The 141,468-nt window shown below is 43.9% G+C and overlaps 7 protein-coding genes across 10 annotated transcripts in view; 4 read left to right on the top strand and 3 right to left on the bottom strand.

The window, feature by feature from the left end:
* The window catches only part of LOC136642216 (epoxide hydrolase 1-like), a 15,022-nt gene extending 264 nt beyond the window's left edge, over window positions 1-14,758 (top strand). Inside the window, exons 2-9 of the mRNA XM_066618564.1 lie at window positions 3,661-3,871; window positions 7,128-7,308; window positions 7,445-7,675; window positions 7,774-7,903; window positions 8,944-9,158; window positions 10,926-11,034; window positions 11,330-11,455; window positions 14,035-14,758. Coding sequence (XP_066474661.1) covers window positions 3,661-3,871; window positions 7,128-7,308; window positions 7,445-7,675; window positions 7,774-7,903; window positions 8,944-9,158; window positions 10,926-11,034; window positions 11,330-11,455; window positions 14,035-14,236 — 1,405 coding nt within the window. The 3' untranslated portion in view covers window positions 14,237-14,758. The remainder of the gene's footprint in view (window positions 1-3,660; window positions 3,872-7,127; window positions 7,309-7,444; window positions 7,676-7,773; window positions 7,904-8,943; window positions 9,159-10,925; window positions 11,035-11,329; window positions 11,456-14,034) is intronic.
* On the bottom strand, window positions 14,059-18,208 carry MAD2L1BP (MAD2L1 binding protein). Its single transcript, XM_066623157.1, has 2 exons — window positions 17,792-18,208; window positions 14,059-16,819 (listed from the first exon to the last, which is right to left on the bottom strand). Exons 1-2 carry the CDS (start codon window positions 18,206-18,208, stop codon window positions 16,283-16,285), a joined length of 954 nt encoding a protein of 317 aa, XP_066479254.1. The 3' UTR covers window positions 14,059-16,282.
* A 7,046-nt stretch (window positions 18,209-25,254) lies between these two features.
* GTPBP2 (GTP binding protein 2) lies at window positions 25,255-38,273 on the top strand. Its single transcript, XM_066618552.1, has 12 exons — window positions 25,255-25,551; window positions 29,027-29,053; window positions 29,500-29,684; window positions 30,504-30,612; window positions 31,025-31,222; window positions 32,006-32,180; window positions 32,461-32,680; window positions 33,333-33,468; window positions 34,622-34,680; window positions 35,055-35,226; window positions 35,724-35,888; window positions 36,181-38,273. Exons 1-12 carry the CDS (start codon window positions 25,363-25,365, stop codon window positions 36,376-36,378), a joined length of 1,833 nt encoding a protein of 610 aa, XP_066474649.1. The 5' UTR covers window positions 25,255-25,362; the 3' UTR covers window positions 36,379-38,273.
* Window positions 37,555-59,624, bottom strand: POLH (DNA polymerase eta). The gene is made up of 10 exons (XM_066618538.1): window positions 59,350-59,624; window positions 57,919-58,053; window positions 57,231-57,442; window positions 50,416-50,585; window positions 47,092-47,195; window positions 46,714-46,833; window positions 46,105-46,228; window positions 45,616-45,681; window positions 43,474-43,646; window positions 37,555-42,596 (listed from the first exon to the last, which is right to left on the bottom strand). Exons 1-10 carry the CDS (start codon window positions 59,484-59,486, stop codon window positions 41,741-41,743), a joined length of 2,097 nt encoding a protein of 698 aa, XP_066474635.1. The 5' UTR covers window positions 59,487-59,624; the 3' UTR covers window positions 37,555-41,740.
* A 1,212-nt stretch (window positions 59,625-60,836) lies between these two features.
* XPO5 (exportin 5) lies at window positions 60,837-115,333 on the top strand. Of its 2 annotated transcripts, XM_066618482.1 has the most exons (33): window positions 60,837-61,059; window positions 65,943-66,064; window positions 66,939-67,011; window positions 67,887-68,024; window positions 68,239-68,421; window positions 68,967-69,008; window positions 70,554-70,580; window positions 71,098-71,283; window positions 71,913-71,989; window positions 72,875-72,974; window positions 75,089-75,172; window positions 75,638-75,763; window positions 77,606-77,696; window positions 78,705-78,833; window positions 80,588-80,703; window positions 81,839-81,994; window positions 82,628-82,669; window positions 88,724-88,813; window positions 89,496-89,695; window positions 90,579-90,678; window positions 92,834-93,015; window positions 99,992-100,092; window positions 103,093-103,189; window positions 103,904-104,040; window positions 107,146-107,243; window positions 108,181-108,227; window positions 108,647-108,741; window positions 109,501-109,563; window positions 110,406-110,488; window positions 110,782-110,889; window positions 111,436-111,573; window positions 111,717-111,881; window positions 113,946-115,333. In XM_066618482.1, the coding sequence occupies exons 1-33, from the start codon at window positions 60,955-60,957 to the stop codon at window positions 114,084-114,086; spliced, it is 3,642 nt and encodes a 1,213-aa protein (XP_066474579.1). In that variant the 5' UTR covers window positions 60,837-60,954; the 3' UTR covers window positions 114,087-115,333. The 2 variants fall into 2 exon arrangements, with proteins under 2 accessions (XP_066474579.1, XP_066474589.1); XM_066618492.1 differs by lacking the exon at window positions 68,967-69,008.
* POLR1C (RNA polymerase I and III subunit C) lies at window positions 113,068-126,471 on the bottom strand. 3 transcript variants are annotated; one of them, XM_066618505.1, is made up of 9 exons: window positions 126,381-126,471; window positions 123,479-123,550; window positions 121,477-121,584; window positions 121,153-121,285; window positions 120,906-121,022; window positions 120,522-120,671; window positions 118,351-118,500; window positions 117,964-118,080; window positions 113,068-117,560 (listed from the first exon to the last, which is right to left on the bottom strand). In XM_066618505.1, the coding sequence occupies exons 1-9, from the start codon at window positions 126,447-126,449 to the stop codon at window positions 117,442-117,444; spliced, it is 1,035 nt and encodes a 344-aa protein (XP_066474602.1). In that variant the 5' UTR covers window positions 126,450-126,471; the 3' UTR covers window positions 113,068-117,441. The 3 variants fall into 3 exon arrangements, with proteins under 3 accessions (XP_066474602.1, XP_066474611.1, XP_066474621.1); XM_066618514.1 differs by having other exon boundaries at window positions 120,906-121,019; XM_066618524.1 differs by lacking the exon at window positions 118,351-118,500.
* A 393-nt stretch (window positions 126,472-126,864) lies between these two features.
* Window positions 126,865-139,238, top strand: YIPF3 (Yip1 domain family member 3). The gene is made up of 9 exons (XM_066611570.1): window positions 126,865-127,092; window positions 130,585-130,785; window positions 131,937-132,043; window positions 132,715-132,760; window positions 135,931-136,023; window positions 136,271-136,402; window positions 136,897-137,010; window positions 137,887-138,010; window positions 138,770-139,238. Exons 1-9 carry the CDS (start codon window positions 126,997-126,999, stop codon window positions 138,889-138,891), a joined length of 1,035 nt encoding a protein of 344 aa, XP_066467667.1. The 5' UTR covers window positions 126,865-126,996; the 3' UTR covers window positions 138,892-139,238.
* The last annotated feature ends 2,230 nt before the right edge of the window (window positions 139,239-141,468 follow it).

The following is a 141,468-nucleotide window of genomic DNA, read 5'->3' as shown; positions in this document are numbered from 1 at the left end:
GCAGCCAGTACAGGTAACTGTGATTAGAACAGAGAGATATGCCAGAGTCAAACTCTTCCTTTGTAGCAAATCATCTGGAATGATTACTAACCCCAGCTCAGTTGTGTAGTCACAGTTATGGGCATTAGGAACCCTGCTCCCTTAAAGGTGGAGAAGTTCTTCATTGGAGTGCTTTCAACCATCCTGAGAGAAAATCAACACACGTTAGGAGGAAGTTAATATAGAGGTTATTTCAAGTCTGCTTCCACAAAGTGACTGGAGTCCTACAGCGACCCTTACATTGGAAGCGCTGGAAAGGTGAAGCCCTCAAGAGGCTGCTGATCTGATCTTTCTTGAGGCAGATTAGCCTTACTAAAGCTGCTTGACGCTGAAATGGCCCCACATCTTGCCATGATAATGCAACTGAGCAGCTAAATCCCTGAGGATTTCAATGCACAGAGATTTAGTTACCTGTTGCATAAGCCACACTTTGCTTCTGGACACCTGGGAAACTGGGGGTGGGGTTAAGAAGTTCCTGGTCCTTAAAAGGTCAGTTGCTCCTTAGTAGACTGCGAGAATAAACTTTCCAAGTCAACGACTCTCAGACCTGTGCTCTCATGGAGATTAACTTGCCTCTGCCATGAACTCTATACAGTGGCTATACAGAAGCTCAGCTCCCACCCATTGCAGGTGGGGGCTAATCACACCTGCCTGCCTTGCAGAGTTGTAAAGATTACAAGAGGATAATTTATGTGCAGCACTTTGAACACTCGAAAAGCACGATAAGGTCTTTCATAGCATTGTTTCATGTTTGTTCAGTTTTATTTTGCTGGCTTTTTACTGGCCTTTCTAAAACAGTGCTTTCATATGCTGCTTTTAGGGCCCATTTGGGCGGAAAATCCACATACAGATTTTAAGAGAGAGAGAAATGCTTAGTGTTATTACCTTCAGGTTATACTTGAATGGAAATTGAAATGACTCCAGCATTGGTGGAGCAAAGGGCACACTTTTGCTAATGATTTGTAAGATGGTTTGCAGTCCAAATTCACATGTCACGTCAATATCCTCAGAGCAGAGAATGGGGCAAGGGTTAGAGGAAAGGACTCTGTACTGCCACTCTTGCTCCCTGAGCCCAGCCTGACTCCTTAAATTCAGGCATTTTCAGTAATGCCTCCTATAAAGTTGCTTCCTAGAATGTCATTTTGTTATAGTACTGTAATTTTACAGTATAAAAAAGAAAAAGGTTAACAATCCATAAACCATTCAAAAATTGAATGTGGGAAAAGTGTTGCCTTCTCTGCTGTGCTTTCAGCCAATGAGAGCTGCATATTCTGGCTAGAATTGGCAATGAGAGCACTGTATTCTGGCTAGCATGGGGCAATGATTTGCTACCAGGAAGTGCTTCCCTGGTGGAAACAGAGACCATCTACCCTAGATGTCTTCTTCAAGAAGAGGACTGTGTTTTTCTAGCACACAAACCGCAATCATCTGTCACTGGGTCAATGCAACCCAACTGTTGTTTCCCCTCAGCTGTTTTGATGTATTGCAATTCAAAGTTGAATGTAGTCAATGGGCATCTTTTGGACAGTGCCTATGAGTACATATCTGACAAGCAATATTATTATTATTATTATTATTATTATTATTATTATTATTATTATTATTATTAACAGTATTTATATACTGCTTTTCAACTAAAAGTTCACAAAGCAGTTTACAGAGAAAAATCAAATAACTAAATGGCTCCCTGTCCCAAAAGGGCTCACAATCTAAAAAGATGCAAATGAATACCAGTAGACAGCCACTAGAACAGACACTGCTGGGGTGTGGTGGGCCAGTTACTCTCCCCCTGCTAAAAAAAGAGGAGCACCCACTTGAAAAAGTGCCTCTTACCCAATTAGCAGGGGTCAATACAGTTTCCTCCCTCCCCACAAGGCATTTAAAGAAGATTTTTAGACTATCATGGAGCACAATTCTATGCATATTTACTCAGAAGTAAATCTCAGTGTGTTCCATTTGGTGCTTACTCCAGGGAAGGGTGCATAGGATAATACCCTAACGGCCCAAATCTATCCAGGGCTAGATTCTGCATGATGTTGCGCTGCCAAAGCAGGATACTGGGGCCAGCTGGGGTCCTGGCAGTGGTGGAGACATAAGTTACATTTTTTACATACCTATTCTATCATTCCCTGGGTCACTCCAGTGGTCCAATTCGGATCTATGCCAGTTACTTTGCTGGTAAAAACATGTTGGACCCAAGATGGGGACATAGGATCTCACAGATACTGCTGCCACCAAGATCCACCCCAGCCTGGTCAAATTCCCACTTCAAATGGCCCCCTATGCCACCCTACCTGTGCCTGCAGAGGTTTGGCAACCAGTCACTGCTAGCACAGGGGTTCCTAACTCTCACACACCATTGGTAACCGACTGCCTAATGTGGATCACAAGATCCGTCAGCATAAGGCCCTGATAGGATCGGGCTGTTAATTCCTTAAAGACCGAGGCCTCATTTACTGTGCTACTCAAGCAGGGGTAAGAGGAAAATCCTGCAGCCCTTTACTGCAAAAGAAAACAAAATGGTGAACACCAGCAAAGCCCTCTCAATCCCTGCAGCAATGCTCAACATGGACTTTTTGTTCTTTCAAAAACACCACCCCAGATCACATTTCTCCCATTTTATTTGAAGTGGGCAGTAGGTTAAATCAGGGGACATCCACTAAAATTGAGTGTTGGGCGGGTTAGGACAGACAAAAGAAAATATTTCTTTACTCAGCGCGTGGTCAGTCTGTGGAACTCCTTGCCACAGGATGTGGTGCTGGCGTCTAGCCTAGATGCCTTTAAAAGTGGATTGGATGAGTTTCTGGAGGAAAAATCCATTATGGGGTACAAGCCATGATGTGTATGCGCAACCTCCTGATTTTAGAAATGGGTTAAGTCAGAATGCCAGATGTAGGGGAGAGCACCAGGATGAGGTCTCTTGTTATCTGGTGTGCTCCCTGGGGCATTTGGTGGGCCGCTGTGAGATACAGGAAGCTGGACTAGATGGGCCTATGGCCTGATCCAGTGGGGCTGTTCTTATGTTCTTATGTTCTTATGTTCTTATGTGCTGGAAGGCAAGTCTGCAAGCGTTTTTATGGGCCCAGCACTGGAGCTAACCCAGTGCAAGCCCGTGCTGAGCCAGCTCTGGCGCTGGGCCGCAGTCCACCACCCAGCACTCTGTGAGAATGCCAGGCGGCAGAGAGGTAAGAAGGGGGGAGAGTGAGGGGAGGAGGAGGCATTCTGGGGCGGGCAGAGGGCAGGGGGAGGCGTGGCGGGTGAGGGAGCAGGGTGGGAAGGGGCAGGACTGGCGGAGTTCAGGTCTGTTGGATCAGGAGCCCGTGTGGCTCAACATGGGACTCCTTGATTCTCTTCAGCTAAAGAGCAGCTGCAGAATCGAGTAGCCCCATTGTGGGGCTACTTCCCTTACCTGGGGAGGAATGCTTAAGATGCCGCAGCAGCCATTTTGGCGCCCCGGCAGCTTCGCACACCGGGCAGCTCAGGATTGGGCTGTTAGGCAAGTAGTCTGTTCCTGAGTGGACTGCAAGTACTCGCCCATCTTCTGTGTATGGAAGATTTCCTTTCAGGCTCTGCCTTGCAAAATGTTTGATTCTCATTCCGCGTGACTGTCTTTCTTTCTAGGTCTTACGACACACCCCAGAGAAATGTGATTGCAGCTTCTTGCGCTCTAGGAGGTGGAGGCCTCCTGGTGTTCTGGCTTCTGTCCAGGCGCAGGATGAAGACTCTGGAAATGGGAGATGGATGGTGGGGTTCAGGTGAAAGGCCACTAAGAGATAAAGACGGAGAAGGAATTAGACCCTTCCAAGTGAAAACATCTGAGAAGGAAATACAGGTACCTGTGAGAAGAAGGGAATTGGGTGAGAGGAATCTAGAAGAAACAAATGGATAGACTTACTGTATTACTATTTTCCATTTCCAAAGTACTTTTTAGTTCCAGTCTTTTATGTGTAATCTGGTATGACAGGCATACTTCACAGATCTGATCTCTTTCCATGAACTGAGAACTAATGATAAAAGCCATGAGAAGCAAGTCCATGGAACAGCTGGGACCTGAATCATCATCAGTCAAGACCTGTCCAGTTGTCGCTTTGGTGGACCACTCACAATTAGAGAGTTGTAATCTCATCATAGAGCAGCAATTATGCACCAAAAATAGGATGCCAAATAGGAAGTCCCTCAAACAAAGACGTTTGGGGACTACAGTAGCTAGTTTAGTGTTGATCCTGCTAGTCTATATGGACTAGTGGTAATATGCTAAGAGGATCAGCACAGTTGACATATGTTGTGTGTTTATTAAGAACACTGATTCAGAGTCACTGACAGTTGAAATCACCTCCATCTGGAAATTCATCACAAAGTTCTGCAGTGACTTTTCTCTAGATCAGTGGTTCCCAACCTTTCCAGTATTCCAACCCATTCCACCCTCTATTGTGGGTCACAATGCTGCTGGCCAAAATGACTTACCACACACCTCCAGAGTCCCCATATGGATTGTGCCAGGCAGGTGACCCACTCTATTGGCCTCCACGGACCTCAGAATGGCCTGCAGAAGCAAAACCTAGTGAAAATATTGATTCCATCAGCTCAGCACACCCAGTGAGTCTGTCTGATCCAGGTGCCTCCCCAGTCAATTGACCTTGACTATTTAGGCTCAGGGATGGAGTTTGGAGACCTTTTAAGGACTACAGATTCTGACAGAAACAGAGGCTGGAGAAGGCAGCATGTTCTGACCTTACTGGGAAAGCCCCGGCAGACCACATTGAAAGCCTGATAGCGACCTAATCTGCAGACAGAGTAGGTTACCACTATCCATTTCCAACAAGCAGGTTTTGCAGACACTTTCTAAATTGTGGATGGTCACCAGTTTCTCAGGTCTCCACCAGTAACTGTATCTTTAACATCAGCTTGTTGTGCAAACATGAGCAGGCTATAATAATGACCAGCATGCTGTGAGAAACTTTGCCTGATTATTTTGGAAGTTCAAGCCTGCTGTTAAAGGCCCCAAAACAAAACAGGTCATTTCTCATAGTCAGTGGGCAACACTACACTAAGAACTAACTTGTCTGTCAGCAAGGACACAAAGATTCTGTCAGAATGGAGAAATAAGTACATTTCTATCAGAATCCCACAAGAAAAGCCCTGCTGCACTCCTCAAAGGTCAGATTAATACTGCCATCTATTAATGACATGAAAGCAGTTTATTGTGTTAGTTATGTTCCAGCTTTCCAGTGGTATGCTTAAAGCAACAAAACATTTGAATTAGGATGCTTTCCTGAAAACTTATCAAAGCTTCTTCCAGATGTTAAGATAAATCTCAAAAAGTTTTGTCCTCTAAAATAGCATTGCCCAAACCCCGGCCCTGGGGCCACTTGCGGCCCTCGAGGATTCCCAATCTGGCCCTCAGGGACCCCCCAGTCTCCAATGAGCCTCTGGCCCTCCAGAGACTTGCTGGAGCCCAGTCTGGCCCGACGCAACTGCTCTCAGCATGAAGACGACTGTTCAACCTCTTGCCTGATCTGCGGGATGAGGGCTCCCTCCACTGCTTGCTGTTTCACATCTGTGATGTAGCATGGCAGCAAAGGAAAGGCTGGCTTTGCTTTGTGCAAGTCCTTTTATAGACCTTGAGCTATTGCAAGACCTTCATTCATTCATATAAGTTACATCTCTAATATATTCATTTTGGTAAATTTATTTGAATTTGAAAATTAAATTAATGCTTTTTTTCCCTGGCCCCCGACACAGTGTCAGAGAGACAATGTGGCTCTCCTGCCAAAAAGTTTGGACACCCCTGCTCTAAAATGATAAGATTGCCCTTTATGACAAGGCTAATAATCTTGTCTATCAGTGGGATGAGTCTCCCATTTATTGTGTACTGATGGTTTCAAGATTTGCTGCCCATGATTTGGCATGCAGCTTTAGGACATGAACTTCAGTTCTCTAGTCTATATCTTTCCTTTGTACAAAAGGAATAATCCCATCCAAGTTAAAATCAAAATTTCCCCACCTCTTGAAATGATGCTTATGGTGGGAATCCACCATAAAAGTTTTTAGTCTATCCATAAGCCCATATAGACAATTATTTTCTACATATGATTACTTCAGACATAAGAAATATAATCCTTTGTGCACTCCCTATGCACATTCTCTGGGCTTCTCCATGACAGAGTACAGTATACCATATTGTGAAATGTCCTTGATCCTCTATGCATTTAAAGGAACTATCAGTACTGTATACTGTCTGTCGCAAACCTAGGGGGATTTGGGGTGCTCAGAGTTCTTGGTTCTCAAACCCTAAAGCCCTCAATGTCCCCTCTGTTCAGTTGTATTGCCACCACCCTGTATGTGCCAGTGCTTTAGTCCAGGGACACTGAGACCCTCTAGGCTTAATTCTATCCCTTGTAGGCACTGAGTACTTTCTCCAATTAAAGTTTAGTCCCTATCTCTCACCTGGGTCAGTTGTAGATCTTTTGGCTCCAGGCTACCTATGAGGCCAGGTGCCCATGTTGGACAATGGAGCTCCAAGCGTGCAGGATATTGCATCCAAAAACTTTGTCCAAGAAGGAACATGCACACCCCTTGGGGCACTCATTATGTTACTTCTTATGCTAATAGTGCTGAGGTGACTTCATACTTATTTAGACTGTCCAATCAGAAACTTTTGAGGGCAGAACCTTCTCGGAGTGGGTCTGGTTGCTAGCCCTCCTAGTTCTTACCCCTCCCAACTGGAGATCCATAGCTGCATTCAATTCCGCTTGATCAGGCGCCTCTCCATCTACTAAGGTGTTAAACATTTCAATGGGTTGCAATTCTTAAATAATGGGTTGTTATCTGTCCTTTCCGGCCAGCAAAGGAAAGACAACAATCTTTTTATTTATTTACTCACATTTTTGCAGCTGGGAACTGCTAGCCACTTCTCTGTTACTGACTTAGTTTGGTTCAGGCCTACTGCCAACCTAGGCCTAACATGTACATATTCATGACACCGTCTCACTAAAGTGTCATCTCTAGTGTACTTTTGAGATATGGTTTGGTGTTGCAATAGCATCTAATATTCTATCACATTGCTTTGTGGGGATTCTCTATTCTAGGATTTGTACCAACGTCTTGACAACGCCCGCTACACACCACCCCTGGAGGGTTCCACTTTCAACTATGGTTTCAACTCCACCTACCTGCAGAGGGTGGTCTCTTATTGGAGGAACCAGTTTGACTGGCAGAAACAAGTTAAAATTCTCAACCAGTACCCACATTTTAAAACAACGATCGAAGGTGAATTCTTCTAGTCCACTCACCAGCACATTAATCTCTCTCCTACTCAGGCTAATCCTTTCCATCAACCCTCCTCCTACTTTCTGCAGTGTTTCCTTTGCTCAACTACCAGCTTAACTTGTCTGATTTCTGACAGGAATTGAAGTTCATTTTATCCACGTGAAACCATCCCGCAACTGGTTAGGCCAAACTGCTAGGCCATTGATGATGGTGCATGGCTGGCCTGGCTCCTTCTATGAATTCTATAAGATCATTCCACTGCTTACTGACCCTGCTGGTCATGGACTGAGTGGTGATGATGTGGTGTTTGAGGTCATCTGTCCATCCATCCCAGGCTATGGCTTCTCTGAGGCTCCTCACCAGCAGGGTAAGGGTCAGATGAACTATGAGAGACTCTTCTAGGCCACAGTTAACTCATTCTGAGTTGGCAACTATATATGATAACACAATTTTCTCTACTGATAGGCTTCGACTCAGTAGCTGCTGCTCGGATCTTTCACAAGCTGATGCAAAGACTCGGATTCCAGGAATATTATCTACAGGGTGGAGACTGGGGCTCCCGGATCACCACAGTCATGGCCCAGATGCTGCCAAAGTAAGTGGCAGAAGTTTATCTCATAGTCATTTTTTATACATTCCCCATTATTCATTAGGGACTAGTGTCAGTGTATGCCCATGTTATAAAGATGAGCACACATCTTATACACACACATGTTATAAAGATGAGCACACAACTAATCTCCATACAGTTCAGTTGAATTACTACATTATTAGTGGTACTACTACTAATGTAGTAGTTAAGTTGAACTTTGCCACCTAGTAGTAGTAGCAATAGCAGCAGTAGTAGCCATGTTAGGCAGTTGAAGCAAACACAATGAAGAGTCTCATGGCACCTTGAAGACCAATAAATTTACTGTAGGAAGTTATTACCATGTAAGGCATTAGAATTAGACGTATGAAGTAGAAATCTATCAATCAATCTTATGCAGATTTACACAGACACACACTTCTGCCAATTGAGACTATCACTTCATGCATCTGATGAAGTGAACAGTGACCCACAAAATCTTATGCTGCAGTAAGACTTAAAGGCACCACAGGACTCTTCACTGTTTTTATTTTGGGAAGGTTGTGGTTTGCAAGCAGCTTTCCACTACTGAAGATACTTGCTACCGTAATCTTGCAAGATGAATTTAGATTAGCTACAATTATTGGTTTTGCTGTGCCAAGGAAGCCTTAAATAGCCATTTCCTGGAGATTACAGTAGGCACTTAACTGTAAGAGTCAAATTCTGGAAAATAAGTGAAAATAGAAATTCCATTCCCATGATGAATCCATCTGTGTTTTCTTGAAGAAAATCCAAAATCGATGCCTAGCTGAACAAAAGGGAAGCAACAGAAGAACACTGAGTAGCTCAAGAACTGCCATTATCACTGGTATTAAACAACAGCAGTTTGTTCCTGGCTGTTCCTACAAGGAATTATATTCTTTTTCCTGGATGCTAAGTCTCTCAGGACTCTTCTCCTTATTGTTCTTCCTTGTTTGCTGGTTTTGACCCTAATGCTGCAATTCCAAATCACATTTAGGACTTCTGAGTAAATATACTCACCCTGCATGTCTTCTTTTTGGCTTCAGGTCTGTAAAGGGGCTCCACGTGAACATGGTCTTCATGCGCAATATTGGTTTTGGAGGCTTGTTGGATTTACTGCTGGGAGGCTATGTGCCATGGCTGGTGGGCCTCACCAGGGAAGATGCACGCCGTTTATTCCCATACTTTGAGAAGCACGTGTATAATATCTTACGAGAGAGTGGCTATCTGCACATCCAGGCCACCAAGCCGGACACAGCAGGTTTGCAAACTTAACCCCCTTATAGCTCTAGAGGCCCAATGGCACACTCTGTTCCTGCCCTTGTAAGTCAAGGATAATGTCCATGCTGGTTCCCAGCTGGGGGTAAAAAGAAAACCTTACTCAAATTGAAAAAAAAAAAATGATGGCTTTCACACAATGCAATTTTTTCAAGTGGGGAAGCAGCCTTGAATCAAATGAAAGAAAGGTTTCAGTGAGTTTCATGCATCAGTCTGGAATTTCAGAGTCAAGTTTATTTATTTATATTAAAAGTTTGTTATATCATCCTTTTCCAAAAGGGTGTATATAAAAGAACAAGGTAAACTAAAATCAGAATCAACAACAGCTACAATTAACCAGTAGCAGCAACACAACACACCATAACATACTAAGGAAATTTAACTCTCAACAATGGCCTAAACCAGAAGTTCCCAAACTTTGTCTGGACATGGTGCCTCTACAGTTCCCAGTAACTTTTTCATGGTGCCCTTGCAGATCTGTCGCTGTATTCCCTTTAGAAATTTAAAATATTTCATGGCACCCTTGTGAGTTTGCTACAGCACACAATTTGGGAACAGTAGACCTAGACAACCACATTTTAATCGAATGGCATTGCTAAGGGAGTGCAGGGGGGTGCAGGCTGCATCAGGTGACACACACAGGGGGGTGACACCACTACTCACCAAAATTTTTAAAATCTCTGTATTTTTGAATACCACCATCAAGTTATATATCAATCGATGCATAATTCTATGTAGAATGCAATGAAACAAAGCATTGAAATATCTCTAGTCTATCAAAAGTTATAGCCAAAAACCCAGCTGGTGGCGAGGTGATGGTACATCACCATGTCCACCGCCTGGGATGTTTCCCCGCCCACTGCATGGGAGAAGGACCATCATAGGTGTGATGCAAACCCTAGTGATGCTACTGCTTCAACCAGCTGCGTAAAGACTAGCAGAGTGGGTGCCTCTTTGACCTCCAAAGGGAGGCTTTTTCAAAGGGTCAGAACTACTGCCTAAAAAGGGCTTTGCTTCTTGTGGATGCCTATCTCACTTCTGACAAACCAGGCACTAGAATCAGGGCCTCAGATTATGCTCTCAGCATATGGGAGGGCATATATGGAAAAAGGTAGTTCTTCACATACCCAAGTCCCTAAACACTTAGGACTGTGATGGCATTGTTTGTGTCTGCTCCATCTAGTGAAGGAAAGTATAGAGAGGTTGAGTTTCTAAATCATGGTTTGTTAGTGCTTAAATTTTGGTTTGTCCAAATGAGTTTTAAAAAGGCGAAGTAACATATGTACGTATATAGCTCTTGGCTTCCCCACTTCTATAGATGGTGAAGACCCGGACAGCAGGTAGACCAAGTTCCCCTGATTTGTGCTTACATGATGAACTAGAGTGTGAGAGAACTGGTAAATCATAGATTAACAATGCAATCCTACGCATTTATAGTCAGAAATAAGTCTCATTATATTCAATGGATCTCATGTTCCCGGGTAAGTATGCATAGGATTGTAACCTAAATTGGCAGTAATCCCTGTAATCACAATGGCAATTTTTCCAGCAGAATAAGATTCATGTCAGTAAAATGAATGGGATACTTGCAATAATCATCAGGCTTCTGAAGTTGTTATGACATTTAAGAGGGCAGGGTGTGAAGCTGGTTGATATCCAAAATCTAAATAATCCTCTTCTGAATCCCTGAACAGAGGTAGCACAAGCAATTAACTAACCTGAAAGCTTCTGTCCTGTTTTCCTGGCCTAGGATGTGGATTGAATAATGATCCTGTGGGACTCGCTGCATACATCCTCGAGAAGTTCTCCACCTGGACAGATCCAGCTTTCCGGAACATGGACAATGGAGGTCTGGAAAGGTAGGATTCTGTACCACAAGGGTGTGCCAGGGTGGGGTGGCTTGCTTTAGACATTGTAAGAACTAAGAAGTGGTGGAAGAACAAATCAAAAGGGATATACACCAGGAAGGTCTCATTTCAGTAGGTAGGAAAGGTGACTTGGAATTTAATGTTTTGATCTGCTACTGAATTCTCCAGTATGCTGTAGCACTTCCCCAAAACAAGATGCTCGTTAACTAATCTCTTCATCTTGTAATGATGATTGAGCCAAAAAAAATTATGTTGGTAATGCTTTTTTATTAATTCCCTGATGCAGGAAATACTCACTAGATGAGCTGTTGACCAATGTCATGATTTATTGGGTGACTTCGTCCATTGTGCCATCAATGCGCTTCTACAAGGAGAATATTCCCTCCAACCCCAAAGCCGTTCCTTATGACAGGTAAGGAAGATATACCAGAAACAATTCTAAGGTAAGCTGTCTCACCTCAAAGGGACTCTACAAACCACCTTAAAGCTTATTGATACCAGCACGAAGCCAATGCCTGTAATATTGGCTATTACCTATTGCTCTCCTATTGGTACAATCACCATAAGTAGAGCTTAGGCCCAAACCACAGGTGTAGAAATCCACGATTATGAACATATTCTACAGAATACACACATGGGTTTCCCATGGGTACTGTGCCATGGAATACCCAGGACCAAAGCATAGCATGATTTGACTGGGTGATCTGGTGCAGAAACTGCCAAGCAATCCATCTTGGAAGCTCCTAACAAGTTTCTGTGGTTGGTGTTGGGAGGGGGGGGGAGAATGCACAGAAAGCATGCAAATTCAGCAGCTAGGTAAATGTTGGAAGGTGTAGAGGGAAGAGAAGGGCACAGTGACACCTTACAAGAAAAAGAGGCAGATTTGAGAGAGTATGGAGGCCTTAGGCTTTTCTTGGGACTCCAAGAATACTGTTTCAAAAAAATTAGAGGCTAAAACCTTACACACTCACAACTACAGCACGCTCTAGCCCATAAGGTGTGCTGCCACAACTTCGCCAGATCCTCTTGAACGACAAGTAGGAAAACTGGAAGTTGAGCCATACCTATAAAGCCAGTTACTAAGGAGAACATCACACATTCCAGTAAATAGTATTTGTCAAATGATGAATTTTAGTTGACTTTATGTAAATATCTGGGCTGCAATGTCTTAGGCCATAAGTTGTCCCTCAAAACTTTAATTTTTAAAAATTAAAACTGAATTGTAGCAATTTTAGGGAGTGCCATTTTACCCCACCACCTACCTCAAGGTTTTGAGGATGAACCTCTTTAGTCAATTTGCCTTGGCCTTGTGTGTGGGGCCAACCTGGATGTTGGGTTCCTGTTAGTCCCAGTCAAGGGTTGTGAGGCATAGTCTCCAACCAATGAAAGTGGTGAGAAGGGGGATTCCACCTGAGTGGGTTCCCAACTGTAATTGTGAAAGATAGTAAGTAAAAGATTACAGCCCTGGACCCACTACTTCAAGATTTTGGAAGTAGGGGTCTGGAGGCATACAGCCCTAAGAGCAAACTATCACACACACTGGCACAAGTATCACCAGCTGATACACATTAGTAATAAATAAGCTCACTTTTAAAGAGGGAAAACTTTATAGCTCCCATACATGCCATTATTGTACAAATACAAAAATACAGATTTATGACTTTTTCAGGGGCAAACAAATTGATCATTTGGGAGTTTGCACCCTTGTTCCTAACAGGTAAACAACCTGCAGAAGCAATATGTAGTAGCAAGACTTCCACAGAGCCTAGCTTTTGGATTTGTTTGGTGCTGTTTTGCAAAGAGCACAGCTGCCCTTAGAAAACAAGGGAGAAATTCTGAATTTTAATATAGCTGAGCAGCTATTTACAGGTAGCCCAATCAGTTTCCATTCGAGGCATTTGTCTGTAAGTCAGAACCAATGCAAGTTGGAACAGTCCTATTGACTGTTCAAAGCCACACTTGCATAAAAGCCCTAACTCTTGGTAGCTCTGTGCAGCCGGATAGACCACACTGGCACAAAAGTGCAGACACAACTGTCTGTAAATCAGGGATTACCTGCATCTCTTTTCTTCCACTCATTCACAGTTCAAGAGACAGGCATTCATATTCTAATTCTGGTCTGATTATGAGTACAAATGTCCTCTCAGTTCAAGCATTCAAAAGCACAGGCTCCAAATCAATGAACCACAAGGCTTCTGCATGCAGTTGAGTGCTGGATGAGCTGTGAAACAGCCATTTAAGCTAACCTTTGCTGCAACCTGAGAAGTGCTTTGTATGGAGGAGACCAGCCTACACCCCTTGTCTATTAACAATATACCGTGTTGCATAGCTGAAATAACCCATCACTTCTTGGCCACAACCCCAACCTACAATATGAGGACCCTGGCTTGTATTTGCATTAGCCGTGGCATAACCATTTGATACATTAACGGCACTCACAATTTTTCATATAAAGATCTGAATTAAAACACAAATTCCCATCTTAATTTTTACTTTTGAATCTAGGTATGAACACTGCTTCTCAAGCACCATGATTCTAAATTTCTCTGTTTCCTATGGGCAGTGCTCACTTCTGGCCCAAGAGAGGGAAAGCTTCAAAAGGAAATAAGAAGCTCCCCCTTCAGCTAATAGCTGTTATAATTTTAGACTTTTCCCATCTCATAAGAACAGCCCCGCAGGACAGGCCATAGGCCCACCTAGTCCAGCTTCCTGTATCTCACAGCAGCCCACCAAATGCCCCAGGGAGCACACCAGATAACAGGAGACCTCATCCTGGTGCCCTCCCTTGCATCTGGTGAGGGATGAGCCTTGCATTTGGCAAGGGATGAGCTTTGCATCTGGCGAGGGATGACCTCAATGGCTTTGTGTATTAATGCGGTCAACTCTGAAAGATCTGACTTGCCACCAACAGTGTGGCTTATTCAAAAGCTGGTTTTCTCAGTTTCTGCATTGCCCAATAAGCTCTTGCTGACATGATGTCTTCCAATACAGGGCTGGAGTTTATGTTCCCACTGGTATTGCTGCCTTCCCTAATGAACTTGGCCACACCCCACGTTCCTGGGCAAAGAAGATGTTTAAGAACATTGTCACCTATACCTACATGCCAAGTGGTGGCCACTTCGCTGCCTTTGAGGAAACAGAGCTCTTAGCTCAAGATATCAAGAAGTTTGTTAGGAAGGTAGAGCATCTTTGAGTTAATAAGCCACAAGCACCACAGAGATAAAGAGTATGACAATTCTGAGTTTACAGTAGTTAATATAACAATATTTTGCTTTAACTGCTTAAGGCCCACAGTCAGATGTTCCATTTGTAAAAGACTGACTGTTGTAGCCACACAGGCATGTTAAATTTAAAAAAAGCAACAATTGTTCATTTTTTCTTAATTTTTTCTTGTTCTGATTTACTTCATTTTATAGAGCATATTCCTTTTGCATTTGATTGAAACAACACCTTTATACGCATCCAATCAGCAACACTTTACACAGTAAAATGTATTGAAAAAAGAATTAACTGCACATGCACTTGTAAACAGGGCAACTAAATTAGCAGTAGCTCTTTTGAGGTTTTGGCTCCACCTCATAGATGGGCTTTCTTCTATGTTTTCTTCTTTTCAAGCAAGAAGCTATTTCAATGCTTTCAATAGCTGGATGTCTTCAAGTATAACCTGTGTTCAAACAGCTGATACAATATCTTCAAAGTAAACTAAAGTTATGAACAGGTTTGTTTGTTTAGCCTCTCCTAGAAAGTGAGGATGTAGTACAGTACAACACACCATAAAGGACAAGCAGTCCTCAGTGCTGTATGAGACTGGAAAAACCTTTCCTTCCAGGGTTTTCGGTGCACAGCTCTTCTGTTAGTGTACACAATGGTGCTCACAAGGCTTTGTTGGACATGTGGCATTTGCAGTAAACATTATGCTTGTGCTTTAGCCTGGAAACTTGCAAGCAAAACAAAAACCTGTTTGTAGCCCCATAGTCCTATCTTAACCTCAGAATCCTGTCAAGGCAAGGATGACCACCTACCATATCCAGCTACCAGCATTATAAATTTTTGAGTAATTATTTCCCTGCCATAGATTTTTCTGACAGAAGTAGCTTTCCCATCTGCTTCAGCAATGCCACGTTTTCCCAAACTGCCCAAGAATCATTGAATCATAAGGCAATCCACCCCTTAACAGTTGATTAATTCAAAACAAGAAAATGTTCTGGGACTGACCACTAGCTTCCCTTAATGCTTGCTAACAGTCCTCCCCACCCCCTTTACCTTCAAAGCTCTTAAACCAACCTCAAAACACTGGATCAATGTCATTATGTGTTTTTGCCTTTGGTTTTCTTTTCCAAGCTGCCTAGCTTATGGCCTTAATTCCACTACTTATAACTTAGTTTTGATCAAAACACTGAATATGACGTATACAATTTCTATAGTTTCAAAATCTTAAATTCAAACTACTGAATAGACTATTCACTTCAGATCCATTTCACAGAGAGCACACCTTTAAGATGTTCAACACTAGTTTTGAATAATAGGCCAACATGCAAGAGGAACATTGGCCAGGACACACAAGCAAGGTCAAAGACCACCGTTAGGAAGGCAAATTGAGGGTTTCAATAATTGTACTCATAGCTGACAATTTAGAGATATCAGTCTCCATTCTGATTTGTTACGCATTATACTTAGTGGAATTATTTGTCTGCAAGGACCTTTGTGAACTCTGATGTAGAGATTGTAAAAAGCTATTATCCCTTCAGACAAGAAGGATTCTGCTGGTCTGTTTTAGATCCGTGTCATTTGCAATACATTAAACAGCACAGTATCATTATACAGGAGAAGAAGCAAGTTATATGGCTTTCACTTTACTCGAACCCAGATTTATATTGCACAGTTATCTACCAGTGAACATAACTCACTGAAAATGTAATATCCCTTAGAAATTCTTCCATTGGCACAGCTGTTTCAAGTATCATTTGATAGTAAAGTCTGCAGCAGAAGAAATAGCACAGTGGATTTAAAAGCACTGTATCTGCATTTTGAATCCATTCTCCAAAGGCACTTGCTATAATCACAGTGGGATCTTCTTTACGAGCTCTACTAGTTGAAGGAAGTACTCTGGAGATTACAGCAGAGTTAAACATAGTTAAGTGCTCTGGAGAAGAGATTCAAATAGAAGAGGGGTTGCATGTGATCCCAGATTTCTGACAAAGCAACCTCAGAATTTAAGGATTCCCCCTAAAATATTCTGTCAAGAGTAACGAAAGCCCTTGACTATCACTGGAGCTTGAAACCATATATAGTCATCCCAGGCAGAGTTCACTTCCTGGTAGGCAGAAAGAGCTACATTGTTATCGCTGCACGATAAGTTGACAGTGAGCTTCCTCCCTCGAGCTGGCACTTTGTAGTTTAGTTTGGGTCTGAACCAGTCAATACCACAGTTGCGATGCCCTTGGACCATAACAATGACACCCATGGTGGAAGCACCTTGCAGCTCACTGAAAACATCAGCCAAGAAAAGCGAGTGAAAAAGCTTCCGAACACAGGCTGCTGTCTGTAGGCTCCCCTCAGTGCCACTCACAGAGATTCCTTCCAGGTTGATCTCATAGAGTTCCTTAGGACTGACAGCAGTACCCCCCAACAGAATAAGAACTCGTGGGACCAAAGTCAAACTGAACATTATTTCCAAGTGGTGGAATATTCTCTCAAGATCACTTAGCACTTGTTGACATTTCTTGTTGTTGCTATCTGGCTCTCTTGGGCAGACTTTCTGGACCACATCTTCATCCTGAGAAGTTAGAGACATTGAAATCATATTTTGGAAGGGGGCAGAATGGCAACATGATATTACTTAGTTTTTAAAGTTTTAGAAAACCTATTGAGAATACTTCACATATTTTAACCTCTAAATCTATACTCATATATACACAAATGACATAGTAACACCAAAATAAGCAAACACATAACACAGCAATGATTTGAATAATGTGTGAGTACCAAGATCACTCCTGAACTATGCTTGGAAATTCATATCCCCACAAGATATGGAAACTGAACATTTGTTGGACCACTGATTCACCTGAAGTCAGGCAAGGTTGTTTACAAGAAGTCATCTTTAGCATATTAGGGTAGGGTCTGATGACAATACCTAGTTAAATGCAGGTCTCCGTTCAGTCCATGCCTTAATCAGTGGGAATCATTCAGCATTTTTATGACTTTAACCCCCAAAATTAAAGTAAAAACAGAGTCATGCATATGTAACCATCATATAGTACAGCAGGGGCCAACTTGCCACTGCTGCACAAAATCCTCCTCGACTGGGGGACAGGGACGCTCTGGGCAGTCTGCTAGCAGCTAACACTATTAGGCTACAGCCCTATATACGTTTATTTGGGTACAAACCCCATCAAATATAATCAAGCTTGTTTTCAAGTAAACATGCAAACTATTATGCTCTCAGACTCATAATCCAAATAATAAACAGATTATTGCTATAGATTACTATTATTGCAAAAGGATCCTTGCCCTCTGCTACATCAGTGTAACAACCACAGTGGGGAGATTGCTTACAGAATGCTAAGACAATTAACGGAATGATCAATGGCAAGCTGCCTTTGACTATGATGGGACTTACTTCTGAGTTGACTTGCATAGGATGGGCTCTCAAGCTGCCCTCCTGTCCACACTTACCTGGGAGTGAGCCCCACTGACTACAGTGGGACTTACTCCTGAGCAGACCTGCACTGGACTGGGCTCTCACCTGGCGCGGGGGCCTTGGGGGCCGCCCCCCGCAGAGGCCGGCGAGCTGCTCGTAAGGCAAGGGCAGCTGCTGCCTCTGGTACAGGACGTGCTTGAGGAGCTCGCAGGTGAAGCGGAAGCAGCCCTCGCGGGTCACGGAGCCGGGGAAGGCCACCGACACCGAGAGGGCGCCCGCGGGAAGAGGGGCGGCCGGGGGCGCCGCCAAGGCCACTGCCACGGCGGGGGCGTCGCGCAGCTCCAAGCCGGACTCGGCCCCGCGGGGCGCGTCGCCTGCAAGAGAAGGGAGAGCGCTTGAATCGCGCGGCGGACCGGCCAGGGTCACCCCCCCCCCCGAGGAAGCACGTGAAGGGGCGGAGGTCGCGCGGGGGAGATGCCCGGGAGCCTCACCCTCTTCCTGCGCTCGTCTCGGTGCCGCCATCTTCCGTTCGCCGAGCCGGCCCCAGTTTGAATGGCCGCCTCGCGGAGCATCATGGGAACACTGGGCGCGCGTCACGCAGGGAGCGGGCCTCTCGCGCGAGGCTGCTGTCCTGGGAGTGAGCCCCGTTGACTCTCAGGGGACTTACTTCTGAGTAGACATGCAGAGGACTGGGCTGCCAGCCAGTTCTGAAAGCAGGACCTCAGGGTGCTGCACACAGATCCCTCCCTCCTTTGGTCCTCACAACAACCCTGTGAGGTAGGTGAGGTTCAAGGCTAGTGCGTCTAAGAGCACATGCCTAGGTGAGTCTACTCAGAAGTAAGTTCCATTATAGTCAAAGGGGCTTACTTCCAGGTAAGTTGGATAGCATTGCAGCTTATGGTGCAACCCTATCCATGTCTACTCAGATATAAATTCCATGATTGTCAATAGAGCTGACTCTTAGATAAGTGTGGATAGGACTGCAGCCTAATTTAGCTACTGCGCCTTTAGTCGCTGATTTAAAGGCTGGCATTTACCTGCTGAGGCCCTTCACCTCACTTTGGGCCCAAACTTATCCAACTGTCCTGCACCTGTGAAGCTGCAATGCAGCCCCTAGGCAAGGGAACAAATGTTCCCTTACCTTGGGAGGCCTCCATAACTACCCTCCCACCACAGGATGCAGCACACACCTCATTGACACGGCTACACCAGGACTGGAAAGTTGGATAGGATTTGGCCCTTTCTCATTTTGTCAGAAAAAGTTTCATGTGCTAAATTCCCTTCTGGCAGGCAACTGTTCTAACACAGCTAAGGGACTAACAGCCCAATCCTATGTGTGCCTACTCAGAAGTAAGTCCCATTAGAGTCAGTGGGGTTTACTCTCAGGAAAGTGTGGATAGGATTGGGCTGTAAGAGCACAATCCTAACGAGGTCTACTCAAAAATAAGTCCTGCTTTGTTCAGTAAGGCTTACTCTCAGGAAAGTGTGGTTAGGATTGCTGCCTAAATCCTAGTCAGGACTACCAAACCACGTAGGCCTGGTTTGAGACACTCAACTTTCCTTTACATAAGAACAGCCCCACTGGATCAGGCCATAGGCCCATCTAGTCCAGCTTCCTGTATCTCACAGTGGCCCACCAAATGACCCAGGGAGCACACCAGATAACAAGAGACCTCATCCTGGTGCCCTCCCTTGCATCTGGCATTCTGACATAGCCCATTTCTAAAATCAGGAGGTTGCACATGCACATCATGGCTTGTAACCTGTAATGGATTTTTCCTCCAGAAACTTGTCCAATCCCCTTTTAAAGGCATCTAGACCAGATGCCATCACCACCTCCTGTGGCAAGGAGTTCCACAGACCAACCACACGCTGAGTAAAGAAATATTTTCTTTTGTCCAAACTCTCCCAACACTCAATTTTAGCGGATATCCCCTGGTTCTGGTGTTATGGGAGAGTGTAAAGAGCATCTGTCTATCCACTTTATCCTTCCCATGCATAATTTTGTATGTCTCAATCATGTCCCCCCTCAGGTGCCTCTTTTCTATGCAGAAGAGGCACAAACGCCATAGCCTTTCCTCATAAGGAAGGTGCCCCAGCCCAGTAATCATCTTAGTCGCTCTCTTTTGCACCTTTTCCATTTCCACTATATCCTTTTTGAGATGTGGTGACCAGAACTGAACGCAATACTCCAGGTGTGGCCTTACCATCGATTTGTACAACGGCATTATAATATTAGCTGTTTTGTTCTCAATACCTTTTCTAATGATCCCAAGCATAGAATTGGCCTTCTTCACTGCCGCTCCACATTGGGTAGACACTTTAATCGAGCTGTCCACCAACACCCCAAGATCTCTCTCCTGATCTGTCACAGACAGCTCAGAACCCATTAGCCTAAATGTGAAGTTTTGATTTTTTTCCCCCCGAATGTGCATGACCTTACATTTACTTACATTGAAATGCATCTGCCATTTTATGCCCATTCTGCCAGTTTGGAGAGATCCTTCTGGAGCTCCTCACAATCACTTCTGGTCTTCACCACTTGGAAAAGTTTGGTGTCGTCTGCAAACTTTGCAACCTCACTGCTCAACCCTGTCTCCAGGTCATTTAGGAAGAGATTGAAAAGCACTGGTCCCAGGACAGATCCTTGGGGCACACCGCTTTTCACCTCTCTCCATTGTGAAAATTGCCCATTGACACCCACTCTCTCCATCCTGGCCTCCAACCAGTTCTCAGTCCACGAGAGGACCTGTCCTCTCATTCCCTGAAAGGAGTTTTTTCAGTAGCCTTTGGTGCGGGACCATGTCAAACGCCTTTTGAAAGTCCAGATATATAATGACCATGGGTTCTCCCACATCCACATGCCTGCTGACCTTTTCAAAGAATTCTAAAAGGTTTGTGAGGCAAGACTTACCCTTACAGAAGCCATGCTGATTCTCAGCAAGGCTTGTTTGTCTATGTGTTTTGAGATTCTATCTTTGATGAGGCATTCCACCATCTTACCCGGTATAGATGTTAGGCTGGCTGGCCTACAGTTTACCAGGTCCCCCCTCCTTCCCTTTTTAAAAATTGATGTAACATTTGCTATCCTCCAATCCTCTGGCACCATGGCCGTTTTGAGGGACAATTTACATATTTTATATGTTACATGTTATATGTTTACAACTTGTTGGCATCCTTCAGTCTTGGAAGACTATGGTATCGCGCTCTGAATAGTGGTTCTGGAACAGTGTCCTCTCCAGTGCGCGAAGCCTGGGTAAAGTAGATATGGAGGATAGACTGTTACCCATGCAGCAAATCCCCCCTCTCCACGTTGCTGAAATGGTCCAATGGAAAGGCAGAAGCCAGTACGGTTGGTTCCAGCGGCGTCGCAGGAGTTGCCAGAACGTGACTGTGTTCAGCCATGAACTGCCTTAGGGACTCCAGCTCCGGATTTTGCCTCGAGGTTGACTCCTGAAGTCTTTTCCGTAACTGGATGTAGCCACAAGGCAGTGGAGGTTTGGGATCAGAGTTTTCCTTCTCTCAGATGAGCTGCCTTCCCAGGCTGACGAGTCCCATCTACCCGGTGGCTGTTTAGTCGCCTCTTACAACAAGTACAGCCAAACTGAGGGCCTATTTTTATCCCCAGCCCCCAGGGGTTACAAACAGCCTTTGTTTCAGGCTGTTTACAAAACATGGAACCCAGGAAAGACCTGTGCAGACAGTAATGGCAGAGACATATTGCCTCCAACACCCCCCCCCCACACACACACACTCACACATAGCATCCCTTGGGCAGGACCAGCCCTACTGACAAAAATGAAACAATGGATGGTCAACTTTGTGTGGCAGATTTTCAGGATGCCATTCCAAGGACAGCAAATTGGCAAATTTAGGCTAAAATTTTATACATATTTACCTGAGAATAAGCCCTGTTGTAGTCATTGAAACTTACTTCTGAATCCCCATGCATAGACTTGTACTGTCAGTTTATCTAGTTCAGCCAAGGGGAAACTTAGTCAAGGAAATTGCTTGAATTTTATGCCTCAAGCACCAACATTTCTTGGTGGAGGAAGGAAGGAACATTGCTCAAGCAGTTTCAATATACATTTCCTCCCTGTCCCCTCCTTATAATAATAGATATTTCAGTACTAGGGAATAAGGGAGCTCATCCTGTTGTAGGTGTAAACTCAATGCAGAAACCCGGGAAACTATAGGCCGGTCAGCCTAACATCCATACCGGGTAAGATGGTGGAATGCCTCATCAAAGATAGGATCTCAAAACACATAGACGAACAGGCCTTGCTAAGGGAGAGTCAGCATGGCTTCTGTAAGGGTAAGTCTTGCCTCACGAACCTTATAGAATTCTTTGAAAAGGTCAACAGGCATGTGGATGCGGGAGAACCCGTGGACATTATATATCTGGACTTTCAGAAGGCGTTTGACACGGTCCCTCACCAAAGGCTACTGAAAAAACTCCACAGTCAGGGAATTAGAGGACAGGTCCTCTCGTGGATTGAGAACTGGTTGGAGGCCAGGAAGCAGAGAGTGGGTGTCAATGGGCAATTTTCACAATGGAGAGAGGTGAAAAGCGGTGTGCCCCAAGGATCTGTCCTGGGACCGGTGCTTTTCAACCTCTTCATAAATGACCTGGAGACAGGGTTGAACAGTGAAGTGGCTAAGTTTGCAGACGACACCAAACTTTTCCGAGTGGTAAAGAACAGAAGTGATTGTGAGGAGCTCCAGAAGGATCTCTCCAGACTGGCAGAATGGGCAGCAAAATGGCAGATGCGCTTCAATGTCAGTAAGTGTAAAGTCATGCACATTGGGGCAAAAAATCAAAACTTTAGATATAGGCTGATGGGTTCTGAGCTGTCTGTGACAGATCAGGAGAGAGATCTTGGGGTGGTGGTGGACAGGTCGATGAAAGTGTCGACCCAATGTGCGGCGGCAGTGAAGAAGGCCAATTCTATGCTTGGGATCATTAGGAAGGGTATTGAGAACAAAACGGTTAGTATTATAATGCCATTGTACAAATCGATGGTAAGGCCACACCTGGAGTATTGTGTCCAGTTCTGGTCGCCGCATCTCAAGAAAGACATAGTGGAAATGGAAAAGGTGCAAAAGAGAGCGACTAAGATGATTACGGGGCTGGGGCACCTTCCTTATGAGGAAAGGCTACGGCGTTTGGGCCTCTTCAGCCTAGAAAAGAGACGCTTGAGGGGGGACATGATTGAGACATACAAAATTATGCAGGGGATGGACAGAGTGGATAGGGAGATGCTCTTTACACTCTCACATAATACCAGAACCAGGGGACATCCACTAAAATTGAGTGTTGGGCGGGTTAGGACAGACAAAAGAAAATATTTCTTTACTCAGCGCGTGGTCGGTCTGTGGAACTCCTTGCCACAGGATGTGGTGCTGGTGTCTAGCCTAGATGCCTTTAAAAGGGGATTGGACGAGTTTCTGGAGGAAAAATCCATTATGGGGTACAAGCCATGATGTGTATGCGCAACCTCCTGATTTTAGAAATGGGTTAAGTCAGAATGCCAGATGTAGGGGAGGGCACCAGGATGAGGTCTCTTGTTATCTGGTGTGCTCCCTGGGGCATTTGGTGGGCCGCTGTGAGATACAGGAAGCTGGACTAGATGGGCCTATGGCCTGATCCAGTGGGGCTGTTCTTATGTTCTTATGTTCTTAGATTGTAGAGCATATTGTATTTTAAAAAATTGCACAAAAATAAGAATAGCATGTTAACCACGGATAATCCTAATGATATTTTAATGATATTTTAATCTGATTTGCACTGGTAACTTTAAATCCTAGTTCATGAGAGGTTTCAAGGCAGTTGGATGCTTCAGGTTTTCATAAGCACAGCTGAGTGCTGTACAGAGGTCATCCTGTACTTTGTTGCCTGAACTGATGCAATGAGTATACTAAACAGAGCAATCCCTTTCAACTGATGCAATGTGTTGTCATAACCAGTTACCCAGTACTGAGGGAGTTTCTAAAGGAAATAAGATAACAAACAAGTGTGATGAGGGTAGGAGGAACTCTGTCTATTAGAAAAAACTGCATGATGGGATTTGTAGTTCAGTGGCTTTAACTGCTAGGAATTCTGCATATAGACATACTTTCCCAGGAGTAAACCCCTTGGAACACAATGGGACTAAGGTCACAATCCTAACCAGGTCTACTCAGAAGTAAGTCCTATTTTGTTCAATGGGGCTTACTCTCAGGAAAGTGTGGTTAGGATTGCAGCCTAAGGGCCCAATCCTATCCAACTTTCCAGCACCAGTGCAGCCGCAATGCAGCCCCAGGGTAAGGGAACAAATGTACCCATACCTTGAGGCAGTCTCTGTGACTGCCTCCCCACAATAGGATACAATGCATGCCCCACTGGTATAGCTGCACCGGCACTGGAAAATTGGATAGGATTTGGCCCTAAGGCTCCAATCCTATCCAACTTTCCAGTGGCAGTGCAACCCCAATGCAGCCTGAGGAAAAGGAACAAATTTTCCCTTACCTGGAGGAGGCCTCCATGACTGCTCCTCTACTGCAGAATGCAATGCAATGTGTGCCTCATTGATAGCTGCACCAGCACTGGAAAATTGGATAGGATTTGGCCCTTCGATCTGAGTAGTGCAGTTAGGTTTGATTATTTTTACATTCATATAGTGTGGAGAGACATGACCAAACATTATAGTACAAATATAATGAAACATTGACCTTTTATTTTGGTGCAATGTTAATAATATCTGAGGGCCAAATCCTATCCAACTTTCCATTCCTGGTGTAGCTGTGCCAATGGGGTGTACACTGCATCCTGTGGTGGAAGGGTAGTTATGAAGGCCCCCACAAGGTAAGGGAACATTTGTTCCCTTGTCTTGGTGCTGCATTGCAAATGCACTGGCACTGGAAAGTTGGATAGGATTGGGCCCTGAATCACAGTATCAAATAAGTGATACTGTGATTCAGATATTATTAACATTGCACCAAAATAAAAGGTCAACATTTCATTATAATATTTGTAATTTTGCGCAGTTTTTAACTGGAAACTGGGGGTATAAATTCTGACAATAAATACAAAATAAACATTGAAACACATCTGGGGGTTCGAAAGGCATCCTATTGAGAGAGAGAATTGTATTGCAACAACCAAAGCAAAGAATTGCAAAAATTTCAACTTATGTTTAAGCTGAAGGTTCATGGGGATGAAAAGTTTTACAGCACCAAAAGTGTGAATGCTTGACAGCCCAATCCTATCCACACTTTCCTGGGAGTAAGGCCCATTTGACACCAATGGGACTTACTTCTGAGTAGCCATGCCTAGGATTGGGCTGTGAATACCTTGTAACCAAAAAGGATCAGACATGAAACGCACACATAAGAAAGCTTTTTTAAAAGGCGGTCAATTTAAGTCCAACGAATAACTTGATTGTGTTTCATTTTCCATTTCTCTGCTCAGTTTCTGTGCTGGGAAAAGCCTCAAACCGGATGTGTGGCGAAGAGGACGCTGGGAGTCGTAGTCCCTTGGTGCGGCCCTCTTTCCCGTGGTGCCTTGCGGTTCTTTCTGACGCCGGGAGGCAGAGCTGAGAAGAGCCGTCAGAAGCCGAGTCCGGGGCTAGGAGGCGGCAGCCGGGTGGCTGCAGCCGCAGCAGCTGCCGGGGGAGGCTGGTGCGGTCGGGCGCAGGATGGACTCGCGGGTGTCCGAGCTGTTCGGGGGCTGCTGCCGGCCCGTGGGGAGCGGGAGCGGCGGGGCGCTGCGAGGCCGCGCTGGCAGCGGCTCCGGGGGCTCCGCGGTCAGCTCCTCCAGGGGGCGGAAGAAGAACGGGCGGCACCGCGGGGGGAAGGCCAACAACCCGCCCTACCTGCCGCCGGAGGTGAGCGAGGCTCAGCGCTGCTGGTGAGGAGGGGGCAGGAGGGCGCCTGGAGGAGCCCGCTCCAGCCCCCTTTGCCCCGGGCCCCCTGCCACGACTGGCCGCAGCCGGGGCTGCAAGAAGTGCTCCAGCTTCCTTCCAAGCCTGGACGTGGCCAGGGTGGCAGAAGCCCTTTCCCAGGACGCGTCCTCTTCCTCCCGCCTGCAGAAGCGTCCTCCTTTCCCTGTGAGCAGGCAGCACAGAGCCCTCTTGGAGTTACGTGCAATATAGTTTTTGATTTAGTAGCATAGTGTTTAAATTAGCCCCATGACATCCACACACCAGTGTTTCTAGCTTTATTTTGTCATGTCCTACGTTTCCTGGGGCTGTCCTACATTTTGGGGGGCCTCGTCCTCTTCTGCGGTTATGACATCTGGTCACCCTGTACGTGGCTCGATCGTCTTTAGGGAAAAGACTTTTAAAAAGAAAAAACACCTATCAAGGCTAGAGGACCTAATCAAGTACCTTTTGGAGCAATTTGGTTTCATAGGCAGCTGCCCCTGCTATCTTGGAATTTGTAGCCGCTGGGTGTGCTTTGTGTTCCTCTCTTTCGCTTCCTCCCCTTGACTTCACCCTTGTGAACTGGAAAGACTGATTTGGTAGGGGGATCCTTTTTCCTCTTCCTAAGCATACCCGCCTAATAAATATCAGACATTTTGAAGTTTCTCTTTGCTTCCGCTTAACAGTAAATGCTCAGGGTTTGTCAAATAGCAGGACTGAAACGGATGCGGCTCTTGTTTACTTATAGCATTTTTTTTTCCTTCTCCACTCTACGTTGTGATTTTAACTAGCATCTGAGTCACTGAAGTCATACTTCAATTGGTTCATAGAGCTGGTAGTTGAAATGTAGCCAGCCAGTCAGGTTTGGAAGAATCAGGAAACTTTTGTAAGCTGAAGCTTGAGGTCTGTAATAGTAGAACATGTTGAGGATTCTGGCAAAGGTAGTTTGCATATTTTCTGGATGACAAATTCGGTTGCAGGTAGTTGCAGTGGAAAGCTCAGCTAGTATTCACTGCAATAGTAAAGCAGGCTTACATGATTGCATCTCCTGCCTACAAAACAAAGAATATCCTGCATGCAGAAGACTATGTATCACTTACAAAGTTGGGTTAAAACTGTTCTCAATGTGCAAGTTACCTTTTCTATTTTTGTGGTGGTGGTGATATGTGTGTTTAGTAAAGGAGTATATGAAATCACGTGAGCCTCCACCTGTTGTCTGAAGTTGAACAGACCAGACAGCATCGAACCCATCCTCAGTGAGAGCTAGATTGTGGTGTATATGGCCTGTAACAGCTGATAAGTTTGTGTATGGGCTGAATCTTCATACCGATAGTACAGACTCCATGTTAATAAAGCAGCATGAAATTTCAAATGTGTCTTAAAATCCCATCTCCTCCTTATTCTTAAAACTCTGAGTGAGCGCAAGTGAATGGTATCCATCTCCTTTTGCATCTGGATGTTTTGCTCCTGTGTCTTATCAACATTTTTAGTCGACAACTCAACCAAAGTAATATTTATCAAACCACATAAGAAGGTGTTGGGGTGGCTGCTGCTGTCATCCTGAAGTTGGCCCTTTTTGGATGGGGAGTGAGTTGTTGATAAAATAGCAGAATTGTTCTTTGTAATGACTCCTGAGATTTCTGCATTTCAACTTTACTGCCCTCTAGTAACTAGTGCATACTGTTTCCTGGCAAGTCTGAACATGCCTCTTTTTTGCATCTCTTCCATTGCAGTTTCAGGACATAACAAGTACCCAGGTTGTTGTTCCTTAGAAAACATGGTTATGAATGCAGAGTCTGTTGTAGGCAATAATTTGCTAAAGTTCCTTGAATTTAAGCTGGGGAAGTGGGGGTAATGCTATATAAATAAATAATATTTTTTTAAAGGCTATATGAAAGAAAACTAGATGATTGGTGGATGGAGGGCAATAGGAAGGAGATTCGATTCTACATCTATCTCATCTCTGAAATGCATCAATTCCAGGGTATGATTTGCTAAGTTTTTCCCATGTCATCAAAACCTTTGTGCCATAGTTGAGGTTTAATCTAAAAAATAAAACAGACTACATGGAAAGAACTCTGGACCATAAAGAAAGAAAAATACATAGCAGAAGAGAGTGATATTCCTTCTAGAAAAGTGAGCTGCTTTCAGGAAGAAATTAGTCTTAAGCAGATCAGTTTTCGTGCTGCTGCCCATCTAGCTTGTGCATCTGTCCTCAGAGTTCCTGGCTCTTAAGAGTATGCGGTCTTGTTTTCACTATTTCTGAACCAAGATCAGCAGCATGTAATTAGGCATCAGGCTTATCTATAACTATATATTCTTTCAACAAAAAGTTCTTGAAGGGTTTACATAATTGGGAAAGGGTTTAAATGTAATTTAAAGTTTCACTAGCATTTCATATACACGTATGAATTCCAGTCTTTAATGAATTTGGTGACTTATTGTGTGGTTTTCACGTGGTACAGTAAGGGTATTTTCTTACTGTTATTAACATGTGGTACAATAAGGGTATTTTCTGGGGGGGGGAATCATTTTCTGAGTGTAGTTTAGGGAAAGTCATGTTCCTCTGGAGCTGTCATAATACTGGATACATTGCTCTACCTCAAGTGGTGTAGTCATCCCAACATTTTGGAGCTGTCAGTTGCTTTGTCTTTTCACTCCACATAAATTTTTGCAAGAAGCCAGTATGAGGAACACTTGCTGGTGAAGCGTTTTTGCCAGAATAATTTGACATCTTAAGTGAATGTTGCTTCAACAGCCAGACCAAGCTTGCAGTGCATAGCTTGGTTACTGATAAATGCAGTTGTTCACTCAGGTCCTCTGCTCTGACTACCTTCTTAATTTAGGATGGGACAATATGGTTATTAATGGAGATTTCATGCCATTTTTACCAATCTACCGTGTAGGAGGTTGTTGGATTTGTGGATTCTTCACTTCTGCAAAGAATGTCTCATACTGCTAAAGTTGGAAACCAGCACATGTGCATGAAGAGGTACCTGAAGTCGTTTAGAGCTTAGGTGGGCTGAAGAGGCTCAGGTCTATTGGAAATACTTACATTTGCCTAATTGGGAAGTACTGGTTTCTGAAGTTTTCCAGTATGACCTGACCTACTAGCAGCTTGACATATTACTAAAGCTCCTATTCAGCCATTGTGGCATTCATAATAGTCTACTAGTTGCTTTGTTTGCAGAACAATAATGAGCTGGGCAGGATTAGTTATAGACCTATACTAGGGACAGTTGTGCCTTTTGTTAATTTTGTTGTTGCTTCATTTTTGTAAAAGTGGCAAGCAGAACTATAGTGGCTTGTGACACGAAGAATTGTGTCCACACCAATTATTGCTTTACTGAACTGTCAAATGGGATGTCAGGAGGTGTATGCAAAATGCTGAGTGGCAGAGGCATCACTAATGTGTGTCATATTGTTTTCTTTTAATTAGGCAGAAGATGGAAACATAGAATATAAGGTGAGTCTCTTGTGGGTGAGGCTTGCAAGTTTAAAGTCTTTGAGTTGTGTACATTATCCTATGAGTCACACATCTACCCAACAATTACAATGTGTTGCTCCAGTTTTTTTAAACAAGAAATGTTTTCATAAGGCACAAAGGGAAACAAAAAACATCCTCAGCAAAACTGCTTGCTGTTGCCTTGGCCGTCCCAGACTTAAATGTCCAAGACCAGATAGGTTGCTCAGTTTAGTACTGTTCCTTTATATAACTACGTGGAGAGTTCCTGCGACACCTGAACTTGGTCAATAAAGTCACACAGAGCAAATTATTGTAATATAAGCAAAGTTGAAAACATTTTTGACCAAAATGGTCACATTCTCCTGAAAAATGTTGAAAAATTTAAAATGCTTTCCCTCATGGGCTCCTGTTGCTTGCTGACTGTAATCATTCCTTCCTTTGGGCAGTTGAAGCTAGTTAATCCTTCCCAGTACCGCTTTGAGCACCTAGTCACGCAGATGAAGTGGCGACTACAAGAAGGCCGTGGTGAGGCCGTGTACCAGATTGGTGTAGAGGACAATGGCCTACTGGTGGGACTGTCGGAAGAGGAGATGCGTGCCTCTCTCAAAACACTGCGGCGAATGGCGGAAAAGTATGTGCATCTGTCCTGCTTCTGGACTAGGGCCAACAAAGCGTGCCCACTGTTTCTAGAAACGACCTGAAATCTTGCCTTGCTACCCCATAGATAGTTTCCAACCTAGAAAATCTCATCCAGTAGCCAAGGGACTAAAGCCTTTGCACTAAGGGAGTTTTCTCGTATTATTGTAATCCTTATGTGCACTCTCTGGCATGGCACAATTGTAATAGGAGAGTGGTTTTTTATCTCATGCTGTTTCCTCGCACAGCAGGAGCTCGCGTGTGTTGGAAAGGAAGCCAAATCTGGGTGGTTACTGGCGAATCAGTGCTGACACGGTCAGTATTTACCTTAATTAGGTTTACTAAATGAGAACTACAGAAGCTTACTATATATATACACATACACACCCCTTGTTTTACATGTTGCACTTTTGTATGGTGAGAGCCTGATCTGTATCTGTCACCATGGCCAACTATTTTATATGAGCGGGAGCACCTGTTCCACTTGTGCTGTTCAGCACCTAATTAGTGGATAGTTTGTTGCATGTGGCGAGCCATATGCTAATCAGAACCATCTCAAACTTTAGAGTTAGAAAGTTGGCATATATGTGGCAGGGTGTCCCAGAGAATTGGCAAGCGATCTTAATAGTCAAAGATACAACAAAAGCTAGTAAAGTGGGACAGGGCATAAATTTTCCCATGTTTGTAGGCGACATCCATGAGAAGCCTTTCTGAAAGGCACTGCAAGGCTGTCTTTTTTTTTTTTTAATCTCTTGAGGAATATCTTGCATATGATGCAGTAACACCTGATAGTTTTATGTTCTGCCTTTTGTAGAGTAGGAGCTGACATCACTGTGCTGCGGGAAAGAGAAGTTGATTATGACAGTGACATTCCCAGGAAGATAACAGAGGTTCTTGTCCGAAAAGTTCCAGATAACCAGCAGGTAACAACCTGTTCCTGTTTGAGTGCTGCCTGATTAGAGCATTTCCCTGTTTAGTAGGGTGTGCTTGGTAATGAGATGGACATTACACCCATGAAGGGGATTGTAGGATGTTCCATTGATTTCTGCTTTGGAGAGCTGTTGCGGGGAAGATGGAGAACAACCTGGAAAGTCTTTCATTTTGTATCACTTATTCAATTTTTGCAACACAAGTTGGTAAATTTGTGTTGTGTTGGTAAATGCCTGGGACCAATGTCTTTCATGGTTGTATCCCAAAGAATTATGCAAATTGTCACAGTAATTTTGGATCCCTTTGTGCAAGGTAATCAAGTCCTAACTGAAACTTCAGAAACTTGTCCTTATCAGTCCATCCTATTTTAAAATAAATATCTATAGCTGTCCTATTCTTCTTAAGTTCCTAGATCTGCGGGTAGCTGTGCTTGGGAATGTGGATTCCGGCAAGTCAACTCTACTGGGTGTCCTGACACAGGGCGAGCTGGATAATGGGCGAGGTAGAGCTCGTCTCAACCTCTTCCGACACCTGCATGAGATCCAGTCTGGGAGAACTTCCAGCATCAGCTTTGAGATTCTTGGCTTCAACAGCAAGGGCGAGGTATGGGTGTTGGATGTTTATGCTGTTACCACTTCAAAATTTATTCTTCTAGTTCAGGGCTTGCCAGACTCTAGCCTCAGGCTGGATCCAGTGCCCTGCCTAAGCCCTCCCCCATGTGAATGGCACTTCCTGTTTGTGTGTGTGTGTGGGGGGCTCTGTAAAGCATCTCCATGCACCTCCAGTCTTCACACCGACCATCCACTTCTGGCTTCCAATGCCCTAGCAGGCTGTGCCCAGATTTCCATGCAGTTGCAGCAGGCTGGCACAAAGATTGGGGGCGCATGGAGGGACTTCGGGAAGGCTCCTCAGTGGAACAATAAGTGCCATCCATGCCAGGGAAGCCTTTGCTGGCACTCAGTGGTCTCCAATTTGGAGACCACTTTCTAGTCTAAAGGTTATCTTCTTCACTTGCCTTTATGAGTACAGGCGGCCATCTCTTAACAACCTTCTGCTTAAGAGTGGACTGCATATACAACCTTCCACTTAACATGAACTGCATATACAACAGTGGTCAAAGCACAACAAGGAGGCTCTTAATGAGGCAATTGGGTCTCCCATAGCCAGCAGCAGAGCATCTGTTTACACAAGGAAGAAGAGGCTCTTAATACAAAGAAGAGGCAATCAGTCTCCAGCAAAGAGGTAGCCGGCTAGTGTCTGGCAAGAAGTGTTTGTTTACACAACAAAGGCACTAGATTGGGCTGAATGTTTGCTTAATGACCTAAATGCATAACAATGGGGATAGGAGAACACATGTACTTAGCTATTGCTACTTCTGCCTCCTAGGTAGTAAACTACAGTGACTCACGGACAGCTGAGGAGATCTGTGAGAGTTCCTCCAAGATGATCACCTTCATTGACTTGGCTGGCCATCACAAGTACCTGAAAACAACAATTTTTGGACTCACAAGCTATTGCCCTGATTTTGCCATGTTGGTGGTGAGCGCCAATACAGGAATTGGTAAGTGCATGTTCTGATCTAATCCTCTTTTGGGGCTTTAAAAAACAGGCATAGCATATCTATTTACAAAATGCTGTGAGATCAGTAAAAATGGGAGGGGAAAAAAGCTAAGTACTTGGCTCTTTCTAGCACAAAATGCCTGTGCATACATCAAACAGATTGATGCCAACTCTGTGATGATCCCAGAGCAAATGTTATTGGCAGGGTGATCCTAGGGCTACGCATCTCAACTGCCTTGATGTCCTTCCTCTTTGCTTTCCCTACATCCTATCTCTTGCAGCAGGTACAACACGAGAGCACCTAGGCTTGGCTATGGCTCTCAAGGTCCCTTTCTTCATCGTCATTAGCAAAGTGGACTTGTGCTCAAAAGCCACTGTAGAGCGAACAGTAAAACAACTGGAACGAATCCTGAAGCAGCCTGGCTGCAACAAGCTTCCCTTACTGGTAACCTCAGATGATGATGCTGTCACAGCAGCTCAGCAGTTTGCACAATCCCCCAAGTAAGACTCGCTTGTGGTTTTTGGATCTGGGGGGAAGGTTGCTTGGTGCCAGGGGTGTGGCTCAACTAACTCATTGAAAGAAGGATGTGTCTGTGGCGCATGATTAGTGGATGATGCCCATGTCTTGTTTTCTAAATCCTATATTGGTCATGACCTTTACCCTAATTTGACTAGCTGGTACTTGCTGGGCTCAACAGCTGTAAGGCAGTGGAGAACACAACCCATGTATTAGGGCCATACGTGAATCTCAGAAATGATTAAGTTGTTAACCAGGCTCACATTTCATGGGAAGGAAATGAATGGATGGACGGTAACTGCAGCAGCAGGAAGAGGTCAAGGTCTATCATAGAGCCTTGCTTATCAAGCTTCATCTTGGCAAGTATTAGGCATTCATCTTTGTTCCTACCCCCCAAAGTAGCCTGTGAGCAATGAACTAGGACTGGGGCTCACTGACACGCATAGCAGCAGATTTGTGCTCTGTGGAAGTTTTGAGGAAAGACGTCAATGATTTCAGAAGAAGCAGATGGAGACCTGTTCCTCAGACAGCCAGATCCTTCCCAGTGAATCCTACTGTATTAAACAGGGCTTGTTTCCTGGTAACTGTGCACAGAATTGCAGATCACCAACTTACTTCTTTCATGTGTTTTGGCAGCATCACTCCTATCTTCACATTGTCCAGTGTTTCTGGAGAGAACTTGGATCTCCTGAAAGTTTTCCTAAACATCCTGCCGCCTCTGACAAACAGCAAAGAGCAGGAGGAATTGATGCAACAGCTTACTGAGTTCCAGGTACAAAAGTGTGTCTTGTTTTATTGGGGGGGGGGGAGAGGGGGCTCTACATTGCTGTGCTGGCAAACAGCTCATGTCCTTGTATCTAGAAGTGGAAGGGTGGTGACCTATTGAGGACATTAAGGTAGTTTAATGTTAGGTAAAATGTTAAGTTTTATGTTAGCAGGTAAACCCTGCTAACTGGGTAAGAGGCACTTTTTCAAATGGGTTCTCTCTAATTTAGCAGGGGGAGAACAACTGGCCCACCTCACCCCAGCAGTGTCTTTTCTAGTGGCTATTTGCTGGTGTTCTTTTGCATCCTTTTAGATTGTGAGCCCTTTTGGGACAGGGAGCCATTAGTTGTTTGATTTTCTCTGTAAACCACTGTGAACTTTTTGTTGAAAAGCAGTATATAAATACTGTTAATAATAATAATAATATTACTACTACTACTACTAGTACTTCATTCAGGGGTGCCCAAACCCTGGCCCTGGGGCCACATGCAGCCCTCAGGGAGCCCCCAGTCTCCAGTGAGCCTCTGGCCCTCAGATTTGTTGGAGCCTGCACTGGCCCAACACAACTGCTCTCAGCGTGCGGGCGACTGTTTGACCTCTCAAGTGAGCTGTGGGATGAGGGCTTCCTACACTGCTTGCTGTTTCACGTCTGTGATGCAGTAGTGGCAGCAAAGGAAGGGCTAGCCTTGCTTTGTGCAAGGCCTTTTTATAGACCTTGAGCTATTGCAAGACCATTCATTCATTTGAGTTCATCTTTAATATATTCATTTATGTAAACTTATGTAAATTTATTCAAATTAATTAAATTTGTAAATGTGAATTCTTTTTTTCCCCTGTCCCTTGACACAGTGTCAGAGAGATGTGGCCCTCCTGCCAAAAACTTTGGACACCCCTGACTTAGTCCTCAAGTTATTTCAGCAGTGGAAGGGATACTGATAGGAAACGCTTACCGATTTGACAACTGTTCAGTAATGTCTTGTATTTTTTCTGGAATACTTGAAACTGAAAGCTGCTTTAAGCATGAAAGCATTTAAGGATGGGCTTTTAGGAGCTGTATTGAAACTCTTAAGAAAAATGGACAGATGGTTCACTCTAGCCCTGAAGGGCTGCAGTCCCAGTTGTACAGCAAGTCTGAAGCTACTGTTCTTATTTTCCTGCAGGTGGATGAAATCTATACTGTACCTGAGGTGGGCACTGTTGTTGGCGGAACTCTGTCAAGGTCAGTGCTGTTCCATTGGGGTTAGCATAGGTAGGGAGGGGATGCAAAAGACTTCGGATAATCCTGGGAAGGACTGGCAGCTAAACTGAATAGTCTCTGCATTACAATAGGCCGGAGTACTGTGCAGGTGAAAGCTTGCATCTGAATGTCTGACCTATCAGCCAAGTGAATCTAACCTCACTCTAAAAACAGATTTACTTGAAACAGAAGCAACAATACACTGCAAAGGACCTCTGGACTTCTCTTGTGCAGGGATTGCAGTAATCCACTCTCTGGGAAAGATTACTCAAATTTTCCCACCTGTGTTAAGTAGGCACAGAGGAGTATCTTTCCCCCAGTCTTAACATGGTCTCCTGGTTTTGTGCCCTTGCCAGTGGGATATGTAGAGAGGGAGAGAATCTGGTGGTTGGTCCAACTGATGACGGCAAGTTTCTCCAGCTGAAAGTGTGCAGTATCCAACGAAACCGTTCGGCGTGCCGCGTACTTCGTGCTGGGCAGGCTGCCACACTGGCTCTTGGACACTTTGACCGCTCACTGCTGCGCAAAGTGAGTCCACCTCCTATCTCTGGGAGCTGTGGTTCTAAAAACTTTTTTCTTGCCCTTTTGCAACCAGTGGGTCTTGAGCTGAGAACATTGAGGGGCTGTGGCTTGTGTGGTTCCTCTGGAACTCTTGCTTGAGAAGATACTCTCAAATGCTGTTCAATACAGATGCTTCCCCACTAATGCCTTACTGATATTTTGATTCTGTTTGAGAGGATGTGGGACTAGTGGAATACATGACTTTGGGATGATTGTCTTGAGCTTTAAAAGACTTGAATAGTGAAGGATTGAAAGCCACAAAATGGAAGTGAGCAACTAGGTGTTCCCTGACATCCACATCACCTGGCATATGACTTTTGCATGTTTTCCTTTCATTCTTTGGCTACTGAGGTTGGTTTCCTGCAAGTGGAGAACAGTTAAACTACTGTGTTCTTTTTAGAGTGTCAGTCTGGGTTGGGAAGAGATATGTGTCCGTTTTTTAAAAAAAACTTGCTGTCACTTAGGGCATGGTGATGGTAAGCCCAGAGATGAACCCCACTATTTGCTCAGTATTTGAAGCTGAAATTGTTCTGCTCTTCCACGCCACAACTTTCCGGAAGGGATTCCAAGTAACAGTGCATGTTGGCAATGTGCGGCAAACGGCAGTGGTGGAAAATATCAACGGAAAGGTAAGTCTCTGGCCACAAAAGGGCACGTTTCTGGTCTCCTTAAGAATTCATGAATACTCTCTGTCCTCACTATCGTAGCTGCATAGGCCTTCCACCTGAGATGCCTTCACTCTTTCAGAAGGGATCTTGCATAGTTAAGTCCACTGAGCTACTTTGAGAATGCTCAAGTGTTGGAGCTTAATGTTCTTCGGTGGACCTACCCCTAGTCTCTTAGCCTCCGTTTCCAAGAATTCTTGTGCAGAATAGCTGGGCTATTTGCTGTCGTATAACCATATCATCTCCTGTCATACAGGACAAGCTGCGGACAGGAGAAAAGGCTGTTGTTCGTTTCAGATTCATTAAACATCCTGAATATTTGAAGATAGGAGCCAAGCTACTCTTCCGTGAAGGGGTTACCAAAGGTATTGGGCATGTCACCTGCATTCAAGCTATCACCGCTGGAGAGAATGGCCTAGAACAAGACTCAGGCTCTGAGCTGGTCAGTTTCTGACTTGCACTAGATCTGTGATATCTCCTGATTAAGTGAAGGACCTCCCCTCACCAGAGCTGCTGCTGGCCAGTATTTGTACATGGGTGCATCTCTTCTGCATTGCAGAAGTCAGAATTGCTTCTTGGATTGAGCGCCCCCCCCCCGGAGCAAGTTAAGCATGTTGTTTGTACATCATGGGCTCCTTTCATATCCCTGCCTTCCTTCGAATAGACAAGAGAGCGGCTGCATCTTTATTTGGGCCAGCAACTCATGGTTTGTTGGGAAGTTATTTCTGGGTAGAGGGCAAAGCACTTGGTGTGCTGGACTGTAGCTTGAGGATTAGGCTGTCTGCGAGGCAGCTGAAGTAGATCCACTTCTGCCTCTGGCACCTGATCTGCTGTGTCACAGATTAGGAGCTACAGCAAAAAAATGTTTGTATTGCCCACAGTACAGCTCAGGATGTTTCTAATCACTTTTAAACTATTTTCATTTTTATCTAATGGCTCCTTCCAGTCTTGTGTGCTGATTTTTAGCATCTAATTCCACAATCCTGTTTTTTTTTAAAAAGGTTTGGGAGAGGGGAGTAGAGGATATCTCCTAAAAATAACCTTTTTCTGATAACTGCAGACACATATACACATCCTTCTCATGACCTTAATGCTATCATGCCTCTGTCAACTAGAGCCTGTCATCCAGCTTCTTACTCAACTGGGTTGACCAGGTGTACTGTATATGAGATGACTTCCTAGAGCAGAGCTGGTCCAGCATAGCTCTCAAACACCCTTCAACATTTTGCGTACTGTTTATAATCCATGGCCTTCTGTTTGAAAAGATTGGGGTGGCTGTGTAGTCTGACTTTCCTGATGAATCTTGGCATCCCAGCCTAACTTGTTCCTCAGGAAGCTTGCCTTAATTTCCCATCGTCAAACCAGTAGGAGCTGTTTGGGTATCACAGGAAGGCTTCAGATATTACAGCAATTGTGACTCCAGTTTATCACTGCTAACTTTAGCAGTCTGTCCATGTTATTGGTTCCTTCTACAGAAAATCACTTCTGTGCCTAAGAAATGAATCCGTGAAAGTCAGCTTGACACTATGATTATATCCCTAGGTAAGGGTATATCATATTTTCAAGAGTTCAGTGATGTTTTGTCTCATTTTTAATTTAATTGTGATAAATCAGATTTTAAAAGTTGACAAAGTTTTAATCAGTTTCCATGTATCTTAACTACTGATACTTAAGGGTATAAATACCCAAACCAACAGGGCCAGTGAAAAGAGTGACCTGTATTTTATCCCCATAAAGCACTTCTCTTTCAATCTCTGTCCTACAGCAGTTTAAATAAATCAGCTATTTTTGAGACTTTCCATGCTACCATTAAAGCCAGGTAACAAAAGCCTTCTTAGAGTTTTTTTAACAAGCAAAATTCCATGATGATTCACCTTCTGTTAATATTTTTCAATTGTACAGTGATCTTTTTCTATAAGGCAATAGTGAATTTGGTCTGAGTATCATTTTGCTGATGAAGTGATTTCTTTTTTAATTTCCCCTTAATCATTCAATTCATTTTTGTATCATTTCTGTTTAAGAAAATACAAGAAGAGAAAACTGGCCTTTAAAAGGTTCTTGTAGCCATGCTGCTACTATAAACTTGTTTGATGGGAGGCAGGTAAATGAGTGCTTTGTATGCAGTTTACAGTGATGCTAGAGTCGACTCCATTGCAAACAAAGATTGAAGGTGCTGTTTCTTCTCTTGTAAAACCTGAAATTTGGTTGTCTTCTCCCCTTGCCTTCTAGTTTGTGAGTGTTCAGTGCCATGCTTTTCATGTTCACTGTGTGTGGATTCTTTAAAACAGGGAGGTGTGTGCATCTCTCTCTATAAATAATGTACAAAATAAAGCTGTTTTATTGAAAGAATCTTGTAATATGCAACTCGCATCTGCATTCAGCAGACTTCCACATCCTGCCCTACAATTCGTTCTCCATTACATGAGAAGGAAGGAATGTACACATGTTAGCATTTAAAAGCTGGTAGTACACAGTTATCTGTCATTGCCTGGAATGTGTCTGAGGACTCTTATCAGCCCAAACACAGCGGTTTTAGGTACATGCTGTCAGTCATGTCAAGAGATAGTATGCTACAGGAGAGGAGCAAAACAGTACTTTGACCTTCATTCAAGAATTTTCTACCCATGCTGGCAGGTATGTGAGAAATGAAGTGTCATATCCTGTTTGCTTGTTCTAATAACACTCTGGCAATAGGATGAAGCTCAGCCTCTGTGTTAGTGACTAGTAACAGAAGCTAAATCTGTTCCTGCTATTCTTTGTAATGGTGCAATGGAACAGACTACTACCAAACAGGTTTTAATTTCTGTTCAGAAGTCTTAGGTGTATACATGTAGGGAGTTTAACATAGAAAGGGTGGCCAAACTTTGCTTAAGGTAAGAGCCACATATGGTTGTGAGCTGCAATAATTAAGGAGCATTTAAATTCTTAAATAGATTTGTCATGAACATTAAATTGTTTTAATCTAGTGGATTCTCAGTTTATACCTAGTAAATTATAAAGCTTGAACATTACCTTTTATATTGTGGTACAAAAAAAGAGTTCTGTGAGCTACACAAGGCTTACAAGCCACAATTTGGCCAGCCCTGTAATGTAGGGCTACCTCACCTTGCTTAATAAAAAAATCTCATTGATTTCCCTTAAAAATGAAACGGTTTTAGCTGGAAGTGAAAATCATGCAAATATAAGCCCATGTCTGCTACCTTTACAGAACGGTTTGTAGAGCCAAATTTGTTCTCCAACTTCAGTTCTGAAATCTCACGTAGGTCACTATTCAAATCAAGATACTTTTGGGATAGTTGTATCCCGGGTTCTATGTTACTACAGGCACAAAGGTTATGACACAGCTTTTATACTTCCATATAGGACAATGGTTCCCTGACTGGGGCATTTTGAGAGGCCTGACCTCTGCCCCCTTAAGGGACAGGGAAAGAAAGCAACATGATCCCCAGGATTGTGCTGCTGTGGGGCAGGGGGGCTTTTTTCTAACACATCTTACCTCCTTCTGGGGTCCAGGGGTTACGGAGAGCCCCATCGAGCACTCTGCAGGACTCCCTGGATCCAAGCAGCATGTAAGATGTGTTAGCAAAAAGCCCCTACAGCAGCACAATCCTGGGGCTTATGACCCTTTTTCCCTGCTGCCACAAAGACTTATTGGGAGGTTTACGCCTGAGAAGCTTGAGAACCCCACTGTAGAAAATCTAGCTCACATGAACTAGAGAGCGCTCTTGGTCCCTGCTTAATACAGACATGGGTTAGTGTTACATTTAGGAGAGAGACCACAGGCATGCAGAAGGCTCAGCCTCAGGCAGCTACTACTGGTCACAACAATCAATACTGAATTAGGTAGCCCACATTTTAACACAAGGCAGTTGTTCTAGTGGTGGGTCCAGCTTTGGGAGGGGGATGATCCTGGGGCAAAAATCCCATGAGGCACAGTACCATGGTTCAAGAGCATATTGCAGGCAGGCAGTAGATGGAGGGTCATTCTCTATACTGCCACCCACAGCTGCAGTGAAGGAGGACCCTCACTTGTCCACAACCTGGTTGGACACCATTGATAGTACCAACATGGGAAAATGAACTTGGCAGTGGACAGGTGGCAGTTGGCTGCTGTTGTGATTCCAGGCAGCAGAGTGAAGGGTCATGGCAGCTGCTGCTGCTGCTGATCCTACAATGCCTCCTCTTATGTCAGCCAGATGCATGAGGGCAGGGCTTATCAGAAAGCAGCAACAGACTGTAAGCATTTTAATAGGCTCTGGCTTTCTGGACCGTGGTGGGAATTGGTGAAACCTTGCTGCAGCAGGGGTGGTGGTGGTTATACATAAGCATAGGCCCTTCGCACTGGGGTTCCACTATTCTAAAATGACTAACACTTTACTGTAGGAAAGTGCTGCCCATGAGGAAAATGTGCATTTTAAGGGATTAGCAACATAGGAATAAGGAACACCATCTTCTTGCAAACATACCTGGATTATACATCTCTTGCTCAGACACCTACTTGAGGCATCAAGTTAAATCACAAGATTTGCCCAAATTGGATATTTCACATATAGTAGCTCCTGCCTACTGGTCCCACTAGGAGAGACTTAAGCAATGCACATTACTGTCCCAAGATTTACTGATAGTTATCTTTACAATTGCTACAGAAAGGCAAATGACCTTAAAAATGACAGAGGAAAGGCAGTAGCTGAGTGATAAGAATAACTTTCAGTATGCAAAAACTTATGTAAAATCTTAGAATTGGAAAGGACCTACAAGCTGCATCTAGTTCAACCCCCTGCCTGTAGTAGGAAATTCTAGAGCATCTCCAGCAGGTGCCCATCAGATCTTCAGCAAGGAAGAATCCACCACCTCCCTTAACAATCTGTTCTACTACCAAACTATCTTTACTATTAAGGATTTCTTCCTGATGCCCAACTGGAATATCCTCTCTGGCAGTTTGTATTCATTTGATCTAGTTCTACTCTTGGAGGCAGTTGAGATTAAATCTGTTCCTTCTTTATGACAATTAGGTACTTGAAAAGTTTTTCATATCCCTTCTCCGCCTTCTCCAGATTAAACATACCAAGTTCCCTCAACTTTTCCTCATAGGGCTTGTTCTCCACATAGAGCTATGAAAGACCTCTGAAACAATAGAATGCTGCTACCAGGAAGCACAGACAACACTGCGTTAGAATGACCAATGGTCTGGGTTAGTATAAGAAAGCTTCATATGATCACACTAGAAAGTGGTATCTATAGCCCATCGTGTGGAGGCATGCTTGAAAATTCAGCCATTCCTCGCCAGATCTCCAGCCATGACTTGAGACACCCTCCTATCATGCCCAGAAGTGTTCCAAGGGTTGGAGTATGTTTCTAAGGCCTTCCAGAAGCATTAGAAGACCTGAGGGCCAGAGAGGTGTACACAACCTCTCCAGCCCTCAGAACACCTCCAAGTGCGATTGGAGGGTGCTGCCTAAAGTCAGGTGGAGGTGGCATTTAAGAGGCGACGCAGCCGGTGACCTTCAGAGCAGCGCAAATCGAGCAGCACAGTTGGGGGGTGCAGCACCTCCCTAGCTCTACCACCCAGGAGCACTTGTACCCACTGACCCCCTCGTAGGTAAACCAGTGAAGCTGTGGTCAAAGTAAGAGAAGGGACAGCAGAAAGCATCCTCTTGTACAGCTACTGCTCTTTTTGCCGTCAGCCTCAAAAAATTTCAGCACAACCCAGAACATACATTGAGAATAATTTAGAAGGCATATTTTGGATACAAAATAAATTGAGGTAAAGAAGGGTTCAAAGATAAGGCTCTAACTGCTGATGTGAGCTGCAAAGTCTAATGTGGGACCTGCTTAAAAAAGGAATCCAAAGTCCTGACTGTGTCTTGCTTTGGCCGTTTGGCACTAGGGGCTGTGTGGGTCTTTGATTTGCTTTTGCCTTTAGTTGGAGGGCTGCTAACAGGCACAGGTGGCCTGAAGGAGCTGGAACCTGAGAAAGAGTTTTGCAGCTCCACAGCTAAGTGGTAGTCTAAGTGTTCTGTGAACTCCCACACCGATACCTGTTGGTTGCATTTCTCACATAACATCTGGTTTCCTGGAAAGGAGCGAAGAGCTAAACAATCAGCTTCTTCCTGGAAAAGTGCAGGAGCAGGTTGCACACACTCTTCTTTCCACAGATCAGGTCGCTCTGAAGAAGCTCCAAGTTCTTCTAAAGGCGCCACATGAGCTTGACTGACCAAAGGGGTCTCCACCGGTCCTGTCTCTGATCTGGTCAAAGAGAGCTGGTTGTGCAAGGAGTCCAAGTTGCTGCTACTACTACTTTGTTCCACCAGGCCTTTAGGACTCCAACTGCTGACTAGGGTGGATTCTTTATCATGACAGATGGTGGACTTTAATGCTGCTGGTTCTGTCCTTTTAGTGGTGACATCAGGTAGCGAAAATCCAGCTGCAGCCTGGGCTTGTTTCTTTTCCGCCATTCGCTGAAAGAACAGTTGAATAGAATTTGCTCCTTTCTTGCTGGGTCCCTTTTTTGGGCTCTCAAGGAACTTTGCATTTGAGATGGTTGCACTGCTGCTAGTAGGCTGAGTACAGTGGCTATCACCAGTCAGGAAAGCAGTGATATCCCCAGAGGACACTGTGGGAGCTTCCAAAAACTTTGTTGCAGAGAGCTGAAGAAGTGTGATTGGAGGAGACCTATAAGCATGGGCAGATTAGCAATGTTTTCAAAGGAAGAAGCCTTTCAAAATTGAGTTGAACACAGGTGTTTAATAATAAATGAGAAAAACTGGCCAGAGGATTAGACTGTCATTTGCTCCCAGCTGGGTGGCTCCTTGGGCAGGTGACATCATGAAGTAGCACAGCACCCCCCCCCTCCCCAGCACATGCATGGCCCTTGCCTCCAAAAATGGCTCCATTTGGAGCTGTACAGAAACATGGGGGGGGGGGTTGCAAATGAGGTAAGTACAGTCAATCAACAACCTTTAATGGCATCACGGTAAGTACAGTCAGTGCCCCCTAACGGAAACAATCCACCACTCCGCTGTGGGGGATGACAATGACAATGTACCCCCCCAGACTTAGTTATGCCACTGTTTGCTCCTCTCTTATCATTGTGACATGCTTTGCTTTTAAGACAAAGCACACTTAGCTCAGCATTAATTCAAAACTCACTCAATACCCATAAGGTGACAGATACCATTTCAGGGCATTTCCTATCTGGTCTAACACTGGACTTACAGTACTTGCTCTTTCCCACCCGTCAGTGCAACATTCCTTTCTCTCACCACACCACCAGTTACTCTGCTTGCATCCTGTGCAGTAGTATCCTTTTTGGCTGGTTGAAATGCAACAGGAAGCAAAAATACTCAGGGCAACAGTTTTAATGGGGAGACAACGACAAAACTCCTTGTCAGAGCCACATCTGTCTCAATTAATTGGCCATCTGACTCTCTGGTATTTCACTTTCTGCTTTGACATAGACTCTATAGCACACAGGCCAGTAACAAAGGCAAGATCCAAGCATTCCCCTCTGCAATAGCATGTCATTGCATTTAAGAAGAAACATTCTCACCATGCTGCCTGCTGGCCTCCTGCAGTATTGCAATTCTGTATCAGCGCAAAGGCATCTCTGCTGATTTTAGGGGCATCATAGTGGGAGAGGGCACAGCAGCGGGATAGGCCACTGGCATGTTTACCACCCCGCATACGGATCCCAACACTCAGCTGTTTTGCTACCCGGTTATTCTGTTGGGAGAGAAAAAAAATATTAAAGGAATTTTGAAAAATACACTTTAGTCTTGGAACATCAGGGAACTTCTCAGGATTTTAGAAGACACTCAAAGGGAACAGTGGGTGGCAGCCTGGAGTAATTCAAGTACGTTCCAATAGAGACCTTAATCAAATAGCCTTTCCCAAATCATAAGAAAAAAAACATGGCCTTTAAGGAATTTTTCAACAAAAGGCAGCTTCTTATTTGCTTGTCTCATTGACGTTGCAAGGAAATCACAAGCTAGCACTAAAGGAGGCCGCCTTGAAGTCCATGGAAGAAAAGACAAATAGAAAAAGATGAATATCTAGGCCAGGGGTGTCAAACGCATGTCATACAGAGGGCTGAACAGCATTCATGATGCCTACTGACGTGATGTCATTACACAGGAAGTGATGTCATTAAATAGGTCAAAACCAGAAATAAACACTCTGTTCTTGTATAGGAACCCATTAGCTGCCAATGACAGGAAAGAAAATGCACAAATCTTGATCATATTTCAATATATGGGAGAGCCCAATTATCATGTGGGCCACCCTTTCAACAGTGTCACCTCAGCAGCTGAGAGCCTGAGGGCCAGATAAAAAGCTTCTGCGGGCCGCATCCAGCCCCCAGGCCTTATGTTTGACACCCCTGATCTAGGCTTTCATTCAAAGATCTCAGGGTAATGTGACAAAGGCAGCATTACTCAGTTACAAGGACCACCACGTACTTTAAGACATCTGGACCAGGTGGGAAAGCAAACCAGAACAGCTTCCTGATGAGGACTTGTTCAAAGCTACTATAAGCAATATGAACAGCTTTGGCGTGGTCCATCCTTTAGTAAACCGCTTAATCTTGACTGTTCATGTAGTGAACAGTCTCCCTTCTCCTAAATAACAACCCCCTGAGAAATCCCTTTTGTTAGTCTGCCAGCATACTGCTGCGTATACTAAGAGTACGTTTTGCACAGGATGTGTAATGAGTGAGCCAAACTGTATGATATCGCCAAGAAGGAACAAAAGCCTTAGCCAAAACCCAAGAATCTCTGTTGACATCACACCTGGTCACTGGTTTAAGGCATCCCACCTGATGACTGTGGGAAAATGTGGAAGCCTGTTCCATTTCAACCAGCCTATCAGAGTTAGGAATGCCCCGCCCAGGCGCCAACCAGATGGAGTTCAAGTACGAGATTCCAGCCAGGCCCAGGAAGAAGCCAGGCTGTCCAGTAAGGACGGGTTAATTACTGGGATGTCCTACCTCTTCTGTTCTAAGAAAAGCACAACAAGCCAAGTCAAACAGAATACAAGTGAACTTTTAGGCTAAGGAGGTTTAGTTAGAAACTGGTTTTCCCCTCCCTTTTGAACTTTAAATTGCAAGTGTAAATTTGCCTCTAATCGCAAGTATAAATTTGACTATTGTCATTGTCTTCCCTAATAAACCTTTTCTATATTTTAAAAGTAATCTTCTTTAACCTAAAGAGCAATCATCTCCCATCCTCTTAAAAGTTATCCAGCTAATGCTACCCAGAGCAGAAAGAGAGCACAAGAAGGACCATGGATCTCAGACGCTTAATCTTATGTGAGAACTATCAGTTAACTGACGAATCCCCACTGGGAGGAAGGCTTGGACCATTGCCTATTCATGTTCCTGGTGGCACCAACCCACTTACCATTACATATATGAAACCTGGCATGTTTATATGTTCCTATAAGTGACTGAAGGAGGGGAAAAAAAGGAGTGGGGCTGGGCTCCATCTCAACACCACCCTTCATATCATCACAGTCCCCGAGTCTGCTGAAGTTATTTAATGAATTCAGCCCTCTTTTATCCAGTTCACAGCTAGGAAACAGGAGCTGTGCCAGCAAGAAACCGCACCAAAAGTGCCCTATTGAGCACTTCACCAATAAATGCACGTCTCATTTGGGCAGCAATTACTCAAGCTTCCTTCCTCATTCTGTGCCTTACTTCTTCTTGGTCCTTGTTTAGCCTCTCCTCCAGCTCCAAGGCGAGTTGCAGAAGCCAATGCTGCACCTATGAAAAGAATATTGCAATGCTTGTGATTGTCTTAAGAAATTTCTCAATATGCTGCTAACATAAGCCCAAACCATGAAAGAAACATTCATAGGTCATTTTGATCAGATGGGACCAACACAAAACAGTCTTTCAGATTCCTAAATCATGAGAAAAGTTGCCATGGAATAAATACACTCCAGGGAAAGAATGTGGTTAAATACCTGTTCCTCTGATCTTATGAATCAGTGGATTACAAGAGTATGAGGAACTCCCTGCTTATTGATGGAACCCTTCCAGGCAGGTAAGCAACAACCTCTCTGCTATTTGAGCAACATATCCAATGACTTTAGTTTTCAGCCAGAGAAAAAGAGCAGCTGTACGCACCACATTGTCCATCAACGTCTCCTACCCTCAAGATCTGGGATCTGCAAATTTTCGTACCTGATTCTGAGAAACCAAGGCTGTTCTTCCAGGGAAGTTCTTACTGCAGCCAATGGACTTTGGTAATTGTCTAGGTTTCACAGGGTCATGATCAATCCCTCTGCATAAATCATACAACCAGGAACTGCAAAAGTCACATTGGCAGATTTGAATTAGGTAATTTAAAAAACAATACCACTTTTTCTAGTATTAGAACCAAAGCAGCTAACAAATATCAATAACACACACACACCACAGCATTTAGAAGTTAAGGACAATAGCTGTCCAGGAACAGGCACACCGGCAAGCTCTGAGAGGCCCACCACTTCCATTTCAGCCAAGCTAGGGCTGGCTCCACCCTCACTTAGAGAGGTGGAATTGAGTTCTAGATCAATCAATGACACCCTGAAAGTGGAAGTATTGGAGGGACATAAGATGGCGGTGTCCATGACACTTATTTCTGGGTGCAGATGGCTGGTGTCCAGCTTTCTGTGGGGCAGCTGTGCTAGAATTCTGTCCTGCAGGCTCTGGCAAGGTGAGTGGCAAGAGCCTCCCTTCTCCCCATGGTGCATTATTTACTATCAAGAAAGAAAAGAACCTGATTTGATACAGAATCCTGGTGTCACTTACCCGGTCTTGTCTCCAAAGTGTGTCTGAAGCTGCGATTCGCTGAACTGGCTCAACTGTCCCATGTATTCCACTCCTAGAAGCTCAGTGACAGAGGCACCGAGTTTCCCTCCAAGGTTGCGGCTATGGGAGGAGGGAAACAATCACATGGACAATGGCAGAAATGTTCAGACATTCGCAGTCCTATATCTTTGCTGGAGGCCTCTGCAACCTCCATTTTGTTTGGTAACATTTGGTTACCATTGGTCACAACCTCACAGCAACCTCAGAACTCACCCAAATAGTAACACACTAAACGGAAGTGTCAACTTTGCAGCTCAAGAAAGCAAGCTGGTGTCTTAAGGAGATTCTGTTCATAGAAGCAGATTGTGTCTTACTTACATGTTGCTGACTGGCATCGTGCTGAAGAGCTGGGGGACAGAACTTTGTGACACAAGAGTCTGTTTATTGGGTTTGTTGCGACCACAGGCCAGTTTTGCCAATACCTAGAAGAAATGAAGAATCCACATTTAGGAACTTGGTTTACCAATACTTATCTGGTGCATCAGAGTTCATTATCCACCAAATCTCAAATAAAAAGCAGAGTACAGGACAGAAACTCCAAAAGTGATCAACTGGTAGTTCATGTTTCCAAACTTTTCTATGGTTACAGATTATTAAACATACCAATTCTTAGGAAGGTTATTCCAAGGCCAATCCTATCCAATTTTCCAGTGCTGGTGCAAATGTGCCAGTAGGATATGGGCTGCATCCTGTGGTGGAGAGGCAGTCACTGGAGCCCTAAGGTTCCTTTATCATGTGTTCCCTTACCATGGGGCTGCATTATGGCTACAATGGAGCTGGAAAGTTGGATAAGATTGGGCCCTAAGGCTCTTGCAAGTTCATGAACAGAGTTATTGTTTTCAATTCCAAAACATGACCACTATGTTCTTAGAAGGGCATTAATGAAATATATAAAACTAGGTATTGCTAGAGTAATGAAAAATCCCACTTACTATCCTGTTTTGGTTCTTCTACTCAAAGATCAAACATTTTGCATTTGTTAATTTAAAAACATGATACGCATTTCAGTTTTTAAGAGTTGATTTGTTAGGCGACAGCAGAAGAGGATAATTCACAGCATTATTTACTGTGTCAGCTGTTAAAAACTGGAACTAGTTCTGCAAATGTTGTCTTGTCAGTGAGCATCTCATATAGTTGATGTCTTTTTCTGTTCCTTTCAGAGCCCAACCGTATGTCTACTCAGATTTAAGTCTCATTATAGTCAATGGGGCTTTCTCACAGGTAAGTGTGCATAGCAAAGTGTACACAGAAAAAAATGGTAAGTCCCTTAAGAAAAAAATCAGCAAAAGTACTATGGGCTTTAAAGACTACAGGGGATCCTGGCACTCTGCAAGAGAATAAAGTTGTATAAAAGAAGATCCAGGCTACAAAATCCAGGTACTAGTGATCTTGGCCTCCATCTACACCATCTGAACAGTCAGTATCTAAGAGTGGTAGGTGTCCAAAGAGTTAGAATCCTGTTTGAGATTAGCCATCTTGCTCTTCCCCAACTCAACTTCTCTCTTCTTTTTCCAGCCCCTTTAATGTCCTAAAGAGCAGTAATATTGGTTGGGATTTTTTTTTGGGGGGGGGGGGGGCACAAGAAGAGATTAACTTTTTATTAGAGAATGTTTCAGTTTCATAAGCATAAAAACAACTGGATAGCAAATATAAGATCCCAGAACACGGCTACATACGGTGAGAGGGTATTGTCAGTCACAAACACAGAGCAATCAAGTCTGGTATGTAGGTCCGTTCCAGGGGGTTACATGGGGTGAGTTGGAAGTCCATAAGTCACTATAGCCAAGCTTCAGAATATGGAGCAGCCCATTCCAGCTTGTTGCAGCTATGCAAATGACTCTTCAGTAATTGTCATTAAGAGCTGGCTAGGATTCACACAAGTGTGATCCAACCTGCTAGAGACTACTAGACAGCTTCATATCTGCGTCTGAGGTTTTAAAGGCGATTTAGACACAAAGACATTCTTCCTAACCCACGTATATCGTTTACATGTCTTCACTGTCATACCACCAAACCCATATGCCAGAAAAGAAAAAGAAAGTTATTTAGAAAGAAAGCGTACACATGCATGTACACACACATGCTATTAGATCAGCTTGATGATTTTTCTCACTGCTATAAAACATTCCAGGAATTCTCTTCATTTCTATAAAATGCATTTTTTTTTCATAAAAACAATGAATGGATGCAATACCAATCAAACCGGACAGTTTCAAAGGTGGAATTTTTTTCTAATAACTATCCCTGGGAAGTCTTTATGCATATATTATTAGGTGTGATGCTAGTTCACCTCCTCGTGGTACACCCTGGATAGCATGAAAGTGTGAACTAAATGAACTAGCAATCAGCTGGCAGCCAAACCACATCATAGGTTTCCAGGCTTTCTAAAACATGGCAATGAAAAAGCAAAACAGGCCTTTTCAGGCCCAAATGACGAGACAGATCAGGAATCAATGTTGAAGGACTCAGTAGATCTAAGAACCAATACATCTCTAAATTTCTATTAGAAACTGATATATAAGTCCATGTATAATATGTCATACGCTAACTAAATAAAGCCAGTGCACAGCTCTTTACGCACACTAAATTAGGGCCCAATCCTACCCAATTTTCCAGTGCCAGTGCTGCTGTGCCTATGGGGAATGCACTGTTTCCTGTGTTGGAAATGCAGTCACAGAGGCCTCCTTAAGGTGTGGGGACATTTGTTCCCTTACCCTGGCACTGCATTGCAGTTGTACCGGTGCTGGAAAGTTGGATAGGACTGGGCTGTTAGTATGTTAGCAGTTTTTAGTTGTGTCATGAGTTGTGTCATGTCTTAACAGAGTGAGAAGTATGCCAATAAAAATTGCTACAAAAGCTATGAGTTTGTTAAATCTTAATATTTAAACATGAAGTATGCTTTGATTTTTTTTCACCTATTTCAATACAACTACTTTTGGGCATTGGCATGTAAAACGAATAGGTGGTGCCTGTTTATCTGCAGGTTTTATATCTGCAGATCTGGCTCAACATGGGTTCCCCAGACCCGTGTTGAATCAGACTTGGCCCCACCTGAACCCTCCAAAGACTTCCCTGGGCCTTTTAATATAAACATCATTTCTGATTTCCTTGTGGAAACCAGAAGTCACTTTTTTTTTGCTTTTTAGGCCATTCTGAATCCTGCAGAGGCTGTGGGCAGATGACACAGGCTTCATAAAGCTCTCTGGAGACAACCAGAGAACAGCTTCGGTCACCTTTGGAGACTTTAAAGGGGCCAAAACCACGTATTTTGGTATCCATGGTTTTCAGTATCTGCAGGGGGTCCAAGAACGAATCCCTCGCAGATACTGAGGCCCCACATATACTTTTAGTTTTAAAACAGTTATAAAGATCAAAACAAACATACTAAATCAGATCCTAATAGATTGAGAGTATTAGAAGATTTTCCAGTAAACCCACATGATACGTTTAATAATTTGGCTAAAAGTAACCTATTTACACCACAATTTTATGCATGTTTACTCATGAGTAAACCCCATTAAATTCACTGGGAATGACTCCCAAGGAAGTGTGTTTAGGGTTGCAACATTAGATTTAATCAAATTGTTACATTCCTCTCAGTGGTGCTGGGATCAAACCAAGAACCACTAATCCTTCACATACCTTGTTGTGTGAAATTCCAACTGAACACCTAAATCCAGTGACAGATTCCACTGTTGCCCTCATTTCTTCCATAATCACTGCCCCTATGGTCAGCTGCAGGTCAGGATTGCTCGGATCACTAAAGGGCAACAACTCAAGCCACTGATGCAAGCCACACTGCCGTAGCTCTTCTAGAAGAAAAAAGTTTATTAAAGTAGGTGTCTCAAGTCCAGCTTACATGACAGTATAATAGTTGTCAGGGGAAAGTGAAAACAAACATGCAATGCTGTAGAGCAGGAGCACCCAAACCCCAGCCCTGGGGCCACTTGCGGCCCTCGAGGACTCCCAATCCGGCCCTCAGGGAGTCAACAGTCTCCAATGAGCCTCTGGCCCTCCAGAGACTTGCTGGAGCCTGCACTGCAACTGCTCTCAGCGTGACGTCCAACTGTTCAACCTTTCGCATGAGCTGCGGGACGAGAGCTCCCTCCATTGTTTGCTGTTTCACGTCTGTGATGCAGCAGTGGCAGCAAAGGAAAGGCCAGTCTTGCTTTGTGCAAGGCCTTTCATAGGCCTTGAGCTATTGCAAGATCTTCATTCATTCATACATCTCTAATATATTCATTTATGTAAATTTATTCAAATTTGAAATATAAATTAATATTTTTTCCCGGCCCCTGACACTGTGTCAGAGAGATGATGTGGCCCTCCTGCCAAAAACTTTGGACATCCCTGCTGTAGAGAATCTGCAAAAGGAGAAAGAAGCCAGAAAGGATTTTATGAGATTATTCTTGTTCACACCAGCTCACCAGTGCTTTCTAGAATGGAAATGAAGCACCTCAATGTACAGACATTATAGAACCTACTGGGTAAGCAAGCAAACTGCTGAAGACAGGAAGCAGAAAATATTTGTATGGCCCTGATGCATATGCTTGTGGCCAAAGCAAGGTAGCACTAGCTTTTGACTGAATATTCAAGATTGGGAGCCCAATCCTATCCAATTTTCCAGCACTGAGCAGTCACAATGCAGCCCTGAGGAAAGAGAACAAATATGTTCTTACCTTACCTTGAGGTAAGGTAATATTCAAATATTCTCTTACCCTTACCTTGAAGAAGCCTCAGTGACTGCTTCCCCATTACAGGATAAAGTGCCCCCCCCATCAGCACGGCTTCATCAGTGCAGGAAAATTGGGTATGATTGGGCCCTGGAGCAATTAAGGTAGCAGATTAACAAGTAGCCTACTTCTCACAACAGTAAAGTTCCATGCAATTCATTCTTGAAAGACTGTCCTACCACCAGTAGCAAGCGTTAACATAACTGTAGGTGTGCAACAAACCCTCTTGGACAGTACACACCTCTGAATATGTTATGTAGGACTAAAAACCAATACTGAACTTAACAAGTGAGCTGCAGATTGGAGAGATGACAAATACTAAAAAGAAAAATTCCATGCAAGCTTTAGCAATAAGCTTTCCAAGTACCTCAATCTTAGCTGTAACTATTGCCATTATTTTAATTGTCTATTTCTGTTCCATCACAATGCTGACTTTTCAGTCGAAGACTATCTTTCTCTGTTGCTGTTCTCCTGTTTGCTGGCTCGGAGGCACCCTTATTTTTCTCATTTGCAATACTTTCTTAAGGTCTGGTACCTGTAAACTTGTAAGCGACCTCACAAGCTGTTCAAGAAGCATGCCCAAATATGGGGGGGTGAGGCCTGAGGTGGCTGAGTAGCCGTGTTTTTCTGAGCTCCTGGAAAGCTCTTGGAAAGCACGCTATTTCTTCCCAGAATTGCGGGTCTGATGAGATCCAAGGATCAGTGGCCAGGAGAGGCCTTGATCCTACAGATGGTGTATGGTTTCGGAGAAGAAGGGTCCAGCCAGGGACTGTTTTTTCTCCAAGGGAACCCAGCCATCGATGTCGGTGATGGGGAGGATTCAATGTTGAAATTAAGCCGTAGGCTCCAAGCAGGGAAGGAAGTTGAAAGAAGCAAGTGAGTGTTCAGTTGTGTGTGTCTGGCATTGACTGCCTGATTAAGCTTTTGCCTGAGAGAAGGAGGGGCAGGCTTTCCCCCTCCTGGGAGAAGAGGAAGGAGGGGGAGGCTTTCTCTGCTTATTTGTTTGTTGATGTGAGAAGAAGCTTTGGAGGAGATCTGCCGAGCTTGTTATGGAAATATGAGTGCATAACCAACTTTATAAATCTAAAATTTGTTGGATTACAAATTAACCATCTTGGAATACAATTGTTATTGTGGAGTGTTCAGTTTTGTTTTCCTGTGGAGAGCTGGTGGAGTGCCTGTGGACAGCAGCAGGAGACCTGCATTTTTTTTGTTTTGCAAAAGTGGTTGATTATTTACATTCCTTTGATTATCGCCTGGAAAAGAATGCAGTTTACATAGAAACAAATATAAATAACAGAAATAAGATATAAACAGAAATGAGAGCATCAGGGACATCTAGTAGACTGAAAAAGATACTACAAGGACAAGAACAGGACTTGACAATTGAAGTAAGAAGATATAAGACGGAAGAAAAAGGATGACAGGAAAAGGAGAGAAAGTTAGGAGCTTTTGTGCCCCAGACTCCAGCTTGGGAAAACTAATACAAGAAGAACCAAAAGGGAAAGAATGGAAGCAGATAATACAATATAGAGAAATTAGTGGCAATGGGACAGCAACAAACAAATAAATATCTGCGGGTTCAAGCTAGTTTGGATGCATTAACTACACAACTAAATGATCTTAGTGTGCAACTTAAAGATGTTATATCCGAATCACATGAGAAAAAACAAAGGATTATGGAAAAAGTACTGGAAATGGGAAAGCAACAAGCAAATTGATATTTACAAATCCAAATTAGCCTGGAAATCTTAATTCACAGACAAATGAGTCTAATACGCAACAAACAGGAGAGGATCACCAAAAGAGCAAAGAAATGGAAGATACATCCAAAACACTGGAGACAGGACAAAACAAACAATTGGAAGAGACAATGTTAATGGAGATAGCTTGGAAGATAAAGACTCAAACGTCACCAGACCAGAAAGGAGAAGAAATACTTTGACTAATTGATGCAGATTGGATTGATCAAGTGAAGGAAGAAGAAATACTTCAACCAACTGACATAGATTGGAATGATCAAGTGAATGAGATGACTCATCAAGATGTTGATTTAGCAAGAAGAGCTAGTACACTAAACCGTGATCTGTTAAGAGGAATTCATGTGAAATTTATTAGAAAAAAAAAGATGGAAAGTTAAAGTCTAGAGAAGAGATTTAGCAGACCTGTGGATATTTAGGTTGGAGACAAAGGAATAGATAAGAAAGACAGTAATGTGTTAATTTTGTATGTTAGGGAAAAAAAGCTTATTAGATGTCAATGAGAATTTATATAAGCTTTATAGGTGATATGTAATATGTATAAAAATTTTAGTTTGATATTAATAGATGTTAGAATTTTAGAGGATAATTTTAAAGAGTTAGAATTAATTTTAGGTGATATTGTTTTGGATGTTTACATATATGTTTATGTATTTAGTCATGAGGATATATTAATTTTGGATGTTATAGACAGAAATAATATATGTAATTATTAGGATATTAAAAGTTGTTAGAATTTAGTATGCTAGATATTGGATTATGATATTAATTTTTGTAAGGATTTTATATGCTAGATATTGGAAAGACACGAAGATCCCAATGAAAGATGAATTAATAGAGAAAATAATGAATGTGGTGGAAATGGACAGATTTTTAGAGAGCTTGGATCAACAGTGAAACCGATATAGATTGAGTAATGAAAATTATTTTATGCCTGGTTGAAAATAAAGTTGTAGAAGTATAAGATAGGGTATTTAGATGAATGTAATTATATATATATATATATATATATATATATATATATATATATATATATATATATATATATATATATATATATATGATAGACAAATGATAAATGATATTAAGAGGCTAACGTAGAAGAGGAACTGGATTAGGAAATATTTGTTATAGTGTTGTATGATATCTTGCACCCTCTAATATCATGTTTATGTCTTGTATGTACTGTATTATGTGTTACGTGTGTTTGTTATTTTGTTTTTGGAAAAATAAAAAAAATAAAAAAACAAAAGAAACATGCCCAAATATTAGAAAATGACCATTTACAGAAAGGATAGTTCTTTCTAGGATACATGCTATGACCTAGCTCAAAAAATTGACAACTACCTGCCTCATTGCCATGTCCATCACCATCCAATGCCATATCTGTTAAACTGTTAGATTTGTGATCACCCTTTCAAGAACATCCTTTTTTCATTCTCTTATATGAATGCTGAAATAAACGTAATATCTGACAACCCTGAATTTCTGTGTTATGTCCACACCTAGGCAATCTAATTTCAGACTGAATGTCTCTAAAATCCAGTGGTACTCAAACTTCTCCATCCAGTGGCTCCCTTGACCCCCATGGCTGTTGGCCATGACTCCCCATCATGTTCCTAAAGGCTGGAAGTGACATCATTGAACAGGAAGTGGCCAGAAATATTAACTATATTAAATATAATATATTATAATATAATATTAAATATAATTAATATTAATATAGTTAATATATAATCATATCATTAATTAAATGCAGATCTTAAAAATTATTAATACATAGCAATATACATGCTTTATAAATGATCAGCTGCTGATCACTGTTGGAGACAGGATGCTGGAGTAGGTAGATTTTGTCTGGTCCAGGAGGACTCATTTTTTAAAACTTTGTAAGCATACCAATAGAATTGTTTTATCAAATGAACTTTGTGAACAACCAGTCTGACCAACATTACACACACACCCCTGTGGACCCCAATCCAACTAGTCATTTCTCCCATTCTCCTTGGTTAGGATTGAACCCTTTATTAATTTAATGAATTTAAATTTTTCCAGCAGCTGGTGGGGAAAACAAAAATAGACCATGAAAATATATCAGAACTGATAAGGGTTTGGTTAGAAGGCTGATTTGTCTCCTATACTAGGAGATGCACAGCTCAAGCCTATGCATGTCTCATAGTAAGTAAGTCCCATGAGAGTCAATGGGGCTTACTCCCAGGGAAGTGTGGCTAGGATTGGGCTGGCAATCACTTCACCAATGGCTGGTAAGTATTCCCTTCAAATAGCAAGATTCATCACTTTAAAAATACAGCCTTTCCTCTTCAGTCAAACAACAAGATTAATAAATCACTTTAAAAACAGTACCCTTTTTCTGCTCCTGGTCAAGTAAAGTGTGTGCTTCTCTCTCTCCCCTCCCCCCCTTTGCCAACTGCATGGAAACAACTTTAAGACCCCTGGTGACTGGTAAAATAGGAAGTGTTTTATTTGGGGAGGGGGAGGAAAGCAGGAAGGTTTGGAGATTGAAAGGGTGGAGTGGAAGAGGGAGGGGGTTGAAAAGAGAGATTTCACTTTGAAGAGAAGCAATCCCAGGCTGGGAACTAGGAACCAACCAGACAAGGATCAGTAAGGGTTAAGGACTGCAAGTCGAGCATGCTCGGAAGAGGGCGGGGCGGCAGCAGCAGCCACTCTTGCAGCTGAGCAACTCCATTTCTTCTGCTTTAAAGAAGGTGCAGAACAGGGACTCCTATTCTGCCCAGGGGTGTGACTGTATCACTTTGAGAGGACATCCCCTTTGAGTTCTTAAAGAGCCTCGCCTCACAGTTGGAATAACACTGCTATAATCCAAGCACTGGATTATAATCCAAACACTGCTATAATCCAAGTCCAAAGTCCAGCTGAAATGTCTGCGTGACTTCCTCTTTGCCAATGATGCAGCTGTCACTACCCACTCTGCCAAAGATCTCCAGCAGCTCATGGATCGTTTTAGCAAGGCTTGCCAAGATTTTGGACTGACCAACAGCCTGAAGAAAACACAGGTCATGGTTCAGGATGTGGACTCACCTCCCTGCATTGTAATCTCTGCACAAGAACTGGAGGTTGCCCATGACTTTGTGTACCTTGGCTCAACGATCTCCGACACTCTTTCTCTCGATACCGAGCTAAACAAACGCATCGGTAAAGCAGCTACCACGTTTTCCAGACTCACAAAGAGAGTCTGGTCCAACAAGAAGCTGACGGAACATACCAAGATCCAGGTCTACAGAGCTTGCATCCTGAGTACACTTCTGTACTGCAGCGAGTCATGGACTCTTTGCTCACAACAGGAGAGGAAACTGAATGCTTTCCACATGCGCTGCCTCCGACGCATCCTCGGCATCACCTGGCAGGACAAAGTTCCAAACAACACAGTCCTGGAATGAGCTGGAATCCCTAGCATGTATGCACTGCTGAAACAGAGACGCCTGCGTTGGCTAGGTCATGTCATGAGAATGGATGATGGCCGGATCCCAAAGGATCTCCTCTATGGAGAACTCATCCAGGGAAGCGCCCTACAGACAGACCACAGCTGTAATACAAGGACATCTGCAAGAGGGATCTGAAGGCCTTAGGAGTGGACCTCAACAGGTGGGAAACCCTGGCCTCTGAGCAGCCCACTTGGAGGCAGGCTGTGCAGCATGGCCTCTCCCAGTTTGAAGAGATACTTGGCCAACAGACTGAGGCAAAGAGGCAAAGAAGGAAGGCCCATAGCCAGGGAGATAGACCAGGGACAGACTGCACTTGCTCCCAGTGTGGAAGGGATTGTCACTCCTGAATTGGCCTTTTCAGCCACACTAGACGCTGTTCCAGAACTACCATTCAGAGCGCGATACCATAGTCTTTTGAGACTGAAGGTTGCCAACAACAACAATCCAAGCAGGATTAAAAGGAAAGATAGTGGAAGAGCATGCCAGAAGCTATGTAGTACCTTTGTCTTCTGTTTTAACCCCAAGGTTATCTGGAAATCCTTCAATGTGAGTTGTTGCTAACTGCCCTGCTAAAATAGGCTGCCCCTGCAGCTTTTGAAGTCTTTCTTGCACAGCACTAGTTAAGTCCATGTAAGCCTCATCAATGCTGGCACGCTCAATCACTGCAAAACGTGACATCACTTCCATGACCTCCTTGCTGGCTTCTCGGTATCTGCATAAGGAGAAACACAAAATAATGCTTCAATATTTCATCACCTCTTCTTTTCTATTTTGGGTAGCTGTATTGTATGTTTGCTAGCTAACCACTAGCCACCACAAATGGTTCAGCCATGGTTTATTATTTAATGGTAAGAGTCCTATCTTATCTATTATAGATATACTCAGAGACTGAATTTTAAAAAATTACTTCCAAATCCAAGTCACAAAGAACTAAAATAATTGTAATATAAGAGAAACCATTTCAAAAACCAGATAAACTAAACATTCTATACCCAGATCAAATTCAGCAGATAATGCTTCCTAAAGATTTCCAAAAACCAGATAGTCTGTCAACAAGCACACCCATCAATAACCACACTGAAAATTACTGTATGTTGCTCCAGAGAGCAATACAACCAGTTCAGACAAGACACTGAAAGAAATGATTATACAAAAGGAGCTACAAGAGAACATCAATGCCAGACTTACTTAGTAAGATCGGCCTTCCCATGGGCCTCTGGCACTCGAGCTAACAAAAGATCTGGACACAGCTTCTTGGCATCAGCAGCCCACATGTTCCTGGTAACTCCGAAAGCACGTGCTTCATAACTCACAGCAATTATCCTGAGTTGAATGAGAGGAAAGTTTAGTCACTTTAGTTATGGATAAAGGCACATTCCAACCAGTTTTTCCTGACCTTTCTGTTAAGCATAATGGACCTTTAATATTAGCATATATTAAAATAAACACCACATAAGGATTAATTATTAGGGCTTTCCTCCCTCACTAAACTATTTCTATCCATCTTATTACTAAAGCTTTGGTAAGGTAATGTGGGGGGGGGGGGGAAGGCCCACTGCATCCTTGGTGAACATTCAGAGGTATCTGAACTTTGAAGTGTCAAGGAAGTTGCTGACCCAAGAAACACAAATCACACTCGTTTGTAGCCACTGAAGGCAGGAAAAGGTAAATGATGGCCAATCCTACCCAACTTTCCAACACTGATGCAGCTATGCCAATGGGTTGTGTGCTGCAATCTGTGGTGGGGGGTTAGTCACTGAGGCCCACTCAAAGTAAAGGAGTATTTGATCCCTTATCTCAGGGCTGCATCAATGCTGGAAAATTGGATAGGATTGGGCCCTTAATGTATTTAGGATTCTAATTTTTGCTTGTGCGTGTTGCTTTGGAAAAGCTGTCCAAGGGCCCAATCCTACCCAGTTTTCCAGCACAGCCAAAGCTGTGCCAATGGGGCATGCACTGTATCCTGTGGTGGTGGGGTAGTCATGGAGGCCTCCTCAAGGTAAGGGAACATTTGTTCCCTTACTTTGGGGCTGCATTGGGGCTGCATCAGTACTGGAAATTTGGAAAGGATTGTGCCCCAAGGCAGGTGTGTCAAACATAAGGCCCGTGGGCCAGGTGTAGCCCTTGGAAGCAATTTATTTGGCTTCCGTTATAATTAGGTTCTCCCAGCATGACAATTGGGCTCTCTTGAAATTATGAACAAGATTTGCACATTTTCTCTTCCGCCATTTGCAGCCAATGAGCTTCTACCTGAGAACAAAGTGCCAAATTCTGGCCATCATCTGATTGATGATGTCACTGTCTGCTTGATGTCACTTCCAGCTCTCAGCAAGTCATGACATCACTTCTGTATGAAAGGAGTTTGACATCCCTGGGATCAGTGCAAACCCGACTTTCCAGCAGCGGGGTAAGGGCACTGCAGCTCTGACATAAGGGAGTTAACATTGCCTTGCCCAAGGAGGCCTCCATGACTGCCACTCAACTGCGGGATGCAGCACATGCCCCATTGGCACAGCTGGGTCAGCGCAGGAAAGTGGGTTAGGACTTGAGCCTACAGGGCACATCCACCGCCCTCCCCACCACAGTCTCATCCCCTGCAGGTCTTGCTCAGGCTCCTACCCGCCGCCTTTCCAGGTCTTGTACTGCACCACGGCGCAGGGCTTGCCACGCAGAGCGGGCTCCAGGCGCTGCTCCACCTGCACGTAAAAGCAGTCCATGTCCGCCAAGGCCACCACTCGCTCCCGCCCGCGCGCCATTTCCAGATCACGTAGACCCGCAACCCGAAGATCGAAGGGGGTCCGTCTAAAGTTGACAAGAGAGAGAAAAGAAAACAAAGGCACTTAGTCGGAGCCCTACACTCTGTCAAGTTCCCGCCCGCGCTGTTATCCGGAAGAGGGAAAATAAAACTCCCTCCGCCCTCAGTCGCTTCTTTTGTATGGTTGACAGACGGTGTTTGGCAGCGATGCATGCTGGGAGATGTAGTCTTAAAGAGGAAACCGGTTACCGGTGAGAAACGCAATCGAGAAACAAGGGTGACGTCATTCTTTCAGTGATTCCTCGACACAGTTCGGCATCCGCTATACTGGAGGGATTGTAGACTTAGAAAATGGTAGACTGACAAGCTCCATCCTCCTAGAAGCGTAATTTTGGGAAAGGGTAAGAGCCATTTTATTTTCCACTTAAAGGAGGAAGCATTACCCTTGCCCATTTAGCTCATCCTGCTGTTTTCTTGCATTCGCCTCTTTTATGAATTACATCTCTCATTATTTCAGGTTTTAGCCCCCCAAATACTATCCTAGATACACTTCCACCCCCATTGGGCCCCCCAAGCCCCAAGCCCATTCCCCATTCCCCACAACTAAAGCCATATATTTTAAACTTTTTGTTGTCACTCTGCTCATTCAATGCATGGGGAGGCAGAAATACATAAATACATTTAAAATAAAGAAATCTATTAATAGCCAGAGGGCTTATCCCCAAGAAAATGTTCATAGGATTGCAGCCTAGGTTTGCAGCCTTAGGCATACCTATGGCAATCCTATGCATGCCTTAGGCCAGCCATTTTCAACCACTGTGCCGTGGCACACTAGTGTGCCGCGAGTGGTCCACAAGTGTGCCACAGGAATTTGGGGGAAGGTCATTTATTAATAGGGCCAACAGGAGATATGAGCCCCCACTGGCAGCATGGTGTGCCTTGTCAATTGTCAAAAACCTGATGGTGTGCCTTGACCATTTTAGTGCCTTGTCAGTGTGCCGTGAGATGGAAAAGGTTGAAAATCACTGCCTTAGGCTATCCTTTGCATGCTTTCCTGGGAGTCAGCCCCACTGAACTCAGTGGGTCTTACTTCTGAGTAGACACACAGAGGCTGGTGCTCTTAGTCTTACAGAAGTTTAAGGTGATTGGTTTGTTACACTGAAAAGGGCGAGCCACGTTGTGAAGTGCATCCTGTGTCTCGCTCTCCCCGGAGCTCCTGGTGCATGTCTAGCACAGAGGCAGAGAGGGCTGTTCTGGCTTCAGTCTATGCTGCCGCCGCCGCCGCCAGCGCTGCAAAAGGCTGGGCAAGAAAGGTCTCCTGGCCGCCGGCGCCTGCGCACTCCATCCTCTCGCTCCTGGGACCCGGCGCGGTGCTGCTGCCCTGCTCTCCCCGTGCCTCGTTGCCCTAGGCAACCGTTGCTCTCCCCTCTCTCTGCTCTAACCCCCCCCACCCCACCCTCCTTCTCACCATGTCTGGAGACCAAGTGACCAGCCTTTGCGAGCAGCTAATGAAGGCGGTGACGGTGATGATGGACCCGGCCTCCACTCAGCGGTACCGTCTGGAGGCCCTCAAGGTACTGCTGGGGGTCGGGGAGGGGGGTCCTGCTCCCCCCTCCCCCCTCCCCCCGACCTCGCGCGAGCGGAGTGGCCGAGGGGAGCCCGGGCTGCGGGCGCGTGCACGTGCACAGCAGCGGCAGCCCCGGGACAGCCAGCGTGGAGCCTCAGCCAGGGAAACCACAGGTGGACAGGCGCCTGTCTCCCTGCAGCCTTTGTTGCAGGAGGCGGCCTTCGGAAAGGGCCTCTCTGGAGGCTGCAGGACCCTCTCGGCCCCAGAGTGGCTGCTGCCGCCGCCCCCTCTTTCCCCGTCCACGTGGCTGGTCGTGCCTGTTGCACGGTGGCTTGCAAAGGCTGCCCCACATGGCGGGCTTCCCTAGTGAATGGGAGAGGGCTCATGAGAGGGGGGTAAGGGGGCTGGGCCTAGGTCCCAGAGAAGGGCACCCAGAAATTTCCTAGCATCTTACATTTTCCCGTCTCACCCGGACTCCCTGACCATGTGGGGTGCTTGGGGGCACTACTGTGTGCATGGTAGCAGCTGCCGCCGCCACCACAAGTGGTATGCCCTCTTCTCCACCGCAAGTCATGGAGTGTATACGTGACACTTCTCAACACAGTGTCAAATCTGGGAGGAAACTGGCCTGCTACAATAGCTCTTTGGCTGGTGGGTCCACTTACCATGGTGCATAGGAGCACAGGGATGCATAGGATGCATACATGCCACTCTTCAAAGCAGTGTCAAATCGGGGAGGAAATAGTCCTGCTATCATAGCTCTTTGGGCTGGTGGGTCCACATACTGTGAAGGGGTGCATAGGAGCACAGGGATGCATAGGATGCATACATGACCCTCCTCAATGCAGTGTCAGATCTGGGAGGAAACAGTCCTGCTATCATAGCTCTTTGGCTGGTGGATCCACTTACCATGTAGGGGTGCATAAGAGCACAGGGGTGCATAGGATCCTGTGCATGGAATGCATACATGACCCTCCTCAATGCAGTGTCAAATCTGGGAGGAAACAGTCCTGCTATCATAGCTCTTTGGCTGGTGGATCCACTTACCGTGTAGGGGTGCATAAGAGCACAGGGGTGCATAGGATAATGTGCATGGAATGCATACATGACCCTCCTCAATGCAGTGTCAAATCTGGGAGGAAACAGTCCTGCTATCATAGCTCTTTGGCTGGTGGATCCACATACCGGTGAAGGGGTGCATAGGACTGCATGGAATGCATACATGACAGTTCTTAATACAGTGGAGAACTGTAGGAAGAATCTGGGAGGAACAGTGGCCTGCTACAATGGCTCTTTGGCTGGTGGATCCACTTACCTTGAAGGCGTGCATAAGAGCGCAGGGACACAGCTGCAGAAGTAAGTTTTGGTACACAAAGGACACTTTCCGTTCTAGTGCAAGCTTAAATACAATGACGCTAATTTTATGCAATTATTTTCTATATTTAAAATATTTTAGAGAGACTTCACAGTGTGTTTGGTTTTCCATATTATTGAATCTAGCTGCGGACACCACACAGACAGGTAGACTTGGGGGCTCCACATTGGGAAGTCCAGTAGACATGGACTCCAAAGGCTATTCTGGCTGTTGACTGCCTTCCCTTTGGGAAGGGACTCAAAACAAACTTTGTATCCATTGATAAAATTCCTCTCAGAGGCCCTGGTCCCAAGAACATAACCACTCAGCACCACTTTGGTGCATTCTTCTTGTGCTCTTAGTTGAGGGTTCTACATAGACCTGTGGGAATGGAAAACTGCACCTTGGACATGTCAGAAAATGTGCAAAACAAAAACAAAGGAATAGCAGTGTCAGCCTGAGGTCCCCATCATGAGGACTCTGGCCACCACCGCCACCCCTTTTTCTTTTCTCTCTCTGCCAGGGCCCTTGTGCCTTTTAATAGTTGCGGTAGCAATAAAATAAGCAGGTGGAATTCCTTGAATGTCATGTGAGAAAAAGTTGCAGTGGTCCCATTTCTATGAGGCATACAGTTTCTCTGTTGTATGGTGGAGAAGACTTATCAGGATTAAAAGTAAGCAATGCAGCCTTAGAAAGCTACAGGAGACTGTGTGTCATGTTTCTGTTATCAGTTGGGGTGATACTGTGGAAGTCTAGGAAATGCATTGCAAGAAGAAGGGGGGGGGAGAGTGCAGGAGAGAAAATGTATGGATGGCATCAGGACTAGGAAGAAATGGACCAGCAAGACAAAAATGAAGATGAACAAAATGAGCTAGAGACCATACACAGAATTGAAAGCACAGTGAAGGAAACAGGAGAGATTGAAAATTTTTGACCTATGAGGAGACAAGGAGGGATTGTAGGGACTTTAATATGACTCATGAACATGAAATTGATTCTGTGTAGGCAACTAAGAACACAGTCCTAACCAACTTTCCAGCAGCAGGGTAAGGGCAATGCAACTCCAAGGTAAGGGAACAAACATTGCCTTACCTTGAGGAGGCCCCCGTGACTGCCCCCCAACTGCAGGATGCAGCACATGCCCCACTGGCACAGCTATGCTAGTGCTGGAAACTTGGTTAGGATTGCACCCAGTTAAGCCATTTCTGCCAACATTGCATACATGCAACAGGGACCGAATGTGTACACCTGTGGGCCAGGCAAAAATGGGTTAAAGAGACACAATGGGATTTAGTGAAGGGAAAAAGATTTTGGTATAAATATTGTAAATGGACACAAGACCATTTTTTGCATTTGGCATTGTGCTTTCTGAATGTGCGAGATGTTCCCAAGTTTTATCTTGATGTTGTCCTTACAGCAGCCCTGTGAGATAAGTTGGATACGCAGTGACGCCATCTGGCCTGGATGCCTTTAAAAGAGGACTGAACAAGTTTCTGGAGGAAAAATCCATTATGGGTTACAAGCCATGATGTGTATGTGCAACCTCCTGATTTTAGGAATGGGCTATGTCAGAATGCCAGATGCAAGGGAGGGCACCAGCATGCAGGTCTCTTGTTATCTGGTGTGCTCCCTGGGGCATTTGGTGGGCCGCTGTGAGATACAGGAAGCTGGACTAGATGGGCCTATGGCCTGATCCAGTGGGGCTGTTCTTATGTTCTTAAGTTATTATTGCTGTAATGCCTCTAGGGCAGAGAAGGAATTCATGACAAAGGCAAGATTCAGGATGGGAAAAGTCCTAATTTGCAACTCAGTCTATGCTAGGCCAACTCTCAGGCTTAAGTGGAATGAAGTAGCCAGAGAGAAGGCTAGCAAAGAGAAAGTTGCAATGAAGCTAATGGGATTGCCATGTGCATAGAGTCTATGTAGCAAAGTAGTTCTTCCTTGTAAATCATTGGTTTTATTTCTAAAAATATTGCTGTCGTGCACCTTCCATCACTATGAGACCCTTGAGACAGGGTACAATTCAAGTATACAATTGTGTAGTTCCAGAAACAGACTGCACTTGCTCCTGGTGTGGAAGGGATTGTAACTCCCGAATCGGCCTTTTCAGCCACACTAGACGCTGTTCCAGAACCACCATTCAGAGCGTGATACCATAGTCTTTCGAGACTGAAGGTTGCCAACTAACTAACTAACTAGTTCCAGAAACATAGGTGGCGTCAGGGTTTGGCTAAGTTGGGCAGTGGCTGAGAACCCACACCTGTTGGTGGCCAGGCTGGCCAGGTGAACCCCTGAATCTTCTATTTTGTGACAGTAATAGCACTTAGTCTGCCATCTGATAATGGGTAGGACAGTACTACGGGGAGGTGGCAGTGTAGGACTTTGTCTCAATGCTTCCATCAACCTAGTGTGTGTTGGATTTTAAAGCAGAGTGGGAAAAGGGTTAGTAAAACAATATTATTTATTAGATATCTATCCTTACAGTCAGTGCTTCGGAACGTTTACATGCTTCTAAGTTGGTACACAGTGCAAAGCACTCTGCATATATTATCTTGATACAGATCTTATAACTTTGTAAGATTATTTTTACCCCCACCCCATAGTGTAGCTGAGTCTAAGAGGGAGTGGCTTAAGGCTACTTACAGCGCAATCCTGAGCTGCCCAGCATGTGGGGCTGCCACAGCGCCAAAATGGCTGCCGCGGCATCCTGAGCACACTGGGCAACTGGTAGTAGCTCCTTGGAGGAAGGGGTGTTTAGTCCCTTTCCCCCGAGTAAGGGAAGCAGCCCCACAATGGGGCTAGTTGGCTCTGCGTTGGCTATTTAGCTGGTGCAGACTAAGGATGCCTTGATGCCTTGTGTCAGGCCACAAGGTCTGACACAGGGCTCCAGATCTGGTGGAGCTGAGCTCTGTGGTCCTGCCCCCCCTCCCAACCCATTCCCTCCCCCCACCACACCTGTTCTCCGCCCTTTGCCCACCCTGGAATACCTCTTCCCTGCCTCCTCCCTGCCCTGACTTATTTCTCTGGTGCCCGGGGCTCTGAGCAAGTGCCAGGTGGTGGATCGCCAGCCTCCATCCGGTGCTGTCCCAGTACGGGCTCACACTGGGCCAGCTTCAGTGCTTCAGTGCTTCAGTGCTGGGCCTGCTTCAGCAGCTTCAGTGCTAATGCCTGCAAACGTGCCTCATGGCACTTTTATGGCAGTACACACTGGCAATGAGCTGGCACACATTGCACTGGATTGGGTTCTTAGAAGGTTCATGGCAGAGGTGAAATTTGGAGGTGTCCAAATTTGCAACTCATGTTCTTAGTCTGCTGCACTACCTCTGTTTGCTGCTTTACTGTAAAAAAAAAAAAAAAAGCCGTAAGTTTTCCCCCTAAGTCACATTCTCCAAACAGTTGTGAGGTTTTTGAAGCAATGTTTTACCTCCAAACCTAGATCTGTCCTCCTTGTTTGTCTGCCTCTATGTTATCACTTTATCTTGGTGAAAGAACAATATTAGTTGCTCTGCGGTTTAACTTTTCTTATTCCTTTTCAGTTTTGTGAAGAGTTTAAAGAGAAGTGTCCAATATGTGTACCCTGTGGACTGAAGTTGGCTGAGAAAACCCAGACTGCTATAGTCAGGCACTTTGGTCTTCAGATCTTGGAACATGTTGTGAAGTAAGGGAGTTTATTTGAACCACGGGCTGTGATATTGTGACTTTTGAGAGTTCAACTTGCACCTTTCTCAATAACCATCTCTGATTATTAAGAGGTTTATAGTTTATAGCAGAGGACCCAGTGACAACTTGGGAAAAAATTATAGTTTTGCATTGATGGAGTTATCTATTAGCTCCTGTAGTTACCTGAATATCTCTTTTCCTTTCCATGAACTCTATAAACTCCACTTCGCAACTTCTTATTTTTAGTATAAGAATGTAGGATAGCATTAGTATACAATATTGACTCCTGATCTTGTTCTTAGTTGTGATGCTAATGTACTAAGTTAGATTTCATTATATGGCTCAGACTATTTCCAGAAGGGACTGGATGTTGACAGGGAACGTAAGAAGTACCTTGCTGGATCTAGTCTAGTATCCTGTTTCCTACAGTGACCGGCCAGATGCTTCCAGGAAGCCTACAGCTAAAGTTTGAAGGCAATGGCTCTCTCTTGCTGTTTTTTCCTTGTACATTACCAATTAACCTCATCTTATTTAATACTGCAGCATTGATTGACCTATCCATGTATTTGTCTAATCCTCTTAAAGCCACTGACCATCACTGCATCTTGTATCAGTGAATTCCATAAGTTAATTATGAGTTATGTGAAGAAGCCCTTTCTTTTACCTGTTCTGAATCTGGAGCCAATCAGTTCTGTTAGGATGACCTCAAGTTCTAATGTTACTGGAAAGAAAGTACATTCTTTGTCTACTTTTTGATGCATAATTTTATAAACCTTCAGCATGCCCACGCCTCAAATAATTTTTTCTTAACTAAAATGCTCCAAATGCTTTAACCTTGTGTGTTAGTGCATTCTCTGTGTTTTATTGGGCAGGTTCCGATGGAACAGTATGGGTCGGCTTGAGAAAGTCTATTTGAAGAACAACGTGATGGGGCTCATATCCAATGTGAGTTTATCTGTTTACAAATTTAAATTGCTAAGTTACCTTTAAGTTGTAAAATGTGTTTTGAGTATCAATAGCTGGGTTCAGCTATTGTCATAGAGAACCATGGTTTAATCCTGATTCTGTATAACATTCCTAACCCTCAGTTTTTCATGCTTCCTCTTTGCACTTGAGGAGAGGAAGGTTTCTGCTTTCAGTCATGGTTTAGAGTAAACCTCAGGATATTTGAATCTAGTTTAGGAGCAAGTTGGTATATGTAACTGGTTGGATTGTTGCATGGGAATGTTGTGCAACGCTAGGATTAAGTCATCATTCTGCATAATATCTGAAGCCAGTCACTGTTATGAATTGAATATGTTCAATTATTGACTACTCATTGGTCTTCTTTGTAGTCTGGGGAGAAAGTAATACACTGTAGTTTCCTTGATTGTGATATGAAGATTATAGTAATAATCTGTGGGAGGTGCAGGAGCTTTGTGAGAGACTCACAGGCAAGGAATACAGCTTGAAAGTTACCTTTGGAAAGTTCTGGGTTCTATCCATCAGTTCTGTAGAGAATATTGTTTGACTGACATTACAGAGGTGATTGATATGGAACCCCAGACCCTCTTTTGACTCTCTGATCTATAGTGTCTAAATGCGAATTGTATCACTCAGATAGAAATGTAAATTTTCTTTAAGATCCATTCTATTAAAGTAATAATGTTCTTGATTTATGGAGTCTCCCAAGCTGTGGCAGGCTAGAATGGTGTGTTCGTATGCCTTCAGTTTTTTAATCCTAGTCTGTGTCTATAGCATGCTTTTGCTATGGTGAAGGTAACAGATGATCCAGGATTGCTATATTTCACATTGTAACTCTTTGGCATTTTTATTCACAGGGTACCCAGAATATTTTAGAGGAAGAAAGTCACATTAAGGATGTTCTTTCTCGCATTGTAGTGGAGATGATCAAGCGTGAATGGCCCCAGCACTGGCCTGACATGTTAAAGGAACTAGACACCCTTTCTAAACAAGGGGTATGACATACAATCACTGTCAGATTGCTATACCTTTTTTGGACTTAATTACATAGGAGATACTGTATCAAGCTATGTGTATATAGTATACATATATACACAATTTATATACACAATTGTCTATAACCCATGTATGCTCTCTGAAGATCTCAAAGTTACTGTCATATTTATAGAATTGTGAGACTTTTTTCACTTTTTTTCACTGGGTCTCCAGGAAACCCAGACAGAGTTGGTTATGTTCATACTTCTCCGCCTGGCCGAAGATGTGGTGACCTTTCAGACACTGCCACCCCAGCGACGACGCGACATCCAGCAAACTCTCACCCAGAACATGGAAAAAATATTTAGTTTTCTGCTCAATACTCTGCAGGAGAGTGTTAACAAATATAGACAAATGGTAAGTGTCTCTTTTTTTCTGGCTACATTAGGATCGGAGACCCTCAAGGTTTTAGTGGCAGGAATGTACTACCAGCATGCTTCATACCTTCTAGGATTCTGCTGTGAGCAAGACATCATACAGAAGATATAAGAGTGGCATAACGACAAATCTATACCTTTTACGTGCATACCTTTCTTTCTTTCTTTTTCCAATCTGTTTTGATAGTATGTCGGTCAGTGCTGGAAGATTCCAGTTTCCTTGCAGAAAGAACAAATCAGCCTTGATTCCTTGTCATATTAGTTACAATACAGACTGTTCTATGAAGCCTCATGAATATTTGCCATGTTTGTGGCTGTAAGAGAAAAAGGAGGGCTGGGAGTGCTTTGCCTAATCCTAGCCGTGTTTATTCAGGTTTGTTGTTGATTTCCACGGAACTTAATTCCAAATAAATATGGTTAGAACTGCATCATTAGTGGACAGTTCCAAGATGAGCTATGAATTAATGCTGAGGCTTGTAAGTTACAGTTTCTTTTGCTAATTGTGGAATCCTCTTGATTGGCAAGGTTGAAGTGCCCCAGGAACAAGATGCCCTCTCTCCTCCACAGGTTAGCATTTCTTTGAGCTGTTTGTGTAGGGTAATCCTTGAGGGTTGGGTTTCCTACTACCAACATTACATATTTTTGGGGAGGCAATGACCTGGGATGTTGTACTGTCACATCACATGTACCTAAAATGGTTTACAGTGAAGAGTTGTTAGTAATACATGCCAGATATGGGGACTGTCTGAAGACTCTTATGTTTGGAACATGTCTGGATTCAACTTTGGAAAGAGTATGACGTTTTCAAGGCAGAAGCCTTATAGCTGAGTTGTTTTTGTAGTATTTTCACACATAAGAAAGCTGAAAAATTGTTTGGATGTATTATTGGAGACTAAAGTTCATACCTGCTACTTCTGGGATGGCTTGTGCTTCTTGGGGGATGTATGTCCAGTACCCAGAGATGGGAGCTGGGCCTATGGGTTGTGGACGTCATAATTGCAAGAGGCTTGCTATTTGCATCTTGTGCAACCTCAGAACATTACAATAATTACAATAAGGGCATCAGTACCTTATATAGTTTGAGAGTTGCTTATGTGTTTGACTGTTGATGATGACACAGAGTTTTGTTACTTATTGAATAATGGTGGCTCAATATTCAGTAAGTACCACTGCAGACCTTAGACCTGCAGTTGTGTAAAAGTGAAAATAACATCAAGTGCTCCTTGCTGGCTATCACAAGAACATTACTATGACAGGTGAAGTTGCAGTTGCTGGTATTTTTTTATTGAACTATTGAAAGGCATGGAAGAATCACAGAAGAAATCCTAATTGGGAGATTCTTTAATGTAAAATTATTTGAAAAGGCAATATCTTGATTGTTCATGAAGTGCCTGAGATGTTTGAGGTTGTTGGGAGTGAATAAACAATAACGTGTTGTTCCAATCAAACTATATCATGTTGTGCTTTCAAGATTTTTTTTTTTTTGGCTGATATTTTAAATTACTATACTGGCTTTGACAGAGTACATAGGACTTCTTGATCATCAAGTTTATAAAGTTACTTTCCTGAAATTACACCACCTACATAAACAAAAGATCCTAGTGAGGTTGGCTTCACGCCTGTTAAACATCTTGTTTAACTCATGGGTTGTTTTCATATTATAGGAGAAATAACGTGTGTCTGTACAAACCTATACATTTGAACTGGAACCCCAACCAGTTGCTGGCTCCATAGTATTTGTACATAATAGTACATGCACCTTTCCAAACTTATCCATCTTCCTTATCTGTTGCAGTTTTAGTGCATGCATCTATTAGGTTTATATGGTAAAAGCATAATTTGTTAAGGCTCCCTAAGCTTTCTCTGTAGAACCCCAAATTTCACTCAGGCTGTGGTTCACCCCTTAAAATAGAAACAAGTCAAAGGTTGGGATGAAGTAGAGATTGTTAACCCAGAATAGTGAATTGAGCCTGTTCAGCTTGTTTAATTGAAGAGGAGTTTACTGAAACCTTCCATAGTTCTGTTCTTTGTAATAAGCCTGGCACTGGGAAAGAGAAATAGAAGGCAGAAGTGTGCTTCAGTGGCTCAGTCAATCTTTGTTCTCTTTTCTAGAAAATGGATGTATCTCAGGAAACAAAAGTAAGTGGACCCGGAGAGAGAAGCAGAAACCTTTTTGCAAATCATGGTGTTTTGGAACTAGCTATCAGTCTGTCCTTAAATTCAATTAAATTAGTGCTTGCCTTTAAATGAGTTAATTGTAAAGAAAGTGAGACAGCTTCTCATTTTATTTGGGGTGAGAGTAATTGAATTGATAGAGGTGGAGAGAGAATCCAACTAATTCTATGCTGACTCTTTCCAAACTTGATTTTACAAGCTTGCCTGGGTACTTTTAGAAAAGCTGAACTAATCGTATTTTGTCATTTAGTTTATCTGTAGGAACAAGAAGTTGTACATGATATTGAGTGACTTCACTGGGGTCAAAACCTGGTGCACTTTTATGTTGGGACCACTGTATTTTAACTTTTCAGTGTGTTATCCATATGATCTGTTATCAATATGGTCAAAATATTAATAGTTTTTTTAGAACTCTGTATAAAGTAGATAATGCAGAATCCTATAAAATGTATATGGTCTCTCAGTTGCTGTCTGTTCACAGGCACAAGCCAATTGTCGAGTGGGGATTGCAGCTCTCAATACTCTGGCTGGCTACATTGACTGGGTGGCAATGAGTCACATCACAGCAGATAACTGCAAGCTCTTGGAGATGCTGTGCCTGCTCTTGAATGAGCCAGAGCTCCAAGTAGGGGCAGCAGAGTGCCTCTTGATTGTGGTCAGCAGGAAAGTGAGTTCTTTGTCCTTTCCCTATGCATGCTGCTTCATTATTCTTCTTTATAAAAAAAGTGATTATTGCTTCATAGTTTGCAAAGTAACTCTGTTGTAATTTATTTTGAAGAGCAACCTAATGGTTCTGTGTTGAACTAGGAGTGAATGGCACAGTTCATTGATCATTATTTAGGTTAGGACATTTTCATAATCTGAACAAGTCTTTCTTTAAATATATCTTATCGTACTACTGAAGCTTCATTACCACTACCTCCTGTGAAATGTTGTGAATTTGTTTCTATTGAAAGCTGCACTATAGGAAAATACTATCTATTACTCTGACACAACCACCTTCTTAGACATATTTGTATTGATTACAAGGATTTAAAAACTGATTTTTAAAAAACTTCATGAGCTCTTCTAAATGGAAAGGTGGGATATATATCCATAAAATAACAAACAATGACATTTGACATCAGAAGCCTTATTTTCTGTAACTATTGGCATGGTATAATATACATGTATTGTTCACATGGGCAAAGAAAGCTGCCAGGTATTATTGATAGCAAATGATCTTCTGGGTATGGGTGCTTGTTGAAGAGTTTGTTGTATATGATGTGACAAAGATTTCCTTTGCTTTATGTCTAGGGAAAACTGGAAGACCGCAAGCCCTTGATGGTTTTGTTCGAGGATGTTGCCATGCACTATATTCTCTCTGCTGCTCAGTGAGTAGTACTGCCCTTCTGCTTCCAAATGCAAATAATATGCTCTTGGTCTTTGTCACAAAATATTGCATTAGTCTCTGCAATCTTGATCATTAGATCATCACTATTTGGCCAACCTTGAGCTAAGCTCACAGAGAACTGCCAAATGCACACCATAGCATGCTTCACATCAAACTTATCCACAAGGTTGGGGGTGACTACATAAGTCGCATTAAGTCCTTGGTTGGTTGCAGAAAGCAAGAATATAACATTCTGGTGTGATCATAGTGAGACACTTGGGGCTTATCTCTTTGACGTTAAGAGGAGACCAGATTTGTAGAACAGACTTCTAAAATTTCATGCTGTCCAAATTGTGTTTACATAACTGTATAAGGGAATCCTCTGCTTTGTAAAACATTTTGAGGCTAGGATTAAGGAAGCACTAGTTTGGTTTTTCTCATGTCTGATTTTACCTGGCTTGTGCTAAAGCCAGGTAGTTATTCAGAATAGGCAACATTTTTTTTCCTAAATGCTGAGCAGTACAAGCTTTTCTGATGTTTGTTTTTACATGTAAACAAAATACAGGTATTGCTTCTAGTTTTAGGCTCATTTTAATTGAAATCTTGGAGTTTCCTGGTATTTTTCTCATGAGACCACAGAGGCCCAAGTTACTTTTGGTCACAAGACAATTTTGCCATGTCGGTTTCACATAGAGAACACATTGCCTGAATGTACCCTTGCATTGTGAGCTAAGGTTGTCACAGGTGGAATGTAATTCAGCAAGGTTTCATATGGAATTTTGATACTACTTTAATGTACAAACAGAGGGAATGTGCTTACATTTACGCTCTTCTTTAGTTATGCACTATAATATGCATGACTTTCCTTTTTTTCTTTACTTTTTAGGACAGCAGATGGTGAAGGCCTGGTAGAGAAGCACTATGTCTTCTTGAAGAGACTTTGTCAAGTCTTGTGTTCTTTGGGCAGTCAGCTGTGTGCATTGGTGGTAAGATATCCATAACCAACCATTCTTGCAAGGCTTTTTTTCAAAGCCTGTTACATAATCCTCATTTCCAGCATGATGTGCTGTGTACAGCTTCAGTCTTTTTCCAGTAAACAAAGTGACTGGCAAGGTCTTAGCTATCAGATGAAAATATCTCTGTATTCATCAAATGGCAGTGAAATTGCTAAATTGCAAGAGCTGGCATGGCTTTCTTAAGAACAAATCTTACCAGATGAACCTTATCTCCTATTACAGAGTGATTAGTTCAGTGGGTAGGGGGGATGCTGTGGACACTGGATTTAAAGTAAGGATGTAACTTCATGACATGACATTCTGGTGGATAAGCTGGTGCAATGTGGGCTAGACAATGCTACTGTTGGGTGTGTCCAACTGTAACAGACCATATTCGGAGATTGCTTGTCAGTGGCTCATTGAACTGGAGAGAAATCACAGGTGAGGTGCTCCAGGGCTCTGTCTTGGATCCAGTGTTTTTATATTTTTATAAATGATTTGGTTGAGGGAATAGAGAGGATGCTCATCGAATTTGCAGATGTCATCAAACTGAGGAGAGTAGTTCAAACTAGAGTGGTGAACTTCAATCTTTTCTTGCTGTGACCCAATAAATAACTGAAGTATGATGCCCTGTTGGCTTGGCTGCATCACGACTGGAAAGTTGGCTTGGACCCTTGAGCAGGAGTCAGTGTAAAGTTCCGCATTTGGATGGGAAAAATCAGAAGCACATATACAAGTTTGGGGATACTCTCTTGAGCAAAAGATCTATGCGTTTAGTAGATGAAAAGCTACATGCAAGTGAACAGTGTGAATGCAATTCTAGGCTGCATCAACAGAAGTTACAGTATTGAGGATCATGAGAAGCAATGGTGTCACTGTATTCTGCTTTATGGCCCAATGCACTGCAACTCCTTGCACAGCAATATAGCAGCACCAACATGGCATCCATTGTATTCTGCGGAGGGGGGTGAGTTTTGGCATGTTGAGGCCTCCTTGGGGTCAGGAACATTTGTTCCCTTATCTCAGGGAAGGCCCTTGTCAGCCTGATGGGTCTTCTGGGGCCTGCATCAGTTATATCGCCAGTGCAAGTCCACGTTGATCTGTGAAGGCGGATTGGGTTCAGGAAGAGGATTACATCAAACTGGCTCCCTTCCCAGGTCTGATCTACCCCTCCTCGCCTAATTCTGCCCCCTCCTACCCCCTGCACAGTCTTACCACAGGCGGCAGGCATATACTAAAATCATCTGGACCAGCAGATACCATGTTAGAGGGAGTACTGTCTTAATTGCTGATGTCTTTACAAACTGTGTCAGTAGTTGGCCATAATCTTGCAGGTCTCAGTGCTGGAATGTGTTTTTAAACCAGGATTTATTCCTGGAGTACTAGCAGAAGTGTGTTTCTGAACACATACAGTGTGACATCCTTTCACTAAGGGATTTGGGATCAGCCCATCCAAGTTGGAGAAGATTGTTTTAGCCATGCTTGAATCTTGACAGTTCTCATTTTTCCAATTTAGTTGGCAGTTTGATAAGAGTAAACCTTTAGGAATGCAACTGCTATCTCTTCTAAGTATTTTGATAGTTCAACTCTTCTCTTGATTGCATATGTGACTATTTTGCTTCCGCTAGGTTATGATTTTTAGCCCTGAGGGTGTTCAAAAGCAGAGTGTTAAAGGCACTCCCACCTTTTAAAGAGATGATCCAAAAATACATCTGTTTATCAGCTGTTATGTTCTAATTTTTCCTACCTCTGCTTTTCAAAAGGCAATGCTTATTTCTTTCATGCTAGGAATGATTGTAGATGACTGGCAGCCACTCAGGAGTTGCCCAAAATTTAATGCATAAAGCCTGCAACCTTAAGGTGGTGGACTTTTTGTTTAGTCCCCTGCAGGACTAAATAAAAAGTTGCTCTCTTATCCAGCTTCACAATTCAGGGAATTGAAAGGACGAGGGTGTAACTTTGCCTTTAGTTGTGTGGCTGAAGGTTCCAGACAAGGCTCCCCAAGTCAAGCGAGAGGCTTTACACAGTAAATTCTACTGCAACAACCAGTTTCTGAATCCACCGAAACAGTCAGGTTTGCTTCATCTCCTCTTTCCTTTTAACAGGGCTCTGATTCAGATATGGAAACACCAGCCAACTTTGGAAAATATCTTGAGTCATTTCTAGCATTTACAACCCATCCCAGTCAGGTAAATAAAGGAGAATATTCTTTCAACACCTTGAGCATGAATGTGGGCCATGTAGACTGTATACATCATTCTATTATGGAAAAATATGCCTGTGGTGAATTTAAGTACTGCCAGTATTTAAAATTTTTTCCTATATCTTCCTTGGCTGAAGAAAGACTTGGTTGGTGGCAACATACATCAGCCTTTCATACTCAAGTTTTGTACGCATGTACAGCTAATTCCTGGTACCTGAAAGTCATCTAAATCTCTATCATTTTCTTCTCTGAAAATCTGGAAACTGATATGGTATGCAGTTCACTGCTAGCTAGCCTTGATTAAGATCCAATAGAAAATGGTGGGTTAAAAGTTGAGCAAAAGTTCTGCATCTGTTATTTTAGCTTGTACATGTTGGGCATAATCACTTGTTGTTGTTAACTCTCTGTTGTAAAGGTGTCAACCCTGACTGATTCATTTCTTTTCCCCTAGTTCTTACGTTCTTCCACCCAGATCACATGGGGAGCTGTTTTTCGTCATGAAGTCCTCTCACGCGATCCTCTGTTGTTGTCTATGATCCCAAAATATCTGCGGGCATCTATGACAAACTTAGTGAAGGTATAAACTATGAGAGGTTTTCATTCTGAACTAGTTTGATAAGGTGTCGATATGTTCTAAATGTATTTTATATCCTTCCTTTCTTCTAAGATTGGAATCAAGGCAGCCTACCTAGGGTTCTCATCAAGTCACTAACCAGACCATGACCCATTTAGCTTCAGTAAGGTGGCCATGTCACATGCCCTCAAGCCATGCCTGGGAACCTGTAGCTAAAGATCTATGGTTTCCAGAGTGTTAGGAAGGAATCCCCTGGGACATGTGCAAAGTTGCTGAGGGATAGAGTGTAACTTCCTCCCTGACCTTATCAGTGAGCATCTTGGATCAGCCAGGAGAATGAATGCTGACAGTTGCTGTCACTAACTATGTGCCCCACCTCTACTAGTGTTGATTGACTCTTCCAGGTGTCAGTTCCTACTTTTTTGCTTCTATATTCTATAACTATAATAATAATAATAATAATAAAACTTTATTTTTATCCCGCCCTTCTCCCCAAAGTCTATAACTGCAAGTCCCTGAAGCTTCTTCTTCTTTAATTATTCCCAGATTGAGCATTAAAATGTGAACCACAATGCCCCCTTTTTTGGTTTTGACTTAGTTATATTTTGGGAGATTCAGAACCCAATCCTGTGGTCTGTAGCACAGCTCTGTGCTGCGGACCACAGTCGCAAACGTGCTGTAAGGCACGTTTGCGGTGCTCACTGCTGGGCTCCCACCAGAGCTAGCCCAGCGCCGACCGGAGTTGGCTAGCGCACAGCGGTCGCCCGGATTCTGCGGCTTGGCGGTCTCCCGGACCACCAGGCTGCGGAATGGGAGGCGTGGCCGTGGGCTTGGGGAGGCATTCCGGGGAGGGGGGAGGTTTGCCAGGGGGCAGGTGGGAGGCGTGCCGGGGGAGGGGGGGAGGTGGATCTGCGGAGCTGAGCTCCGCAGGATCCAAGGCGCTCGTGGAGGGCTGCACGCCCTACACAAGCACCTTTACTTTAGCACCGACCTTTTGGTCGGTGCTAAAGAGAGTAGTCCCATTGCGGGGCTGCTTCCCTTACTTGGGGGAAGGGGACAAATGTCCCCCTTCTCCCAAGGTGCCTGCCACAGTAGCTTGGGAGGCGCAGGATCCGGCGACAGCCCTCCACAGAGCCGCCGAGCCTGGGCGCTGTGGGCAGCTCAGGATTGGGCTGTCAGTTGTTTAATTGACAAGGCTGCACTGTTCTTTATTATTATTGCACTTTGCTTTTTCACTATGTTGTACACTGTCTTGAGTGCTTTGTTTATTTGGAGGAAATAGTGGGATGTAAATAACTGAAATAAATTAAAAAATTTCTAATCAAATTTTTTTATGTCTTGATACCCTTTAACTTGGTGATACAATAGCATAGTGGTTCTCAAACTGAGGTGACGCAACACCCAACCTGGGAGCCCTGGGCCCTGCCCCTTAAGGGGGGAGGGGGGAAGGCAGAAATGCGGCCCCCAGGATCGTGCTTCTGATCGGGGTGCAGGGGCACACTGCCACTCACCCCCACCTGCAGCAGCAAGTAACAGGAAGTGGCCGCGATTGCGTTCTGGAGGGGTCTGCGCTGCATGGGGAACCTTACTGAGGCTGGCACCAGGTTCCCCTAACCCCCGGGAGGCTGCTCAAGGTGGGGGTGAGTGGAAGCGTACCAGTGCACCCTTCCACAGCAGCGCTGTGCTGGGCATCATGTTGCTACCTTCCCCTTGCCCCCGCTGCCTTCAGCAAAGACTTAGTGGCTCTTAAACTCACCCAGAGAGTTTGAGAACCACTGCAATAGTGCATGGTTTCTGCTTTTCACCTCGTTTATTTATTATACCTTATGCTCCTCCTTTTTTCAGGTTGGTTTTCCTTCCAAGACAGACAGTCCCAGTTGTGAATATTCTCGCTTTGACTTTGACAGTGATGAAGACTTTAATTACTTCTTCAACTGTAAGTTGTTTTTGTTTCAGAGAAGCCCATCACTTTTGAGGATAATCTGAGGATTTTCCTGAATGCTTTGGTTTGGTTGGCATTGATGGTATCTAGTCATAGGCTATTCCAAAGCTGAAAGAAGTGCATGTCTCCTACCAAAATACTTCCAGGAATAAGTCTGCTGACAGTTATAAGCCATGAAACCTCATGGATAAAGTTATTTGAAAATGGTTTTATTTTTTTGCAAATTTGTTGAATTGGAAAAGCAAGAAGTGGTGTTTGTGTTTTAATTTCAATTTATTAATTTGAAAATATGTAGATAGGGAACATTCAGCTTTGGAGACGGCATGCCTCTGAATGCCTGCCTGTTCCTGGGGAGCATGAGCAGGGGAGGGCTGTTGCCTTCCTGATCTGTTTGCAGGTTTCTTGGCATCTGATTGGCCACTGTGGGAAACCGGATGCCAGAATGGTGGGGTAGTACTGGAGCACCTCCAGGTAGCACTGGGAAAGACCCATGTCTGAAATCTTGGAGAGCCACTGCCACTCAATGTTAACAAGTCTGAGATGGACCAATAGTCTTGGCTCAGCATTGGAAAACTTCATTTGTTCATATGAACTAGGCAGACCTTTGTCTGATCCAACAGAATGGTACATTCTTTTTAAATACATCCAAATAGTGCTTTTGAAGGGGGAAGGTGTTTGCCCAATTTGAAACCAAGCCCTGCAGTTCCCAAATCTCAGCAAATTCAGCCTTTGCTACTCCAATTGTAGCTAGCAGCAGTTGTGGGACCAGCAAGGGACATACAGGTTGCCATGAGCCCATCCCAAAAAGTCTGGTTTTGTAGGGTATGCGCTTCTGATTTAGTTACAGGTGCTGAATGGAGAGCATGAGGAGCTTGTTCTGCCACCTGCATATAATATGTAGTAGCTGTTACTGCCTTCCTCATGGCAACAATAGGAATCTCCATTTCTAAGAATCCTTTACTATACCCAAACCATGATCTTTGTATCTAATTTCCTCGGCAGCTTTCCGTGCCCAGCAGGGAGAGGTGATAAGGATGGCGTGTCGCCTGGATCCCCGGACAGGCTTTCAGATGGCTGGGGAATGGCTGAAATACCAGTTGTCTACCCCTGTTGATATTGGACAAATGAACTGTAAGTGACCTTGGTGGGATGGAAGAAGTGGGCTTAGTCAACTGCAGTACATAGTAGTTTTTCTTTCCCTTGCTCAAGCAGTTCCTCTTAGCCAAGTTTTTCTAAGTTAGATCTTCCATCTGGACAGGTGGCCCTTTAATACCTAATGTTGCTCGTTGAGAAATCTTGGTGGAAAGTAAACTACTTCTAACAGACAATTTCATTCACTTTTTAATGAAAACAACTAAAGAAACTGTCAATCTCAACTGAGTTTCCTCCTGTAATTACAATCTGTAATTTTATCCCAAAATATGTTGATCCAGCAAGAATGTCGTTCTAGGGCAGTGGTTCTCACACATTTAGCACTGGGACCTGTCATGAATATGTACCTGTTAGGCCTTGGTTAGCATGTGGAGCCTGAACCAAACTAAGTCAGTAACAGAGAAGTGCCTAGCAGTTCCTAGCTGCAAGAATGTGAGTAAACAAATAAAAAGATTGTTGTCTCTCCTTTGCTGGCCAGAAAGGACAGGCAACAAGAATTACAACCCATTGGAATGTTTAACACCTCAGTAGACTGAGGGGCGCAGGAAAGGAATGCAGCCATGGATCTCCAGTTGGGAGGGGTAAGAACTAGGAGGGCTAGGAACCAGACCCAGTCCGAGAAGGTTCTGTCCTCAAAAGTTTTTGATTGGACAGTCTAAATAGGTACGAAGTCACCTCAGTACTATTAGCATAAGAAGTATAATAATGAGTGCCCCAAGGGGTGTGTCCGGTGCTTCTTGAGCTCCGTTTTCCACCATGGGCATCTGGCCTCACAGGTAGCCTGGAGCTAAAAGATCTACAAGAGAAGCTGACCCAAGTGAGGGATTAATAGAGAAAGCCAGCTAGCTTTATTATTTTATTGCTGATATGTTTCCTAGATGTTTATGCCTCTAGTATTTGCTGCTTTATGTAACCTTATGTACTTAATAAAATCTCTTTTACCAAGTTGTTTCATTATCTGTTTGGGAAAAAGGTTCAGAATCCTGCCTAGCCGTTCAGCAAGCTACCAAGTGCTCGTTGAGGTCTAGTAACTTGAGGACTGAAGCTTTAATTGGAGAAAGTGCTCAGTTCCTGCAAGGGATAGAGTTACACCTAGAGGGTCTCAGTGTCCCTGGACTGAGACACTGGCACATACAGGGTGGTGGCAGTACTACTGAATGGGGGGGGGGGGGCTTGAGGGCTTTAGGGTTCGAGAACCAAGAACTCTGAGCACCCCAAACCCCCCTAAGTTTGTGACAGGACCCACCAGGACAGAATGAGAATCTGTCAGGACCCACCAGAAGTTATGTCATGACCAGAAGTGACATCATCAAGCAGGAAAATTTTTAACTATCCTAGGCTGCAATCCTACCTACACTTACCCAGGAGTAAGTTTCCTTTACTATCATTATTAAAAGAATATACATAGTAGTTTGTTAAAAGTACAGGTCTATAACATTTCCCCAAATGCAGTCACATATCATAGTAGCGTCAAGTCCAATATATTAAAAATAAAATATTGAAATGAATGGGGACCCACCTGAAATTGTCTTGCAACCCACCTAGTGGGTTCTGACCCACAGTTTGAGAAACACTGTTCTAGGATCTCTAGTAAGATGTCTCACATTGTGAGACCTTGTTAAGGGCTACGTGGATTGATAATTGTTATGGGAAAGTCAATTCTTAATCAGAGCAAGAGTCTTGCGTTGCTAAAAGTCCAAAAGTATTCTTGGGTTCTTTTTCTCTTCTCCTAGCTAAAACTGGTGAAGGCCTCTGCTCAATCTTTTCACCTTCCTTCGTGCAATGGGAGGCTATGACTTTTTTCTTGGAGAGTGTCATTAGCCCAATGTTCCGGACTCTGGATAAGGAGGTATGTAGCCCAGATCTTCTGATTTTCTGCCTTGGGTGGCTTACTGGCAACGCTGTTCCTTGTAGAGGGAATGCTAGCCTTCATTAGCGTATAATAGATTATAATACTTGTGTTCCTTGGGAAATGCCAGTTAAAGAAACATTCAAGGTATGCGGTTGGCTTTTCTCCTTTGATGTATGGGTGTTCTACCTAACATCTCATCTGTCAGCATTAGTGATGGGAAAGTAGTCAAATAAACTGAGCTATGGAGGTGGCATGAAAACATTCCTACATTAACACTGCAGTGTGGGAACAAACCTGGGAATGGGTAGTTCTGCAGCATCATCCGTGCAAAGAATCTATGCATTGGACTTTACTTAACAGTTGGTTCAGATCTCTGTTGTCCAATACCTATTTTTCATAATCGGAATAGAAAACTAACATGTTGCAAGAATTAAGGTGGACACTTATTAGCTTCCAGGGAAAATCTTGGACAAAGTGTGCAGGCAAGATAAGGAACAATGTGGTCATATTTTCAGATGCAGACATCATAACATGGCTGCTCTGTTACTGTCTCTTTTTTGCCTGTCCAGACAAAGGGGTTGTTGCTCAGATATTGTGCATACCTCCTACCAAAATACTTCCAGGAATAAGTCTGCTGACAGTTATAATATGGAATATGTAGCTGGAATATGTTAGAACTTGCACAAAATCACTTTCTGAATCTGAAATGGTGATTTTATGGGACTCTATTTATTGCAATAATGTAAGCTGAGTAATAGACTGAATAGTTCAGTAAGTGCCAGCAACTATGCTGGTATTATTAAAAGTGTTTAGTTAAGTATAAGCATGTTGTGAAAAGCTCTCTGGAAAAGGGAATCGCATCTTCAAAATCAATCTGAACCTCCAGAAGCTGAAATTGTCCCCATCTCCATTACTGAACAGTCATTTTTAACTCCCACCCATGTCTTCTTGAATGAAATGCCATGTGTAGATCTGTTAAATGTACTTTCTGTTAGAGAGTTGTTGTTTTTTACTTTATGTGTTGGGATCAGCCAAGAATATAGTAGCCAGCCCTTTAGCTTTGCCTGAGCAAGAGACATTGGCATTTTACAAAGCCAGCGTTCACAAAATGTTCATTTCTGTTCTTTTTCAGGAAATCCCAGTCTCTGATGGCATAGAACTTCTGCAGCTTGTCTTGAGCTTTGAAACAAAGGATCCCCTCATCTTGTCCTGTGTCCTTTCTAATGTTTCGGCACTCTTTCCGTTTGTTACTTACAGGCCAGAATACCTGCCAGAAGTTCTTTCCAAGGTAAGCACTTTTAAGTTATCACAGTAGTAAAATAGGGTTTGAGAAAGGATACCATGTCCTTTCTTACTTGTGAGCTTTGCATAGAGCCGTGATAAGGAGACTTGAAACATTGCTGTGGCTGTGCTGCAGAACACGAATGAATGGACCACCACAGCTGCTAAATCGGTGGTTCCCAAACTGTTGGGTCACGACCCAGCAGGGGAACCAGAAGCAGGGCATTCCCCCTTAAGGGGCAGAGCGGGGCATTCCCTCTTAAGGGAATTGGCCCTGCAGGGATGGCAGCAAGGGCGCCACAGTGATCATGGTGCCGCCTGGTTTAATTACCTGGGGGCAGGGTGTGGGAGGCTCGCAGCCCCCTCTGTGGGCCTCCCTGCTACTGCTGTAAAAAGCCCTTATCTCCACTTGGAAATCACTTCCAGTTAAGTGCCATTGGTTTTTCTGTCAGCTGAGTTTTTAGCCACTGTCATCTCCTTCAGCTGTTATTTTATGCTGTGCTTATTGTTGCATTTTGATATTTAAACTTGTGAACAGTCCTGAGAGCACTTATTAGTTGAACAGTAAAATATAAATCTATTTAAAAACGAATAAAATTAATTCCCCATTTATGAGTGACTTTTGCTCTTCTTTCCTTAGCTCTTTGCCTCTGTGACCTTTGAGGTTGTAGAAGAGAGTAAGGTGAGTTCGTTTCTACCATATTGTTCCAAGAGGGGTTGTGATGAAACAGTTGTAGTTATTGTGGAAGATTTTCCCTTCAATTCTGAGGTGCTTCAGGTTCCAGGAGGAGCCAGCCAGTTAGAGAGCCAGGGAGGCAGAGCCAGAGGAAAGATCACCAGGGTTCAGGAGATTTTCGCTCTCTCTTCTGTGGCTTCTGACAGGGTAGGACAGGGAGCAGCCACTCTCTGAGGATCAGAATGAAAGGCTGCTGGGGAGAGCCCCAGGGTCATAGACAGGGACCAAGTATCTGTCAGGATAGAGAGTCAGGTTCTGTTGATAAGAACATAAGAACAGCCCCACTGGATCAGGCCATAGGCCCATCTAGTCCAGCTTCCTGTATCTCACAGCAGCCCACCAAATGCCCCAGGGAGCACACCAGATAAGAAGAGACCTCATCCTGGTGCCCTCCTTTGCATCTGGCATTCTGACATAATCCATTTCTAAAATCAGGAGGTTGCACATACACATCATGGCTTGTACCCCATAATGGATTTTTCCTCCAGAAACTTGTCCAATCCCCTTTTAAAGGCGTCCAGGCCAGACGCCATCACCACATCCTGTGGCAAGGAGTTCCACAGACCGACCACACGCTGAGTAAAGAAATATTTTCTTTTGTCTGTCCTAACCTGCCCAACACTCAATTTTAGTGGATGTCCCCTGGTTCTGGTATTATGTGAGAGTGTAAAGAGCATCTCCCTATCTACTCTGTCCATCCCCTGCATAATTTTGTATGTTTCAATCATGTCCCCCCTCAGGCGTCTCTTTTCTAGGCTGAAGAGGCCCAAACGCCATAGCTTTCCTCATAAGGAAGGTGCCCCAGCCCCGTAATCATCTTAGTAGCTCTCTTTTGCACCTTTTCCATTTCCACTATGTCTTTTTTGAGATGCGGCGACCAGAACTGGACACAATACTCCAGGTGTGGCCTTACCACAGATTTGTACAACGGCATTATAATACTAGCCGTTTTGTTCTCAATACCCTTCCTAATGATCCCAAGCATAGAATTGGCCTCCTTCACTGCCTCCGCACATTGGGTCAACACTTTCATCGACCTGTCCACCACCACCCCAAGATCTCTCTCCTGATCTGTCACAGACAGCTCAGAACCCATCAGCCTATATCTAAAGTTTTGATTTTTTGCCCCAATGTGCATGACTTTACACTTACTGACATTGAAGCGCATCTGCCATTTTGCTGCCCATTCTGCCAGTCTGGAGAGATCCTTCTGGAGCTCCTCACAATCACTTCTGGTCTTCACCACTCGGAAAAGTTTGGTGTCGTCTGCAAACTTAGCCACTTCACTGCTCAACCCTGTCTCCAGGTCATTTATGAAGAGGTTGAAAAGCACCGGTCCCAGGACAGATCCTTGGGGCACACCGCTTTTCACCTCTCTCCATTGTGAAAATTGCCCATTGACACCCACTCTCTCCATCCTGGCCTCCAACCAGTTCTCAGTCCACGAGAGGACCTGTCCTCTAATTCCCTGACTGTGGAGTTTTTTCAGTAGTCTTTGGTGAGGGACCGTGTCAAACGCCTTCTGAAAGTCCAGATATATAATGTCCACGGGTTCTCCCGCATCCACATGCCTGTTGGCCTTTTCAAAGAATTCTATAAGGTTTGTGAGGCAAGACTTACCCTTACAGAAGCCATGCTGACTCTCCCTCAGCAAGACCTGTTCGTCTATGTGTTTTGAGATCCTATCTTTGATGAGGCATTCCACCATCTTACCCAGTATGGATGTTAGGCTGACCGGCCTATAGTTTCCCGGGTTCCCCCTCTTTCCCTTTTTAAAAATAGGCGTGACATTTGCTATCCTCCAATCTTCTGGCACCATGGCCGTTTTGAGGGACAAGTTGCATACCTTAGTCAAGAGGTCTGCAACTTCATTCTTCAATTCCTTAATAACTCTTGGGTGGATGCCATCAGGGCCCGGTGACTTATTGATCTTTAATTTATCAATGAGGTCTGAAACATCTTCTCTTTTAACCTCTATCTGACTTAACTCCTCGGTCAGGAGGGGCCGTTCGGGCAGTGGTATCTGCCTGAGGTCTTCTGCCGTGAAGACAGATGCAAAGAACTCATTTAATTTCTCTGCCATCTCTAAGTCTCCTTTTATCTCCCCTTTCCCTCCCTCACCATCGAGAGGGCCAACTGCTTCTCTGGCGGGTTTCCTGCTTCTAACATATTTGAAGAAGCTTTTATTATTCCCCTTAATGTTGCTGGCCATGCGTTCCTCATAGTCTCGCTTGGCCTCCAGTATCACCTTCTTACATTTCTTTTGCCACAGTTTATGTTCCTTTTTATTCTCCTCATTAGGGCAAGACTTCCATTTACGGAAGGAAGCTTCCTTGCCCTTCACAGCCTCTCTAACTTGGCTGGTTAGCCATGCGGGCACCCTCCTGGATTTAGTGGAACCCTTCTTTCTTTGCGGTATACACCTCTGCTGGGCTTCTATTACTGTTGTTTTAAGCAGCCTCCATGCACTCTGGAGAGATTGGACTCTTTTTACCCTCCCTTTCAACCTCCTTCTAACCAGCCTCCTCATTTGAGGGAAGTCCGCCCGTCGGAAGTCAAGGGTTTTTGTTAGAGATTTGCCTGGTATTCTTCCCCCAACGTGCATGTCAAAACGGATCGCAGCATGATCACTGTTCCCCAATGGCTCAGTAACGTTTACATCTCTAACGAGGTCCTGCGTACCACACAATATTAAATCCAGTCACCTGTCCTCTGGTGGGCTCCGTGACTAGCTGATCTAAGCCACAGTCATTTAGCACGTCAAGAAATCCGGTTTCCTTATCGTGACCAGAACACAAATTGACCCAGTCAATATGAGGATAATTGAAGTCCCCCATGATTACAACCCTGTCCCTCCTTGTCACCTCCCTGATCTGTTTCCTCATTTCAAGGTCCCCATCCAATTTCTGGTGTGGAGGACGATAGCACGCCCCCAGTATTACATCGCTGCACAAGCCTGGTAATTTAACCCACAGAGATTCCACAGTGGAGTCGGACCCACCTTCAATCTCTACTTCGCTGGATTCTATCCCTTCCTTAACATAAACGGCCACCCCACCTCCAACACGCCCCTGCCTGTCCCTCCTGTAGAGTTTATAGCCCGGGATTGCAGTATCCCACTGATTCTCCGCATTCCACCAGGTTTCCGTTATGCCCACTATGTCAATATTTTCCCTTGTCACCAGACATTCCAGTTCTCCCACCTTTGCTCATAGACTTCGGGCATTCGCATAAAAGCATTTGTACACGGAATGCCCCAGGATGCGCTGCTTATTCGCTCCTTTGTCCCCGCATCCTCTCATTGTGCCAAACCGTCTATCACATCCCATCACACTACCTTTCCCAATTTCTTCTCCTACTCTGCCTTTGTCTTGTTGTTCTCTAACCTTCCCATCCTCATCCCATAGGGATGAGGAGTCCCGAACCGGATGCCCCTCGGCTCCTGTTGGCCTTCCCGCAGGGATCAGTTTAAAAGCTGCTCTGCCACCTTTTTAATGTTATGCGCCAGCAGTCTGGTTCCATTCTGGTTCAAGTGGAGCCCGTCCCTCTTGTACAGGCCCCGCTTGTCCCAAAAAGTTCCCCAGTGCCTAACGAATCTAAACCCCTCTTCCCTACACCACCGTCTCATCCACGCATTGAGACCCCTGATCTCCGCCTGCCTAGCTGGCCCTGAGCGTGGAACAGGTAGCACTTCAGAGAACGCTACCTTTGAGGTCCTGGCTTTCAGCTTCCTGCCTAAAAGCCTAAATTTGGCCTCCTTAATGTTGGTCTGTCCTCCCACTCCAGACATTGAGAGCTCTTGTCCCCTCAGTTCAGGCTACGACGAGTTGGAATCCAGACTCTCGGCCTAGTCTAGCACAGCCTGCGTTGGTGAGGCTTCTCTGCAGAGCCAGCACCATTCAGGGAACAACCTGTGAGAAAGCAAGTCTGTTTACATTTGTTTTCCTCACTTCTTTTTGTTTAAAACCGCTGCTGTGTTCAGGAAGGTTTTGTCAGCCTTCCCGCTCTGCAGGTATTACTGATAGAGTGAGGGCGTTTTAACAACCCCAAATAGCATTCTTGGAGGAGGGGTTTTGCCCAGTGAAGCCCTCTGGGAACTTGATCTCTTGGACTGGTGACAGTGGACTAGATCTACCAAGTTTTGTCCCACCAAGCTGCACATCCAAACTGATTGGAAAAGTGGGAAATGGGAAGGGAGTGAGGACTTGGTACTTGGCATCTCTGCCCTGGATCAGTGGGTGATTGCTAGAAGTCGTCGTCCCCTTCATGATAGGGTGGCATAAGGGCTTAGCTAGGTGGAGCATTGGCCGAGGGCCCATTCCCCTCTGAGGAATCACCTGGTTCGGTCAACTTCTGAACCCTCAGTAGCGGTAGTACCTAGTGATCTATCAGGAGGTGAGCAGGCGGTGCCATGGGGTTCCCAGTGGAGAATTTTGCCCCAAAATCCCCAGCAACCTGGACCATTCTGGCTGCCAATATGTATGGTTGAAATTTATTTAAGGTTACTGCACAGCAAGATAATATTTCTAATCTAATTGAATTATAGCAGACTTGACACTGCTGTCACCTTGAAATAGGTCATGGTACTTCAGTGGCCAGGTCTACCAGTGTTTTTCTGGTCAGTGACTTTTGAAGGCATGGTTTGGTTGAGATACTTAGCCTGAATTCAATTTAGCAAAAGGTTTCTTAAATATCTGTTCTTACACTTCCCTGAGATGAATTTCAGTACTCATCACACATACTACATGCAGACATGCACTGAAATACATCTGTGGATGTGGGTGACATGAAAGTTTCACTGCAGAGTGTATATGGACCAGAAGGGCACACAATCTAAAATGTTGCAGAGGAAACATCAAACTGCCTCTAGAAAAAGACAGTATGTTGGGGATATACAGAGACTGTTGTTCTCCCTCTGCTAAAATAAGACAAGCACCACATTAAAAGAAAATTCTAATAAAACAAGTAAGTAGAGTGATTCTACAGAGAGAGGAATAAGTTACGGTGTTACTCTGTGTCTTCCTCTGAAGTCTGTGACTAGTAAACTTAACAGCGGGACACTTCCTGCATGAGAATAGTGCTAACCAGTTGACAGTTTGGTGTTTCAGGATTAGATTTCAGTACTTATGCAACTTTATTCATGGGATATTGATAACTCTTAGTAGTTTGAAACCATGTTGTTGAAAATGAACATTCTAATTTATGTGTGTAGGTTGTCTAATCTTTATTTTTTTAAAATAAGTGCAAAATAACGTTTCTTATTTTCCATGCGGAAGGTCTTTTCAAAGTCAAGTCTTTAATCAACCTAACACATCTTGTAGCTGGGGTTGGAAATTATCCTTATTGAGGTAGCAAAAATACATAACCCCCAGGCAAGCAAGAGCATGTATGTATTGTATTTTCATAGGAAAGGCTGAGGGCTAAGAAAACAACAACAAACCTTTAGTCCATATAATTGTAAGGCAGGTTTTAAAGTGGATGAATAAGGCATGATGAAATTTCAGAGGCTAGAGAGATGATTGAAGAAAATTTCCAGCAGTCAGGGAATGGGATTTCAGTGCCCTGCAGTACTTTGTTCCTCCTTATGACTAACTAAAACAATAAATTTGGAATATTTGCCTTAAGCCAACCCCCTTGTATCTAAAGCAATCAGTGAGGATCCTCTTAAGGGTTCTACCACCATTGAAGGTTCAAGTAACCACCAGGCCCTTCTCAGTAGTGGACTTGTACCTTTCAAATTACTTGCCTGTAGAGATTTGTTGTGTAGCTTCAATTCTGTCTTTTCAGAGAATTGTGAAGATTATCTTGTTCGAAGAGGGCTTTTATCTTTCTGACTTCCTCTGATCTGGGGCACTGACTTTTTTTTCAATGTCTGGAAGAGGCTACTGGTGGCTGTGACCCACAAATTAAAACCTGAAGACAGCTATATGATTTTTCTTGTTCTGTTGAAACTTGTAAAATAAAATGCTATCCTGAAGTTGTATTGACTTGCTTTTCCAGGCCCCAAGAACCCGTGCAGTTAAGAATGTCAGAAGACATGCCTGCTCCTCAATCATCAAGATGTGTCGGGACTACCCTCAATTTGTCCTGGTACTTAATTGAACTTGTATCAAAAAACGAGGCACAGCTCTAACTTGATCTACTGTACTTCTGGGGGGTGGAGAAGAAATTTCTCCTTTGTTATACTGCCATGTTTGAAAGCTCCTTCTGAACAGTTTGCTTCCCTATTGCTAGAGTAGAGTAAATCAAGCTTAAATAGTACTTGTTTATGCTTGAATGTTAGTTATTGCTACTACTTTTATACCTATCATCTGTCTGTCATTAAAAGCTGAAGTCTTGTGAAAGAGCTTGAGAATTTTAGGAGTAGACATAAGATCTGCTAATCTGATACCAGAGCTAGGAATGTAGAGCAAAGACTGAGGGCAGTGCCACATGTTACAATCAACCAATGGGGCACATGGATGTTACACCTGTATTTAATAAAATAAAATCTGAAAATAGATAAATGTTTCCTAAGAAGCATAAAACGTTGGTATCACACAGAGGTGTATGCATAGCTTTTAAACATCTAGGAAATTTCATTGGGCAACATGTGAAATGTCCATTTGTTGTAGGAAACACTGATGTTTCCTGCAATGATCCTAAAGTGTGGCTCTGCCCTGAGCAAGACTAGTCTCCTGTCTCCAAATATTCTGGGAATACAGCCCATATCCATTAAATCTTGTTGGGTGCTTTTCAGTTGACTGATGCTTGCTTATTCTGTTTCTTCAAGCCAAACTTTGACATGCTGTATAACCATGTGAAGCAGCTGCTATCCAATGAGCTCCTCCTGACCCAGATGGAAAAGTGTGCTCTCATGGAAGCCCTAGTTCTTATCAGTAACCAGTTCAAGGATTACCAGCGGCAGAAGGCTTTCTTGGAAGAGCTCATGTCTCCTGTGGCTAACCTGTGGCTGTCTGAAGAGATGAAGAGGTGTGAGAACTTTGATAATTCCTCCTCCAAGATATCACAGTGAAGAAATTACAGAGCCAGCCAGCATCTTCTCATGCTGCAATTCCCAAACTGATGGGTCACAACCGACCAGGTGAACTGGAAGCAAGGCATTCCCCCTTAAGGGGAGTGGCCCTGCTCCACTGACAGTGACAGCTCCACAGCAACCACAGTATCACCACTACCTAGGGGCTTATTTCTTACCTGGGGGCAGCGTTGGCCTCCTGCAAGGTCCTGGAGGCTTGCAGCCCCCTCTGATGTCCTCTCTGGCTTCTGTAAACAGCCCTTTCCAATTTTTGAAAATCAGAAGTAGCTGCTCATTGGAGATAAAGGCTGTTTACAGAAGCATCAGAGGACTTCGGAGGGGGCTGCAAGCCTCCAGGACCCTGGAGAAGGCCAGCACTGCCCCACAGATAAGAAACAAGCCCCTTGATAGCAACGGTGCTGCCCTCCTCCCTGCCCCCTGCAAACATCTGGTTTCCAACTCCCCTGGAGGGGTTTGGGAACCACTGTTCCAATGAGTTGCATTTTGTATTGTGGTTATCTCTGTGTTTATAAGAAACATTATTGCCAAGCACTGTGTTAGGCCCTTACTGTGTTCTGGCATATTTGTTATCTTTTAGTTCACAAATGTGCAGAAAAATAGTGCAAGGACCAAAAGTGGGACCTGCATTCAATAAATACCCCCACCCAAAGTATGGCATCTGAGAACCTAACCATACAGGGTAAGGGAGACTTGTCAATTTGAGCTCCTTTCCCATTGCAGTTTCAGATTTGGAACACTTGCCCTCTCTGTGTTTGGGTTTTTTTTCCTGGTTGTATGCTCCATTTGCTTGACCCTGACTTCTTTCTCTCACACTCTCAGAGTCCTGATGAATCCTGAGGATTTCATCCGATATGTTGGTGCTGATAACAAAATTTCAGATCCAGTCATGGAAGATCCTTGTGGCCTGAACCGTTCTAGAGTAAGTTGAAATAATTTGAAAGAACCTGGGAGTTGCAGAAATCTTTCATAGATGAGTAGTCTTTGCTAGTAGTTTGTCCCACATTTTCCCTCAAATAATCCTAAGCTCCTAATACAGAGAGCACTCTTAAGAGCTCAATCCTATCTCCCACCATTTTACACGATGCAGCGGCACTGCCAAAACCTGCACTGTATACAAGTTGGGGGGAGGGGGGGCACAACCAGGCAGACGGTCTCCTGGCTGTCAGTGCATCTCCTTGAACCTATGCCAGCTATTTTACTGGTGTATATCCAAGGAAGCAGGTAGTGTGTCAGACTGGGAAAATTGTGATGCTATGTGAGCTACTGATTGCAGGATTCCCTGCCCCAAACTTCCCATGACCTGCCCTCGCTGCCACCTTACCTGCTCCAACACGGGCTGGGTCCATTTCTAGGCCAGCCTCTAGATCTCGCCATTGCACCAGCAGCTCCAACATGCACAACAGCGACACAAAATTTATGGTGCTGCTGTAGCACTTATGGCAGCGAATCACAAGACTAAGGAGTAATTGGGACATAATCCTATCGGGCAAAGAGCTAAACATAGATTTTTGACTTACTTCCTTTTCAAGATGGCAACATGTTTCATTCTGAAACCAGTACAAAGAAGGTGTGTATATATTTTTCTGTGTGTTAACTTTGACTATATATTATTGTCTTGTGAGTAGTAGGAGGAAAAGAAATTCTTTTATCCACGTTTTCTAGTGTAATGATTTTCTATAGTTTGATTTTATGTAAGCCACATTGGAGCTCATTAGCTGAAGGAGAAGATACAAATGTTTTAAAGGCTCTTTTGCATGACTAGCCCTCTTGGATGCTTCTGTTTTTGTTCTGAATCACTAAAAACTATTATGCTATAGAGTGGCAGGTGGCTATATCAAAAGATGGAGATGTTGGCTCAGTAATATGAAGTCTCCCAGTTCCCCTACCTTCTCATCTTTTTCTTCCAGGCATATACTACACAATTCATAATACCTCTATGAGGTATTCCATTATGTTTTGTTCTCTTGTTGTACTTGGCATTCACAGGAGTTGCTTTCCCTTTTGACAACATTCATAATAAAACTTAAGGCTGACACTGTCCTCTTAGATTGTACCTAGTGTGATTAGTTAAATTCAGCAAGGCTTTCTGCATATGCATGTTTTGTAGTCGCAGATCCATAAGCTGTAACTTTGTGAAAGGAAAAGGAAACCCTACAAGGTTCTGTGATATATGGGAATCTGTGAGAAGTGAGGTTTCTCTATGTTAAGGCACAGAAGGTGCCTGATGCATTTTTCACACATGACCATTTTCCTGTATAGATTTTAATCCCTGACAGAAAAATGAATGTCCCTTTTCATGTGTCATGAATACACATGTAGCTTCCCATATAAATTCATTACAAAATACAGCATCAGCTACAGTGTCTGTCAGAGATAAAAAGATTCAATCTCACTCAGTCGCTGCCTTGACATCAACCAAAGCTTCAACATTTAGTGTTGTGTCAATTGCTATTCTGCCAACTGTAACAGCCACAATAGTTCTGCCAACTTCAACATCGTTGGTCTCTTCAGTATTAATAAAGAATAAGTTGTTTACCTGTACTACAGTTCTTCGAGTGGTGAGCGGTGCAGACGAACAACCCACTTGACCTTGCAGGTCTGGCTGCAAATGATGGGATTTATCTTCCACTGCTGTAACCCAAAGGCAGCTTGGGGCATGGTCCTCAAAGGAACAAAGATTGGGCATGCCTCACACCCTTTAGGCCCTCCCCCGTTCCAGAATGGGGCAGAATATTCTAGAAAACTCTGTAAGCTTCTGAGGCCAACTGTGTGCATTAAACTCCATTATGTATATCTGTACTGGTGCCCACTCAAAGAACTATAGTTACAGATAGCAACCCATCTCTCTCTCACACACATATATACACACACACAATGTATGTATAAAGTGTGTGTGTGTGTGTGTGTGTACAATATGTGCGTATAATATATATGGAGAGTTCATACATGTGATTTTTTTAAAATGAAAGTTCTAAGAAAAGTGGCTTGTCCTGCCTGCTTTTTTCTGTGATTTTTGCCCATGCTCTGAAGATTTATCTCCATGTTGGTCTGTTTTTGTTTTGTTTTTTTCATAGATAAGCTTTTGTGTGTACACTATTCTGGGAGTTGTAAAACGTTCTCGCTGGCCCACGTCATTGGAGGAGGCAAAGGCTGGAGGATTTGTGGCTGGTTACTTGTCTAATGGCAACCCAATCTACCGAAATCCCTGTTCTGTGCAGATCCTGAAACTTCTTGACAACTTGCTTGCTCTCATAAGGTGGGTCAAGTTAGCACAATACCAGTTTCATAAGGAAAATACTGCGTACACTTTCACATGGCAACGTTGTAAGGAAGTAGATAAGGGAAAAGGAACTCTGCCCTGGCCTGCCCTTCCCTTCCCTTCCCTTTTGGGGCAAGAGTTCTGACTGACTTCTCCCAATTTTCCTGGATATAAAACCAAACTTGGCATTTCGAGGCATTTCGATTCTTGACCTATCTTCAACCCCGTCAGATAGCCTCTGTACTTTGCTTTTGTGCTTGCTCTTTCTATTTTTCATGCATCATGTTGGAGATGATGCTCTTTCCTAAATGCTGAGCTTGTCTCAGTGCTTAGTGTAAAATCTGAGGAACATTTTGCCAATAACATTGATGGTAGACTTGCTGAGGCTCTTTCCCTTTCCAGCAGTCTGTCTGTTCAAAGTTTTTATATGGCTTTGCAGATTTTTTTTTATTGAGTGGGCAGTGGTGACCAGCTTTCTTTATCCTCTCATTTATCTCCAGCTGAGAGCAGTTGGTGGTAGTTCTGGGAAAAGCCCAGCTATCGTGGGGGCTGAATAAAGAGCTTCTCTGGGCCATATCGAGTCCATGGACCTTATGTTTGCCACTTATGGCTTAGGCCATAGCAGGGATTAGATTTTGGATGCATTCTTTGCCAAGTGGTTGTCACAGGACACTTACAAATTTTCTCACTCTGACACAGATACATTACTTAATGCACAATATCTATTTTATGGAGATTACAGTGGTCAATGCTATTGGTTTAGCTCAGGGGTGCCCAAACCCCGGCCCGGGGGCCACTTGTGGCCCTCAGGGACTCCCAATGCGGCCCATGGGGAGCCCCTAGTCTCCAATGAGACTCTGGCCCACCAGAGACTTGCTGGAGCCCATGCTTGCCCAACGTGAGTGCTTACAGCATGAGGGTGACTGTTTGACCTCTCGCGTGAGCTGTGGGATGAGGGCTCCCTCCACTACTTGCTGTTTCACATTTGTGATGCAGCAGTGGCAGCAAAGGAAAGACCAACCTTGCTTTGTACAAGGCCTTTTATAGGCCTTGAGCTATTGCAAGACCTTCATTCATTCCATCTTCATTCATTCCTTCATTCATATAAGTTCCATCTCTAATATATTAATTTATGTAAATTTATTCAAATTTGAAATGTAAATTTATTCTTTTTTCCCTGGCCCCCAACAAAGTGTCAGAGAGATGATGTGCCCTCCTGCCAAAAACTTTGGACACCCCTGGTTTAGCTTTATCAACATGATAGCCTTTGGGATACCATTGTGAGGAAAAGCAGAGTTTACATTTTTATGTTAGGTAGTGAACTCTGGTTGCATTGTTGTTAATACTAGTCAGTGTTTGACAAAAAAAGAGGCTTACTTGTATTGTTTGTGTTGCTATTCAAATGCAAGGGATGTGGCAATCCAATGTATAGGCATTTTCATTTGAACTCTTGTTTGCTTATTTTCCAAGGGAGCCCTGGGGGCTGAAGTTCTGGTGATCTATGCAAAAATTAATTGTCATTTGTCAGTTGCATTGCTCCTTATAGGGATCACCACCTTGGATTTTTTCTGCAGAAAGGTGGTTAAAACTTTTTTAAATTACAAAGCCCCAATATTCTTGACAACCTCAACCTACAGTAGGCAATGAATTATTTGTTCTTTCTCGGTATGCAAGACTGGTCTACTCATGCAAGCAGATTGAGATGGGAATGAAGTCACAAAATGAGTTGCCAGTCTGGACTGTAAATCAGTGGTTCCCAACCTTTTTTGCACTGGGACCTCCTTTTTAGGTATGACAACCTGTCTGGACCCCCCCCCCCAAGACCTAGGGCAGGAAGTGAGGTCATTAAGCAGGCAACAACAGAAGTGATGCCATTGTGCTGGCAGGGCCAGAAGCAATGACATTAAACAGCAAACAAAGTCATTGTTTTTAATACATTTTTTGAAAATCGAAATAACTCCAAATCCTTTCTAGAATGTTCATAATGCTTTATCTCTAAGTGATGTTTGCATTTTGAGTTCAGTGATTGATTCAGCACCAAGAACATTGCACAGAATGCACTGTGGCTTCTCTATGCCATTGATGATCAAGATAGTAAAGATACTCTTCAGAGTATTTATGGTCCCCTACCCTGCATGCTGAGACTCATCTAGGAATGCTCAGGGAAGGCGCAACATGCCTGCTCAGAGAGAGAGCCAAGAGAAATTTCACTGCTCACAGTTGCACACACGCACACCAAGACGAGTCCAAGGAAAGGCTAGTTTTCCCTAGCTTTGTAGAAGCATTGAGGAAGTGGCAGTTTAATAGGGAAGCCTCTTCCCTGGTCAGAAATTCCCACTGTTCCCAGCTTCTGAGTTTTGCAAAGGGACCCCAGCAGGCACAGGGAGGACAATATCTTTCATAAAGAGAGTAGAGAAAGCGTACTCACTGCCAGTCACTCCAAGAACAAGTCAGTGCTCAGGCTCTTGCTATGTTCTCTCTCTCCCACCTCACGTTCTCAATTACCATGTTCTTAAGATCTGTCTTTCAAAATGGTGGCATACAGTTGTTCAAAAGAAGCTTCTAAGATGGTGATGCCCAGTTTTTCAAGATGTTCTCCACCAAACTCTCTGTGACCCCCTGAAAATTGGCTCATGACCGCTTGGGGGTCCCAACCCCCAGGTTGAGAACCAATGCTGTAAATGGTAGATCACATTTTTTGAAAATGCTATTGCCCCAACCTACAGTCTGAAGTAGCACAGCTTTGTTCTTCCAGGTCAAGATTGGTATTGATATCTACAATTGGTTGCATGCAAGACCAGGTCTGAGTGCATATCTTGTAGTGAAACTACTAAGGGCTACTCACCCAAGTAGTGTATGCTCTTTTTAAATGCACAATGTCAGAGTTCCAAAGAATTTGGAGAGTGAAGAATCAAGAAATCTTTGGATGAATGCAAATATGTAGTGTTTGCATTACTGCCGTGAATTATCACAGCTTGACGGATGATGACAATGTCAAGTAAATGGTTGCACTTGTTCTTATCTGGGTTTCTTGCATGGTACCTTGTTCTCTGTGACAGATGAAGCTGTGGCTACAGCTAACAGTTTGCACAAAGGTAAGTTATGTGTGTAAAACTTGTTTTTTTGCTATGCCCTTGGGAAATGCTATTGCCCCAACCTACAGTCTGAAGTAGCTAGGGAAGATGATCCATCAGTTTAATACTGTTATCAAGTAACTGGTTTTAAACCAATTAAAACTTTTACGTTTAGGGAACCCACTGCTGTCTAGTAAACTTTACTCTTTATCTAACTCTCCTAGTGGCTGCTTTTTTGCATCTTATTGGAGGTATTTAGGTTTGCGTTGTATGCATGAGATCTTTCTTTACTGTCTGGTACTTCAACCTCTCTAACTGCTTCTCAGCTTTTCTTGTTCTGTTGCAGTTTTTATTTCCTTAGTGGATTCCAAGTCAGAATGATGGTTGCTTCTGTCCATATGCACAGAGCTCACAAAACTTTCTGTGCTTGCTCATTATCTCCTCTTGGGGCTGTGGGATATTTACATGCTACAATAAAACCAATTGCCCTGTATTCAGAAACAGGGCTTTTCTGTAGTTACCTTTCAAAGACTATGCACTAAACCACCTACTCTTGCAGTCACCATCTTATCACCTGTGTATATGCAGAAACAAAAGTTGGTGAGAGCAGTCTGGAAGAATAAGTAAAGGGTGGAAGATAGTAAATGAGCAACAGGTTTGGGGAGTTACTGAGGATAAATGGGCTACTGGAGGGCATGTGGTTGCTGCAGCCTCCAGCTGACTGTGTCATCCTTGGTGTCCATGAAAATCAGTTTAAACCAATGGTTCCCAAACTGTGTGTCCAGGGCCATGATCCAATTTTTGGTGGGTTACAAAACTGACAAGGCAGATTAGACTATGTGCATCAGGGGTTAAACAACCTGCTACTTGGTGGTGGGGGAGAACTTCTGCCCAATTATCATTATAGCCACAGAGGCCGGAGCGGCTGGTAAAGTGAAACTTTTTTTTAGCTGGATCCTGATGCTAAAAAGTTTGAGACCCACTGATTTAAACATAAAAATTAAAAACATTGTATAACGTGTTCAGCCTTGATAAACATTCTTTATACCCAAATTGGTCTTGACAGTGACAGTGGACTAGGAAGTGAATATTACCAGAATTCAAGAGGCTTAAACACATAGTTAAAGTATACATTAATGAATACTGTATATCTCAAGTTAAATGGCCTTCCTACAAATCTCATGGGTGTTCCTATGGGTGATAGCAAGAAAATGGACCATGAAATATGAACAAGATACTAAGATTCTGCTGGTAAGAAGTGTTAGAAACATTAGAGCATGAGATTTGCAGAGAGAAATAAGCAACCAGCCCTGTTGCATTCTGAAAGGTTCATGCTATTTTTTAATGGTTCCTGTGTCATTTGAGCAAGGCCACTAGTACTTTAAAAAAGTCAGACTGTGGTAATCACTCCCACTTTGTGCATTCCATACAACTGTACACCCTTTGCTTCCTTTTCTAACATGGGTTGAATACACTATTTTTGGAAACTTTGCTTACCTTAGATCAAATAGGCCAGACCAAAAGGCCTTCTTGGTAAGAGCAGGAATGTTCTAAGCTGTAGCCACACATGTTTAAAAAAAAAAAACTGTGAGGAGAAGCTGTTTTTAATATGGACCCAGTGTCTTGGAAAATGTTGTCATTTGGCACTGTGAAGAAGAGTCTGGCTGGCATTAGAAGACCTCCAGGGCAGAACTTTCTATTTTCTTCAAAATTAGTGTTCTCTTCGAGGTAACAAAAACAATTACATGATAACCCCCCTAATATGATGCTTTAAAGGCTTAGCCAAAACAAGTCTTCCCTTGGTCTTCATAATATGATGCTTCTCCTTTCTTGCAGCCTCTGTTAGCACCCTTTGAAATGAATGGGCAGTTCACACCTCAGAACTATTGTTCCAGGCTCTCTGCAAGCTCAGGCAGACATCGCTGCAGTGGCTGTACTTGGGTCACGTTCTTGAAGGTTTTCTTCACAAGTATAACAGCTAGAGACTTCTAAAAATGAAAACTGAGACTCTGGAAAGCAATTGAGAGGCTTGCCCCTGCTGCCCAGCGTTTTAGTCCTTTGTATCCTTGTCGCAAACTTAGGCGGGTTTGGGGTGCTCAGAGTTCTTGGCTCTCGAACACTAAAGCCCTCAAGGCCCCTCTGTTTAGTAGTACTGCCACCACCCTGTATGTGCCAGTGTCTCAGTCCAGGGACACTGAGATACTGTCCAGGTACACTGAGACCCTCTAGGCTTAATTCTATGCCTTGCAGGCACTGAGCGCTTTCTCCAATTAAAGCTTCAGTCCTCAAGTTACTAGACATCAATGAGTACTTGGTAGCTTGCTGAATGGCTAGGCAGGATTCTGAACCTTTGTCCCCAACAGACAATGAAATAGCTTAGTAAAAGATATTTTAGTTTATTAAGTACATAAAGTTACAAATGCTAGAGGCATAAACATCTAGGAAACATATCAGCAATAAAATAACAAAGCTAGCTGGCTATCTCTATTAATACCTATCTCTCACCTGGGTCAGCTTCTTTTTTAGATCTTTTAGCTCCAAGCTACCTGTGAGGCCAGATGCCCATGTTGGACAATGGAGCTCCAAGCGTGCAGGATGTTGAACCCAAAAACTCTGCCCAAGAAGAACCGGACACACCCCTTGGGGCACTCATTAGTATACTTCTTATGCTAATAGTACTGAGGTGACTTCATACTTATTTAGACTGTCCAATCAGAAACTTTTGAGGAGAGAACCTTCTTAAAGTTGACCTGGTTGCTAGCCCCTCCATAGTTCTTTCCCCTCCCAACTGGAGTTCCATAACTGCATTCCATTCTGCTTGATCAGGCGCCTCTCAGCCTACTGAGGTGTTAAACATTCCAACGGGTTGTAATTCTTGTTGTCTGTCCTTCCTGCCAGCAAAGGAGAGACAACAATCTTTTTGTTTGTTTACTCACATTCTCACAGCTGGGAACTCCTAGCCACTTCTCCGTTACTGACTTAGTTTGGTGCAGGCTTCACTGCCAACCTAGGCCTAACGTGTACATATTCATGACACCCTGCACCCTTACAATTTGGGGAAATGCTCCTCTAGGGGGAGATACTGAGTTACCCTTGATCACCTCTAGCAGCAGGTACAGTGGCATTGCAGTTTTGACGGAGGCTGTTGGGCCGTTTGGCTGCAGAATTTGTGCTGTGGGCAGTTGCCGAAGCCTTGAGTGGAGGTCTGAGATCTCAAAGGAGAGAGGTAGGTGAGACAGAGACCCTTCCCCCCCACTCAGATGTAACATAGCAGGTGAGGGACTCTATTCGACCTGGATGGCAAGAGAGAAGTCACCCTTGGCTGAATGATGGTCCCTCCCTGGCAGCGTGCTGTGGTCAATGCAGAGCTGTTCTCCCTTTCAGGGAAGAACTCTCTCTACCACACAGCTGCTTATCGCATGTGAGCTATTGCTAAATTGTTGCATTCATCCAGTGCCACCTGCCATTCTAGGGACTGTGACCCATCCTTAGGGGGGCAGTGTGTGTCTTTGAGAGGTGGGGTAGTCTCTCCTCTGCATGTTAGTGAGAGCAGAGGATCTTGTTAGAAACAGACTTGCCTATGGGTGGTAAGGCCTCTTATCTGATGAGGGCCTTCTGTTGAGACATTGCAGCCAGCAATTCAAAGGACTGAGAGGAAGTGAACCGAGGGTAACTGTTGTGTGGGGCAACTGGTACCCTCTTCACAAACTGGAGTCTTCTCCATATCCCCAGAGAGGAGTACTTTTCTTGGTAAGGAAGGGGGATCCCATGCACAAGTGCTTGGTCTCACCTTCCTCATCGCCAGACCCAGGAACTGTTCACCCGCTGAAGGTGGTTTCTCACTGCCAGACAGCTGTTGGGTTCAGCTTGTGACTGTGAAACTCCACATTCTCTTCCAGGACCCACAACAATCTGTATATGCCTGAGATGGTGGCTAAACTGGGGGAGACTTTTGCAAAGGCACTGGACATGCTGGAAGTGGAAAAGAATGCCATTCTGGGTAAGGAGCTGCTTGTTTTGTTTTGTTTCTTCTTGGTGCTTCAGTGCTTTGTTTATTCAGTTTGACAGTTTTTCTGTCCTTTTCAAAATGGAAGACTCTGCCCGTGCTCATTCTGTGCAGTCTTCAAGGCTCTGCTTAAAAGGGTTAAATGCTATATTTTGAAAATATATACAGTGATGCCTCGCAAGACGAAATTAATTCGTTCCGCAAGTCGTTTCGTATTGCGAAAATTTCGTCTTGCGAAGCTAAACCAAACAAACCAAAAAAAATGCAAAAAAATTCATCTTGCGAAGCACGGCCATAGAAAAATTCGTCTTGCGAGTCACCAAAAAAATCGCAAAACGCTTTCGTCTTGCGAGTTTTTCTTTGCGCGAGGCATTCGTCTTTTGAGGCATCACTGTATCTTCTATCTTCCCCTTCCTCTGTGTGTGTGTGTGTGTGTGTGTGTGAGAGAGAGAGAGAGAGAGAGAGATGGGCAAGAGTCCCATCTCTTAACAGCAACATGTTTTCTTTCTTTCTTTCTTTCTTTCTTTCTTTCTTTCTTTCTTTCTTTCTTTCTTTCTTTCTTTCTTTCTTTCTTTCTTTCTTTCTTTCTTTCTTTCTTTCTGTCAGCATTTTGCTCCCCATGTTCTTCTTTAAGGACTTTTGGTAACTCTGTCTGGGAGTTGTGTCACCCTGCTCCTTCTCCTTTCCTTTGATCTGTTTTCCTAACTCAAGAGTGGATACTATTGCCTGCTCTACCTTTAGGATAAGGATGCAAACAATTGTCTTGATTTAAGAGTCAGATAAGAAAGGTAAAGAAGTTTTAAGTGGCATAATGTCACCTCTCTTCACTGTTTCGTTCTTTGTTACACCGTAACCCTAAAAAGCAGTTCTGTTCCAACCCAGGAAGAGGTTTGCATTTGCACTAAGCCATTGGTGTTCTAGAGCAGGGGTGCCCAAACCCCAACCCTGGGGCCACTTGCGGCCCTCATGGCCTCTCAATGTGGCCCTCAGGGAGCCCCCAGTCTCCAGTGAGCCTCTGGCCCTCCAGAGATTTGTTGGAGCCCACACTGGCCCGATGCAACTGCTCTCAGCATGAGGGTGACTGTTTGACCTCTCGCGTGAGCTGTGGGATGAGGGCTTCCTCCACTGCTTGCTGTTTCATGTCTGTGATGCAGTAGCAGCAGCAAACGAAAGGTCAGCCTTGCTTTGTGCAAGGGCTTTTATAGGCCTTGAGCTATTGCAAGACCTTCATTCATTCATATAAGTTCATCTTTAACATATTCATTTATGTAAACATGTAAATTTATTCAAATTTTAAATGTAAATTAATTTTTTTCCCTGGCCTCGGACACACTGTCAGAGAGACGATGTGGCCCTCCTGCCAAAAACTTTGAACACCCCTGTTCTATAGCACTGTTCTTCAACCTGTGAATCACCACCCCAGTTGAGTCACAAAGCCTCATTTGAGGGTTGCAGCAACCTTTCAAAGCCTGTGCAAGAGGGGGCTTGGATCCAATCCAATCATAATAGTGCCTTATCAAAATGGAGTTCCTAATATAGTCTTGTTCAGTTGCTTCTGGCTGTCTTGCCTGGGCCCTGCTCAGGCTGCTATCTCACAGGGTTGTTGTAAAGACACAGAGGTAGGGGAAAATGGGTTGGGGTGGGCAGATTGGGTCCTGGGAGGGAGGCAGGATTGGAAGTGGGCCACCAGCCTGCCTGCCTGTCTGGGATGCAGCATGGAAAAGACTGAAGACCACCATTCTAGAAATATCTTCATAGCTTACTGTTGTGCAAGTAGAGTATCTCTGGCAGATGGTTTTCAGAGGGTTTATATTCATCCTGTTGGAGCTAAACAAATTAGTCCAGTGTAAGTGGTTAGCCTTTGACTCAGTCTCCTGAGTGAGCACTTGGAGCACTTTTTGTCAGCACTTGGAGAGGAATGATGCTGATGTTTGTGTCTCCTATGGCTTTCTCTGTTTCTTCTCCCTCCTCCACACCTTGATGATGTAATTAAGTATTTTCAGAGATCAGAGCCAAACTTCCTAGTACACTCAAAAAGTTTAGGACAGTTGTCCAGTTGGAGAGTCTCTGCTTCTGCAAAAAGGATTTGTTAAGGTCAGTCTGACTTGTTTGCCTTCTCTTAGATCAGCTGCAAGTTGGCTTAAGTTGCCAAGGTACTTGGGTCTGATTTTTGTCCTTGTTCATCCTTTCAGGATCTGTCACAAAGTTATTTTTTTCCAGTTCGTTATTCTAAACCTATCACATTCTGAGAGAAAGGATGATTTTATAATTCATCTGTGTAATTGTGGCTTGGACTTGGGTTCTAATTCTCCCTCAGGATCCATTATTGCATACTGCTCGTAATGTGACTTAGGGCGCAATCCTAACCCACTTTCCAGCACTAACATAAGGGCAATGCAGCTCTGAGATAAGGGGCAAACATTCACTTATTTTGAGGAGGCCTCCGTGAGTGACACCCAGCTGCAGGATGCAGCCCATGTCCCATTGGTACAGCTATGCCAGTGCTGGAAAGTGGGTTAGGATTTGGTCCTTAGTCTATCTAAGTTGTAGACATTTCATCCTTAACTTTGGCTTTGTTGGCAAAGTGGCCTCTAAATTTGATTTGAAGCTTTGTTGCTTCAAGACTGTGCAGATTTCAAACATATCTCAGTTATTCAGTTCCAAAAGCAGGTAGAAGTATATGACTAGTATGTCCAAATTGTTTTTGGAAAAGCTGTTAAAAACACATGTCTACTTCTAGTTCAGCCTGAGCCAATATGACTACAATTACTCTCTAAGCATCACATTTTTTTCCTTCCCTTCATTTAGTTTTGAAAGCAACATCAGCATCCATGTCCTGGGTAGAGCAGTCCTAAATATCCACAACTGGATATGTGCTTTTAGTTCATAAACACTCTCATGATATTCCAACTAATGATTGGTTCTTCTGTTAGCAGAAGGCTTTGACTGTGAAGATGAGTTTTTCTCTTCACTGATATTGTTTTTCTCTTTTAGGCCTCCCTCAGTCTCTGCTGGAGCTCTATGACTCTCCTGTTTACAAAACTGTCCTGGAAAGAATGCAGGGCTTCTTCTGTACCCTGTATGACAACTGGTAAGAGCTTCAGCGGTTTCCCATATTAATCTGTTTTGCTCTATGCTAGGGACCTCCAAACTATAGCCTGCAGGCCAGATCTGGCACACCAAGAACATCCTCTCCAGCCCAGCGGTGGTGAAGCCTTGCCATTCTACCCTACCTCCCATGCCAGGCAGCTGCTTCCCCCAGGAAATCAGGGCACAGAGCCTTCTGGGGCAATCAGCAGTGGAAGCGGTTTCCCAGCACGAGTTTCAGCCAAAGATCGGGTGTGAAGATGGGAGGCAGTGGGGTGGAATATGCTTTTCAGCTAAGAATTCAAAGTGGGAAATCCATGAAATCAATTGCCTTATGTTAGTAATGGGAACTAGTTTAGATTACTCTAGAGAGGATTCAACAAATTTGTGGCTAATGATGAACTTTGGCAATAAATGTAGTTGTGTTTTTTTTTTGTACCGAGGCAATATACATCTGGTAATCAGATGCTGGGGTCAAGTAACAGTGATGGCTATCAGCTTGACAGCCAGCTTATAAGCTTTCTAGGGACATCTGTCAGCTACTGTTGGAGACAGACTGTTGGACAAAGATGAGCCTCAGTTTGATCCAGCTTGGCCATTTGCTACTTTGTGTAAACTAGCAAGTAAATACAAACCTGCCTTTTCAAACAGAGTGTCTCGTAGCCTTCATGCTTATTGTCTGATTTGGCCAATCGGGGCTATGCCATTTGTATTGCAGTTTCCATGTTCTTGGGAATGCTGGCTCATCCATGCAGCAAGATTTCTACACTGTGGATGGCCTAGCAGCTGAACTCCTCAACTCTGCCTTTGTCAATCTTAACAATATCCCTGACTACAGACTCCGCCCTATGCTTCGTATCCTTTTGCTGTTTATTAGTAGGTTCTCCTGCCAAAAAGTACTTTTGTGTCTCTGGTTTCTAAACCAGCACCAAGGACATAAGTTGTTCAAAAGGATACAAAATGTCTACCCCTTTAGCCAGATGAATGGAACAGCCCATCTCTTTTTAAGACTGAGGGCACAATCTTAACCAGGTCTACTCCAGAAGTCCTGTTTTGTTCAATGGGGCTTATTCTCAGGAAAGTGTGGTTAGGATTGCAGCCTGAATCTCTTCAGGAAAAGACTCTGGACAAGTCTGAATTAAGTAATTAAGGAGAGTGTTGTGAAGAAGAATGTTAACCTATTCTTAACCCCTGGGGGCTGGGGGATAAGAATAGACCCTCAGTTTGGCTGTACTTGTTGTAAGAGGCAACTGAACAGCCATCGGGTAGATGGGACTCGTCAGCCTGGGAAGGCAGCTCATCTGAGAGAAGGAAAACTCTGATCCCAAACCTCCACTGCCTTGTGGCTACATCCAGTTATGGAAGAGGCTTCAGGAGTCAACCTCAAGGCAAAATCCAGAGCCAGAGTCCCTGAGGCAGTTCATGGCTGAACACAGTCACGTTCTGGCAACTCCTGCGACGCTGCTGGAACCAACCGTATTGGCCTCTGCCTTTCCATTGGACCATTTCAGCAATATGGAGAGGGGGGATTTGCTGCATGGGTAACAGTCCATCCTCTATATCTACATTACCCAGGCTTCGCGCACTGGAGAGGACACTGTTCCAGAACCACCATTCAGAGTGCAATACCATAGTCTTCCGAGACTGAAGGATGCCAACAAGGTGTGAAGAAGGGATGGACACGTTAAGTTTCAGAACAGTTTGGTTCAGGAATGACCCAGAGTTTTTGGTGCTGTCAACTAGGTCATGCTTGTGTGCCTTAAATTGAGGGTCTCAGTAGTCGGTCTTTACATCAAAACTGTCATAGCACTGTCCCTTCTTGCTCCTTTCACTTCCAGCAGAAAGGATAGCAGCCCCTTATTCTAGTTGGACCAAGATTACACAACTTGTGTCCCACCAGACCAAATGCAGCCCACCAGCCATCTCTTCTGACTTGCTAGGTGTTCAGTAATACCTCTTGTGATGAAAACCCCAGTTTTCCCCTATGTTGCGCTATTTTTTTCAGCTGTCAAGCACCTCGGAGACTATAGTGATGTCCTTGAGAGGCTGCTGAGTTATCCTGATGCAGTAGCTATTGTCCATTGCGCTCACTGCTGTCTTTTGTTTGAGCATCTTCACCTCCCCCTTGACCAGGATCAAAAGGAATTTCAGTCCACCCATTGGACTATGAAGCTGATATCCAAGAGCGGGAAATTCAACCCCTTCCCCCCAGTGACAAATTCTTTGGAGAAGCTGGTTTTACATGCTCACATACTGTAAAAACCTAGAAGCAATCTCTCTCTCTTCCTCTCACTGGAACATCAGCTAGTGTGCCTGGGGCTGTGCGTAACGCCCAGGCTTGGTCATACAAAGACTTGGAAGTCTCAAGGCAACATGAGTAAGCTGAGATGGAGAATGTATCTGGATTTGTTCTATTGAGCTTGCTCTGTAATATCTACTGTCCACTGTTGCATCCTTCCCCCCTTTTCCATTTCCCAAAAAGTCTGTGTTTCATCCTTATCACCTGCAATTATCTCCTCAGTCATTCTAAAACCTTGTAATCCCTCTTAACAAACTCCTTATATTTTTACTTTTCTGCCCAGGCTAAGGTAACTCAGATAACTCAGGAGTGAGTGGGATTGCTATACCTCTCCATATTTACTGTTTTTCCAGGAAGAGCCTTAGGATTTGGGGGACTCTGTGTTCACCTGGGAAAGCGGCTTTTCCAGAGCAGTCTCTTTTTCCAGAGCAGTCTCTTTTTGTTTGGGCTCCCTAGCTTTGGATGGTGACAGCAGCTACCACTACCAGTTTCCCACAGTTAGCCCAGTAAAGGAAAAGAAGACAGCAGGCAGCAAAAAAGAAAGTTTACTGAGTCCCTCTCAGTAAACTGAGCTACTACATACGGTTGGTTGATGGGCTGCAGTCAGACTAGAAGGTGACAAATTGTGCAGTCTTCACTTAAATTTCTGACCTCCCCTTTGCCATGGATCCTGCTTGGGGTGTTAACAGCAGTGTTACCTAGAAACATACATTTATGTTCCTATATGATTTTAATTAGGGGGTTTGAGAGATGATAATTTTTCTCTCCTCTTTTATCTCTCAAATCTCTTCAGCAAGTAGGACTAATTTTTTCAGAGTAATTCTCACTCCCCCTTTCTAGTTCAAACCACCCTCAAAAGCTGCAGGACTTGTGGATGCAGCTGGTCCAAGGGTAGCCACTATCTACTACTGGGTAGAAGGGATTGGAGAAGGACTTAATGACTGAATCCATTAAGGACAGTGGCAGCAAGCAAAATATCATCTATATGCCTCTCAGTTCAAGTTTATTATTATTTCTACACAGTATTTATATACCAATTTTCTTACTGACTCTAACAGTGAGTGGGAGTCTTACAGACTCAAGGAGGTTCACATAGGCAGGCTATTGCCAAACCCTTTTTTTTTTTTTTACAAATGGAGTTTTTTTACAATTATTGTTCTATGAGAAACTCATATTGTTCTATGGAAACCCTTCATTTCCATATGTTTCCCTTCATGGTGTGGTCACTCTTCTTGCTGCATAGCTAACATGCCTTCTGAGCTTCCTGCAGGAGCAGTTCCATATCAGCCAGGCTGTTGTTCATTTTTGGCAGCTAACCTCCACACTTCTGCACCTTCTCAAGGCAGGTTATTGCAGTGACTCCTTGGGGCGTCGTTCTCTCACAATGACCAATCAGGCTCAGTTTCCCATCCAAGGCATGACCAGAGTTACTCCCACTTAGCTTCTTCAGGCAAGACAACAGCTCAACCTCCAGACCATACCTTTTGTCTAAATGTTTATGAAATATTTAGAGCCATAAGTGAAAGAGGGTGGATAAGTTCTTTCTGCGATTTGCCATATTCTAAGATTCCTGGTGGTGGAATTGCCAAAAGTCTGTTTATCAGTGAGGGCAATGCTGAAGCATCCATGTACTGCGTAACTTCTTTAATAGCTCCATACAGGCGTGTTTGTGAAACCGTTGGTCCTCTCCTGCCCTCCTGAACACTATGAATCTCTTATCTGTCCTATACTTGGACCACTCTTCACCTACTTACATATGGTAAGAAACTGCATGGCGTGTGTGTGTCAGGAGCTGGTTACTGTTGGCAGAGTTTTCATATCTTGTTGCTCAGAGTAGAATCTTTTAGCATCACAACATATTTATAAGGTATTAGACTGAGAGACAGCGACTTGCCCAAAAATTCAGTGAGCTTCATAACTCTGGACGAGGGGTGCCCAAACCCCGGCCCTGGGACCACATGCAGCCCTCAGGGAGCCCCCAGTCTCCAATGAGCCTCTGGCCCTCCGGAGATTTGTTGGAGCCCGCACTGGCCCAATGCATCTGCTCTCAGCATGAGGGTGACTGACCTCTCGCGTGAGCTATGGGATGAGAGCTCCCTCCACTGCTTGCTGTTTCAGTCTGTGATGCAGTAGCGGCAGCAAAGAAAGGGCCAACCTTGCTTTGTGCAAGGCCTTTTATAGGCCTTGAGCTATTTCAAGACCTTCATTCATTCATATAAGTTCATCTTTAATATAGTCATTTATGTAAACTTATGTAAATTTATTCAAATTTTAAATGTAGTTTAATTCTCCCCCCCCTGCCCCTGACACAGTGTCAGAGAGATGATGTGGCCCTCCTGCCAAAAACTTTGCACCCCTGCTCTAGACAGACTTTTTAACCTAAGTTTCTGACATTGAAGACTAAGATAGTAGCCACAGCAGTACACAGGCTCTGGCTTAGTTTTTAGCCAAAGATCTCAGATTCTTAGATTGATGCCTGATGTAGCAGTGAGTGAGGAGAGGTATAACTAAGCAGAATCACTTAGGCAATGGGCTTCACTGCCCTCATAGTTATCTGCTTATCTATGTTACTAACACAAGCAGAAAAGATATGCAAATACACAGTTTGCATAATTGATACCAGTTAGAGTTTGGGTTACCTTGATGCAGAATGTGCAAATCCCTGAGTATTCCATGCTGATTTTTTCTTCTTTCAGAGGCTGTCCCAGAAATGGCAGGTCATCAACCAGCGGAGTTTACTTTGGTAAGTGTGATGAGGACTCTTAACTTCTCTAGAGGTCAGTGTCTAGTAGCTCCTGAAAGGCTATTGCTCCACAACTAAGTTTTTGTAGGGAAGAGGCATGGCTAGCAGCTGATTGTACCACTACTGTCTATCTGCCCCTTTTTGAGTTGTGGCAGAAGAAATGTTGCCTGCAACTAATCCTTCTGAGTGGAACTTTGCATTGGTGAAATTAGGCAACAGATGGCTTTGCAAGTTGGTTAGTAGTATTGTGGTTTCCTCTCACAGTAAAACTGAAGAGAACTCTTACACTTTTTTCCAGGCTTGAAAAATAGAAGTCTCTTAGAACTAAAAGGAGTTGGTGATATAGTTAGACTCAGCCTCAATTGTTTTCATCAGATCTGTGTTGCTACCCAAAAATCTGTTGCTTTATCCTGAATTAGTGATGAAGAAACAGCTGATGACAACCCTGAGTCCCAAGAGATGTTGGAGGAGCAGTTGGTCAGATTGCTCACCCGAGAAGTCATGGATCTAATCAGTGAGTGAGATTAGTTGGTTGCACGGAAGCCCTGTGAAATGTGACTCCCTGAGCAGAGGGTATATCACACGAATGCTTATACTGGAATATATGGGATGACAGTACTGTATAGTGATTTGACCAAACTTGGTGCTTGTGGCCTTTCTTCATGCCTGTCAAACATTTTCCACTTTTTGTCAAGGCTTTTTTCTTTATCATTCCCAATGTTCTTACTCCTCAGGGCAACTGTAGGCCTAAATACAGCCTAAATAAGTGGTTTACAATCTGTGTACCTCAAAAACCTGTCAGGAACTTCTTAGTAAGATAATTGGTAATGGCAGAAAAGCATTCCAAAATGTTTGACATTTGGGGGAGTGGTAGGCCTGTTCTGTGATATTCCCAGATCACTCAGAGTGATAGCCTTTCTCCTCTGTGCAGCTTCCATTTGAAAAGAACAGGAGCAGCATGTATTTCCCAGCACATAGTGCTCCTGTTCATTTCAAATGGAAGTTGTGTCAAGGAGAGGCTGCACACAGAGCTATGTTAAATAAAGGGAAGTGGAATGAGGGTGCCTCTTTTTCCCCTTCCTAAGCCATGGGCTCCGCGGCCTCCCTCCCCCCACCACCCGCCTGCTTGCAAGCTGGCCTGCCCACCTGTCCTTCCTCCCCCTCCATGGGAGACCACAGGGGAAGGAAAATTGGGGATTGGTGGCAGGGGTGTGAGCCACCACTGGATTCTCTGCTAATGCTTTATTGCTTCTCTCTTCTGATGCATCTGCAGCTGTTTGCTGTGTCTCAAAGAAAGGTGCTGAACAGAATAATGCTGTTGCTGCAGACGGAGATGGTAAGTAATGGAAGTGTTCTTTCTGTGTCGCATGTTTGAGCCTTCTGTAGAAATGTTATCCCTACATAAGAGCCCCATTGGATCAGGCCAAAGGCCCATCTAGCCCAGCTTCCTGTATCTCAGTGACCCACCAAATGCCCTGGGGAGCACACCTCTTTCCTGTTGCCACTTCTTTGCATGTGGCATGTCACAGATAGCCTACTTTTAAAACCAAGGGGTTGCATACACTCATCATGGCTTGTAACCTGTGATGGGCTCTTCCTCCAGAAATCTGTCCAATCCCCTTTTAAAGGCCAGATGCCATCACCACATCCTGTGGCAAGGAGTTCCACAGATTATACGCTATGTAAAGAAATGTTTTGTACTAACTCTCCCAAAGCTCAATTTTATTTGTTCTCTCCAGTTCTGGTGTTGCATGAGAGGGAAATGAACATCCCTCTATCTATATATTTACATCTATATGTAAGTAGTTGTTGACTAGCAGTGCATAAAATAATGCAGAAATTCAGACTAACTTCTATAGCTCTGAGGAAAGGGTTTCTGTCCTGGTAGAGGAAGGGCATTCCATACAGATGGTTAGCCCCTCACCCAATCACAAGGCAGGGTCAGTTGGAACTCAGAATGGCAAAAGCCAATCTTAGAAACTTACAGAGACATGCAATAGAGAAGCAAACCATGCCAAGGAGAGAGAGATGTTACCCATGACTCAGTGTCTCCCTCTTGGACCATACCTTCCAGTTGGGGTGCTTGCTCCCTGGTCCATCTAGTTGGTAGTGGTTAATTTGATTGACTTGTCATTTTGCCATGGAAGCACATGCTCATATTTGCATTTTACCTGATAGATGAGGAGATGATGTCTGCGGAAGTGACTCCACCATCCAGCAATGAGCTCACCGAGTTGGGCAAGTGTTTGATGAAGCAAGAGGTAAGGAAGCTGACCACCATGTCTTTCCTTACATTACATGGGTGCATTTTTAAAAGGGAACATCCTTTTATACAGAGAAATTAACCACAAAAGGACTGAAGTTGGAAGGTTCAGTTTGCATTCTTAGATTTAACCAGAAAGTTGAGAGCTATGCTTTGAAAGATTTTAGGGAGTTTGGTGGATATTTTTCATCCTTCCTCAACAGCAGGGTGTGTTAAAAGTGTGGTGAAGGACTCTGCCTTCAAGAACAAATCCTGCAGAGAATCTGAGATGGGTCTTTGCTTTTTCTCCAGGATGTCTGCACTGCTCTGCTGATTACAGCTTTTGTATCCCTTTCCTGGAAGGATACCCTGTCTTGCCAAAGAACTACCACACAACTCTGCTGGCCACTGCTTAAACAGGTACTTCTTCCGATGGAACTAGACAGAGTAGTGAAGCTGAATATACCTACACATAGACAGTCCCTTTGGGCTTGTAATAACAATAATACAGGTATTTATATACCGCCTTTCTTGGTCGTCAGATTTCTCCTCAGACTTTAATTCAAGGCGGTTTACATAGGCAGGCTATACTAAATCCCAATAGGGATTTTTACAATTGAAGAAGGTTCTGTCTTTCAAGAACCACAACATTTCAGATGGATCTTTTATTATCTGGTATCACATTCTGGCCTCCAGTTTCCTCCCACACTGTCTGACAGCGGCCAAAGAGCAGGTGGAATAACTCGGCTAGGCTTGTCAGCTGCTTCAAGGTCTCGCCGTTCACGGTGCCGGTGGCCTTGAACTGGCGACCTTCAGATGTTATCTTCAGGCAAACGGAGGCTCTACCCTCTAGACCAGACCTCCTGCCCTGCTTGTAGTATGAATGCTAGTCATCACCTCTTCTGGGAAGATAAACAAAACTGCTTTGGGTTCCCATCTTGCTACATGTTCATCTGTCTGCCATAGGTGCTCCCAGGGACCTTGATGCCTGATGCGGTGACTTGGTTTTTCACATGTGTACTGAAAGGGTTACAGATGCATGGGCAACACGATGGCTGTATGGCAGCTCTTGTTCACTTGGCTTTCCAGATCTACGAGGCTTTGGTAAGACAGTGCAGAAAAAGAATCTGCTTTCTTGTTTTACTGATGATTATTGAGACCCACAGAGTCAACTCCAGTGGGTGGGTGGGTGTTCATTCTTCTTAAAGTATGACAAACTCCCTGTTGACTATCCTTGCTATTTGAAGCGTCCACGCTATGCTGAGCTGAAAGCAGTGATGGAACAGGTTCCAGACATTCAAAAAGAGTCCTTGGAACAGTTTGATACCAAGCTACTCAACCCAACGCTACAGAAAATGGCAGACAAACGTCGAAAGGACAATTTCAAACGCCTAATTGCAGGCTGCATAGGGGTAAGTTGTGGTACAAAGAGCCGAGAAATCTGCAGGAAAGATCAGGCGGTCTCTTCCTCCCTTCTCTATCAAGGCTGTTGGACCAGTGTTCTTTTGACAATTAGGCTGCAGTCCTACGCACACTTGGGGAGTATGTCCCATTGCAGCAAATGGGGCCTACCTCTCAATAGGCATGCCTAGGACTACGCTGTTGGTCAAACACTGGGTCTCACCATCCCCTGGGTATAGCTCATCATGACAACAGCAATATTAAGATACCTTAAGAGAGTTCTGTGGTGAAAACCACAGCTTCCCCCCCCCCCCATTTTTGCTGCTCTTCCCCTATATCTGGAAACTCCTAAACCCCTCAAAACAACTGTCTCAGTATCCTAAAAGCTGCTGAGCCACCATCCTACTGTAGCCCTTGTCCTTTTTGAATTTAGCACCATTACCACATAGTAATGCCAGTTGTTGCCAGTAATGCCATATTTTATTTTATAAGACTTATATCTCACCTCATTCTAACAAGAATTGGTGCAGATTACAATAGTAAAAAAACCTTTTTAAAAATACCACAAAACAGCGAAATCATAGAAGAATACCACGCAGCATAAAACCAACATGTACAGCACAAAGGGAGAACAAAGACCAAGAGCAACTCACAGTATAAATATACACTGAAATATACATTCCTTTATAGACTTAGAAGAATGTCCAGGCTGTGAACATGGTCCTTTAAGGGGAGTGCTACTCCCTACAGAACAGGTGAACTTGCTAGAGCAGGAGGTCTCTTAGCTGGGAAGGCCTCTCTCATTTGAATTAAATTTCAGTTTTGCCCCCAACCTCTCCAATCTTATGTGGATTGGGTATTTTCTTGACTGACTCACTTTCAAACAATTATTCTGCCAACCCTCTTACTGATATTATGTGCCCACTGATTGGGTAGTTGTGCCCACTTGGGGTAACATGGGATGCCCATGTGGTCCTAACTTATCCAGTTGATCCAATGACATAATCAACTCTAGATTTTTAAGTTAATGCACCCAACTGCTTGAGGTTGTTGCTTTTGGTTCATCATTGACCTACCATGGTTGGGTATTAACAAAAGGCTCACCTATTCCTTATAGAAGTGCAGGAACTGGATTCCTTCCCCCCCCCCAGTGTGAATAATGAAAGATAGGGAAAAGTATCCAGCAATTAGCATCCAAAGATTTTACTCTATTTTCTATTGGTATAAGTTTCACTTTTGATCCTCTGCATCCCATTACCCATTCCATTTACTTTTCCCACATTATTCAGTCCTTGGATATTTTGATTACCTGCTTGATTTTGGTTCATAAGGGAACAGTTTGGTCACTCTTCTCCAGCTTCTTGCTATTGTTTGTTTTTGGGTAAAGCCCCAGGCTTTGGGAACTATTTTACAGATCAAGGAGAGAGGCTTTTCAAGGTGGCTTCTCTCTGACTGACTTCTCAGCCTTAGCCTTGGCAGCTATGACCTACCAAATTCTCCCAGAGTCAACCAGAGGGAGAGGAAGTACAGAAAGATTGTTAAAGGCACAATGCATTGTGCCATTTTGCTCTCTGACCGTTTCCTGCACGTGCTCTCTTCTGTCACAAGTTCTCTGAGTACAGTACCTGATCTTGTAACAGTTATGTTAGAGGCCTAGGTGTATAGGTCCCACAGATAGCTCTGTGATAGTATCAAAGATTGAAAACACAATACACATTCTATTATACAGCAAAAAGGTAAATAGGGTGGGGGTACTTTCCCTGAAAGCCTAATGCTGCATGAAAGCCTAATGCCTTGATTGATTGCACACTGCAGTCACAGAAGGTACTGCACAAAGCTGAGAATCCAAGAATTACCACTTGGAGAGATGGTTCATCTTGGCAGTACAGGTTGACTAAAGTTATCTGAGGGTTCGACTCAACACAGGTCCCCAACCTTCCTCTGAGGGCCGACTATATTATCTTACAGTGGGACCTGTTGGCACAGGATAGGTTTATTGTTTAGATATCAGAAAATATTGTAGTGGAATGTTATGTGTATGCAGTCTCTAGCCTTTTTCTTTTTGTTCTTCACAGAAGCCCTTAGGGGAACAATTCCGGAAGGAAGTTCATATCAGAAATCTCCCATCACTTTTCAAAAAGGTGAAACCAACCTTAGAAACAGACTTGCTGGATAACAACGAAGATGGAACCCTCATTGCACTCTTTGAGCTATAAGTTCAGAACACTTTCACTACCACCTCTTCCTTTTGTATCTTGTGTTCTTTCACAGTAGCCATTGGTTTATCTTGTCTGCTCATCTCCTGAGCCCGGATAAAACTATCACTGGACTATCTGCATTCTGATGGGAGAGGGGATATGATCCAAAAAAGTCAGTCCAATCTGGTAGAGGAAGCCTCCCTGACTTTTTTTCCCACTCCACATGCACCTTGATTCCACAGTTGGTTTCTCTGGATGGAGTGCACCTATCAAGCACAGAGGCCTTAGGACAACTTAACACCAACAATCTTTGGGCCAGTTTTTTAAGAGCTATCCTTCACCCATGCATATGCTTTCCTTGTGAAGGCACCATTTTGTCAGAGGCCCCAGTAAATCTGACATTCTTTCTTTAAGATACCTACACTGTGCCTGTCCCACTATGACACTAACAAAGGACTCCTGCTTCCCTAAGAACTCAAATATGTGCACTGAGCATTTGTGCACACTTACATCTCCACTGAGTTTAATTTCCAAGTTGTCTTTCTCCCTTGGTAAGGTATCCCACCAACAGGAAAGGTCAGACTGGTAGTAAGTTTTATTTTACTGTTGGGCTTGACTATGCACAGGAGGCTTGGAGTGAACCATAATCATGGCAGATAGGTCCACGTTGAGCCTAAGCACTTGGAACTGAATATTCTAAAAGGCAGCAACCAGGGCTGTTTTGTGCTGGTTTGGAATATTTAAGAGTGGCTTCCCACAAAGGCTAAAATTCTGCATTTGAATGTGCATTGTTGCAGAATTCTGGATAATTCTCTGTAATACTGGTTTGAACTGGGCCTTGTGGTGGAAATAGGCCAAGAATCCAAAAACTGCCAGATGGTTTAAATCTGAAGGAACCAGTTTCAATGCTAATTCCCTGATAACTAGGTCTTTGATTAACTACAGTAATTTGACTGGAAAGTACAATCATGGTGTCATAGCCAGAAGAAGATTGGAAGAAGCAGGGCTTAAGATGGCATTCAGCTCCTGCCACCTTCCTTGTTGTTCTCTGTCCATTCTGGCCTTTATCTTGATGAAACTTAATAAAAACCTAATAACCCTGATAAAGCTTTGGAGCCTAGGCTACTGTATTGTGTCATTTTTTAACTTTCTATGACCATGATAGAAACATTAAAAATTAATTTTAAGGAGTTTTGTAGGAAGGTTCTGTTTGAACAGATTGTGATTCACTTCTGACTATCAGTAAAGGTCTCTGTTTTTATACATATTATTGTGACTGTTTTCATTCTGGCTTAGTACCAATTCCCCTTAAGCCCTTTCTGCTCAATGTTGCATATACACACCAGGGACCAAATGTGTACACCTGTAGGCAAAGCAAAAATGGGTTAAGATAGCAAGAAAACTATGTGTGAATTTTAGACACCAGTACTTTTCTCACTGTGGTAAAAATATCAAATTAGTAATGTTAAAGCAGTAAAATTAGAATTCGTTAAAGCTTCAAAAAGCTATTTAATTCAATCTCCCATTGTCAGACTTGTAATTGAGCTAATAAATCTGAATAACCTTGAATTTGAGGTCAAGATCAGTAACTAGCACTGTAATCCTAGGCATCTCTACACAGAAGTAAGCCTATTGAGTTCAATAAGTATTGGACTGCAGCCTTAGTCCAAGTCCAAAGCTTTCATAATTAACTAAGCTCTTCAAGAACAGAAGTTGCCACACTGTTAGCTGCTAAAACAACCTTAATTCTGGCCTCAATATAAATTGATGGAGATCTCAAAAGGCTGCATGGTTAGGACACTTGTAGTTTCCTTTGTTCTGAATGTTGAAAGCAAGTTGATAAGTTTGTTCTTAAATATGCATTTTAGTTGCTGGCTCTCTGCACATACCATTTCACTTTGGAATCTACCTTTGCATGCATATGAGAAGAGACAGCACTGATATGTTTTCAGCTGCCTAGGGTAAACTGGTTGTGATTGAAGAAGCCTGGCACAGCAAAAAGGTTTGAGCAATTTATTCAGAATGGTATCAGGAGGGAAAGACAAAACTCTCAGATCTATTTGCCCATTCTGTGCCCTATTCTGGTAGAGAGACAAGTTGAGTACCTTAAGCAAGTGCTCAAAGGCAGCAGAAGCCAAAGGGGTTCCTAATCATGCACAGCAGAATAGTAGTAGAGACAGGAAATGAACCAAAGTTTGCCAAGTCCTAATTTGACACTAATCACTATACCACTTGCACACATTCTAAGTGAGAATATTTGTGAAAATTATGTGAAAGTATACATCCAAACGTATTATTACTCTGGTTATAGAATTAAATTCCCCTCTACAGTGAAACATAATTTAAACTTGAAGGGGAAAGAGAACAAGCCTTGCTAACTTTGAATTCAAGACCTTGAATCCAGATTCCCTTTGGCTTATGCACATTAGTAAGCTAGTCAAAGAAAATGCACCTAAAATTAACACAGAGATCGAAAAACTGCTCATGGGCAGTTTTAAGTCATGGGCAGACTTAAGAGCTGAGCAGTGGACTACCAATACACTGGTGCTGTTCTAAAGAAGACCAGGTTATTCAGAGCTCCAAGATAAGCACTCCTAACTCAAATATTTAATACTCAAGTTACAAGAGAAAACAAGCAAGACTCACCATCTCATTATCAAAGCAGGAATATGATCCCTGTCTCTCCTACATCCACCTTTCCTCCATTCCCAATTCAACAAGTTTCTGTTGAACAAAGTCAGACCCTTTAAGGCTTTTCTGCCCAATGCTGCATATATGCAACAGGGACCAAACGTGTACAACTGTAGGCAGGGCAAAAATGGGTTAAAACTCAAAGTATCTTTGGCATATTTAGTAGGCAGGAGCAACAAAAGTAAGGTAGCTGTACTCTTAAAAATTATACTCTTGAAACAGTCAGAAGGTAGGCAGTTGCTAACCTGATGTGTACCACACATCTCTAAGGAGGTTAACAAAGACCTACTTTACAAGTAATTCATCGGTCTGTTTTCCTTAGGAGATATAGACTTCAGGGTAAGCTAGTGTGGGAGGCTTTGCGATGTATTATTAGAAACTCACCTGCTCACATATTCAGTCCCTTAATCCTTCTATAGGATATCTGAAGGGAAACCCGTCCCCCAAGTACTTTGGTCATTCAAAAAAGCAGTTATAATGCAGTGTGACATTATAACCCTCCATTTTCAACTCCGGCTCAGTTGAGTACCCAAAAAATAGAAGCACACAGATGCTGGCTCTTATTCGACATCTATGGTGGAGGTAGTTACGTACTAGCTGATTCAGGCTTGGTAGGAAGTGATCCTTCAAGACTGTAGAGATTCCAAATAAGCACGTGCTTGCTCTGAAGAAGTTTCTGTTCTTATTTTTTCTGGATGGATTTCAGCTCTTCTAAGAAGCGCTGGCACTTTCCCATTAACACCTTGATTGCTTCACTCACCAATACATCTGGAGGCAGGACACCTGTCGACTCTACAGAGACTACAGAAACATATTAAACATCAAGCCCTATGTGGTTGCAGCCATGATAACCAAGAAGTATTTTTTTTTAAGTGTGTGATTATATCATACCCTTATTTTCATCCCCAAATATTCAGAACCCTATATAAATTCTCAACTGGAAAAGGATGAATTCCTTTTTGGGAAATACAGTTCCTTTTCGTAAGTCTTTATGCTTCTACAAGCACCACAACCCCCTAATATTCAATTAAAATGAAATTCAGAATGGTACAATATTTATCTCATGCCCAAAATGATACAAGTATTTGTGTCAAATCATTTCCCCAACTACACAAGCATTCTGAGCAGCAGAATGTCACAAAATGAAATGTGCCACTAACAGTCACTTAAACAGCCACTAACAAGTGCTTAAAGGGTTACTCACAGATGTAGTGATCTCGCACTCGCGCCAAGCGCACAAGACTTTTCAGATCATCATGACGAAAAATCTCTCTACTAAATGTGTCCAACCGAGCATTGGCCACTCTTGCCACTTTCTTCCCTAGAAAAAGAAATCAACACATAAGATCCAGAGCAGGTGGGCTGTTTTGACAGAACTTTCTCAATGAATTAGGACCTATTTCCAGTCATCACTATGTGCCAAATACAACGTACACCTCCTCATGAGAAAATTAGTAAATAGGAGACAGAGAAAGGACCACAAAATTTACACAGCCCATCAGTACCATTGACTGAATTCAAGTCTTACTGCTTTTTCACTTTCATAAATTCATCTTGTAATTTTTTTATATGGGAATTTGGCACTAGAGACCTTTGATTTCTTGGATTTCTATTACTCCAGAAGAAAAGCACTTCTTCAGCCTCTCAGCTACTTCTCCTTCAATAGGTTGCAGTAGCGTTATCTCTGGCAATAGCCGGTAGCTGGCTGTGGCCACTGGAGAAAACTTTGCATGATCTTTACCTAAAGAAAGAGGATTTTCAAGACAAGAAAACATGACAAGTTTCTTTCACTGGATCCAAGCAGATTTATGTGCGGTTTTTTGTTTTTATTTATTAAAAAAGTAAACCACCAGTCATGCATCCTCAGCCCATTTCCTGGGCCATTATGGATACATGCATGGCTGTCCCTTCCACCACACCAAATTGGTCATTAACTGGCAGAAACCAAATATCAGCTTGTCATTAGTACTCAGAACTGTATTTTAACAGGTAGGCACAAAGGGTATAAGATCATAGACAAATAGGTAGCCCAATCTGAAGGTCCAGTAGGTGGAGCCAGACTACCCACCAGTGCCTCCTTAGTGTAAGGGAACATATGTTCCCTTACCCTGTATCAAGCTTCACTGCTGCCAATAGCTCTCCTTGGCTCTACACCCACTATTTAGCAGGCAAAACCCACTATTTAGTGTGTCAGGCAGAACAGCTCAGGAGGGGACTTTGGATTCAGTGGCAACCTTTGCTGCAACCCTCCCTCTGGCCTATCTGCCCTCTGCCAGTTCCACCCTCTCTCACCCTGAAAAGCCTCCCTGCTGCCCGACGCTTGGAGAAGAAATCTTCTCTGCGCTGAAACCCAGTGCCGATTGGCATTGGCCTTTCTGCCAGCACAGAATCCTTACCACCAATGGCGAATCAAAGTTCCGAACTCGCATGATAGCACTTGCCAGGGCAGCACACCAGCTGCCAGGGCTATGCTGGTTTGGGTCCTAATGCAGTTAATAAAAATGGTTTATTAAGAACTAAAGTCATACGGAATTCAAAACATAATATAAATTGCTAAATCTAGCTCACTCTCTCCACTGCATAATGGTATACAGGGAAAAGTGCTGTGTAGTGGCTAGAGCACTGGATTTGGGAGCAAGAAAACAAAGGTTCACAATCCCATTCGGCCATAATGCTTATTGGGTGCCCTTGGTTCAGTCCTATCTTTCAGCCTGATCAATACAGTTGTTGTAACTAACAGAGGGAGGAACATGTACACCATTCAATTCTTTGGACAAAGTGTAGAAGAGAAAGATATAATATGGGAAAAACAATCTGCTTCAGTTACCAGATTTCTACAAGATTTCTCATTCAAGTCATTTGAAAGCTGTTCCAAGCTGGCCGTGTAAACACAGCCCTTGAAGCAGCTCCAGCCTAACCATGTGATCTTTTATGCAGGAATCAGACAGAATGAAGAGATTCCTTGAACCATCGTTTAAATGGGGCTTAAGCCATTTCTGCCCAATGTTGTATATATGCAACAAGGACCAAATGTGTACCTGCAAGCCAGGCAAAAATGGGTTAAATGAGATTCCTCTGAGACCTCAACCCATCAGGAAAGACCCTCCCCCCATGATGTAAACCAAGCAATATCTTACAAGTCAGGGAAACATGCTATTATGTTTTCACTCCCCATGGAAAACCGATAGAAAAATTACAGATCAATTTTCTACCAGACAACATGGTTAATTAGCATTTCAGTAGCTTTCTAGAATAGGAAAAGCAGTCTGAGTACTCTCTTCCCAAGCACATAAAGGCATTTTAAGGTTGATTGGCAAACGGGGTGGGGAGGAGGGAGGAAGAGGATTACTGTTGTCATGGTAATGGTAAAGCTTGGGCTGTTCTTTTCTGTCTGGCAAAAATGCATTTTGGACTATTAAAATAAAAGCTAGCAATGTCAAGTAGGCAAATATGAGCAAGCAGGCAAATCTTCAGTTTAAAAGACCAACACAGATTCTCTAACTAAAAGGCTTCACAGACCAGCAACAACCCTGTTCCATGTAGTAAAGGGGAACCACAGGAGGTTAGTAGGTGGCCTGTAAACCAGAATGCCTTTCAACCAAAGCAGACACAGTGACCTCATAAAGGATTACACAGAAAGTTGCCTTAGATGACCCAGTACCTAGAGCAAATATCAGCTTCCCAATCTTCCTTTTTGTTGACTCATACTTCAAAAAAGTTAGACCCATTCCCAACCCTTCACCAGCACACCAACTTTCTCACCGATGCCCTTTACACAGTGCATAAGCACATCGATTTCTTGGCCAGGACGCAACTGAGCGATGAGGATGTCATCATGTACAGGACGGAAGTTGGCATTTAGGTTGTCTGCCTGAGATCCCAAAGGCACCCATTCCATGTGCTTGCTGTAAACTGTGAAAAGAGATAGCCACAGATCACACTGAATCTGAATCAACTCTGACTCCCTTCTTCACAACCAAACAGGAAAAGGGAGGAGGCTTGAAGTAACTCGCAAAGGCTGGCATACTTCACCCCCTTTACAGCTACAAGGGGAGAAGACAGTCAGTTTCATAATGACTGAATGACAATGTAAATGGCAGGGCTAAAGGCGTTGCCTAGAGAGGGGATTTTGCACAGTTATTTTACCTTTATGGTTGATGAACAATTCATTAGGGTCAGATGACTCTTTGGCTGCCTGAGGGTTCTTACTGCACTTTATTTTCAACTGGAACTGCAGAGTGTTAATTTCATCACAATCATCTTCTGTAAAGAGAAAAGAAGACATTGAAGGCTCCCTGAGTGACCTCTGCCTTGACTAGATATATGCATTTTGGGGAGATGGTCCCATCTAGCAAATTCAGATCATTCACAAATCACTCCTACATGATCTCACCTTCACTCTTATATTCAAAAAGACGAGGATCTGCATGGATTGGGATCAATCCCAAGCGATGTGCCAGGATTTCATCCTGCACAATAGAGGTATTATTGAACACAAAGACTTTCTCAACAGCCATTGTTGGAACCTAGGCAACAGAAAAAAAATCTGTCATTTCTTGTCTTTTGGTTGCCTAATGCCACATATTCCTACTAGTCTTACAGTGCATTCCTCTTCATGTCTACTCAGGAATAAGTCCCACTGAGTTCAATGGGGCTTACTCCCAAGTAAGCTTTCTGGGATGTGACCCATTATTTGCTAAGCAAACCAAATGCATACCTCAGCAAGTAAGATGCGTCGAAAAGCATTAGCAATGGCTGCATCAATCCCCACCATGTCGAACTCCAGAGTGTTTTCATCCATGTGGACCAGGTCTACTCTGAAATTCTGTGGGAACAAGAGAGGGATACAGTTTCAAATCAGGCACAGCCTGCAAGCATAGAACTGCAAAAATTTATCTCTTAACTTGCATGGATGAAAACATGACAAATAACCAACAATATATTTGATCAATCTATATCAGTGCTCCCCATAGCACCTGGACAACTTTTTAAAATGACAATCTGTCACGACCCACTAAACAACCCAAAAAGAGATCTAGAAAGTAATATTTGTATTTATTATTAATAAATTATCAACCAATAATAATCAGGTTCTGTGCTCCCAAGGCTGTTAGAGACCTTACAGATAGTATAAGTGAGTAGACAAGTGCTAGACTCTCCCTAGAAATAGATTTCAAGGACTGTTCCCCCAAATCTTTACAGGCATTCCAAGGTACCCAGAAGGCTGAATTGGAGAGCAAGATGTGCAATTAGGGACTTCTGAGTCCAAAAAAGGCTGAAACCGAGTTCACATGTGATCTATTCTACAGCATGCCAATTACTAGAGAAAATGTCACATTTTCATTTGGGGGTACAGGTTGAAACTAATTATTCTCATGGGTTCAGTTCCAAGTACTCACTTGGATGGCAAAAAAATGCACTATAGCAAATCAATTTAAAAAACAAAGTTTCTTTGCTCCAGTGATTTTAAAACAGCCTTGCTGACCTTTGTGATGTAAGATAAGAGTCATTAAGAGGACAATCCATCAATCAGTCATCCTCCAAGAGCTTACAAGGAGCTGAGAGCTTACTCAGCCCCTCCATAAGAACAGCCCCACTGGATCAGGCCATAGGCCCATCTAAGTCCAGCTTCCTGTATCTCACAGCCACCCACCAAATGCCCCAGGGAGCACACCTGATAACAAGAGACCTGCATCCTGGTGCCCTCCCTTGGGCAATGCAAAATGATCACCTTTCTTTCATATGCTCAGGGGGAAGGGAGGAGTCCGCTGGGGAGGGAAGGATTGATGGATTGTCAGCGTGCGTGCGTGCATGCGTGCGTGTGCGTGTGCGTGTCTCTCTCTCTCTCTCTCTCTCTCTCTCTCTCTCTCTCTCTCATTAAGGAGGCTATTGTTAAAAGACTTAAGTTTTTCAAACTGATTTTAAAGGGGTGCATTTTTCCCTTCTCCAGGGATCAGCACACTCCTTCTCATTTCCAGGGACCATTCCTGTTAAATCCATGTATAAAAAATCCATGTATAAATAGGCTGGACCTGTATAAAGATTACCTCATATCACAGGTTAGCATTCCAGCTAACCATTTTCTTCTGGAAACTGGGCAACTGGGCTGGAAAAGCTTTTTTTAATGTTTCAAAAACCTTTTGCAGCCCGTTAAAAGTCAGTTCGTGACTCACTGGTAGATCCTGACCCATAGTTTGGGAAACAATGAATGATAGAGAAAATGTTTAGGCTACCACAAGATCTGATGGAACACAAAAATACTAAAGTCTGCTTTCAGCTGCAAGGACTGCAACAACTGGATCACATGCGGTACAGGTGATAAGCATACTGTATGGAGACCCAGTGTCATCCACCATACAGACAGCATTTCGAAATATGCAATTACAGGCATATTACCTTATCCACAGGGGATTCTGTTTTGGATAGCTGAAACTGCTGATACAGGCGAACACCTGTCCCATGGTCCCTCACCTCTAAAGGGGGTGCATGCATGCGCTGGGGGCCCCCCAAGACCCAATTCGCGGATATGGGTTCTGTGGATATGGGGTCCCTACGGTATTTCAAGACACCCTCGTATTGCCTGTACAAAGTTACAGAAATAGACAACACCAACAAAACACTGGACATTCTAATAGGTCTGGAGCAGATACAAAAAGCCCAAGATGTGTGGAAGTGGGGGAGAAGAAGCGCTCAAAGCTTCTAGCATCAGAAGTTCCCACCTTTTCAAACTTCTCTTTATTCCAAGTATCATCATATCCCGAGTAATTCCCAGGAAAGTCTGTCGTGTGGACCTGGAAAAGCAATGAGAGGTTGTCAACAGAGACTGACTTTACAGAGCTATTAGGAGAGTTGGTGCATATGCAAGTTCATTCGTGCATAGTTGTAGTGATTATCTACACAAGCGCTGGGCTTAGCCTTGGTAACATGGCAACCGGTAGGCAGGCAAACCTGCTGCCCCCCCACTCAGGCACACCAGAATGGGCCAGTTGCTGAGTCTTCGCCCAGAGCCTGTTAACAGAGGATGTTATGAAGAAGCACATATCTCAGGAATGTGTATCGCGGTCAAGCCAGAGCCAGCAGGTTTCTTAGCAGTGCAGATTTCAGCAACCTTCAGTAATTCCCCTATTGCATAGTTTTGCATCATGTGTTTTGAGAATGAATAAAAGTCTGAGGAAGCTAGCCGGGAGGACGGACTTCTCTCTCAATCTCATACCGTCCTACTTCCGGCTCCGCTCTCCCTGCATCAACTCTTTGAATGTCTGCTGTGTCTCATTCATTGCTCTTACTCCTTGCTGCTCTAGTTCTAACTTTCAAACCCTCAGAGTGCTTCTGCTTTTAGCACTTTCCCTCAGGCACCAAGGTTCTAAACCCTGGGTGCTTCCCAAGTAGCACTGAGTTGCTACACATAGTAGTAGTCAATCAGTGACTGCAGTAAGTAATCACCTGCATGTGGGGAAAAAACCACCACAAATCAAACTGCACAGATGAGAACTTGTGTTATGTGAAGAGATACGATACGCTTCACCGACACGCACAAATGCAGCAGTTTCAATTATTCAGCCCACACATGGTATTACTGTACCTTCGTACACTTTTAATTTTGATTGTTTGTATTGCTTTTCAGTGCATCCTCTAAACCAGCTTTGGGCACTTCGAATGCAAGAGCATAAAAGTTTTAAATAAATGTAGAACCACAGAATGTTAGAGATGCAAATGACCTTAGAGATGATCTACAGTCCAACCTCCTGCTCAGTGTAGATAACTGCTACAACATCAGTGGCAGGTGAACATTCAGCCACTGCATGAAAAGTACCAAAGATGGACAGCCCCCAGTGCACTGTTCCTTAACATTCGTCCTCCGCCGTACCATGTCACATGGTCCACACCCAACTAACTAACTAGGTACAGTGGTGCCTCACAAGACGAAATTAATTCATTCTGCAAGTCGTTTCATATTGCGAAAATTTCGTCTTCCGAAGCACGGTTTCCCATAGGAATGCACTGAAATTTAATTAATGCGTTCCTATGGGCAAAAAAAGTCAGAACAAAGTCAAATTTGGTTTACAAAGTGTTTATTAAGTGCTTTTTAAAGGCATACATACTGTACAGAGGATTTCAAAAATTTCAAGCACAAAACTTCAACTTTTTAATTTTAAAAATTCATCTTGCGAAGCACAGCCATAGAAAAATTCATCTTGCGAAGCACGACCATAGAAAAATTTGTCTTGCGAATCACCAGAACAAATCGCAAAAACGCTTTTGTCTTGCGAGTTTTTCGGTGTGCGAGGCATTCGTCTTGCAAGGCACCACTGTATGAAAGACCAGAAAGGCACCTTTCTGGTCATCGGATTACTCTTCTGACTTTATTCAAGGCATAAATAAAGGTTTACATAGGCAGGCGTTTCTAACCAGGTTACTGCCTGGTTTACATAGGCAGGCGTTTCTAATTTCCTCAAGGGGATTTTTTACAAACAAAGAGATTCTCTCGTTCAAGAACTAACAACGTTTCAGATGGATCTTCCTGGTTTGGTCTCACTCCTGGCCTCCGGTTTTTCCACGCAGGCTGACAAGCAGCTCCATCTCTCACATGGAGGGCAGCCAAGACGCTTCTTGCTCACACCAAGAGCAGGTGGAATAACTCAGCTGGGCTTGTCAGCTGCTTCAAGGTCTCGCCATTCTCAGCCGTTCAGGGAGCTGCGGCATCCTCGAACAGGTGGCCTTCTGATGTTATCTTCCGGCTAACAGAGGCTCTACCCTCTAGACCAGATCTCCTGCCCAAAGTACCTGTTCAAAGTACTACTGGAAGTAACTGGCGAGGACATCATCGCCAGTTACTTCTGGGTTGGGAGGCCAGATGTGACGGGACAAACACCAGGAAGAGGCTCAGGGTGGGCAGGAGGGCTTTCTCAAGCATGGAAAAGCAAGCTTTGGAGCTCTGCCTGCTGAGCAGAGCCTCCTACCATTTGTCATTTGTTGTGTTGCGTTCCTAGTCTCACTGCTGTGCGGCAGGCGTCCAGGGGTCCTGCAGAAGCCACCTCAAGTACCACTGGTGGTGATACCCATACCACTGGTTGCGAAACCCTGTGCAAGGGCAGGAGATAGGCTTCAAAGAGCTCTTCCTATGACAGAACTACAAATGCAAATCCATCGCAACCCATTAGTTCTAGCACTATACAGCACATTGCAACCCATTCGTGATCAGCAGCCACACAGAGGAAGGCTGCCATCCTAGCAACACTTTCCTGGGAGTAAGCCCCATTGCCTATAATGGGACTTACTTCAGAGTAAGTCTGCATAGGATGAGACTCTAAGTACGCCTGGGCTGTCATCCTGTCCATGCTTACCTGGGAGTAAGTCCCATTGGCTATAATGGAACTTAGCTCAGAGTAGACCTGCACAGGATGGGACTCGAAGCAGGCTTAGGCTGCCATCCTAACTATGCTTACCTGGGAGTAAGCCCCATTGCCTACAATGGGACTTACTTCAGAGTAGACCCGCCTAGGCTTGGGCTTCCTCGAGGGGACAGCCCTTCAGGCACTGCAGCCGGCACGGGCTCCTCTCAGACCGGTAACACCACCCACTCCACGGCGACGTGCTGGTGCTGAGCCGCCCCCCACTCACGTTGCGCACGCCGAACTCGCCCAGGACCACGCGGCTCCGCATCTCCTCCACACTCCCAGGCGCAGCCATCTCTGACCCAACGTGCTCCCCGCGAGCTCCGCACAGCATATGCGCAGCCGGTTTCGGGTTGTAGGGGGAAAGCGCGGTGCGTCACGTGACATATACAACGTCCTGTGACGTAGGCACGTGGGTGGGCAAAGGGAAGTTCGTTGGCTGTTTATTGCCGCCATGTTGTGCGTGGCAGCGAGACGACGACGCTTGTGGGGGTCTGCTGCTCTAAGTCCGCTTCTTGAGACCGCGTCTTGCACTGTGAGGACTTCGCCCTCCCTCCGCGCCCTTCCTCTGTCCTCTGCCGCAAAGCAGCCTCCGGAAGCTGCTGTGTACGTTCGTGTCGGGAGCAACCAAGATGGCGCCGGGTCGAGGCCTGCTCTCGGGAAACATCGCGAGAGTTCTCGCGCCTCCACGTCCACTGCTTACCTGGGGCGGTCCGCAGCCTCTGAGCCTCGGTACATCCGGGTCCTCCGCACTCCCTCCGCAGTTAGGCCTTGTTGCCTCCGGGCATCGCCGCTGAAGGGGAGGGGGGAGCGCTCGCTCCCCCGCAGCCGCTGGTGGGACCATGTCCGGCCCCGGGGCGGCCTCGGCCGCAGGAGCCGCAGGAGTGAGGGCCGGTGCGGGCCCTGCGGAGTGGGGAGCCTTCGAGGACAACATGCAGGTACGGGCGGGGGCGCCGGGCCCGGCGGGTTCAGTGGGCGAGCAGGGGGCGCTGCGGCACTGGGCAGGCCTGGAGCCCAGTCCCGTCGGGGCCACTCAGGAGCCAGTCTCATCAGAGTCAGCGAGGCTTCTCCCAGGAAGGCGTGGAGAGGGCGGCAGCCGGAAAGCCCCTACTGTGCCTGTCTTTACCTTTGGATAGAATAGAACTTTCTCAAACTTTTAGCACCAGGACCCACTTTTCAGAATGAGAATCTGTCAGGCCCCACCGGAAGTGATGTCATGGTCCATGAGTGACATCATCAAAAAAGGAAGGGTTCTAACAATCCTAGGCTGCAATCCTCCCAGTCGGCAGCAGCAAAGAAGGCCAATTCTATGCTTGGGATCATTAGAAAAGGTACTGACAACAAAACGGCTAATATTATAATGCCGCTGTACAAATCGATGGTAAGACCACATCTGGAGTATTGCGTTCAGTTCTGGTCACCACATCTCAAAAAAGACGTAGTGGAAATGGAAAAGGTGAAAAAGAGAGCGACTAAGATGATTACTGGGCTGGGGCGCCTTCCTTATGAGGAAAGGCTATGGCGTTTGGGCCTCTTCAGCCTAGAAAAGAGGCGCCTGCGGGGTGACATGATTGAGACATACAAAATTATGCAGGGGATGGACAGAGTGGATAGAGAGATGCTCTTTACACTCCCACATAACACCAGAACCAGGGGACATCCACTCAAATTGAGTGTTGGGAGAGTTAGGACAGGCAAAAAAAAATGTTTCTTTACTTAGCGTGTGGTTGGTGTGTGAAACTCCTTGCCACAGGATGTGGTGATGGCATCTGGCCTGGATGCCTTTAAATGGGGATTGGACAAGTTTTTGGAGGAAAAATCTATTAGATGTTACAAGCCATGATGCATATGTGCAACTTCCTGATTTTAGAAATGGGCTATGCCAGATGCAAGGGAAGGCACTAGGATGCAGGTCTCTTGTTGTCTGGTGTGCTCCCTGGGGCATTTGGTGGGCCTCTGTGAGATACAGGAAACTGGACTAGATGGGCCTATGGCCTGATCCACTGGGGCTGTTCTTATGTTCCCCATGCTTATCCAGGAGTAAGTCCCATGTACTATCTTTGTTAAAAGCATACATATAGTGGCCTGTTAAAAGTACAGATCTGTAACATGTCCCCAAATGCAGTTACGTACCTTGGTAGCATCAAGTCTAATATGTTGAAAATAAAATATTGAAATGAATGAGGACCAACCTGGTGAGTCCCAACCCACAGTTTGTTTAAGAAACACTGAAACAGAGGTATTTTGACAGGGTCTCTTTCATTGTGTTCTGCATTAAATTCTGCATTGAACTGAATTTTGACCATTAGTGTCAAGCTCAAGTTGTTGCCCCTGAAGCTTGTTGCCCAGTGCAGTTGCTACCCTCTGCACCTCCTTAGCTATGCCACTGGCTAGGGTTACCAGTTATGGGGGGCAGAGTGCCTCTACTTTAACCATTGTAAAGAAGAGGGAATTTGAGTAGGTGCAGCTTTTTGAACCCTTCCATGCTGAGCTGCACTGGCCAAAATTCCTCTTCTATACAATGATTAAATGTAGAGGCACTCTGCTCCCCTCTTTTGTATCTGGTAACCCTGTGCAGATTACACTCTGTTGGCATGGTTGCATCAGCACTGGAAAGTTGGATAGGGTTTGGCCTTCAGTACCTTTTTGGTGTGTTAAGAGGCCATTCATTTACCCTTAGCCATGCTGGGGTTCCCAGAAGCAGGAGCCAGTTATATGGGGGGGGCGGGGGGCAACAACACTTCATGTTGAAAGACACACATGTGGTAACATATTCCAACAAAATAAGGAAGACATTCAGGACTCCTCCACAAAACGGGAAGCGGAGCACGATCGCCCCACTCTCACTTTCCCTGTCCCGAGGAGCCCTGCAGGCGCTCGCACCCAGCTCCCCACAGCCAGGGACGGCTGCTACAGGGACTGGAGGGTGCACCCCAGTCCCTGCAGCCTGGTCAAAAGTGAACGTGGAGCAATCGCGCACCACTTCCGGTTTAGTGGAGCGGGGTGCGATAGCTCCGCTGTCACCTTCCCTGACCCGCTGTCACCTTCCCTGACCCGAGGAGCCCTGCCGAAGGCCGCGCAGGGCTCCCCACACCCCAGGAGTGTCCCCCTGAGCGGTGTGATCCTGGGGATTGCGCCACTGCCTCCTCCCTGCCTCCTGGCTGCCCCCGCCCCTTAAGGGGAAAGGGACCAGGACCCTCAGGCTGGGGCATCGCAACGCCTCAGTTTGAATACCACTGGGTTAATTTGATCATGAAAAAGCATGAGTTGTACTGTTGTATACTATGTAGCTGTGCTTCTGTAAAGTTATGATGACTTTCCAAAGGTGACAAAATGTCATTGGCCAGTTTGCTATGGACTTCCCTACAGCATTGTCTGTCCTTATTTCATTAACAGTCCAATTCTATGCGTGGCTACTCAGAAGTTTGTCCCACTATAGTTAATGGAACCTACTTCCAGGTAAGTGTGCACAGGATTGCAGCCTAAGAGCAGTGGAACTGTTTTTGATAAACCAACAGACTAGTGTCCTAAATAAAGTGGTAGCAGCTTTCTCTTTATTATGACTTTACACACTGATGATTGCTAAGATTTGTGGGTAAAGAGTTCCAACTAGTTTTGCCTTCTGTGGTTATAAATGCCTAAAAACCCCTAGTTTCGTGCAATGCAGTTTTCCAGAACTTCAGGTCTCTTGTGTTGATCTCTAGTAGTTTTGTAGTGTGTGTATTTGGGGTTTTTTGTACTGAGTTGTCTGGTGGTTCATTTTGTCACAGGTGCTTGAAGCTCCTGAGAGTAGAATGCTTATCTTTTTTTTAATAATAATAATAATACAGGTATTTATATACTGCCTTTCTTGGTCTTTATTCAAGACTTTATTCAAGGCGGTTTACATAGGCAGGCTTATTTAAATCCCCATAGGGATTTTTACAATTGAAAGAAGGTTCTTTCTTTCAAGAACCACAACATTCAGGTGTTTCATTCTGATCTGGTTTCACATTCTGGCCTCCATCCTCCCACGCTCAGAGCAGATGGAATAGCTCGGCTTCAGCTTGTCAGCTGCTTCAAGGTCGCACGGTGCCGGTGGCCTCGAACTGGCGACCTTGTGGACCTTAAGTTGTGACTGCATTTGCTAGTTGCATTTCTCTTCATAATGTCCGGTGGTAGCTTCTAATAACCTTTTGGCATGAAGATCATTTGGAGGAATAGAGTGTCACCTTACTCCTCCTAAGAATTGGGATTTATTTGCGTGAGTGATTAGGAGGGCAATATTCAGGAATGGTGATACTTCTAGTCCTTTTGAACCTTTTTCTTCTGTTTCCCCTCAAGGTAAGACTTGATGAGAACATGTTTCTGCCTTCTCTATGGTTGTTGGGCTGCTTCTCTGAGTAGATATTGTCTGCTTTTAATTGTTTGCATATTCCCCCATTATTCAGGGTGGTGGCTCTGCTGTGATTGACATGGAGAATATGGATGACACATCTGGTTCCAGTTTTGAAGACATGGGTGAGATGCACCAACGTATGAAGGAAGAGGAAGAAGTGGATGCAGAAGCGGCAGCTGCAGATGAGGAAGATGGAGAATTCTTGGGAATGAAAGGCTTTAAGGGACAGTTGGGTCGGCAGGTAGCTGATCAGGTAAGCAAGTTTGTTTGCTCCTCTGCTTTGGTGAGTGGAATTCTGAGCCCAGGAGACAGAAGTGTGAGAAACCAGCTATCTGATCATAGTCATCTGGGGACAATGTCTTGGTACTTTGTCCTGTGTTTGTCTGTCTTTTGCAGATGGACAATGTGTAGTCTGGAAGAAAAAAAAGTGGACTACTCACCTTACCATACTTAGACATTCAGTGTAGCAGTGTTGGGTGTAGCATTTTGGTGCTACTTGAGGAGCAGCCTGAGATGCTGCGTTGGTGTGGCAGAAAAGTCATGGCAAGAATTAGACAACAGACACAGGTTTCAGAGAGGTTGAAAGTGCTGGAAGCAGGAGCAAGAATGAAATCAAGGGAGAAGTGAAGTGCCCTCTCCCAGCTCCTGACCCAGCCTTTTATTAAGTCTCAAAGCACATGATATAAGATTACGTAGTTGGGAAATTTCCACAAGGATGCTACTTTTCATACCGGCTGTCTACTAGCTAGTTCTAGCTTCACCGCAAACACATTCCTAGATAAGATTCTTCTTCCTAGCATTCTGCTGCTCACAGGCACAGAGTTCAATGACCCAACATATTTTCAAGGGCAGTTGAGTGTGCCCAAACTGCGCAGGTGTGCCTGACTTGTCCTTGATGCCAAATATGCTAAGACATCTTACCTCAGTGCCTGGGCATATAATACTACAGTTGGGTTAATAAAACCCATCTCCCAGAACTAGATTTAGCTCTTTCTGCTCCCTCCAAGTATCCAAACAGTTTCCTTGTTTCTCTCTTAGGTCTGAGAGACACCAATAAATCAGTTTACATGCAGACTCTCCTGCTTGTTTAATAGTCCCTATGCATTTCTGCCTGGAGATGGTGTGGAAGACTGAACTTTGTGCATGAGTAGGAAGCAGTTACTTGTAGAGATAGTGGCATCTACCAACAGTTTCAAGCCAGTGTCTGGATTTGGCAGCAGCACAACTATCCAGTGCATGACTGCAAAGATCAGTAAAGGTGAAATGGAGAAGGGCTGTGGTCACTTAAGTGTGGGGATTTATACTGATCCCTGTGGAAAAGTAGAAAGAATAGTAATAAATCAGTCACCTTTGTCCATGAGAGATGAGAACTTGATTTGATGCATTACTTTCTCTTTTCTTAAGATGTGGCAGGCTGGAAAGAGACAAGCCTCAAAGGCCTTCAATCTGTATGCCAATATTGATATCCTCAGGCCCTACTTTGATGTTGAGCCAATCCAAGTTCGGAACAGGTACAGTAGATTGTTCTTCATGTTCTGCTTTTGCCATGTCTACCAGTGGCCAAGGCTGCCATTTATATGTGAAGCTATGTTAATAGCATAGGCACAGTCCAGTCCAGAATTCACTTATTTCCTGTCCAACATCTTTCTATATAATAATAAGCTAGTTATGACCTTAAGTTCCAGAGAAAAGTAATGCACTACTCTTTTGTTGGCTGATAGACCTTTTATGAGGCAGCCTTGTGAGGGGTGGTCAAAGATTCTCCTACTTATGCTTTCACTCCTCAAACAAGTTTTTTTCAGGCTGTTTCACTTTCAATCTTTCGATGTTGTTGTATGAACACAACAGGGCTTGGGGGGGTCAGCTTAGCAGATTTCCTTAGTTTTTATATTTCCTGTTCAGTGAGTAGAAATTGGATTTCCATTAATTTTTCATACACTATAGTGATGATTTGGAGATACAAATTGCTGGTCACCCCTGGGGCCAAATTACATGTTATGTTGAATATGTTTGATCCTGTTTTTCTTTCTCTTAATATCATCTGCTGAGAAGGGTTCGGGTTTGGGCTATGATGAGGGGTGCTGAGGTTTTTATATGTTTTTAATTTTTGTCTTGACAAAAATCTCCTCTCCTAAACTATTTTTGCTATTGAAACTCTCCTGTACTACTTGTTCTCATTCAGGTTGTTGGAGTCCATGATACCCGTGAAGATGATTAATTTTCCTCAGGTGAGCTTGTGTACGCAAATACTAGGCTGAAGTTTTGTTTCTTAGCCTGTCAGAACTGAGAATGTCCTAAGAACAAAGAGCTTCTAACCTCCAGGTAGATTGACTTGTGGATTTATTTTCTGCTTCATTTTCCCAGTCTTTAAAGTTGGTATTGAACAGAGGTGCCTGTGTTTCGTCATGGATGCTCAGTGATATTTTCCTGGTGATGATGACAACAAAACTTTAGTGTAGATTGCTTGTCACATTCCAAATGTAGTTGGGCAGAAAATCAAAGCTTTACCACCGTAAAGTAGGGATTGAGGAGTCCTTTCCCACTGGATGCAGTAAATCTGTCAAAGATGTTTGGTCAAACTTGCCAAGCAAGTGGGAGGAGTGATTCATTTCATGATACCTTTTTTTTTTTTACTGATCAAGAAGTTGTCATTTGAGGTTTGCCTCACTATGCAGCATTTTCACTCCTCTTTCTCAATTTGTAGGTTTATCACTATATAATAAGTTTTAGGAGTACATCTTTCCCCACTATCTGTACGTTCATAAGAACAGCCCCACTGGATCAGGCCATAGGCCCATCTAGTCCAGCTTCCTGTATCTCACAGCGGCCCACCAAATGCCCCAGGGAGCCCACCAGATAACAAGAGACCTGCATCCTGGTGCCCTCCCTTGCATCTGGCATTCTGACATAGCCCATTTCTAAAATCACATAATGGCTTGTAACCCCTAATGGATTTTTCCTCCAGAAACTTGTCCAATCCCCTTTTAAAGGCATCCAGGCCAGATGCCATCACTACATCCTTAGTATTGGCAACCATCAGTCTCGAAAGACTATGGTATCGCGCTCTGAAAGGTGGTTCTGGCACAGCATCTAGTGTGGCTGAAAAGGCCAATCCGGGAGTGACAATCCCTTCCACACCGGGAGCACGTCCAGTCTGTCCCTGGCCTGTCTCCCTGGCTATGGGCCTGCCTTCCTTTGCCTCTTTGCCTCAGACTGCTGGCAAAGTGTCTCTTCAAACTGGGAAAGGCCATGCTGCACAGCCTGCCTCCAAGCGGACCGCTCAGAGGCCAAGGTTTCCCACTTGTTGAGGTCCTAAGGCCTTCAGATACATCCTGGGGCAAGGAGTTCCACAGACTGACTACATGCTGAGTAAAGAAATATTTTATTTTGTCTGTCCTAACCCTCCCAACACTCAATTTTAGTGGATGTCCCCTGGTTCTGGTGTTATGTAAAGGTGTAAAGAGCATCTCTCTATCCACTTTATCCTTCCCATGCATAATTTTGTATGTCTCAATCATGTCCCCCCTCAGGCGCCTCTTTTCTAGGCTGAAGAGGCCATTTTATCTGTACTGTGCGTATTAAGACCATCCCTCTTTATCAGTGTCAAAATTTTCAGTGCACAGTCTGGGAAGCAGCTGTGTGATACGCACTGTCTGATGTATAGTGCATCCGTACACTTTCAAGACATGCATTATACTCTCCCTTTTACAGTGGATCTGGTTTTGTGTTGTATTTCAACAAATTTTTGTGAATATGGTTTGTAAAGAACAGAAGTTTTTAAGAATTGAGAAAAGTGGGAAAATGAGTGAAATGTAAGAGTTGCTCAGAGTTTGCAGCTAAAACGAGGGGCTAAATCTCATTATGTAATGTTAGAACTTCTGAAACATTTTCATTGTTGACTTATCTCTTTATTGATGCTATATAGTGTTGTTGTTGTTCTGTCATGCCACACAATACCTTATTGTATTGGACATTTAGAGTGATTTTTGGGTGGACCTAGAAAGGTTTTGGAATGAATTTGTCCCATTTAAATTAGTGTAATTGTGATTATCCAAATTCTTGCTTCAAGGACTGTTTTATGAACAAATTAGGTACAGATAATGAGGGAAGAGTGCATTGCCAAACCTCCCTCTTGACAGTCCTGTTTTTCTTCCCTTTTCTTCTCTGCCTTCCGCACTTGCCCCTTTCCCATGATGCCATTTAGCGTACTCCAGTGTCGCAGTGAGCTTGTGTTGGTAGGAAAGGCAATACTATTCTGACTGCCTCAATGTCAAAGAGCAGCTGGCCTGCCTTTGGTCTGACTGGTGATTTGCCTGGGCACCATTGATGATCCTAGAATCTACTTTCCAAGTTTGTGAATGTATTATATGAAATTAAATTATCTAACTGTATCCATCAGCATTTGTATGGTACTGATGTCAGTAGTATAGTCTCAGAGCCATTTGCTGGAAAGGGCAGGAAACACTTACTGCTTATAAAGCAGCATAATTGGTTTCTATTGCTGCTAGTTGTACTTCTGCCATTTCTCCACAATGAATTATGTAATGTGTGAATGAGGATTTGGATGCTTTTTCTAATTGACTGGTACCAATGGCTCCCATAAGCCAGGGGTTCCCAAAGTATATGTTGCAACACCTTAGGGCAAGGGTGGGCAAACCCCAACTCGGGGTCATTTGTGGCCCTTGAGGGCCCCCAGTTCGGCCCACAGGGAAGCCCCAGTCTCCATTGAGCCTCTGGCCCCTCGGAGACTGTTGGAGCCTGTGCTGGCCTGCAACTGCTAGTCATGACCACCACACGTGAGCCGCGGACTGAGTTAAAGCAAGGCATTTTATGGTCTCCATGTGTTTTCTGCTTTTCGCTGGATATTATTTTAACCCCCCCCCTTGCCTCTGAACAACTTATGTCTCCATTTGTTTCTGGCTTGGTCTGTATGTTTTCACTGTGCAAGAGGTGTGTGGGAAACCGTTCACAGTTCTCATGTGGTTTTACATGCCTGTATTATAGTTCTCATGTTTGTTATAAATAAGCTTAGTAAAAATTCATTCATATAAATTCATTCAGCCATATCTAATGTATTCATTTATGTAAATTTATTCACATTTGAAATGTAAATTAATTCTTTTTTCCCCGGCCCCCAACACAGTGTCAGAGGGATAATGTGGCTCTCCTGCCAAAATGTTCGCCCACCCAGACCTTATGGCATCTGGCACACTCACCTTCCTGCCTGTTCGCCAGGTGATGCCATTTTGGTTCTCATGAAATTTCATGAAATTTAGGCGCTGCCATCTTGGATTAAGAGATCCAAGATGGCAGCATTAGAGGCTGCAGGAGCAACGTGACTGAGGTAAGTTTGGGACCCGTAATCTAATAAATTGCAACTGTTTCTACTCTTTTACAGAAGATAGCTGGTGAGCTTTATGGTCCACTCATGTTGGTCTTCACACTAGTTGCCATCTTGCTACATGGAATGAAGACGTCGGACACCATTATTGTAAGGAGGAAAACCTGTTTTCTTGGCAGATTACTAACCAAAGTTTCACTTAGCTGTTGAACTTTATTTGCAAGGACATTGACAGGATTTGGACTTTGCCTGGTGAGGGAGAATTTTTTACTGAGGTGCAGTTAATGACTACTGCAATCTTCACTTGGATCATGTCCTTATGACAAATGTTGCTTGATAGCCTCATTCTCAGTTTGTGTGAAGTGGCTGTTTAGCATTCTCTTTGTTCTTTCTGTAGAGAGAAGGCACATTGATGGGTACAGCAATTGGTACCTGTTTCGGTTATTGGCTAGGCGTCTCGTCTTTCATCTACTTCTTGGCGTATTTATGCAATGCCCAGATCACCATGGTGCAAATGTTGTCACTGCTGGTAAGTAAGAGTTAGTTTCTCAGCTGCCTAGTAGAGTAAGGAAGCAGGAGTGTAATCTTCCCTCATAGTTAATTACTGGCTATATATCTGTACCAAATATAGAGGAACAGCTCTCATTTGCTATATCTGGCCAGGGTGTTACTCTGCGTACACCCAAGGCCAGAGGTGAGGTGTTTTTCTTATGGGAGGGGAATGATGGGAGTGAAATTCGGTGGTTCTGGTTAGCTTCCAAAGAGAAATGTAATTCACCCCTGCAAGCCTGTATGAAGACTAAGCCCATTGGTTAGCTAGCATGCCTGAGACCTAACTTATAATGGCTCTAGTAGCCAGGCATAATTCTTCCATTCAGCTGTAGTTCATTGACCCCCATATAGCTCCAGAAGATTTGGGGTGTTTCAGAGAGAACATGCAATAAGAACTTATTGCTGCAACTTCTACATAGGAGTTTTCATGTGCCTTTGTGCTGATTTCAGGGTGTGCTTCCTTCTTTTCAGGGCTATGGCCTTTTTGGGCATTGCATCACTCTGTTGGTCACCTACAACATCCACTTTCACTCTCTTTTTTATATCTTCTGGCTGGGGATTGGTGGCCTTTCCACACTACGAATGGTGAGTAACAGCAGCCATGTAGAAGTTCCAGGCATATGAGATTTTATAAGGGGTTCAAAGGCATATGCAATAGTTCTTACCTTAGCCTTGATTGGGATCGACTGTTGATTGCTCTGCAGTAAATAGTAAACTTACCTTAAATCTTGTCATCAATATATGTTACATCAGTAGCTGAAAGTCCTTTGTGCCTCTTTCAAAATTAACATTTGTCATTCAAAGTAAGTTAGAGCTGATTGATCAGCATTAAGCTGTATGGTGTAGTTATTTTCTGTCAGAAGAACAAAGGAACACCCTTTAATTGCCCCAACTATAAAGAACACAGGTTGAAGGAATGACGGCTCTGGTGTATGGCAGGTTCTGTGGATATGTTTAGGCTGTTGATCCAGGGATCTGAAAGATGTTCCGTTTTTTGAAAGGAAGGGTGTGCAGTTTGCGTCATAAGTCATGGGAACATGACATGAAACAGCCTGATTCATTTGGTGGCAAGCGTAGATTCCCTAAGGCCCTTGCTAATTCATGCAGCATTTCCTTATTATCTGCTATTACCAGCAGGCAGTAACTGTTTCCTCAGTGTGGCACATTACCCATGAAATCTTACTTAAATACCCTAGTTCTAGTAGTACTCCAAGGCATGGTTACAGCCCCTGATGCAGCTGGAAATCTGGTATTTTTAAAAAGGGGGCAAGAGACTTGAAAAGGTCAGTTACTTATTCATGTGAAACAGTCACAATTTTGAGGATCTTTCTATCTGCTGAATTCTGTACGCAGTGGTAAAGTTATAGGAACTGATAGCTCTGTCACTTCTTCGTATTTGTCTTTTAGATTTTACCACTAGTGTCAATACATCTGTAAGTTATAGATTCTTGTCTTTGCTAGGTTGCTGTGTTGGTATCTCGCACCGTGGGGCATACCCAACGACTCATCTTATGTGGAGCACTTGCTGGCCTGCACATGCTCTTCCTCCTTTATCTGCACTTTGCTTATCACAAGGTAGTTGAAGGTAAGAGAACGGAACGGATGACTTTTTGTTCTGGAGGAACACATCTCCAGGCTCTCTTTGCAATGAGATATCAGTTGCTATGTTTTTACCTTGCTGGTTCAAAGACTTCAAACCCTCCACATGAGGGATCCATTGGGTTTCCAGGAGTTTTACACCACTTGCTTCTTGCAAGCAGGTTGCTGTTCAGATCTCATAATGGCATGTAGTGAACCCTGTACTGTCTTTGGACCATTTCACATACAGTGATTCTCCACTCACATGTTCATGTACACTGGCAACCATGTAACCGGTCTGCTACTTATACGCATATAAGATGCGGGGATTGTCCATATTTTATGATTGTCACTATTTCTGGCACACAATTCTGTTCCTCATTAAAAAGGTACAAGTTTTTGTGCACTTCTGAATCAAGGACTTGCATCCACCCTTCCTCCATCATTACTGCAGCCTTGGAAGGCAGGTTGGATTTGCACTGTTGTTCCCACCAGCTGCCTAAATGTTCTTCTAATTTTACCTGCTGACAATAGCTAAAAGTACTCGGCTGTTCTTTCATAATGTGGCTCCTTCACAATTCCGTCTAAAGGCCAGCCCCTCCTTTGGCATACTGCACCAATTATGAGAAAGATATGTTTTGGAACATGTGCAAAGATGATTTCTGAAAGGCTAAGAACCAAAGTAATGCAAGACAAAATGTGACAAGCTCTGATGCAAAGACATCCTGTTGTTATTAACCAGACCTGTTACTCTTCTTGCTCACAGGTATCCTGGACACATTGGAAAGACCCAACATCCCTCCATTTCAGAGAGTTGCCAGAGACATTCCAATTGTTTCCTCTACTGTACTGAATGTAACAGTCAAAGCAGCAGAACTGACCTTGTAGCCTTACAGACTTGGGTGTGCACTCCTGCCTCTACATAGGTCATGTATTTTGCTGCTGTTACCTGGGAAAGGGACGAAGGAGCAGTAGCAGGACTTGGTTTTATCTGCAGATCTCCTCTTGGAAGTGAGGGCAGAAGGCTCCCAGCATGTTCCAAGGAGCTGCGCTTATCTGGCTTTGGCCCAGTTGTGCTGGGTAGCGCCGTTCTCCTGGTCTGTACACATTTAGGTGGGATTGCATTGTTCACTCATTTTTCCTCCATGCACCCTTTGTGCTTGCTCTTGTCTCTTCAGTCTGTGTACTTGTACTCCTTTCCTTTGCCAATGAAGAATTAAATTAAATGGATATTGGTTCTGGGCAATATCTCTTCCATTGGAGCCAGCTCTAAGATCAAGAAGACTAAGAGTTCTGTGCTGTTTTCTCTTTGGGCTTGAAAATCCAAACAAAACTGTGGTTATAAATTCCTTCATTCAAAATGCTTGTGAGAGGCAGCAGCAGCAACATTTGGCTTTGCTTGACTCAGAGACTGGCAGACAACCACCTGTCTTTGCCACCAGTTCACGAAAATCTCTCTGTGATCTGCAAAATACAAATTTAAGCATGTACTATCTTCAGCATCCTGTAAACTATATACTACATATAATGTCTTATATGTTGCATTGGTTTAGTTCACTGCTTGTAGTGTAACAATATTGGATTCAATTAGGAGCTTATTTTGCTGCTCTGGTCTTCAACAGTGCAGGACATGTGTCCAGAGCAGGAAGACACTAGGGATTAAAAAATAAGACTAATGATATTGTGTGGCACCCAAGTAAATCTGTGGTGCAGCCACAAGTGGAATACTGTGTGTAGTTCCAGTCACCACACCTCAGAAAAGATATTATAGAGCTGGAAAAGGTGCTAAAGAAGGCAACAATGAAACTAGGGTTGGAGCACCTTCCTTATGAGGAAAGACTGCAATGTTTGGGGCTTTTTAGCTTGGGGAAAAAAGGCAATTAAGGAGAGACACAATTGAAGCTTATAAAATTATACATGGCGGAGAGGTTTTCCTCCTCCTCTCACAATACTAGAGCCAGGGGTCATCTGATGAAACTGTGATTGATGGGAGATTTAGGATGGAAAAAGGCAGTTCTTCACATGGTAATCTGTGGAATTAATGAACACATCTTGTGACAATGGCTGGAACCTTGGATGGCTTTGAAAGAGGTTTAGACAAAGGAATGGATGACAGATCTAGCAATGGCTTCTACTTGCACTGGCTATGTGCTACCTTCAGGTTCAGCAGCAGCATACCTCTGAATACCAGTTGCAAGGGAGTGGTGGTGGGAGCGAAATATGCTTCTCTCTCCTGCTCATGCATTTCGTAGAGACAGCAGGTGGGCCACTATGGGAATCAGAATGTGAACTAGGTGGACCCTTGGCTTGATCCAGCAGGACGTTTCTTATGTTGCTAATCAAGCAGTGCCTCTAAGTTTGAACCGTGCATGCAGTTTGAAGTAGGCTCAACTTGCCACCTTTCAAATCTCCCTGTGATCTGTCTGAAAGGAACAGATTTAAGCTGTAACTGGGACTACTGCTGACAGTTGCAGAATTCTGCTCTTGCTATGGCCACTACAGCAATCTTTTAAATGTATCATAGGTTCAGTGAGACTCTTCCAGTGTACATATTTTTCACACAAGTTGTGACTTTTGCTAGAAGACAAAGAACTTCAGTTTACTTCTTCACGTTACTCTAGCTCTCTTTTTTAAAAAACTGAACTCTTACCACTAGCCTATGTATCAAAAATATCAGTCCTTACCAAGTTAATTTAGGACTTTTTCTTGTCAGAACACTGACTAGAATTCAGTGTGATAAAGTCCAATGTATCCTGCAAAATACTGTACATCAGCTAGTGGGAGAATAACACGGGTAGCAATTTTACAGTAATTATGAAGATACATTGTAATCACTGTCACCTGTGAAAACCACAGATCAACTAGATTTATGAGAGCTGATAGAATGATAGATCATACGTTTATTAGTTTTTCCATGATCCTAGCTTGAGGCTTTTGTCACTCAACCAAGGAAGACATACTGGGAAGAAAAAACATATTCTGGTGGTGAGTGTTAAGCATCAGTAAAAGCTCCCCCCTTTGAACCCACCCACAGCAATGAACATATATACTCCAAACCTGTTTGTTCGTTCTCTCTCTCTCTCACGCACACACACACACCATTTGTAGTTAGTTAGATGTGTGTCTCCCTATCCTGAAGTCTCAAAGCAACCTAATGTGCAAGTAAATGTGACCATCATAGTCTTTTAAAATGTGAAAGGTAAATCTTTATTATAAGCCTTAAAACCCCAGCTACTACTCTCAACCTTACTTCCTTTGTCTCTTACTCGAGGCAGTGCCTATCCATTCTCCATTTCCCATTTCTTTTACAGTCTGCATTGCCTTCTTCCTTTATCTTTCTGAACCTAATTGTCTGTTCAGTCCTACCAGCTAAAGGCTTGACATCAAAGAGCTGCAGCTGCTATTCTGTTCATGCAATAGAGCTTTCTGATCCCTTATTTTTATTGCATCTCCTCGTCATTGTCT

The sequence above is a fragment of the Tiliqua scincoides genome, chromosome 1 (genome assembly GCF_035046505.1).
Source record: "Tiliqua scincoides isolate rTilSci1 chromosome 1, rTilSci1.hap2, whole genome shotgun sequence".
NCBI lineage: Eukaryota > Metazoa > Chordata > Lepidosauria > Squamata > Scincidae > Tiliqua > Tiliqua scincoides.
The sequence above is the reverse complement of the archived record's forward strand: the minus strand, read 5'-3'. Positions and strand labels throughout refer to the sequence as shown.

Excerpts from the sequence above, each read along its gene's own strand:
- MAD2L1BP (XM_066623157.1), bottom strand. The coding sequence starts at position 18,208 with ATGGCGGCACCGAGACGAGCGCAGGAAGAGGGTGAGGCTCCCGGGCAT. Across the intron at positions 16,820-17,791 it reads CCCCAAGGCCCCCGCGCCAG|GATGAAGATGTGGTCCAGAA; the intron begins GTGAGAGCCCAG and ends CTAACTTCTCAG.
- GTPBP2 (XM_066618552.1), top strand. The coding sequence starts at position 25,363 with ATGGACTCGCGGGTGTCCGAGCTGTTCGGGGGCTGCTGCCGGCCCGTG. Across the intron at positions 30,613-31,024 it reads AAGTTCCAGATAACCAGCAG|TTCCTAGATCTGCGGGTAGC; the intron begins GTAACAACCTGT and ends ATTCTTCTTAAG. Across the intron at positions 32,181-32,460 it reads GAGCGCCAATACAGGAATTG|CAGGTACAACACGAGAGCAC; the intron begins GTAAGTGCATGT and ends TATCTCTTGCAG.
- POLH (XM_066618538.1), bottom strand. The coding sequence starts at position 59,486 with ATGGCGCGCGGGCGGGAGCGAGTGGTGGCCTTGGCGGACATGGACTGC. Across the intron at positions 46,834-47,091 it reads ACGATGCCAGTCAGCAACAT|CCGCAACCTTGGAGGGAAAC; the intron begins GTAAGTAAGACA and ends CTCCTCCCATAG. Across the intron at positions 45,682-46,104 it reads CCTTGGTTTCTCAGAATCAG|GTGCAGCATTGGCTTCTGCA; the intron begins GTACGAAAATTT and ends TTCTTTTCATAG.
- XPO5 (XM_066618482.1), top strand. The coding sequence starts at position 60,955 with ATGTCTGGAGACCAAGTGACCAGCCTTTGCGAGCAGCTAATGAAGGCG. Across the intron at positions 75,173-75,637 it reads TTACAACCCATCCCAGTCAG|TTCTTACGTTCTTCCACCCA; the intron begins GTAAATAAAGGA and ends CTTTTCCCCTAG. Across the intron at positions 77,697-78,704 it reads CTTTAATTACTTCTTCAACT|CTTTCCGTGCCCAGCAGGGA; the intron begins GTAAGTTGTTTT and ends TTTCCTCGGCAG.
- POLR1C (XM_066618505.1), bottom strand. The coding sequence starts at position 126,449 with ATGGCTGCGCCTGGGAGTGTGGAGGAGATGCGGAGCCGCGTGGTCCTG. Across the intron at positions 121,023-121,152 it reads TTTTGAATATAAGAGTGAAG|AAGATGATTGTGATGAAATT; the intron begins GTGAGATCATGT and ends TTCTCTTTACAG. Across the intron at positions 120,672-120,905 it reads ATTGTTCATCAACCATAAAG|TTTACAGCAAGCACATGGAA; the intron begins GTAAAATAACTG and ends CTCTTTTCACAG.
- YIPF3 (XM_066611570.1), top strand. The coding sequence starts at position 126,997 with ATGTCCGGCCCCGGGGCGGCCTCGGCCGCAGGAGCCGCAGGAGTGAGG. Across the intron at positions 132,761-135,930 it reads AGATGATTAATTTTCCTCAG|AAGATAGCTGGTGAGCTTTA; the intron begins GTGAGCTTGTGT and ends ACTCTTTTACAG. Across the intron at positions 136,403-136,896 it reads TGCAAATGTTGTCACTGCTG|GGCTATGGCCTTTTTGGGCA; the intron begins GTAAGTAAGAGT and ends CCTTCTTTTCAG.